This window comes from Haliotis rubra, unplaced genomic scaffold (genome assembly GCF_003918875.1).
Source record: "Haliotis rubra isolate DU_JTF1 unplaced genomic scaffold, ASM391887v1 Scf17, whole genome shotgun sequence".
Classification (NCBI taxonomy): domain Eukaryota; kingdom Metazoa; phylum Mollusca; class Gastropoda; order Lepetellida; family Haliotidae; genus Haliotis; species Haliotis rubra.
This window is the reverse complement of record NW_025765669.1, coordinates 2,482,849-2,627,027: the sequence shown is the minus strand read 5'-3', so window position 1 is coordinate 2,627,027 and position 144,179 is coordinate 2,482,849. Positions and strand designations below refer to the sequence as shown.

At 40.5% G+C, this 144,179-nt stretch overlaps 3 protein-coding genes across 3 annotated transcripts in view; 1 reads left to right on the top strand and 2 right to left on the bottom strand.

Annotated features, from left to right (window-relative positions):
- Positions 1-25,426: 25,426 nt before the first annotated feature.
- On the bottom strand, positions 25,427-101,339 carry LOC124272472. Its single transcript, XM_046707651.1, has 3 exons — positions 98,830-101,339; positions 27,385-27,444; positions 25,427-26,151 (listed from the first exon to the last, which is right to left on the bottom strand). The coding sequence occupies exons 1-3, from the start codon at positions 99,074-99,076 to the stop codon at positions 26,027-26,029; spliced, it is 432 nt and encodes a 143-aa protein (XP_046563607.1). The 5' UTR covers positions 99,077-101,339; the 3' UTR covers positions 25,427-26,026.
- Positions 101,340-118,967: 17,628 nt separating this feature from the next.
- On the top strand, positions 118,968-132,143 carry LOC124272471 (glucose-6-phosphatase 3-like). Its single transcript, XM_046707650.1, is given in 12 exon segments — positions 118,968-119,033; positions 121,945-122,014; positions 123,552-123,709; positions 124,921-125,030; positions 127,090-127,174; positions 129,066-129,184; positions 130,629-130,723; positions 130,725-130,841; positions 130,843-130,873; positions 131,715-131,728; positions 131,731-131,812; positions 131,815-132,143. Coding segments are annotated over 11 exon segments (1,068 nt in total). The 5' UTR covers positions 118,968-119,033; positions 121,945-121,954; the 3' UTR covers positions 132,012-132,143.
- Positions 132,144-142,720: 10,577 nt separating this feature from the next.
- The window catches only part of LOC124272411 (bromodomain adjacent to zinc finger domain protein 2B-like), a 113,325-nt gene continuing 111,866 nt past the window's right edge, over positions 142,721-144,179 (bottom strand). The window contains 3 exon segments of the mRNA XM_046707579.1: positions 142,721-142,828; positions 142,830-142,871; positions 143,464-143,505. Of these exon segments, the coding sequence (XP_046563535.1) occupies positions 142,721-142,828; positions 142,830-142,871; positions 143,464-143,505 (192 nt within the window).

Sequence of the window (144,179 nt, the reverse complement as noted above, 5' to 3'; positions counted from 1 at the left end):
GCCAATAAAGGTTTCACTTGGTTTATTGATGCGAGGTAAGAAAAGCCAGACAATGCCAGAGTAAAATCTCATTTATAAACCTTTCTTACGACAAAAATTCAATAAATAGAAGAAAAATTGTGGGGTCGATACGTCTCCTTTTTAGCTTTTGTGGAGTAAAAAATCACCACTCACGACAACATCAACAGTGGTTGTACAAAATGTAACAATGTAGCATCTCCTTGATTGCATTTTCGCAATACGGCAGCGTTTGTCGCCATTATGAAATTGTTATATACGTCGTAGATTTATAACTGGCTTTAAAAACTCTCATTCCAGAACCTTTCCAAAACAGCTTTCTAAGTCAAGTCAGGGGCGGATCTAGAGGGGCATTACCCCTTTTGGACTTCATGATATATGTGCACCCTCCCCATCTCCAAAATCCTGGATCCGCCCCTGAGATATGTATAACTTGATACTCGGAGGGTTCACAAACCAAGACAACTGAATCAACCCGCAATCAAACTGAACTTAAAATTATTACCATTTGGACACATTCTTAGAATGATCCAACAAAAATATGAACGGAGTTATTAGTGTTTGGGCACATTCTTAGAATGATCCAACACAAATATGAACAAATTTATTACCATTTGGGCACATATTTAGAATGACCCAACAAATATATGAGCAATTTTTTTTTTTTTAATTCTTAGAAAGGAATTGATTCGATTCACATGGAAAGTCTGAAATTAGTGGTCATTCAAAACAGTTAGTTCACGTCCCAGAAATTCCAGTCAAAGTGGTAAACGTCTGAACAAAAGTGCAACACTTGTAAAGGTGTATAACGTTTGGTGCAAACATGTTTAATTTTTTGTTGCTGAAATGAAGTCTCGCGGTTCTGACAAATGTGAGAAACTGTGCTACAAAAGAATGACACGTTTCACGAATTATGCAAACAGATTGTAATACATGTACAAAATTGTGCAACAAATGCATGATTCGAGTCACAAATTGTGGAAGTAAGAGTGACACGTGTCCGAAATCTGTGCAACCAAAGTATGACACGTGACGGAAATACCCAGATAATCAATTTCATTTACTCCCTACAATAAAACACAAACTGCTTTTATCACAGTATTATGATTTTAATTTGTCTTGAAAGGTAAAATTTCCATTTTGTAACCTATAAATGTGCATAATTTAAAAATGCCTCCTGACAATGTTTGAGTAAACGGTGAATATCATTGTGAATATAAGCCTCTCAGTTAGACCATTACATCGATTGTTTCAGTCTAAGATGGTTGATGAGATTTGATACCTTTGATTAACCAATCACAACTGGGTAATTTTCAATTTCAAGGTATAATTATCCTTGAACAAGAGTGTACTCTTACAGATGATGTGAACGAATACGTAATACATGACATTTGGGTTCTCTGTGTAATTCATAATGCGATGGTTTATGACAGTTTTGCCAATATCCGTCTCTGTTTTGATGGCAAAGGAAGCTTATCTGAATGCCAATCGATGACGGATACATGTACAAATATTTGTTTTTGTTACTGGCTTTCAGAAAATATTGACGTTTGGTATAAGTTATCTTAAATCATGTCATCTCGCCATAACTAATAATATACACTATTCAAAAGAAGCAAAAGAAATTCCACATTGTCAATTTGCTGAAAGTAGTATGTCATGTTTTCATTGGTTAACTATTGTCAGATGAAAACTTCTTTTGAGTAGTGTCTAGGCCATTAATCATTTCTAGAGGATGTTTGTTAACGATTGCAGGAGAGCAGGGTATACAGTGGTCAGTTGTTTCCTTCTTCTGAAAATCGAACGAAGCGGATTTAGGACACCATTCCCAGTCTTACCTAATAAGAAGACTGTAATTGTGCCTCTGGTTCTGACTGAGCAAGTACACCGTGTTTTGATCATGGATATTAAGAGCAGCAAAGGCTGTTTGAAAATGGCATTTGAAGGACACATGTACAGTAAGTATGCAAGTCGTAAGAACAAAATATGGTGGAAATGTACAAAGCGGTCCAGTATGTCATGAATTCAATAAAATTGGTTATTGTGACTTTTTGTCCTGTGACTCTCTTTCCGATCACCAGTCAGGAAGCCATGTCATCCGAAATCTCAAAAAAATAATGTGTTCACTTATAGTTCAAACCAGATCTTCACCTTTGGAACTGAACGTGGGAACTGCTGTGTGAGTGAGTATGGTTGTCCACCAATATTACGGCAAAGGATGTGTATCGAACCCGGGCATTAGGCATGAGGAGCGAACAAATTCACCTTAGTGCTACCCACCGTCCTTAATATGGCAATGAGGACAAAAATAAATGTGAACTTTAAGCGACATTCAGACATCTAATTGAACAAGAGACCGATCACATGACAACGATATTTGATGCACATAAACGTATTGATTGAGACATATTAATGTTCATACGATTTCCACGAAACTGTATTCTTCTAAATGACGTCAACACTGACATTCCATATTCCCGAGGAATTCTCAAACAGGGATAGCTAGAGAAACGCTGCTTCCGACCACGTTGACACTTTAGTCTGGAAATTAGCGTTGAGGTTTAGAGTGTCACTACATGCCTGTTGAAGAATATTATCTGTACAACCCATCCCATGGAACATTGAAGAAATGCACACAGAAAACTACCGATTCGGGTCTCGCCTGACAGTGACGGTTCACAGAAAACTTCAGATTTATCTCAGTGTCTGTTGGACTCACCTTTGTTATCACATTTCAAGGATCGGCAAGTTGATCAATGCTAATTAGCAATTTTAATCGTCTCTTAATCATCAGGAACGTCGGAAATCTTTCCTGATACATTTACTGTGTTCGATGTTTTGTCGTTCTGTACTTGAAGTAAATGTATCACGACGCACTATGGATGTGGCTGACTGACTGAGATAAAGGACATTTCACCAGCACTTTGAGCATGTATACACTCCTGTCACTCTCCATGTGTTCATATGTATTGTTAATATTTAACGGTGAACGTGACGCAATTCTTCGATATAGCCTAGATGGATCATTTTCAATTCTAAAATCATATAGTTGCATTATTTACTCGCTTGTCCTTTCCTAAGTGTATATTAATTTCATTGGACACAAGTTCAAAGCTGCACGCGTGCTCACGTTTCAACTGATGAAGGGACAGTGGGGTAGCCTAGTGGTAAAGCCGTCGGTCATCACGCTGAATATCCGGTCCCACATGAGTACAATTGCAATGTGTGAAGCCTATTTCAGGTGTCCCCTGCCATGATATTGATGAAATATTGCTAAATGCGGCGTAAAACTAACTCACTTCACTAAAATGATGAATGTCAAAACTTTGCATTGCTTTGAGATTTCCCCCGCATCAAGCTAACACACCGTGAACTAATTAACATAATGTTCGAAGTAGGGTTCAACCAATATCATCCGCTCCCATACATGTACCCTACAATACTGACATGTACCCTACAATACTTCATCACTGGTTTCAAAACTCTCATTCCATAACAATCTTTCCAAACAACGTTCTAAGTCAAGTCATATGTGTATAACATGATACTCGGAGGGTTCACAACTCAAGGCAATCTCAAACAACCAACTGCAATCATTTGCAATCTAACTGAATTTAAAGTTATTACCATTTGGGCATATTCTTAGAGAGTAAATAATCTATCGATTCAAATATTCTTAGAAAGATGTAACAAAAAAACAAAAATATTAAAAAATATATTCTTAGAAAGGAATTGATTCGATTTATATAGCACATGGAAAGTCTGAAATCAGTCGCCATTCAAAACAATTAGTTCACGTCACAGAAAATGCAGTCAAAGTGTGAAACGTTGGAGATAAGGAACAAAAGCCCAGCACATCTAAAGCCGCATCAAGTTCAGTGCAAACACGTTTAATTTTGTTGTTGTTGAAATGAAGTCTGGTGATATTGACAACTGTGAGACATTGAGCTACAAAAGCGTAAGACTTGTCACAAATAATGGAACAAAAGCGTGACACGTTTCACAAAAGGTGCAACAAGATTGTGATACATGTACAAAAATATGCGACAAATGCATAACTCGAGTCAGAAATTGTGCAAGTAAAGCCCGAGAGATATCATAAATTACGCAAGTAAGCGTGACATGTGACAGAAATACCCAGATGAACTTTTACATGTACTTCATACAGTAAAACACAAACTGTTTTAGCGCAGTGGAACTAAAGACTATGATATCATTAAAGAGGGACCCATCAGCATTTGTAAACGTTGGGTTCCATAATGATCACAGCAATAGGACGTTAATGTTTCAGCAATAACACCAAAGTCGACTCAGAAGAATTAGATATAACTACAAGAACAATCCAATGATTGCCTTCAATTCAACCCTGTCGCTTTTACCGATTGATTTTACCAACAACTCTGCGTGATATATTTGCTAGGGTCTAGTGACTGTGAGAAACTGACCTTAACCGAGGCTTTTTTGATCCTGTTTGATTCAACTAAATTGTGTATCCACCTCTAATAAATATATTGGTTTATCACATTTACAAATAATTACACTTAATTCATTTCAGAGTGAAAGCAAGGCACACAAATATATCAGTGTGAAATGGACCATGGACCCATACAAAGAGCATTAATATTAATATGTGTATGTGAAATGCAATGGATATCTTTGATCTCTATCAATACTGTTTGCCTGTATTTAGCTCCACTGGCTTTTGGATGGAGGCGTTCACTAAAACAAGCCTACATCTTTAGATATAATTATTCATATCAGTCTCCAAAACTCCTTCGCAATCATCGGGTCAAGGACGACAACTAGCCATATTGGTTCACATCAAGAAGATCAAAGGCATGAGGCTAAATCCGTTATGACGGCATTAACAAATATTGATTAAGTTGAAACAAATAAAGTGTTACTCCAGGTCAGGCTGAAGGTTATTGCGTGGTGATGGCTGAAAACCATAAAACATTAAAGACTGTTTGTGGAAATATAATATCATATTTAAATGTAATATTCATTAACCAGCATACCTGCCAGTATCACTGATATTCAAGGCAACATATGACTTGGGAACGGCATGTTATCCAAGAAATTCCCTGTCTCACCTGTGATTGTGTGGTTCCCCGTTTATTGTAGCTGCTAAAGAACCACAGTGACCAAGGGGCAATAATTAGCTGTATGACTTTATGCTTTAAGCCAACTGCATGTTTTAACTACAGAGAAGTTATGATGGTAGTACTTTTCGCCAAACAGAAGGCAACCCAATGGGCACCAATTGTGCCACCTACTTGCGGATCTTTTTCTTTATGCATATGAATCAGAATTTCTGCTTGGGTTGGCAAAATCATAACAAGGTAATTTGGCCAAGAAGTTTAACTTAAGCTTCCGGTACATCGATGATTTAACATTGTTCAATGATCATCAAATAGCTAATTGCCTTCCACTGATTTACCCACCTGAACCTGAAATTAAGGCGACAAATGAGACTGCCTCAACTGCTTCATATTTAGATCATACATAAAGCTCGAGTAATCAAACATCTTCAAATCAATGACAAAAGGGATGATTTCAACTTCATGCAACTTTTTCATGTCGAGCAATATTACATTTCATGCCTTTGGTGTTTACATTTCACAACTTTTGAGGTAAAATCCAGCGTGTTCTTTTTATCAGGATTTCAAAGAGCGTCATGCCACTCTTGCTCGGAAGTTGTTTGATCAAGGTTACAATATTCAAGGCCTCAGTAAAGCTTTCAAGATGTTTTATGGTAAATATGTGGGGGAAACTTCCAAATTTGATGCATCAGTGACAAAAATGATGTCCGATGCAATCTCCTATTTTGACTTATATACTTATACCATTATTTCAGGTGAACAAATGACTAGACTTAGCATACGTTTATGACGGGTACCACCTGTGGCGCAGGATATCCTCACTTTCGCAACACCTGGTATCATCAATAATTCATAGTGATTCATAAACACATGCGCTGTCATCGTATCACATGGTGACAATCCCTGGATTGTCTGGTTCAGATTCGATTTGTATACAAACAACACCATACAGCTGTAATACTGCTGAAACAATTATCTGCTCATAATATAGTCACACTTGTACAATCGACTCTGCTTTTCACAGATATTTCTTATGAATGTGGAAAGGGTTTTGTCACTTCTATTCAATTTTTGTAAAAAGGTAATATTTGCATTTTGTAACCTGTAAATGTCCTTAATTTAAAAATTCATTGTGAATATAAGCCTTTCAATTAGACCATTATATCGATTGTTTCAGTCTAAGGTGGCTGGTGCTATTTTAAACCTCTGATTAACCAATCACAATCGGGTCATTTCCAAATACATGATATAATTAAACGTGAACAATACAGATGATTTAAACGAATATATCGACCATTATTTTCTGACGTAATGCATGACATTTGGGTTCTCTGTGTGATATAAAATGCGAAGATTTATCACGGTTTATACCAGTCTCTGCTTTGATGGTAAAGGAAGCTTATCTCTATAACGATCGATGAGACCTACAAATGCTTGTCTTTGTTACTGGCTTTCAGAAAATATTGATGTGTGGGATAAGTTGTCCTTAATCATATCATCTCAGCATAACTAATAATACACGCTGTTCAAAAGAAGTCAAAGAAAATCCATGTGGTCCATTTGCCTTCAGTGATCTGTCATGTTTTAATAGGTGAACTATTGTCAGATGAAAATGTATTTTCAGTAGTATATACTAAGCTATTAATCATTTCTAAAGGATGTTCCTTAACGATTACAGGAAGGCAGGGATTCACTGTGCTCAGTTGTTTCCTTCTTCTGAAAAACGAACGAAGCGGGTTGAGGTCATCACTCCCGGTCTGTGTATGTTCAGTAATATAAGTAGCCTGGCAATCCGATATCTGAAATAATAAGGTGTCCAATAATAATAACCCGGATCTTCACCGTCGGAACTGAGTTTGGTTGTCAACCAGTACAACGACAGCGGACATGTATCGAAGCCGAGCCTTCAGCATTATGAGCGAAAACATTTGTCTGTGTTACCCCATTGCCCCTAATATGGCTATGAGGACAAACATCAATGTGGAATCTACGCGACATTCAGACTTTAAATGAACAAGAGACCGATGAAGGGGCGGTTGGGTAGCCAAGTGGTTAAAGCGTTCGCTGGTCAAGCCGAATAACCGGTTTTTATTCCCCACATGGGTACAATGTGTGAAGCCCATTTTGGGTTTCAAACGCCGGGATATTGATGAAATATTGCTAAAAGCGGTGCAAAAATAACTCACTCACTCACTCACTCGAGTGTTAATCGTCTAAACTGTGCGTTGCTTTGAGATTTTCCCCGCATCAAGCTGACACATCGTCACATAACTGAGAAAATGTTACAAGCAGGGTTAAACCAATATCATCCGCTCACATACATGTACTCCACAATACTGACATGCGAATCTTAGCACATGTACACTAAATATGCTTTGAATAGTTTAAGTAGAACCTTTAGGCGGTATTGGGTGCTTTTACGTAGGCTGAATCGTGTCTACGGCCACATCAAAAGTTATTGACAGAATCGTAACTCTGCACACAGTTATGTGATTTGTGGGTTGCAATGAATACACAAAAAGTACCTCCTTAAATTGTAAGTACTCTAGAACTTTCTTTACTTGAAAACCAGAATAGTATTAAGTTTGTAAAAAAATTCACTAGATCAGCCTTGGTACCAAGGAAAAGAGTCGCTTTTAATAATGTTATATGGCCAAGAAACATTTAATGATTTCATGCAGCTTTCACAATTAACTTTTTATAGCATTGATTTTCCATTTTCGAGCTAATTTTATCTTGGAAACCTGTTCCAGACAGCAGATAATCACTTGTGTAGTCGTCAAACTGCCAGACTTAAGCCACGCATGTACCTTCTTTGACACACTGCATGCCCCCTGGTGGAATCGATGGAGACCGGTCACCCTCTATGTTGTGAACACTGGCAGGCTCAAACCACGCATGCGCACTCCTCAGCGACCTGCTCGCCCCCTGGAGAGGATCAATGCAGTCCCGTCATTCTTGATGCTTAAGTTTCCATCAATCCCTGACTATAAACGGCAAAAGTGGTTAAGGACACAGGATCGAATGTTAATTGAGGTAGATAGCCAGTTTGGTCAATTAATTGCTTTCTTGTCCTTCGTTAGACAGACAAGACTTCATCAGACCGGAAACTAATATAATTCACTGTTCTAACACATGAAATAACAGAGCTTGACACGTAGCCAATGCTTATTAATTAAACTAATTAAGAGATGACTTTCTGACTTACACAGTTAGTTGCTGATTATTATGTGACAAGTGCATTGAAGGCCACATGGCCAATAGTGCTGCATATGCAATAGATGTGCGGTTTCTTTTCAAATACATTCGGCCCATTTGGCCTTTAATCCAACTCACATGTACTGACATACTGTTCAAAGTGTTTAAAAATCGAACGCACTGCCTCACAGTGGCGAGAAGATGAGTTCTATCAAGCATTACCAACCACAATAGGTATATGGTAATGGCCTGTGTCTATACTGAGACCGCGTGGAGCTGTCTCCATATCCGCCGCGCCAGTCCCCAGACACCTAGTTTTGATGGTAAGGCAGAATCCTGTGATCGGTGACTTGGTAGATAGCGTGTCGTCTAACCCCAAGTGCGTGGATCATTACTTTGATATCAATCACTGGATAGTCGGATCCAGGCTGGATGATTTATAGACCGCCATCATATGTTCGAATATTGCAAAGTGCGGCGTAATCAAGGTTCCATCAAGTTCATGATGAATATATCGGAGATATTGATCACATTTATGATCACAAAGGTTTACTCTTTTATATCACACGCATTAAAACTAATATCATTCAGTGTTAAAAATTCAAATCATGCGTGACAGATGATAAACTATTTTTAGAGATGGTTGGGATTAATCACTCGACGAGATCTCTCTTCGCTTAGTTTAGATAATATTCCACTGAAAGGGAATCTTTGTATTTAGAATCAGAAATGTCTGTACAAGCGTAGTAATAACACACAATTGAGATAAACACACCAATCTCTATCATTACAATCATCATTTCAGCCAAACAAGACGTTTCTCTTTATACTAATTGAAGTGCTAATTAACCAAAAATCAAAGCTTAATATGCATGACCGGAAGTGGACACCTAACTGCACTTCTGGTGAAAGCTATCCGAAACAAGAGCGTGAGGTTCTTAAATATTAGGATTGTTTTGATCCAATGAATATATTGGCCCTAGCGGTTGATTTGGTTACAGCTACTATTAAAGGCTTCACTTTGTTTATTGATGCGAGTTAGAAAAAGCCAGACAGTGTCAAACCTCCCTTACGGCAAAATTCAATAAATATATGAAAATTATCTGGTCGATACCTTCCCGTTTAGCGAACATTCCTTTAAGAATGTAGCAATTCCTTTTGAAATTTCGTCATACGACTGCGTTTGCCGCCATCATAAAATCGTAATGTATGTCTTAGATTCATCGCTGGCTTTAAAAACTCTCATTCCAGAATAATCTTTCCAAACAACGTTCTAAGTCAAGTCATATATGTATAACTTGATACTCGGAGGGTTCACAACCAAAGGCAATCTGAAACAACCCACTGCAATCATTTGCAATCTAACTGAATTGAAAGCAACTACCATTTTGGCATATTCTTAGAATGATCCAAGAACAATATATATATATATATTACAAAGGAATTGATTTGATTCACATTGCGCACTGAAATCTGAAATTAGTGGCCATTCCAAACACTGTCAGTTATTTCGCGTCACAGAACGCGCAGCGAAAGTGTAAAACATTAGAGATAAGGAACGGAAGTGCAACACTTGTAAACTTTAAGGAGTATAAAGTTTGATTCAAACACGTTTGATATTTTTTGTTGTTGAAATGAAGTCTCGAGATTCTGACAACTGTGAGAAACTGTGCTACAAAAACATGACACGTTTCACACATTGTGCAACTACATTGTGATACATGTACGAAATTGTGCAAAAAAAAATCATGACTCAAGTCAGAAATACCCAGAGCGTGCAATTAAGCGTGACACGTGTCGGACATTTGGGCAACCAAAGCATTACACGTGAGAGAAATACCCAGATGAGCAATTTCATTTACTCCCTACAATAAAACAGAAACTTTTTTTTCCTCCACAGTGGAACTTAAAACTATTATAATGTGTGGCCCATCAGCATTTGTAAACACTGGGTTCTATAATGATCACAGCAGTAGGACATTAATGCTTCACCAATAACACCAATCTCCACTCAGAATAATTAGTTATAACTGTACGAAAAATCCGATAAGTGCCTTCAACTCAATCCTGTCGCTGTTACCGTTGATACCTGATTGACTTCACCACTAACGCGGAGTGTTATATTTGCTAGGTTCTAGTGACTGTGAGAAACAGACCTTATCAGAAGCGTATTTACATCCTGTCTGAATTCAATGAAATTGTGTATTCATGTCTAATACATATTGATTTATAACATTTACAAATAATTAAACGTAAATCATTTCAGAGTGAAAGCAAGGCACTTAAAATATATCAGAAATGGACCCATAGTAAGATCGTTGATATTAATGGGTGTATAAGAGATGCAATGGATATCTTTGATCTCTATCAATACTGTTTGCCTGTATTTAGCAACACTGTTGTTTTTTGTGGAGGCGTTCATTAAAACAAGCCTATATATTTAAATACAATTATTTAGTTCTCAGCTTAAAACTCAAATATATTTGTCTTCAAAACTCCTTCGCAATCATCAGGTCAAGGACGACAACCAGCCAGATTGATTCACATCAAGAAGATCAAAGGCTTGGGGCTAAATCCGTTAAGAGTGTTTTTCTGTTTGACAGCTTCAACAAATATTGAAACGAATAATAACAAAGGATATAAAACTACAGGTCAGGCTAAAGTTTATTGCGTGATGATGGCTGAAAACCATAAAACATTAAAGACTGTTTGTGGAAATGTCATGTGTAAATGTAATATTCAATAACCAGACAACCAACCAGTATCACTGATATTCAAGGCAACATATGATTTCGGAACGGTGTGCTGTCCAAGGAATTCCCTATCTCGCCTCTGATACTGTGGATCCCCGTGTATTGTATCTGCTGAAGAAGCACAGTGACCAAGGGGCAATAAATAGCTGTATGACTTTATGCTTTAAACCAACTGTATGTTTTCACTGCAGAGGAGTTATGATGGTCGTATATGGATTTATTCCAGCCTTCTATCGTCTGTAAAATTTGAAATGTTTGAAGTTGAAGTTTACCCAGAAAACAATATGGGAAGTGCTAGACTTTCTCATTGATAACATCTTTGTGAAATTTGGGGATAAAACTTTTCGCCAAAAAGAAGGCAACCCCATGGGTACCAATTGTGCCACCTCCTTGCGGATCTTTTTCTTTATGCATATGAATCAGAATTTCTGCTTGGGTTGGCAAAATCATAACAAGGTAATTTGGCCAAGAAGTTTAACTTAAGCTTCCGGTACATCGATGATTTAATATTGTTCAATGACCATCAAATAGCTAATTGCCTACCACTGATTTACCCACCTGCACCTGAAAGTAAGGAGACAAATGAGACCGCCTCAACTGTTTCATATTTAGATCTTATGCATAAAGCTTCAGAGTAACCATAACATCTCCACAAATCTGTATGACAAAAGGGATGATTTCAACTTTCCAATGGTCAACTTCAATTCCCTTTCATGTCGAGCAATATTCCAACAGTTCATGCCTTTGGTGTTTTCATGTCACAACTTTTGAGGTACAATCGAGCGTGCTCTTTTTGATCAGGTTTTTAAACTGTCTCATGCCACTCTTGCTCAGAAGTTGTTTGATCAAGGTTACAATATTCAAGGCCTCAGTAAAGCTTTCAAGAAGTTTCATGGTAAATATGTGGAGGAATCTTCCAAATCTGGTTCATCACTGTCAAAAATTATGTCCGATGCAATTCCCTATTCTGATTTATACCTAATGTTCCCGAACTATTTCAGGTGAACAAATGGCTAGACTTAGCACACGTTTATGACTGGTGCAATCGGTGGGGCAGGATATGCTCACCTGTTCGCAACACATGGTATCATCACTATTTCATAGTTATTCAGGAACACATGCTCTGTCATCGTATCACATGGTGACAATCACTGGATGGTCTGGTTCGGACTAGGCTGTAATAATGCTGAAATGTATTACTGCTGAAACAAATATCTGTTCATGAAATAGTCACAACTGTACAATCGACTCTGCTTTTCACAGAGATTCCTTATGAATGTAGAAAGGGTTTTGTCGCTTCTATTTAATTTTTGTAGAAAGGTAAAATTTGCATTTTGTAACCTGGAAATGTGCATAATTTCCAAATGCCTCCGACAATGTTTGAATAAACGGTGACTTTTATTGTGAATATAAGCCTCTCAGTTAGACCATTACATCGATTATTTCAATCAAAGGTGGTAAGTGAGATTTGATACCTCTGATTAACCAATCACAAACGGGTAATGTCCAAATCCATAGTATAATTATCCTTGAACAATAGTATACTGTTACAGATGATTTGAACCAATATATCGACCATTATGTTCTGACGTAATACATGACATTTAGGCTCTTTGTGTGATACATATTGCAATGATTTATCACGGTTTTGCCTATATCCGTCTCTGTTTTGATGGCAAAGGAAGCTTATCTCAATAACGATCGATGACGCATACATGTACAAATGTTTGTTTTTGTTAGTGGCTTTCAGAAAATATGGATGTTTGAGATAAGTTTTCCTCAATCATGTCATCACGGCATAATAATATACACTATTCAAAAGAAGTCCAAGAAAATCCACGTTGTTCATTTGCCTACAGTTATCTGTCATGCTTTGATAGGTTAAGTATTGTCAGATGAAAACTCCTTTTGAGTAGTATGTAGGCCATTCATCATTTCTAAAGGATGTTTGTTAATGATTACATGAAAGCAGGGTATACAGCGGCAAGTTATTTCCTTCTTCTGAAAAACGAACAAGGCGGGTTTAGGACATCACTCCCAGTCTTGATATGTTCAGTAGGTCAGGTAGCCTGGCCATCCGATCTCTTAAATATTAATTATTATTATTATTATTATAGTCCATTTGTACGGCGCTGTTTCCATTCACAGTAAATGCTCAAAGCGCACAGAATTAAAATCATTGTCACTTGAGATGAAACTAGTCATCTGGATATGACAGTCTAAAGAGATGAGTTTTGAGACTTCGTTTGAAGTCACCTAGATTTGAACAGTTTTTCAAACATTCAGGCAGTTCGTTCCATGCCAGGCATTAATGTGTTCACTTATATTCTAACCCAGGTCATCACCTTCGTAACTGAACTTGAGAACTGCTCTGAGCGTGACTATGGTTGTCCACAAGGAGGATGGACGGAGGATGTATCTGGAAAGTAACATTGGGGTTCAGAGAGTTTGACTACGTGGCTGTTCAGGAATATTCCCAAGACCCATCCCATTACCAAAACGAAGAAATGCACATACAGACTATCGATTCGTGTCTCGACTGACAGTGACTGTCTACAGAAAACTTTAAACTTATCTCAGTATCTGTTTGACTCATCTTTCTTATCATATTTCAAGGATCAGCCAGTTGATCAATGACAATTAACGTCTATAATCGCCTCTTTTACTGTGCCGGCCATTTTGAGGCCCTGTTCTTGAAGTGAATGAAAATAAACACACTGTTGCCGTTGATGACTTACTGGGGTAAAAGGTACATCTCAGTAGTCCTTTGAACATGCATACGCTTATGGCACCTCTCCTTTTGAGGAACTATTTTATTCAACAGCCTACAAAGCCAAAATGTCTTCCACGTGGATAAACCAGAGGTTTATAAAAAATATGGGAAATTACATTCGCATGAGTGACTTCATTTCAGTATGCAATATCCGACATTAATAGTTTGGCTCTCACTCTGTGAAGGTTTATATATCATAAGGTTCTAAGGTTCAGATATAGATTTGTCAATATTTAATGGTCAACTTGACTCTATTATTCGATATAGCCGAGATGGATTTTTTTCAAGTCCTCAAATGATATATTTGCATTATTCACTCACTTGTCCTTTTATATATATCTATGCGCATATTAATCGCTCAAGTTGTGAGGAAAACAATAGATTGACGTCACTGAGTTCAAGGTCGCAACGTAACCGTGCTCAACTTTCAAGTGAATGAAGGGGCGGTGGGGTAGCCAAGTGGTTTAAGCGTTCGCTCGCCACGCCGAATGTCCGGGTTCGATTCCCCACATGGGTACAATGTAATATGATAATAATGAGCATTATAAAGCGCCTGTTTCCACACACTTCTACACCCATTTTCTGCTGGGTGAACAGGGGCAGTTTTGAACAAGCTCACTTGCCTAACGTGATACAACATGTATCACATGTGCCTCGTTGTGAGGCAGGACAAGAAAGTTAACTCTGCCAAAAACGGTCACCCATCCAAGGACTCTCTCGCCCAACGTTGCTTAACTTCAACTGATTTGTGACCTGAGCTCTATGCACAGGACCACACACCACCACACACCCCAGGGTACAATGTGTGAAGCCCATTTCTGATGTCCCCCGCCCTGATACTGCTGGAAGCTTCCTGAAAGTGGCGTAAAACTAACTCACTCACTCAACTGATCTGTGCACTGCATTGAGATTTCCCCCGAATCAAGCTGACACACCCCCTGACATAACAGAGAAAATGTTCCAAGCTGGGTTAAACCAATATGACCCGCTCACATACATGTACTCCACAATACTGACATGCGAATCTTAGCACATTTACACGAAGTATGCTTTTAAAAGTTTAAATAGAACCTTGAGGCGGTATTGGGTGCTTTTACCAAGGCTGAATCGTGTCTGCAGCCACATCAAACGCTATTGACAGAATCGTAATTCTCCACACAATTATGTGATTTATGGGTTGCAGTGAATACACCAGAAGTACCTCCTTAAATTGTAAGTACTTTAGAACTTTCTTTACTTGAAAACCAGAATAGTATTAAGTTTGTAACAACATTCAATAGATCAGCCTTGGTACCAAGGAAGAGAGTCGCTTTTGATAATGTTATATGGCCAAGAAACATTTAATGATTTTATGCAGCTTTCACAATTAACTTTTGTAACATTGATTTTCCATTTTCGAGCTAATTTTATCTTGGAAACCTGTTCCAGACAGCAGATAATCACTTGTGTAGTCGTCAAACTGCCAGACTTAAGCCACGCATGTACCTTCTTTGACACACTGCATGCCCCCTGGTGGAATCGATGGAGACCGGTCACCCTCTATGTTGTGAACACAGGCTCAAACCACGCATGCGCACTCCTCAGCGACCTGCACGCCCCCTGGAGAGGATCAATGCAGTCCCGTCTTCCTTGATGCTTAAGTTTCCATCAATCCCTGACTATAAACGGCAAAGGTGGTTAAGGACACAGGATCGAATGTTAATTGAGGTAGATAGCCAGTTTGGTCAATTAATGGCTTTCTTGTCCTTCGTTAGACAGACAGGACTTCATCAGACCGGGAACTAATTCACTGTTCTAGCACATGAAATGACAGAGCTTGACACGTAGTCAATGCTTTCATTCATGCATTGTACTCAAAACTCATTTAAATGTGTGTCTGTAAACTAATGTAGATTGGAGCTTCTGAGTTAGTTGTTAGTTTCTATTAAACAGAAGGAGGAGTAGATGCTGATTCGATAACCATTAGGTGCAGCATCAGTTTGTTGTCTCATCCATGTTTTCTGATTAAAATGTAAATACTGTCTCGCGATATCTTAAACAAGGAAACTAATCAAATGCACAAAAGTCTAAAGCATTGTTGGAAACAGTTTTTAAAATTTCATATCTTATGACTGGTACCCTGTCCACTGCTTATTGAGAAGTGGATGCTGGTAGTGTAAATGGACCCGACTGTCATATCGCAAGTTGACGGCGCGCAAAGTGAGCCGGGAACATGTTTATATGAGTGTGGCGGTTAGCACAAGACCTCCAGGCAGGGCAGGGAAACCGGTCTGCATATTTTATGAATTATATATTATAAATTTGGAATCATCAAATACGCGGAGGAAAGATAATACTAATGTACAATAGTATTGTGAACGCTAAAATTACGAACTGCAGATCTTCTCTTGTACCCAGGGCATGGTCTGTAAGAAAGATCAATTGAATTATCCCCACGGAGTATCATATTATTATCGCATGATGACCATCACTTATGAATATGTTCTTTAAATGGACGTGGCGTTAGGGATAGTCTAGTGGTAAAGGTGATTGTCTTGGCCAGACTAGATTTGTTTACAAACAACATCGTGCAGCTGTGATACTGATGAAACAATACTCATGATATAGTCACAATTATACAATCGACTTTTAACACAGATTTCTTGTGGAAAGATATTTTGTTACTTCTGTTTCTAAATCTAAAGTTTGTGATCTAGTCCTACCATGAGACTGAAAGGTCTACAGTATAACTTTGGTAAAATGCTCTTCTTCTGCACATGTCAGTAGAATGACATTTTGTTTATGATAAACTAATTTCGCAGAACAAACAACCAATTGAGTAAACATTGTTAGGTGCCCTTTACATTTTTTTTAAGCATACCAAGACTAAAGCTCATTGTGAAATGGTCGCTGAATGACTAAATGTTGTCTGTTGACAAAAAGATATAAATCTGGAAAACACCGGCTATGTACTATTGGTTGCCTCTTACTCCAGTTCCATACCCCAATGAATGACACAAAATGATTGTCAACTCTTTTATCAATAATTAATGCCCCCGTGTGTGTGTGTGTGTGTGTGTGCGTGCGTGCGTGCGTGCGTGCGCGCATGTGTGCGTGCGTGTGTGTGTGTATTCGCAGTTACCATCCTTAGATGAGAACAGGCTGTTTAGCCATACCTGTACGTCAGGCAGTGACAACGCGTGGTAATATAGTGTACAAGATGTCAAAATGGCCGACTCGATAAACATGGCAGGAACGATTTCCGAAGTAGTTAATTAACCTGTGGCAGTTACAAGTGTCCGTCACCACTGATGGTTATTGAATTGTAGAGTAGTTATAAAGATGTCTCCGGCAGATACTGAGGAAACATCTACAGAGACTGTCCGTCTAGTCGCTGACCGAGTCGATAGTTTGGATGTGCATTTCTACATTTCGTCTACTGGTGTAGTAATGAGCGTATTTGGGATCACACTTTCTCTTTTTCGCGAATCTAGACTACTCAGTATTTTACATTTGTGTGATCGCTGACTTTGTGAGTTGGTGTTTAGGTGCATCGCTGTGAGGGTTGTGGTTCAAATTATATATAATATATAAGACATATGTTGTGTTTCCCAGTAAAGAACGGTTTCCAGTACTGAGTCCCGTCCGTGAGAATATAACTGTTACAGCTGACGACTTTCGAAAGGGCATTTTGTAGTCAAAATGTAACCTTCTAATCGTTCAAACGAAAACCTATAAATTAGTGTGTAAACTTCATGTCAAACTTCATTCTGTCATCCCCAGGTTAAAGTGTTCGCTCGTTACGACGAAGGCCCGGGTTCCTTCCCTATTTGTTATGTTGCTGGACTAATGCTGAATATAAAAACTACAAACTCAACGTTTCCAAGGTCAGTTTAATGATGATAATCTATAGGTATAGTACATGAAGCTCTTGTTTCACTGAAAATACACAAGACGAGACCTTGAACTCTTTTCCGACGGTGAAGTCATATTTTCTGACAAAGAGCGATATGACGTTATAATAACGTCGTGCAATGTCCACCTAAAATAGGGCTCATGTTGAATTATGCGTTCTTCAACGATGTTCATATTAATGTAATGGACAACTCTCTGATGAGTGAAAATAGAAGAAACATAGAAAATAGAAAAATATATACTTGCTGATGGTTCTGTATGTCATTTTCAGCATATTCTCAAGCATGAAAGTTGGTAGATAACATACTCCTCTTGGACTCCATGAAATTGTAAAGAGCCTTGTTCCTTTCGCATTGCAGAGATCAAATCGCGGTGGAATGACCACGCTTGCATCAGCAGAGGAGGATTCATGAAGTTTTCACACAGCATGAATAGAGTCCTTATATTATTCTTATGTACTTTTCATTTTTAATTGCGTTCGAGAAAAATACTGTTTTGTCAAATACGTTAAAGAAGTTTCAAATTAAAGTGTGTGGATGATTTTATGGCGCCCTAAGCAGTATTCCAGTAATATGAAGTTTTGCGACACCTGAAATGAACTTATTAGATTGTACCAGTTTGGGAATCGAACCCGGGTTTTCGGCGCGATGCCTTTACGTCTAGGCTACTCCAAACGCCACGTCCATTTAAAGAACATATCCATGGGTTACACCCTGCAGCCATTTTTTTTTTTAGAACAAACGGTTACATTTTATAATGTTTCATTATTGTCGTAAGAGACTACTAACGGGATCGGGTGGTCAGGCTCGCTGACTTGGTTGACACATGTCATTGAATCCTAATTCCGTAGATCGATGCTCATGCTGTTGATCACTGGATTGTCTGGTCCGGAATCGAGTATTTACAGACCGCCGGCATATAGGTGGAATATTGCTGAGTGCGGCGTCAAACACCAACCAACCTTATTTGAGATAATTTGACACTGTTTGCAACCTAACCACCAAGTACCAGGTGCGTAAAATCACTGTGAATCAAAATCAAGATGTGTGTGAACTGCTGGACAAATGACAGTATACATCCATGTTTAATGGTGCTGACACACAAGAAGGAAATGGATATTTGACGGTGATGTACTTGATACTGGGATCACAGTTGTGTTTTAGGACCCTAGGTTTGTGCTACCTTTAATATTGTCATATTTTTGGTTCAAACGTCTAATTGTCAAGTGTATAGTTTCTTATATGAAACGTGATAACGAGAAAAACACGTCACTGAAAAGTGGTATTGGATTTAAAATGGCTATGTTGGCCGGTTTTCGGGGACTGTTTTCGCCCTATCAACTTTTTAATATCGTTATGTTTTGGTCAATAATAATGTCAAATCTTGAACTGTATACTGTCTTTTGCAGGGCGGTTTATGTAACGTGAGAACGAGAAAAACAAGCCATTGTAAAGTGGTCATGGACTAAAATGGCAAAGTTGGCCGTGTTTCGGCCACTGTTCCTTGTGTTAAAAGCATAAGATAAGAAGCCGACTCTGTGTGCTCTTGACCGTCTGTAGGTTTTGTCTCCCAGGCCATTGGCAAGGAATCGGATTGTTCCATTTTGCTCCGATGTTCCTCTACGGACTGTTTCTTCTTGATCAAGATCAAGTGGCACTACCCCCACATGATACTCCACTGTTAAGTAGTACAGCTTGACTGCATATAACACAGAGAAGAGTGAGTTTAATTTTACGCCGCTTTTAGCAATTTTCCAGCAATATCACTGCGGGGGACACCGGAAATGGGCTTGACACATTGTACCCATGTGGGGAATCGAACCCGTGACGAGCGAACGCTTTAACCACTAGGCTACCCCACCACCCCACAGATACGGAGAGTAGTGTTCCATGCAGTGTCTGACCAACCGACCCGGCTCGATGCACTGTCCATAGAGACAAATTCTGAACTGGATTTCAGGATGTTCTTGAGAACATGGGCATAAATTGAACTTTTATGATTCCGTGTAAGAACAGTATCAATGATTGGATTGTCTGGACCAGGCTCGATTACGTACAGGCATATAGCATGAATAGTGTTGAGTCTTGCAAATAATCCCAAACATTGCACTTTAGCCATCGACGAGATGTTTCGTATTTCCACAGTATCCGGAACTGTTCATTCATATTCCAGGTAGATGCAGATGTCTTAGGTTTCTTTTGAAAACAACATCGTACAGCTGTAATACTGCGGAAACAAACACATACTCACGATATAGTCACAATTGTACAATCGATTCTGCTTTTAGCAGAGATTTCCTGTGGATGTGGAAACGCTTTTGTCGCTTCTATTTACAGAATATCAGATGATTCGATATTGCAGTGTCATCGCCCGTGACTCACTTGACAGTACGTATCACGCACAAAGACAAAAAGACAATGGAGTTCTTTTGGTGTAGTTTATTTTCTTCTGCACTTTATCAAATTCTCTCACACTAGATCATATTTACTACTTACTCTTTATCAAATCTGTACACATAATTATCAGCGATGTAATCATCTGTAAATATATCTAAAATGATATGTCAGTATAGCAACAATAACATGACATTCTTGTCTTCACTAAACATGTAAAGGCTAATGTAAAGACAACATTTGTGCAAGATGGAATCCGTGACATTGTCCGTCCGTTAAACAAATTAAAGTGATAAAGACATCTCTGACTCATCTCAAGTCTTCACATCTTCTCCTTTGTTTCCGAGCTGCTGGACTCAGTGAAGGTATTGTGATTCCGAACAATGGTACAAACTGCGATTTAATGTTCTCTAAGTATACTACTCACACTTAAAGGATCACAAAAATTCACAACCTTAGTTAGATTTATAATTTGAAATTGTATCCATTTAAAACTGGATAAATAATGATATGGTAACCCCTCTTTAGGCAAACAACCACTTTAATCTAATCTTATGCACTTGATACATGAGTAACCATAAAAATGGATTTCATGGCACCAATGAACCATTTTGCAAATCATGGAACGAGTCATTGACAAATAAACAACACCTGTCAATAGCAGGTATGGGATCCACAAGATGCAATGACATACTGAAACATATGATCCATGCTCACAATAAGCTTAGATATTTAAACCAAATTTGACCCCACATCATGGTTTTCTGTTGAATCTATGATTTGATCCTTAGCAAAGTGTAAATAGTATACGTGTATTGAGTTTTCTACTTTTGCATTCATTGGAAGGTGTACGGTAAAATACTATACTTCTAATTACGAACGGACATCGTCAGCTATAAAAACAATTTACAATTTAAGACAATTTTATACAAATTTACAAACATGAAACGTAACACATTCATTGTGTTCATGTGATATCATTCCGTTTTCAAGAGTGCTAATTATTAAATACCCTTTGAGGAATACTTATATTGTATATTAGTACGGCAGTTAACATATTGGTAGATTCATTGCAAACGAGTGCAGATTATATTTTTAATTGGTTACCCTCAATAGCATTTTGTAAATATTGCTTTCCTATAATAAGAGTGCCAGCTTGCCCACACTTAGAGAGAACTGGGCTTAGTACATAAAGGTTAATAGCCGTAACTGTTAATTAGAAAAATATGTATGCCTAAGTGTGTGAAGAACACCGTGAACTGAATGTGTTAAAAATAACAGTGATAAAATCACACCTATTCATTTTACACCAGAGGCAGTCAGGATTTTGAGGAATGCACTTAGCCAGCATTTCTGAGTGATGCAGTCGCAATGATTAAATAAGTGCATCTGGAATTTTCGATTTTAACGCACCGAGACTCCCGTTCATTACCTGATAGGTTTCCCCATCCCCTCACTCCTGAAGATCGTATGTTGTATGTTTCAGTGCCTCCGGTTTGCTCTTGGTAATGGTTTTTGACACGTTACACTATATCCTTGACGTAACTTCATATACCCCTCATTACAATAGGCTCCCCTATCCCCTCACACCTGAAGAACGTGTGTTGTATGTTTCAGTGACCTCCGGTTTGCTCTTGGTAATGGTTTTTGACACGTTACACTATATCCTTGACGTAACTTCATATACCCCTCATTACATTAGTTGTATTTGAAAGTCTTGGAAAGTCCGCACCGCTGTCGCACCTACACCCGCAAATGCACACGTACTCGCACCCGCTCCAACATTCATACCCGCAACAGCAACGTTATCTGCTGGCACAACTCTAACACTCACGTCAAACACCTCCACCACTCACTTCAACACACTACCACTTACTTACACGCGAGCACACCCACTGACACTATCACTCATATGCACACGCACACTCAAGCATGCACACGCACACACGGATGTTCCAACACTCACAAGCACTCTCTCATTCACTCTCACACACGTGCACGCACATACGCACACACGCACGCACACACACCAGCACCCCAGTAACCATCCCCGGCTTATGACATACCTTAGCGTTTTATCGATGTTCGCCTTAACTATTAACATACGATTGAAAGCATCAATTCCGAAATGTTCAAAAGAATTATGCCAGCTTCTCAATATATGGATTAACCAGAATATATCCTTTATGTTCTAAAATATTATTTCAGACAAATAAGTTGCTTTACTTTTCAAAATTGTTCCACAAACAACCAACAAACATGTCAATCATTTAGTCTAACAGAGCACACAAATTGCAGTGTATATCAACATGAAACAAATAACTCAATCTGTAGACTGGAATACGTATTTTGTGTATAAACAATCGTTACTAGAAACGCCGTATAAACGTTTTAGTCATTTCTAAGTTTCACTGCTCAACATTCATATCACATCATATTCACACTATCCAAGTGTCCGTGTCAACGTTACATTAGATATATATACAACCACTATGTGTCCCTTGCTAACAAATTCAACACCACCGGACACAGTATCACAACTCATTCCAAGTCAACATGTAAACAAACCAAGATTACTCTAGTCTGCAACACAATAAATAAATATAAAATATAAACTAATGTGTATAATAATGTGTATAACAATTTCTGGACAAAATATATACTTCTTTCAAATGCTAATGGTATGGCATGTTCTACAAACAAATACTTGCTGATAGCCATACAAACAACCTTAAAACAACGTAAAAATGAAACGATCACATACTCTGCATAACTGGTTCTTTACTATTTACAAGTGAATGACTGACAATGTTCACATCTCATATTGCAATCTGACCCTAGTCTAACACTTATCATTGTCAAAACCTGCTAAGGCATTGGTCAAGGGTATTTATCGTTGTACAAACAGTTCATAGTGACCATCTCTACAGAAACGGCAACAAAATGGTGTAATATCACAATGTCAATTATACTTCTGCAATAAAGTTGCAGTTATTTTAGTTCTGTCTGAACTTGATAGAACAATCAAGTATAGCCTTCATGTTAGGTTGTGGTTAAATGTAAGCAAGTACAGTGAAGCCCCGTTAGTCCGGACCCCGATAATCCGGATGTCTCGCCTCCCGGACGATTTCAGCTTGTTACCAATCTGTGCCTATTTAATTTGCCTCGATGTATTCCCATTATTTAAATTATTAAATTCACAATATTAGTAAAATACATTCCACAAGTTAGTGAGTGGGTTGGGGTATTGACGCTTTGAACTTGGTATCGAAGAAAATCCCAAAGTGAAGCAAGTTTCAGATTTTTAACAATTTGGGGACACCCACAGAGCAGAAGTATCTTGCTGACGAACGTGAAGGAAGATTCTGGAGTTCCACCCAAGATTATAGGTTCTGACAGGATATTTTTGGTTGATGGGTGTCAGCAACCCCTAAGGCAAAATAAATATATAATGACCATACTTCCTGTTCGGAAAATGTTGTCTTGAAGACGACGCTACACTATGTACCGGTGCCAAGTGTTAAATGCCAATCCTACTGATATTGTTGCAAAACTATTTCTACTCACCGCAACAATACATACAATAAACATGAGAGAATGTTTATCGTGCAAACTTCATAATGCCTCTTAAATATATTTATTCGACACTTCATTTTCACCTTTCGATTTGAATTACTTTCATCTGTCATACTAGTTCCCTGACAAATGCATTGGTGAATATCATTATAGTTCTACAAAAATGTAATTGATTTTAAAGTATCAATGTTTGTAAGTTATATTATACAAAGCATGTAATACTTAATAAATTTAAAAGTAAAAGTCTTCATTTTCTTTCAACTTATTTCAAAAACTTTGTTAACTAATATATATAAAATTCTATGTTCATTTTCCTCCATGTTTATATAAAATACAAACATTAAATGCAAACAAATTATAATCTCCGTACAATCCCCGTGTTCACTAATGACCTCCGTTTATTGATATATAATGACGTAAAATGGCAGATTACAGATCAGAATTACAAATATGTTTCCAGTGAAATATTCACCACAACAACACAATGTCCTTGGCGTACATTCTGTTTGCTTGTTTCTTGCTTCAGAGAATTCAGAGAATCCAGCGGTCTCCACATATTCAAGTCTGGACCAGACAAATCAATGAGTTTTATGGTGAAGACAGACTTTCAGAGTACGATGACTTGCCAATTAAACTGGAGTACAAAAGAAAGTACACACCTGGCATTTTGGGAATATTTGAAAAGTGTTGTGATTTTGACTGGCAACTCCGGAATTGGGCCCGATATCTGTGGTGTTTTGGCAACATATAAGGAAAGTCTGTGACTTATATATCACTGTAAAAACTCTTTTCAAAATATTTACGTCGCTTTTTGGAAAGTAGTCCCAAAGCACCGGATGTGTACTTTCTTTTGTACGTCAGTATAGTTGCATGCACATGATTTAACATGAAATCCAAGCAGAGCGTGGAAGAGCAAACAAACCCTTTTCACAGAGACAAAGTTTCACTCTGAACACATCCTCCACCTTCTAGTCGTTCCTTTATTTCTGTGTATGTTATGTGAGTGAATGAATATCGTTTTGCGCCGTTTCTACCATTTTTCTGCAACCATACGGCGGAGACACCAGAATAAGTCTCCATACATTGTACCCATGTGGAGATTCGAACCCAGGTCTGCGGTGTGACGAGCGAACGCTTTAACCACAAGGCTACTCCCACGGCCTATAGATCATGCGAATGTTTACCCAAGACGTACAGGGAGATAGGGGAAGTCCAAAAATTGATGTCAGTGTGTTTTAGAGATAGGACTGGATAGGACATCTTAAATGGTTCGTGAAGTTCTCTCGGTAGGACATGTTTAGCCTTTCGTTAACACCGGGTGTCATCACACATTCTCAGTAACCCATCTATCTACGTTTCACGACCGTTTTCCCTTTTACGAATAATCGAGATGGTTTATCCTCTGGCGTTGACATGATACGTTTATATATACATCCTGGTCTTTGAATGGCATTTTAAAAGTGATACGCATAAGGGAAAGAGTCCTTTATGGGTGTCATTGTATGTGTTATGCGTTATGTGTTATGTGTCCTCATAATGAAGACTGACTGACTGAGTTTGGTTTTACGCCGCTTTTAGCAATATTCCAGCAACATCACGGCGGGGGACACCAGAAATGGGCTTCACACATTGTACCCATGTGGGGATTCGAACCCGGGTCTTCGGCGTGACGAGCCAACGCTTTAACCACTAGGCTACCCCATCGCCCTCATAATGAAGTAGCTACCTTATCTACATCCTGGTTAAATTAATGATAGAATACGCCCCGGTGTACCGTAAAGGCTGACTAATTAGATTGGTTGATCAGGCTAGGTTGTCATCGTGATCCGACAGCCTGCGATGTCACTCATTACATCAACCACCGGTTTGTCTAGTCCAGACACGAAATTATTCAGGTACCCTTGACTGGCCGAAATATTTCCGACTGCGGCATTAAACAACAAACAAATAAACAAACGTCACGACTGGGAATGATTGTACTAATTGTATATGATACATTGGATATATCTACTCAGGAAAACAGCTACACGTGCATGTGCGACAGAGGCATTAATTGCCGACACGCACATAATCATTTCATTGCTATGCTCGATCACATGAGAGATACTGGTTTGGCACAATTTTTAAATATTGCATTTCGATGAAAATCAACTAACGTGACTGTTCTATCAGCTTTATGATACAAAGCGACGACAACCGATCCAAGGTGGATGATCGCACGGTCTACAACGTTGCATAATAAACGGCCATGAGCCGAAGTCGTTGAAGGGTTTTATCCCTGAAATCACACATAATCCAACACTAAAATGTATGACGTCATCAATCTATGTGCATAATGTCATCAGAAGTGTGCGTTGTGGAATTGTGGTCCGTTTTGGGAGGCTTATTGTAACTGTGTTGCCTAAACGTGGACTGTTTTCGAAGAAGTTCGTTCGATTCCCGTACTGGAAAAAAAGAACAGACATTTTAAAATTCCAATATGGACATGTTAATATTGAGTTGTACAAAGAAAAATTGAACCATCAGCACTGAAAAAAACAAAATCGTTAATTGAAAGAATATCAAAATTTAAACGTGTCATAAGAAAATCCATGTATATCAAAAAGCTTCAAACTGGAAAGCAAAAATAATGCGTTGCTAAGAGCTGAAATCAATATAATGTAAACAAGGATATATGATTAAATGGTAACGATTTCTTTAAATATTGATACCACAAAATAATGATGTTATATTTGTACGTCAAAGGATGCAAGATATATAATAAGATAAGCATTAACTATAGAGGGATTAATTCTTTTTCAATGTAATTCATCGTCTTTTATATACTTTCCTATTATAAGTGTCATTATTAATACACAATTTTGCTTTTTGTCATTATTTCATTGCCATAATTAAATTATATAAGAAAAGTTTAATGATCAGTTATACAGACGTATTCGAGCATGCCAAAATCATTCTCATAAGAAAGGTATTATAAAAGGTATTACTTACAGTATGTATGTGGGTAATATCATTAGTTTGACACGATGCAATGATTCAGAAATACTAAAGCAGGCACCTTGTAGGTGATGTTAAATTCTAACTAGTACAGTTTCGAAGCGTGCATACAAATAATTGCAGATCATTATTGTATGTATAAAATCCAAAAAACGTATCATAATTCATTCCATATGTGCACTGATGAAACCACACAATGAGGGAATTGTAATAAAATGGTTGAAACATATTCTTTTGTAAATAAGATCAGATTAAGTTCATGAAGTAACAAATCAGTTTCTACATTAACCAACTTATTTAGGTATGAAAGTACGTAGTGTTCTCTCTCTACGCGCAAAATGTTTATGCAAAGTTATCTCCCCTTGCAACACGTAATATTTTATTGTTGTATGAATTTGCATGATTGCTCAGGAGCATGTATGACAATAGAGGAAGCGTACAGCAAGGAGATGTTTTGAGACTACTACTTATTGACATGCTGAGGCTATAACATAGAATCTAGGTTATGAGCGTACATATGCAGATTGGACAAAGGCACAGAACACACATGGAGAGCACTTTGGGATGTTTTTGCATTCACTGCCAAAGACGTAACGAAAATAACGAAGACTAACGGAAACATCCGAAAGTCACATTAAAACTAAAATAAACTAAGGGGAGATAACTATGATAGCGCAAACCTGGGTTTTCCTGCTTTCTCGGTGGCCAGGTCTTTCCACGGGCGAAAGATCTGTTAGCATCTGCTCAGTGTGAAGCAAGAAAAGAATGTCAGATACGAAACAGTCTATTTGCGCATGGTGAAGCCATATTAAATATATTCAGTGCGTCCTAAAACAAGACAGGGAGAGATAAACATGTAAACATACATGGAAAGGACGATAACAAGGGATAATAAACACAGAATCATATATGCATAAACATGTGATCTAAATGTGTATACAAGTAAGATGGCCGAGTCTTATCCTCTGCAATTTGCTGTGCAGAGTTGAGTTTTGCTGAGGCGTATCAGGTTTCGACAGTTGTAGTAGGTTCGAAACTGTTATGATCAATGATCCGTCAGCACCTTACCTGTGCTCGTGGGTCGGACCATTACCTATGTCACCCTGTGCGTTTCTGCCGTACAATACCCGTGAAGGTCCGGGGAAGAATATTGATCTTCAGTAACCCTTGCTTGTCTACCCGTGAAGGCCCGGGTTAGAATATTAATCTTCAGTAACCCATGCTTGCCGTAAGAGGCAACTAACGGGATCGGGTGGTCAGGCTCGCTGACTTGGTTGACACATGTCATCGGTTCCCAATTGCGCAGATCGATGCTCTTGCTGTTGATCACTGGATTGTCTGATCCAGACTCGATTATTGACAGACCACCGCCATATAGCTGGAATATTGCTGAGTGCGGCGTAAAACTAAACTCACTCACTCGTCCGTACAAAGACAGTGAGTGAGTATATATTCACGCCGCTCTTAGCAATATTCCTACAAATCCCGGGCGGTTGCTAGCAGAAACGATTTCCACGATTGTACCATTTGGGAGAATTCAACCAATGTTTTCGACGCCTTAACCAAATTAATTACCCCACCTGCCCCTTGTTAAACCAGTACGTTGTGATCTAAATATAATACTGTTAAAATGACCTCAAACCCAGTCATTCACACCTTTTCATAACGTGCAGGATCTCTACAACGATTATTGATTAATATACATTTTGGACGAGACATCAAGAATTCAACAACTCTCTCTCTCTCTCTCTCTCTCTCTCTCTCTCTCTCTCTCTCTCTCTCTCTCTCTCTCTCTCTCTCTCTCTCTCTCTCTCTCTCTCTCTCTCTCTCTCTCTCTCTCTCAATACATTAGAAAGTAGGTCATTGTTGCAAAGTCTTATACAAATATTGCCATTCTATTTCCACTGTTTGCACAAAATGCCGCCCGATGATTATCGCGTTTTGTATATTGATATAATTAGCGCTAGTTAGTAGTCTGTTTGATCCCCATATTAGGAAAATGGTTACCATTCAACAATAATTGGGTTTCAAAATACGAAAATATGTTTTCAATCGATAACAATTGGATTGAAGATAGCCTGGTGCAGTTGGTATGGATCGGGAGCCAAGAGATAGTTGATAACATGCCTAAGCAGCTTCCCCAGCAACTGATGAAGACTGTGTGAATGTAATGACAAAGAGTATATAGGTTAGACCATTGTCTAGTTATGTTTTCCATCTTACAATGTAGAGGGATGGAGAAGGCTGGACATCTGAGAAAGAAGGCACACAGGTCTGACAGTACAACAACCAGTTTCTTCAGGATGTGTAGAATGTGCAATGAACTTGTATTTTCTGTTAAATTCTACACTTCAAACGAAAAAAGTGAAAAATAACTGTTGAAAAAATATTTTCCCATCGGTTTCAAATAAAAGCATTATGCATAATGCTCTATCCTCTACATTCGGCCATTACGCATTGCTTTTCGATGGGCACTTAATGCAATACAAAACGGTTAATCCAGTACAATCGGTTCCCAACACAATACATTAACGTTCAGTATATTGTACTGGCGTCACATACAATGCACACACTTCATGAAATCCATAACACTATGTGACATATGCACGCTTTCCAAAAAAATGCACAAAATTCTAGTCTACATGACCGGTCACTGCTACAATGCACACACCCCATTCAATGTGACCGGTCACTGCTACAATGCACACACCCCATTCAATGTGACCGGCCCCATGTACAATGCATAACACTGAATCACATATCATAGTTCCATATTACAATGCACACTTTGTCCTCTACGATAGGTCTTTAATGCATGCGCATTGTTACATAATTATGATCATTTCCAAATATAATACACAGTGTCTCTATCCTATATGAGGGCGGTGGGGTAGCCTAGTGGTTAAAGCGTTCGCAAGTCACGCCGAAGACCCGGGTTCGATTCCTCACATGGGTACAATGAGTGAAGCCCATTTCTGGTGTTCCCCGCCGTGGTATTGCTGGAATATTGCTAAAAGCGGCGTAAAACTATACTCCCTCCCTCACTATTCTGTATGATGGGTCAATAATATTACACACAATCGGTCCATGATAAAATGCATAACACTCCAATATACAGGATCGGCGCTTAGGGGCGGTGGGGTAGTCTAGTGGTTAAAGCGTTGGCTCGTCACGCCGAACATCCGGGTTCGAATCCCCACATGGGTACAATGAGTGAAGCCCATTTCTGGTGTCCCCCGCCGTGATATTGCTGGAATATTGCTAAAAGCGGCGTAAAACCAAACTCAGTCAGTCAGTCAGGATCGGCGCTTAAGGAAATAGTAAGAACCACGAACTGTCGGATCCGGTAAGTGCAAGAAAAATCAAATGCATTTCATTCTATGTTAATCATCATTGTTCATAATTTTGTGGCATTTGGGTAAACTTTCAATGACATGGTCCATATCAAATGTGCTTCACACGTTCTATTGCTATACTGTGAGTGGCAGGGTGCACGTGTACTAATGTAGCAGTTAGTAGCGATCCTGATGAGTAAAGTAAAGTTGAGTAAATAATCCGACAAACCAGGGGTTGATAGCATGAGCAACGGTCCAAGCTATCGCTATCACGATTACACACAAGGTAAGTCACACATTGTACTGCCCATTCCCCAAAATCCCAATTCGTCAATAACGGAAAACCAGTGGGCAGTTCTGCCCCAAGACTCTTATAGGGCTAAATGAGTGAGCTAAATGAAAGCGTTTCAGTTATATTTCGGTATATCGACGTAATGCAGGTATCAGACGTTTACCAAGTTGGTGAAATCAACAAGCACAGGCATGGTGCTCATAACCAAGAAGCATTATGAGGATTCGAACCAATGTCATTGCCACCATACAGCTGGAATATTGCTCAGTGTGGCGTAAAACTAAACTTACTCAATGCCATTGACAAACGGTTGCACTTTAGACTACTGACCCGTGAAGCTCCGGGTTAGAACTGGTCTTCAGTAACCCATGCTTGTCATAAGAGGCGACTAACGGGATCGGGTGGTCAGGCCTGCTGACTTGGTTGACACATGTCATCGTATCCCAGTTACGTAGATCGATGCTCATGCTGGTGATCACTGGATTGTCTGGTCCAGACTCGATTATTTACTGACCACCGCCATATAGCTGGAATACTGCTGAGTGCGGCGTTAACTAAAACAACAAAAGCAGTCTCAGGCTACTCGGACACCCATGCCACGACGAAATAATGGCAGACCAATCGGTTCCCACTGTTGAAATTCGCAGAGTTACCAAACTTGCACCAATTTACGAAACCCTCCTCATTTTAATGAATCTCATTCAGTTTCCAAATATTTACAGTAAGAGACATTTACAGAAATTCGAAAGCTTGCAGTTGTACAGGTTTAGAGAAGCCCACTAATGTATATTTGTTCCAGGGGCCAAGGCATATTCTGAAAGCCTCTGTTGCCCTTAACATTACATAAGACCAAGTAAATCAGATCTGGTAACGAGAACGGTCAATACGCCAGGCTTTGTAATTTATGTGAACGACAAGCATTGAATTGAAATTGAAAGATGGGGAAAGGAAAGTGAATTACGGTGAAGAGAATTGGAAACGCGAACTCGGATGCAAAATCAACGACAAAGCAAAATTCAATATAGGGCATAAAAAAGAATAGCTTGCAATTGCATAGCAATAACTTTAGATCAGGCAAAAAGTGGATCATGTCCCATAAATCAAATGGCTTGCAAAAAAATTGCTTTCTGGGCTTAATTCATCTGATTTAATGGCTTGGAAAGAAATCATCTCCCAAATGAAATGAGATCCTATTTGCAATAACAGGACGTGGGTATTTGTTTGCTATTGCCAATTTTATTCTTGGGATCTGGGGATGTCCATGGACCCTGGGGGCCACTACACTCGCCTGGATATACCTTGGTTTGTGTATATATAACTCAAATCCATGGCAGCCTTGCGAGGAAGAGCATGGTCGTGAGCATTCTGTTGTGAGATATTGGTAGTTTATTGGCATACTCCGTAACTGATCAACCATTAACTTTGTCAGGTCGATGTCCTCGTTCATGGTTGGATGTCTGCAGCGTCAAATTAGACAACGACCTTACTTCACACAAACCTATCTGGGCTGCGGCGGTCGTGTGATCTAAGTGTTAGTATTTCCCTGTGGCTTTCCTTAATCATGCCTGATTACATTGGTCCTGGGTTTAAAACTATGATCCTAGGCAAAGAATTTAGCTTTCCTTACCCAGGTAAGTGACCGGCCGTTTGGGGTTGGTGGGATTTTTTTCCCCTGACAATGCAGTGAGAAAGGTACTTATTTATTAGTATGTTTGTTGTTTAACTCTGCACAGCTATACAGCTTCGGTCTGTAAATAATCGAGTCTAGACCAGACAATCCAGTGATGAACAGCATGAGCATCGATCAACCCAATTGGTATACAATATGACATGTGTCAACCAAGTAAGCTAGCCTGACCACCTAATCCCGTTAGTCGCCTCATACGACAAGCATCGGTTGCTGAAGACTAATTTGACTTAAGTACGACTCAATTCTTACTTTTGGGTTGGGTGTGGGTGAGCTTTACTTCAAGTTAGTGCGCAGCAGCACCGCAGCTTATGTCTTAAGCAACATGTCTGCATTTCCGCTTCCGGTTGCAAGGAAAGGTTCCTCTGCCAGATTTGTACGTTTAAGGCTTGGCTATAAAGCCTGTGTTGAAATAACCTGCTGACAGTGCCAGGATTGAGTACAGCAATATACATGTGATGCAGGTCTATGGTGCTTTTGAAGAAATTCCCCATGTTTTGTTGAGACGGTTGCATTATTTCATATCACCTTGAATATACAACCGGTACATTTGTGTGTCTTTTCACAGGTGTCTCGACAAACGTACACTTACAATGATCGCAGCACCATGTGTTGGAGAATGATACAAAACTACACATTTATATCCGAGCTGATTGTTTGTATAACCATCTGTATAAACAATGTACATCCATCATATGGGTTGATTTGACAGTGGGATGCGGAAGCAAGTACAGGCCAACCAGCTGTTCTCGGAGTTCGGTCACGTGGAGTTACGAGCTACACCTATCAAACTAGTCTCCAGGCTGTAGAACCAAAACATAATATGTATTACCTATTGCTGTTACGGATCCGTCACTCACGGCTGTTGAGCCTGGAATGTTTTCCTCACTGACTATATCTATCTTTCTTCATAGTTACCATAGCACATTAGCAAAATCACATTAAACCATAAAATGTGAATGAGGCAATGCTCACTAACTGTTTGGATGAATAATTTTAAACAGGAATATTTTAGCTGAGCAAGTGAGTGTTGTTTTATGCTAAAGTATTGTTCAGAGATGGGCTTCATAAGTTTTGTCAGTGTGGGGAATCGAACGCGGATCTGCAGCGTGACGAGCGAAAGCTATGACCGCTAGGATACCCCACTACCCTACTACGCCACTCACTTAGTATTGTGACGCGTAAGTACATTATCATATGTGTGATGTGACGAGTGTGTATTATTAAGGAGACATGTGTTGTTACGTCGCCTTAAGCGCCACTATTCGCTGTATAGAGTTGCGTCCCCTGGGCAAGCCCCCAAAAATATGGTCGGGTTCGACTCCAACTTCGTCCCGATTATATTTGTAGGTTTGTAAGCACCATAAACATGCTCGTGGGTTTCACTAAAATAGGGAACGTCTATGATCTGTACACTTCTAACCTTCCTCCCACATCAAGCTGGAACCACATCAAACAAGTATCGAACCCAAAACACTCACTCACACGTTCTTAAGGTAACTATGAGTGAGTGAGTATGATTTTACGCCGCTTTGAGCAATATTCCAGTAATATCACGGCGGGGGACACCAGAAATGGGCTTCACACATTGTACCCATGTGGGGATTCGAACCCGGGTCTTCGGTGTGACGAGCGAACGCTTTAACCACTAGGCTACCCCACCGCCCCTAAGTAACTATGTCTATAAAATGTATCACACCGTTTAACGTTCTAATGTTATATCCAAATACAAACATGATTAAACACACAATAACCTCGCCATATAGCTGGAATATAGCTGAGTGCACGTTAAACAACAAACCAACCATAATAACCCTTCACCAGAGTAAAGTAATCTATTTAGCCTCTTGTCAAAAGAACTGAAGATGGACCTGAATATGAAGATGGATTGAGCCGTAACATCTGCACCAACGTTCGTTAGAGTTCATAAAACTTATGTCAAAATAAGAAACTCGAGTGGTTTTGCAAGTATATCAATTTGATGCTGGCGTGTACCTTTTGAGCTCGTTTAACGATTGCTGATAAAACACGGCAATAGACTGTTAAACGTGTGGTGTTAATAATTTACAGGACTTGTAGAAACTAGAACGGCTGTAATCTGGATTCCGTTACATGTAGAACACAGCATGCCCTCGTGGCAATAACGTTATTATCAGAATCTGTTTGATATTACAAACGTTGTAACGCATTACGTTTCTCATGCTTAGTTTTATGTCTACTTAACATTGCACTTACGAGTTCACATAAATGCATCATATTTGAGTTATATGATTATGTTGCTCGTTCCACATATTTATTCTCAAGCTTGACTACAAAAAATAATATTTACGCTATCTTCAAATCATCCATTATGTATAATTATCAAAAACGTGATTTTCCAGTCATCGTAACAACTGCTCAGGTAAACACGTTTACTTATTATCTCATCAATTTACCTACATTGAACCCTTCTCGAGAGATGCAACGACAGGGATGATAATCCATGGGGCAGTATTGGTCGTTATGGCAATGTACCGAATGACACTCCTTATCCCATATCGTATACACACTTATCGTCGATGACGTCATTGTAGTGATGTAATTGGGTGCAAACGTCAGTAGTTGTTTATGACATGTTTCATCAAAGAAGTGTGATGATATTGCGATTATACCTTCAACGAGTTATTCCGATATGGCGTTTGTGATTATTTTGTTAAATATTGATAATGATGTCACAAGTGGTAATCGTGGCCAAATTGCCTAACTCTTAGAGGTGTAGGTTAGAGGACTCCGCCCTTAAGAGGCATAAAATGTGTATTTAGAAAGTTTGTTTGTATAGCCCCACAAGTTATTCTGGTGGCATACGCCTCTGGAATGTAAACCTTTACATACATTTCACGACCTGTGAAGATCGGGGTTAGAATTGGTCTTCAGTAACCATGCTTGTCGTAAGAGGCGACTAACGGGATCGGGTGGTCAGGCTCGCTGACTTGGTTGACCAGTTGTGTAGATCGATCCGCATGCTGTTGATCACTGGCTTGTATGGTCCAGACTATTGCGGAGTTAACAAATATTCGCTGAAAACGAACAAAAAATGTGTATTTCACTGTTCTGATTAGATGTACCTGTAGACATGTTATGACTGCTAACATTACCCGTCCTTGTAACACGCTTTTTGTGGGGTGTTTTTGAGCTCAAATAACCCCAATCGTATCTTCTCTGATACCATAAATAAATATTTAGCCCGCCCAGCTCGCTCCGTACAAAAACAGAGTGTTTTACCGTGCAGGGAGTGTGACTTTATGCACACACTGCACTCAAAAATAAGATTACAAACAAACGTTACCACAGAAAAAATCTATATTTGGGGTTATCCAAAACGCCCTCGGTCACGGCGACGCCTTTCAACTCAACTGCATATCTTTTCAAAATGGCGGACCACATGCGGCAAGGTTGTCGCTATAATCTACAGAACTAATTTGATTTGCTTGGATTATACTTCGGGCCTTTAATCTCCAGGTTGAATGTTACTGGAATATTGATTCTTGTTAATTCGTCCTAATTCCGATCACACACGGCATATTCCGTTTTCCGCATCGCCGCCTCCAGCGAAGCCGCTGCTTGTGTCTGGGCTTGGATCGCGACTCAGATGAAAAAAGCGATTATATTCAGTGACGCGTTCTAAAACTATCCAATTGATCACGACATCGTCTACACAATACACCATTCTAAATATGGTAGAATACACGAAACAGACATTACACCTATACGAATGCTCTCAAAATGAGAGAAAATCTTGATTCGGAAAATATGTTACTGTTGATGATTTGAGTCTTTTCAATTTCTTCTTTTAGATGGCTGAACTGATGAGTGAAAGATTCAGTCCATATGATTTCGGTTGTCTTGTCCATTATATCCTATATCTAAGTATCACTTAAATATCACTTATATCTAAGTATCACTTAAATATCACTTATATCTAAGTATCACTTAAATATCACTTATATCTAAGTATCACTTAAATATCACTTATATCTAAGTATCACTTAAATATCACTTATATCTAAGTATCACTTAAATATCACTTATATCTAAGTATCACTTAAATATCACTTATATCTAAGTATCACTTAAATATCACTTATACCAAAGTGACTCCAGGAGTCGGTAATAGTATTAATGGATTGTTCGAATTTTAAAATGCTCTAAAGTAGATAAACCTTATTACAGAGTTAAAATTATCTACTGAATTTATTCAGAATAATTTTAATATAATGACAATTAAAGGAATTTTGATAGGGGCTATATAGAAGGGTGTGAGTTCAGAATTATTTATGAAAAGGGTCAGAGAAAAATATTTTCCTTGAGGACAAACGAACTTTACAAATCGAGTTTCAAAGGACTGCATTTACAAGGAATGTCAATCTCATGATTTGTTTATTATATTCCAGTTCGTTCGTGGTTCGATTTCAGCTTACTGGTACACCAATACTGGTAAAACGAACAATAATCACGGGAAAGGGTGATTGTTGAAAGAGGCAACGCACTGTCCTGTGTACAGGATATATCGTCACAAATTCGCTGAGCACGGACAACATACATACATGTACTTGCATCCTACACTAAAGGACACGTAACACAGGCGAGTACCCTCAAGATAGGTCACCCAGCAGTGAATGGGTACCCGGTAGGATGAGATTGTGATCGTGAACGTTTTAGTGTCTCAGAGGTAGTTTGGTTTATACATTCCTCAGGAAGCTGAGAATGATCCACTGGCAAAGGTAATCAAATGCTAAGGCGCCCACGAAAAAATAAACTCGAAATATGAACAGTATACATGTTATCAATATTGTTTCTTGTAGTCATTCATTCCAGCTGTACACGATCGAATCTGGGCCAGTCAAACCACGCCGTCGCGGTAAGAAGACGTAATCCCCCAAGGCAGGGAGTTCAATCAATGTAATTAATATCTGCTCTAGATCTCGACACCGCTGATCAAAGATATGAAGACATCTCATGACGGGTCACGTCAGAAAGACTTATAATCCTACCAATCAGAGCGACGCTTACTAGATCGGGAAAGTGACAGACTGAATGAAATGTGTTCCGAGTGACAGTTATAGATTGTACGGCTGATTCCGTCAAACTCTTCAATGGGACTAAGATTTGGAACAAAAGAGACTTTCCATAGCCCCTTGGAAGTGCTGTCACACAATCTCGACACTCTATTAGACATTCCACAATATTCTTTTGTCCCGTTTTCCTATTTGAATCGCTATTTTCCAAAGGATATTCCGGAATGATAACGGCAAGTTTGTAACTGGAGTTCTAAAACTCATGAAATCCGCTTTCTGATTAGTTAATCTTGACGTCTTGTCATCATCTGGCGTGACCTGTTTGCTCTGACCAGCTCGCGTTTAACCGGAACAAGCCGAATAAGCGACTTATGCCCTTCTCGTAGCTTTTTTGTGACTGGGATCCGTCTAAGACGAAACCGTTATAGTAAAAGAAACCCCAGCCTTGTTGGATAATTTCCAAAATTGCGAGTAGTGGTTCACGTATAATTCACCCGTATCTCATATATATTGCAGATTCTATTTAAAACACATCACCTTAAGCTGATATACTTTATGACTGACCTCAATTACAATATCCTGAGTCTATATGTATTTACAGTGTGTGTGTGGATTCAAACATTATTCTTGAAGACTTCTTTGACCAAAATACTTGACATAATACCCGTATTTTGATTGGTTTGTCGCATTCCAACACACAACTTTCATAGAGCTGTGATATCGTGGGACGAATTAATCCAGACTAATTATCAATTACTAGAATGAAACGAGTCAAGACACTTCGTGTACTCAGAATTAGCAAAGAATGCCTGGCATCCACAAACTCCTTACTCCTTACAACGCCTTCATAGTTGCAGTGTCTAAAACCACAAAGAGGGGCCAGGGCGGGAGCTCCGTCTCTGAATTACCACAAACAAACACCAAGATATGGGACCGGCAAATGTTTGCCGAGACAGGGAGAGAACAGAATCAATGTAGCGACAATGAAAACTTGTTAAGAATGTGGATTGTTATTTCTTCCAGAGTGAGAAGGATGTGATTACAAACGACCAGAACCTCCACAAAGTGATTAATCGTTGATGGAAGGAAGATGAGCAGACGATATTTGAGCACGTGACATCAGTTCCAGACACGCTCCTCCTCGTGCCCCTCTGAGGCCTGTTTGGAGGATAAGCAGGGAAGGAGTCTTCTCGGATTTACAGGCACTCTCTCATATTTGCTTATTTTCCTTTTTTGTCTCAACGTCGAACTGAAAGAACCGGGCGGATCTGAAGACTGAGAAGGGAGATTCAGGCTCATTTCGTGATATACCCTCAGAATATATCTCCGTGCTGCTAATAAAGCGTACCCATTTTCCAATCAATGGCCAGATAGTCTTCGCTGCGGATCTGACGGTCATCTACCACGCCCTGCACAGAACAGTTTAAACAATCAATTCCAAACTGTAATATTTACTGATTCACTAAATAGCTTACAGTAGCTTACTCCCAAACAGACCTATTCATAAGAGAAGGGTAACGAAATACTTTCAATTATAGATACAATCCAAAAAGGTATACCGTTTGGGAAGGTGTACTTGGCTGCGGTCCCAAAGTTAACGCCCAAGTCCATATTCTTCCCTAACTCTTAAACTCTTGGTATTCGTTTTGTGAACCCTCCTGTGCCTCCTGTAGTAGATATGAGGTATTCTATCCATCTATGTCAGTACGTCCTACTGCGAAACCAGTTCCATCGCAAATAAATTCATCATCATCAGTATCATAGGGTTCGAAACATCGTCAGAAGTAGCTTCATAGTCGTGACAAGAAAGCGCTTGAATAAAGTGGCATCATAACAATCAACCTATAGTTGAGCTGACGCTCCGTTGTTTATGGTGATTTCAACTATGGTCGACGCTTTGTTCTGTTATAAGCAAATAAATGCGACAGAATCATTTCCATAATCATACTAACTGCAGAGCATGGTGCGAATTCGAATACTAGTAATCATTAGCATGTAATTATGAATAACCCATTTCTGGTGTCCCGCCGTGATATTGCTGGAATATTGCTAAAAGCGGCGTAAAACCATACTCACTCACTCACTCAATTATGAATGAAATATACATTATTGACGAAAGCAGGTGTTCGCAAAACGGTGAAGGTATCATTCACCACTGGTCACAAACACATGCAAAGGCTCGTCAGTCGTCACGGTATGGCGTCATGTTACCAAGCGTCAGATTGAGTAGACATTTCATTTATTTTAACGCATGATAAAAATATGTTTATGTCAGAATTCCATAAAGGCGTTAATCCGAGTCCAACCAATGCGTTAGTACCGGAGTCCATATCACATACTAAAGTGCCCTTGGAATTAGAGGATTTCGTAGGGTTTTTCAGTCACTGAAGTCAACGTCGCCCATTCTCTACATGTACAGCCTCACACACACGTCAATCAATAGAACGGCTTAGGCGATGTCTCGTTTTTTTCTACTTATTCTTTCAGAGAATGACTGGGTAATCTTAAGAATTGATCAGCACACCGAATTATCTGTCCTGAGTGGGTGACTGGGGGACATTGAATAAGTTAACTTCAAGGTAGATAATACGAATAGTTGTGCTGTACCTCGTTAATATAACCGTGTGGGTCGTCACAGTGCAGCTGCGTTCGATATGAATGATTCATAATTGTAGGTAAGAAAAAACAGGTTGTTAACTATTCAATGAATGCAACATATGTTATATTTGGGATTACACTTTCTTAGTAAGGCCAGACCAATTTTATTTCTTGTTTTACGGATTTTTGTTTTCAGAAAACTTAAAGGCAGGAGGGAAAAAAAATAAAATAAAATCACAAGTAAAAGTAATTTTCCTTCTAAATACTCAAAGTATCTTACTTTGGCAATTTTTGAAGTGTATATTGGGCAAAAACAATTTAAAAACAATTTTCTTGTAAGTTTACATTTTTGGCCCATAAAACCATTAGGATCTTATTTTTTGAGCGGGGAAAATTAATTTTATTTTTTTTCTCATTCTTGAAAAAATACGACAGGCGGATCAGGAAAACAAGAAAATAAATTGGTCTGCCCTAAAGTACAGATTTTAGTACTTTTGTTGGGTTGAGTCCCATCGCGGTGGCTGAGCGGGTTAGGCGGCTGACTTTGCGTGCTGGCGATTAGTACCAGAAATGTACTAGAATCTGTACTTTACTAAGAAAGTGTAATCCCAAATGTAACACATGTTACATTTGACCACTTTCTAAATGGCATTGTGTATTCAATGAAACACTAAAAGTCTTGTATCACAATATCAAGATTTAACCCCCTGTTTCGGATAGATTAGCTGGTTGTCATGGAATCGATCTTTGAAACAAGGAATATGTTGATAATGAACAAAACAAAACAGGTTGGTAAAATATATTAACAGATGATATTAAACACGATAATCCAGTGTGAGTGAGTGAGTTTTGTTTAACTCTGCTTTAAGCTATACTTTGGTTTCATCTTGAAGCATCTTGATGCTTGATGCGACAGGTAAGCCTGAAGTGATGCAAGTCTTTCTTCATCGCTTTTTGTCCTTTACACCAAATATAATGTGTTTCGGCACATAACCGAGACTGGTTATTCTCTTGACGTCTTTATATAATAATCCGATGTATATCACTTTGGTAATAACCATGAGCAACTGTAACTGGGAGAAAATCCCAGCAACATTATCTTGAAGCATTTAGGATTCGAATCCACAATCGTCTATGGGACGCAACTCTGCATCGCCCCAGGAATCCAGAAACAGGTGTTTCATATTTATATCATTGAATTTTATCATTTTAGTTAAAATATATAGCATTAAAAAAAAATAAAGATAAAACGTGATGTTTCTGGCGGTTTCGGACTGAGAGCTCGACAAACCGATATTAAGGAGTGCCGAACTGTTAACAACACCTACATCCTATAATACGCAATGCCTAACTGTAGTACCGTGCATTTACATAAATCTAAAACATCGGAGCGTAATTACATAGAACTAATGTACAAATATACATTATCTTTGTGAAAACGGCAGACCTCGCTTTCTTTCACATTAAAGAACACCTGCAAAAATAAGAGGGCAAAACTATTGATCCACAAACACAATCACGACATCAGTGTATGAAATAGATAGGATACGTGCAAGGCAAGGACATGACGTTCGGTGACCTTTAACATTCTTGCAGTTTGCTGGTCTGATGTGATCGTTCCCGCGACGTGGGCTGATGGGTAGGCGTTTATGTGCGCTAACTTGAGCACCGGAGACTTTGGGTTGTCATGAAGTGGAATTGTTATGGTTAATCGGAGGCGTCTAACGGTTCAGTTATGAAGTCACAACCGACGAACATTTCCAGATGATTGGTTGTATTAAAATAAGGTATTCTAATATATCAATGTAAGGGTGGGCAAACTATTAATTCTAATTTTGAATGGGATATATACAAGTAAAGTGATCCGCGCCAATTTTTTAGATGATTTTTTATCACTATTGTAACGGTATAATAACGCTAGTGCTTAATCTTCTTTAACCCACGGAGATTCCGGGCAAGACTAGAGGTTAAGTAGGAGGTGACTAAATAGATCTTAGGGATTGGTCGGTTGTATTTCATTGTATCCAATATGCGCTCATGAAGTCAATCACTGGATTGTTTCGTCAAGACTCAATTATTTACAGACCCCATCACCTAGCTCGACAACCTCATAGTGCGGTGTAAAACAACGAATACATTTTCAGTTTAAACAGATTGGGTCAGTTTTGGTGAACTTGAATAAGTGCCATGTTGTGAAAGAGAACCACGTACCATGCTTTGGAACCCGTGGAGATCCGGGTTAGAATCGTTCTTGTATGCATAGAGATTATTCAGTAATGTTAACAAACTTTGACAGACTTGATATAATAGTACATTAGTAACTATATGTGATACTATTCAAGACATGGATGGTAAGGCTGTCGAAGCAGGCGTAAATCGTAAAGCAGAGTTGGAAAGCACACCAGAAACCTATGAATGTTAATATCTCTGTTCGCCCCGAATATGTTTCCAGGTTTTTCAGCACTAGCCCGTACCCATTCGTTTCACCAAGGTAGTAAAAGCCGTGAAGATCGGGGTTAGAATTGATCTTCAGTATCCCATGCTTGTCGTAAGAGGCGACTAACGGGATAAGGTAGTCAGGCTCGCTGACTTGGTGGACATATGTCATCGTACCCCAATTGCGTAGATCTTCATGGGTCCCCCAGTGCAGTAAGCACAATAAATTATCTCTCATCTGACACATGTTGTCTCATTTTAAAGAAGTAACTTGTTAAAATTGTCTCTGTTAACCAAGCAGTGAATGGGTACCCGGTGGGATAGGATGGTTTTCTGACTGTTAACCTTCTAGCGCCTGTCTGCGCATCGCGTAATCTATCCTCAGCGCCTGAGCATCTTCAGGTGGATATTAGGCGATCTACAAATGTATTATATATTATTATCTTCAATTATTGATTAGAAGGAAGTATGTCATTTTCTCTTCCACATCGCCCTCCAGAGAAGGCGTGTTTAATGCCGGCAAAGAGCTTTGTACTACTTGAAAAGGGGACAATGCGCCAGAAGGCACGCCCTGTCACAGAGTACCTACATCGTGCATATTCCTGAAACGATGTATGTTGACTGTGCACACAAGAAAAAATATGAAAAGCAATTAGATTATCGATCTACAGGTAACTGTTCTGTAGCCTGTCGGACAAGAACAAAGCTTTTGTATATGATATCAAAAAGCAATGCTAATCTCGTCCTTAGGTAAACAATCATTGTGAACGCATTGTCGTGAAAGAAAGGAGTCATTTAGGAGGTTATTTTTTCAGGAGCATTAGTTGATGCCAACAAGTAACATTAGTACGTGGTTCTGTGCCAACATCAAAACGCAAACAACGCCGGGTTGGGATCGATCCCGATGGAAATGTCAGAACGTCATCCGATACGTGATGTGTGCTGGATCTCCATATGGGTCCCGGCACAATGATGCTGACTATCGCCCTCACTTGCAGATATGTAATGGAGAGGATTATTGAGTCTATTGCCATTTTACTGGCAGTAATTACGCCACTTACACGTTATGGCTCATGATATTGCTGTGTTGTGAATGCTATGTGCGCTGTTGGTGCATGAGCTGAACCAGCCTCTCGCCGTCTGTATTGCACTAGTAACGTCACGCCCGCAGTCGATGGATCTTAGCGACGTCACACTCACATTTGACGTGCCTACTCTCTAGTAACGTCACGCCCATATTTGACGTGTTTGCTCCAGTAACGTCACGCCCACAGTCGACGTGTTTGCTCTAGTAACGTCACGCCCACAGTCGACGTGTTGCTCTAGTAACGTCACCCGTCGACGTGTCTGTTCTAGTAACGTCACGCCCACAGTCGACGTGTTTGCTCTATTAACGTCACGCCCACATTTGACGTGTATGCTCTAGTAACGTCATGCCCACAGTCGACGTGTCTGTTCTAGTAACGTCACGCCAACAGTCGACGTTTGTGCTATAGTAAAGGCACGCCCACAGTCGACGTTTGTACGCCTACAGTCATGTCTGCTCTAGTAACGTCATGCCCACAGTCGACGTTTGTGCTCTAGTAACGTCACGCCTACAGTCGACGTTTGTGCTCTAGTATAGTCATGCCCACAGTCATGTCTGCTCTAGTAACGTCACGCCCACAGTCGACGTTTGTGCTCTAGTAACGTCACGCCCACAGTCGACGTTTGTGCTCTAGTAACGTCACGCCCACAGTCGACATGCATGCTCTAGTAACGTCACGCCCTCAGTCGACGTTATATGATCTAGTAACGTCACACCCACAATTGATTTATATACCTTAACGACGTGACAATCGACGTGTGTGCTCTTGTAACGTCACACCCACAGACCGTATGAACCGTAGCGACGTCACGCACATAATCAACGTGTATGCACTAGACTCGTAACGCACTCAGACGACTCATGTACCTGAACGACGTCACGTCAACTGTCAACATGTATGCACTAGCAACATCACACCCAGTGTCGACGTGTATGCATGCACTATCAACGTCACGCTGAATGTCGACCTAAAAACATTAAGTCCACTGTCAACGATTACGTAGTAGCCACATCACGCCATTCTCATCAGCACGTGCTATTCTCGGAAATATAAACCAGTCATTCAACAAAGTGAACTAGTTATCTTTCAATCCAATTATCTGTATTGACAAATATAACATCGTGTAGTAAAAACACGGCGGCTCTTCCAGGTCACACCAGAAACAGCAAATCAAAGTCGAATTAAAGGAATCAAAGCCACTGGAAGCTACTCACATTATCCAGTATAAACTGTTGTATATATTAAAGTATTAACAAGCTTGAGAGTGAGCGTCACTTTTGTTCTACTTACGTTTGTCTTGGTTTTATTTTGTTTGTGTTTTTTTTTTCTTCTTTTTTTTTGGGGGTGTGTGTGTGTGTGTGTGTGTGTGTGTTTGGGGTCCTTTTTTTCCCTTTTGTGGGGTGTGTTTGGGGTTTTTTTGTTTTGTTTTGTTTTTTTGTTTTGTTGTTGATTTTTTTTGGGGTGGGGGGTGGGGGATGTTTCTTGTTTTTTTGTGTGTTTTTGTTTTGTCTTTGTTTTAGTTTTTATTTGGTGTTTTCTTTTTGTATTTGTTTTTGCTTTTTTGATGGTTTTTTTGGGGGGGGAGGGTTGTTTGTTTTTTATTCGGGGGTAGTTTGGTTTTGTCAGGGATACAGACAATATACTGATTGCTGCTTTGAATACTCAGGGACATCTTCTGTGTGCATAATCTAACACGAATACATCCATATCATGTTACCGTAACTATCGGGGTTCGTGCCTCGTTATTTCGAATGTCACATCACGCTAGGTTCGGCAATACGGGATTCGACTGTATGTTTATTTAGGCCCAAAACGAAAACATCCAGTGACCGCACTTGCTCCTTAACAAAATGATTTCAGAAAAGTTACAAGATGAAGCATTGATTTCTACGATCACTGCCATCAGTAAACTGACCCAGAAGATATTTGTATTTCTGGCAACATAAAGAGTAGATCAACAGCATGATAGCAACAAGTGAATACACCATGTCGGGCATGAATGATGTAAAATCGTAAGACAGCACTTGTTGCAAATTGCCAAATGAAAAAACTATTTTCTTTACGAGAAGCTTTATCAGATAGTTCCTTAATGATGTCAGACGCAGATTAGCGTTCGGACTGTATTTCCTCTGAAAACACGAACAGGGGATATTGATTGGAGTTCCCCATTCCCTCCTAAAGACAGTTCTCTTGGACGTGCTTTTTTTAGGGCGAACGATCGTTACCATGGCAATACTTTCTATATCCGAGTTATTCTCATTAATCAAGCGGTCGACTCGGGCGGACGTCTGGTGAACTTTGACGGGAAGGTATTGACAATTTTAGCACTAATCACAAGTCGTAAAGAAAGTCGTACGGGAAAGGCACATCCTTTCGGAAAATGAAATTTATTGAAGATTTTCATAATGGTTATGTGAAGGCGAAATTAATGGTCTTTAAATGTCTGCAATTCAAGCTCTAGTAGGAATAAGCCTGACATTAAATCCAGCACTCGACAGGTGATTTAAGGTTACTTATTGGATCGAAAACCAAAACAACGAGCGCATGTTAAGATTTGTCATGATTCAAGTCGGGTATGTACAAATACTGCCATAACGTGTACGAATGAGAAGGTCAGGTGTAATGATGAGTATTTGATTTATACTAAGACATGTCAATAGCGAAATATTCATATTTATAAAGACTTTACGCAATAGGTTAAGGAGATTTTATGATACTATCGGAGGCCTGGGCGACCCAGTTGTTTAAAGCGCCGCAATTCCATATGCCTAGCTGTTTTCCTCAGGTGCTGGAACCGTGAAGATCCGAGTAAGAATTGGTCTTCAGCAACCCACGCTTGTCGTAACAGGCTAGGCGACTAACGTGATCGGGTTGTCAGGCTCACTGACTTCGTTGACACATGATGTAAGGTGATGGTGAAATTGGGTTTAAGGTCGTGCTTGAACATATTTCGCTTATATGACGACGTGCATGCGTGTGTATGTGTATGTGCGGCTGCTTTTTGTATAGCCCGGACTTAAGCAGGTTTTATAGTGCTAGCCCACTGAGATACCATGCCGCAGTGGAGCATGAATACCCCACTCAGACACATAATACTTGTCCTTGTTGTACCCATTAATGCCGAGCGCCAGGCAGGGACCAACAAGTACCATCTAACGTCTTTGGGTATGACGCAGTCGGGGATCGAGCCCGCGACCTTCCGCTCTCCCGGACGGACGCTCTAACCACAACACCACGGAGGCAGTCTGCTATGATGTAAACTTACTCACTCATGATGGCATTATTAGCTAATTTGCCACATTGTCGACCAAAATCCTGGTAGCTCAGGACATGACATGACATGACATGACGTCACGCTGGGATGTTATGACGTCATGTTGGAAGGTTACATACAAATTGGTAAAACGTCCGTATTTCTGATAAATATTCATCTAATTGTTAACTTACTGCGTTATAAACTTCGTCATGTTGAATAACATTTTGTAAAAGCTTGGATTGAAAAATATTCTTTGATACATTCTACACCAATAGGATTGCACTGATTAAAAAATAATGGTCATTGATATTCATTAACTGACGATGATGAAATTATAATTATAATAGCTTGTTTTGTTGCTCATTGTTGCCATCCCACCATAATAACACGTATTGTCAGAACAGTAAAAAATAATCTGAACAAAACTGACGTTTTTCATGCATCATTAAGCAAACTGGATTGCCACAGTGTAATGACCTCTAAATGCATACAACACATGGTCTCTGGTACGGCGTCTGGGATGGCTGATGAAGTGTGTCAATGGTTCTTTAGCCGCGTGCAATCAGAGAATGTTTGTCCATTGCGTCGCTTAATGAAAGGTTTGCCGAAAAAGGACAACGCTATTTGAAAGGGCAATCAATAGGACAGCCGTTTAATTTGTCGATCGAAAATGCCTCATTAACTCATTAGGTAACAGGAAAGATCTCAGGAAGCGAAATAAATCGTTGGAAATGCGGAAAGGCCATCATGGCTGTAAAGCCTCGTTTTTTTATGCTGAGCTCTTTTAAGCAGCAAAAATAGTCATGATTGAATGATATCGAAAGTTGAAAGAGTGTTCAAACAGGTGATACATTTCTCCTTTAAAGAAGGACGATCTTCCGGAATATGGAGTGTTTTATATAGATTTGAATGTTTTGCCAGTGTATGTGTTTGTGACCGGTGCCACCGTTGGGGCAGGACACGCTCATCTTTACGAGGATCCCTTTTAGACAGTGATTCCAAAACATTCTTTTAGTCGGAATCGTGCCATGGACGCTGTTTTTAACAGATCTCTCGTATTCTTACAGAAACGTCTTGCAAAAAAACTGTAAATAATTGAATATATGTGTGTGTGTGGGTGGGTGGGTGGTGTGTGTGTGTGTGTGTGTGTGTGTGTGTAAGTGCACAATTGACATGCCTTTGCATGAGTTTATGTCAGGTGCTAAATATCAGTAGACCTTTTGAAATGATTGATGAAAAGGGCTTTGTCACTTGTATCTATATCATGTAGCATAACTATGTATATAGTTCGACTTTATATGTCTCCTGTATCATCAACAAACAATTTACAGAACTCGTTTGATACATTTTGATAAACACCATCGTAGGACAATTTCTCTCGTCAAATTCTTGGTCGACAGTAACGGCCTACAGGCAAGGGCAGGGATAAGAATGTCAACTGAATGTATCCTGTCAACTTTAACGTCAACTGGAAGTGTCACGTCTACTCCTTCAAATGATAATGCATATACTATTTTGAACCGCTATAAATGGTGTTACGCAACCAAACATTCACCTTATTTTTACGCACATTGTGCACATGGCGAGTGCTACCTACATCGAGGAAAACGCGAACACCTGGGTGAATAAATGCTTTCAGAGATCATATGATCTTCATGTCTGTTTAACCTTACATTCAAAATGGAGTCGTTTTCGTTGGATAATCGTGACTGTATATTCTCCAGTGTTGATATCTTATATCATACATGCATGTGTTTATAAACACACTAGTCATTTTTCGACATAAAACTATTACATGATATCTGAAGAAGTAATTACTCATATTTTATCAATATACGTCGTCGTTAACGCAAAGCAGAATGCATATGTTGCTTTTTCTCATCTTAAAAAGGCAAAATCTATTAATCACAAAGAAGCCCCAGAAAGCATTTGGTGAAGGAACGTAATCCATTAATCAATCCCATGGAGCCAGTATTACTTGTACGGCAGCCAAGAACACTTGCCGAGCAATGGGCTGTGTGGGCTCCATAAGACACTATAGGATGCTACCTGGTAACCTGGGCGTGACGGCATCGTGTGAACAGTTTGCAATAGTATCGTGTGTACATGTGTGGCTACATATATATATATATATATATCTTGTTTCCAAAACCCGAAGACAGTTGAGGGCCTTAGTATTGCTACATATGTCATTTGTCTACACAAGATTTCTTTCTTTGTTGCTGAACGCCTCACTCAGCAATATTCACCTATGTGTGTTGGTATTTGACTGCAATGGAAACTTTAGTAGTGTTGCTTATGATATGGTTTAACTAACCGAATGTGCAATATGAAGTCGTAGCTGGAGTCAGGCTACATATCACATTATTTTCCCATGGATATGGCTACATATGTCCCGGTCGACGTAGAATGCAATGGTAACTTTAGCAGTGTTGCTTATGATATGGTTTAGCTAACCGAATGTGTAATATGAAGTCGTAGCTGGAGTCAGGCTACATATCACATTATTTTCCCATGATGGATATGGCTACATATGTCCCGGTCGACGTAGAATGCAATGGTAACTTTTGAACGGTTACTTTTCAGTTAGCATTGTTTGTAACGTGTCTTTTTTAAGCTAATAATTTATCAATTAGTATACACTGGCAAAATTTGAAATTATGAGGCCCTGGTTAGATTAGGTCATCAGAACCCATGCGTGTCACCATCCTGGTTAGATAAGGTCATCAGCAACCCATCCTTGTCCCCATCCTGGTAAGATTAGGTCACCAACCCATGCTTGTTGTGAGAGTCGACTACCGGGATCGGGTGGTCAGTCTCGTTGACTTAGTTGATGCATGTCATGGGTAGATCGGTGCTCATGATATAATCACTGGATTGTTCAGCCTAGACTCAAATTTGTCAGACAGTCATATAGTGGGAATATTGAGATGATATGTTCATAATTTCAATCACTGGATTATTCCGTCTAGATTGGAATTTGTCAGACCGTCATATAATGATAAGTTTGCCGACTGCGGCGTTAAACAACAAACAAAAACTAGTTCCGACCAATCAAACAACGGAAATCAACAACGAGGAGAGTTCTATGTATATACAACTTCTTTAATCTAATATGAGGGGAATTTAATATAATTATTGTATATACATAGAACTCTCCTCGCGGTTCATTACACCAACTTCTAAATGCCACTCAAACAAGTTAACGGAAATTAAGCGCAGTTGACATTAAATCGATGTCATTGTTATAAATACGTTATAATTGAAACAGTAGGTGTTACGAAACAGCAGCCACCCACACCCACACCCACACCCACACCCACACCCACACCCACACCCACCATCATCTAGGGTAACGGATTGTGCCTATGACATAAATAGTCTTTTCACTTAATAATCAGTTACCATATGTTTTACTGTTTTACTGTCGACATTTATTATTTCCCCATAACGACCTTCGCTAATGAAGCACATATTTCATCCTATTTTGGGTCCAATGATGTCGAGGAGATACATTTCGGATATACATAGCACAAGATGGGGATACAGGACTTGAATCACAATATCAAATGTTTCTGCACGATTAATGAGGACGTTATACAAAGCACTGAAAATACCATTGCACAGCCGAAAAGCCGCCATTAATTGTCTGTAACAACGTGGAACACAATAACAAGACATTAGCAGACTGGGTGAAACCATACTGCGATACAGATATTAGCCAGGTGTAAAAATAAACAGTTACTATACGTGGAAGCACAACAGAGCGGATTGTCTGTGTTTGAAAGTATTGTCAAGGTTATGAAAACTGTGCCGTCTACATCTGTGGTGAAGTATGTTGCTTGCTACCTGGGGTACTTTGTTCTAGGGAGCTGTGAATTTATCAAAACATGGGGAAAAACCGACAAAGGTTGTCGCGTTCTCATGGAAACAGTGAGTGGGTTAGTTTAAAGTGAGTGAGTATGGGTTTACGCCGCTTCTAACAATACTCCAGCATTAGCACGGCGGGAGACATAGAAATGTACTTCACACATTGTATCGAACCCGGGTCTTCGGCGTGACGAGCGAACACCTTACCCACTAGGCTACCCCACCGCCCCTGCGTTAGTTTTATGGACGCTTTGAACAGTATTCATGTCATATCATGAGTATTATTATACGTGAGAATACTGGTGAATTAAAGTCTGAACTGATGTACGTCACAAACGTTTACCACTGTGATGAAACCCAGTGACGGGTATGGGGCTGTCAAACACAGAAACGTAATCATCCTGAACCGGCATTCAAACCCAGGTGTACCAGGACGGTGCAATTCAGGGGGACACAAAGCATCGCAGCGTCTTAGACAAGTCAGCCGTGTCTGTGTTTGAAAGAAGTGTTAGGCCAGGACGATGCAATTCAGGGGGACACAAAGCATCGAAGCGTCTTAGACAAGTCAGCCGTGTCTGTGTTTGAAAGAAGTGTTAGGCCAGGACGATGCAATTCAGGGGGACACAAAGCATCGCAGCGTCTTAGACAAGTCAGCCGTGTCTGTGTTTGAAAGAAGTGTTAGGCCAGGACGATGCAATTCAGGGGGACACAAAGCATCGCAGCGTCTTAGACAAGTCAGCCGTGTCTGTGTTTGAAAAGAAGTGTTAGGGGACCAGCATCGCACGAAGTGCAATTCCAGGGATGCAATTCAGGGGACACAAAGCATCGCAGCGTCTTAGACAAGTCAGCCGTGTCTGTGTTTGAAAGAAGTGTTAGGTCAGGACGATGCAATTCAGGGGGACACAAAGCATCGCAGCGTCTTAGACAAGTCAGCCGTGTCTGTGTTTGAAAGAAGTGTTAGGTCAGGACGATGCAATTCAGGGGGACACAAAGCATCGCAGCGTCTTAGACAAGTCAGCCGTGTCTGTGTTTGAAAGAAGTGTTAGGCCAGGACGATGCAATTCAGGGGACACAAAGCATCGCAGCGTCTTAGACAAGTCAGCCGTGTCTGTGTTTGAAAGAAGTGCAATTCAGGGGGACACAATGCATCGCAGTGTCTTGAACAAGTCAGCCGTTCTGTGTTTGAAAGAAATGTTAGGCCAGGACGATGGTCAACAAGTCAGCCGTGTCTGTGTTTGAAAGAGGTGTGTGCCCAAGAAAACTGTGCCTTCGATACAAACAACAAGTAAAGATAGACGACTTTGTGAATATTTTAGCTCCCTCGCTTCTTCAGACGTACCATGTGTAATGAATTTATGGTTATGTCGTCGACAATGCAATTCTTAACATGCAGATGCCGCTACACGAAGAAATAACCTTCAAATGAATATAACTTCCTGTGTGTGTATGGCTGGCGGTGGACCTGCCACCTGAGGCTCACATGAGGCCCTTTAAACTTGCCACAATAAATAGCAAAAATCCAGTACAGGAAGGTCGAGGCTCGACATTTACAGCATCCATTAAACCAAATATCCTGCTATTAGTTGTTTTTATGAAGTCAGTGAATAATATATTTCTGTTTTATTTTTCACCGTTATAGATTATTAACTTCATCATATTTCACCTGTGAAACTGCAAATAGATTATTTATTACAGAGTATGACTGAGATGTTTGAATATAAATGAATACGAACATGCAGTGGACTCGGTTTATAACAGACTGGCGAAAAACTGGCGACTTATCGAGTAGGGCGTTGGTGGTCCCGGTCACTTGTCGAAATGCGTATAAGGTGAGGTGAGGTGAAATTGGGTTTAACGTCGTGCTTGAGAATATTTCACTCATATGACGACGTGCATGCGTGTGTATGTGTATATGCGGCTGCTTGTACTAGCCCAGACTGAAGCTGGTTTTATAGTGTTAGCTCACTGAGATACCATGCCGCAGTGAAGCATGAATACCCCACTCAGACACATTATACTGACTCCGAGCCGACCAGTCCTTGTTGTACCCATTAATGCCGAGCGCCAGACAGGTACCAACAAGTACCATATTTTAACGTCTTTTGGTATGACACGGTCGGGGATCGAACCCGCGACCTTCCGCTCTCCGGGCGGACGCTCTAACCACTACACCACGGAGGTGGTGTGAAATGCGTATAACGAACTACGGTTATAACGAAATAGCAGTTAGCAGTCCCAATTTGTTCGTTATAACCGTAGCTTACTGTACAAGGATACTGGTAATTTCAGACCGAGGACCGACTTACTGACGTCCGTATATGTCCGTAAACTGTAAACTCACTCACTCTGTAAACTCAAACGTATTTGACTAAGTCTGATACGAGCTCTCAAAATTCTCAAAGCACAACTATGTGAGTGAGTGAGTATGATTTTACGCCGCTTTTAGCAATATTCCAGCAATATCACGGAGGGGGACACTAGAAATGGGCTCCACACATTGTGCCCATGTGGGGAATCGAACCCTGTCTTCGGCGTGACGAGCGAACGCGTTAACCATGTGGCTACCCCACCGCTCCCTCAACTATGTAACAGACAGAGCACAATGTCAGACCGCCATAGGTGTATAAACGTATCACCTTTTGAAACATTTCCAGGTACAGTGGAGCATTATTCACACGGCAGTGCCTACGATAAACGCAACACCCCCACCCACCACTACCCTTACCCCCTTTTGGTAAGCAGGGCGCTTTGCCCTGTTAAGAGCAGTTCCGGAGGCCGTGGTGCTGTAGGCTGGATGCCACGAAATGTTTAATTGGTACGAGGATGCCATTTTTGTGAATTTCTTTTGTCCTTTCCTTCGCTACAAAGAGTGACAAATCTAGCATTTATCCCTTGGTTATTCTATGGAAAAATCCCAGTCAAATTTACCACCTGTGTATACCGGTATTACTTAAGAGTTCTTAAACCTGATGCCAAGACAAATAGATTGAGGTGGTGATGTCTGGAGAGGGTGGTTGGCACTGGTTGGCAGTTAGGTATCGTGCATAAAACAGGGACTACAAATATCACGTGCTTCACATGCACGTGCAACATTCATGATCACTAATATAGACTGCACTGTCGTTTCATAACCTGTTATTGAAGAAGAGATCAAATATCGATCTATCACAGGACAAAACTTTCCAGCAATGCTTTAATTGACATTCCTATTTTTCATCAGTACGACCTTTACAATGGGGAATGCATCCGTGACAGAAGTGTAATATTAGACATTATCTGCCTTCCACGTGAAGACTTCGGCTCTATAAACTATCATCGGTAGTGAAAAAATATTGAATTACACATTCAAAGGACACCTGTTTCACAATTGCCCGTCTAATCGCATCATTTTCCAAAGCACCAAATCCACTCACCGCGATCTAAAAGTAACAAAATGTCATCTCTTCCTACTCAAATTCCGTGACATTTACCATTATGGATCAAAGAGCATTCGCTGAGACGACAAGGTCTATATATACCAGCACGTTCCACACTTGGCATTTGAAGAATATATTCTCAGACCAATGGTCATCGTTATCGGTCACAGAACCTTTATGGCAAAGATCTGTTACTGATGCCATAGTGGAACGTCTATACCGTCTCATGGCTTATTTGGGGATAGTCAAGTGTCAGATTGTTTTACAATCGAATAGGTTTGAAATATTCATGGCATCGATGTTCAGTAGAGTGAACGGATGGCAAGTCGTTTAAGGCGCCGGAAATGTATATGCAGAGTTGCGTCCCTTGGTCCCAACCTATGATTGTAGGTTCGAATCCTGCTCGCTCAGATTATGGTTCTCGGTTCCTGGAATCAGTTTGTTGTAAGAGGAAACTTTAAGGAAATTATGCACATCATAGACAATTACCAGTTTGGACAAATCCACACACTCACGAGCAGGGGTATTGTTTTACAAATCGAGTGACATCATACATGAGCATTGGTTTCAAGTACCTAAGGGAAGCAACTCTGCAAGGCTAACTGCTGTGCCTGAGGCAATAGGGCGACTCGTGCCTCCCCTTTCCCTTCATGAGTATGCTCCTCACAAGTGTACAGACCGGCTTAACTCCTAGATTAACATACCATACATACAGATTCTTTTCTTGTCTTCCACAGGTTAACATGGAAATTAATAACGGGCGTTTATGACAAAAAGCCAGAAAAAACATCAACTTTGGAAATTGGAAATTGTAACATCTACAACGCCCACAAATAGAACGCCCACGTGTTTGCGAATGCAACCCTGTAGGAATCTCAGTGTGGAAAAAGTACCATGTAATACATAACTACCATCTGACAGTCAACAACTATTTCTTGAACAAGCTTCAGCTAAATATATACATTAATCACCGACGCAAGTGAATAGCCGTCCCAAATATCCTTTGGTCGTAAAAAAACCCAAAATATCGGTGAAGATTCCAGTCAAACACTATTGTGTCGAGGTCGTAGAGACCTACGAAAATACTTCGAGTTATCCGAAGTTCGACACAACCGCAAATCGATGCCTAAATAAGGAAAACGTAGGTACCCAACTTTAGATTTCGAGACAAACGTTAGTCCGACATATCACAGTTCGACACAACCGTTTTTGACTGTATAAGTAGTGACACCGGGTGTTCGAGAAAAGGGTATGTCCTGCCCTATCCATAGCAGTGCATACCATGAAGATCCGGGTTAGAATTGATCTTCAGCAACCCTTGCTTGTCGTAAAAGTCGACTAACGGGATCGGGTGGTCAGGCTCGCTGACTTGGTTGCCAAATGTCATCGCATCCCAATTGCGTAGATCGACGCTCATACTGTTGGTTACTGGATTGTCTGGTCCAGACTCGATTATTTACAGACCGCCGACATATAGCTGGAATACTGCTGACAGCGGCTTAAAACAACGAAGGAACCAACCAACCATAGCAGTGCTATTGCTATAAATATAACGCTTATAACCAGAACTTACCCTACATTATATATCTAGTGCCATTAACATTGATATATGTTGTCCGTTTAACACTCAATTAAGACCATTCTTTATACGTTCAGCTAAAAAGGTTATTTAGTATAGCTCAGTGTTTTTCCCGAACTGCAAAAAGCCTTCCCATGTGTTCTGTGTACACAAAAAGCCTGCTTCATTACCGAATACAACAAACGAGGAAATCGCGCCGAACCGATAGTACAGCACCGAATGAACGAACCCAACTGTGGCCGTTATCAATGTATCCTGAAGCATGGAAGCTATTTGACTTATTTAACCAGAGAACTGTCGACCATTCGGTCCGCTTGACTGGTTAGACTAAAGAAATCAGGAATGGCTTGATGGACCATAGGCCAGAGTTAACAACATGGAAAGTTCGGTGGGGGTCGTATCGATCGTTGTTCTGATGTCTTTATCTTTGATTTTAACACACTGTAATGTCCTTTATCGTTCAACCATCAATAGAACATTGATTCAGTTGTCTGAAACTCTAGCTTTTGTCTACTTCTTGATGGATGGAACTCGGTGATGACGTGGAACCTCACGAAGCGGAAAATGAAGTGACTGGAATTACGATGTAAAGAATGGCAAAGACGTCATTGATTCGTACAGATTGGTATTCATGTTTGAAGGTATGAAGAGTTCTAAATGAAAGCCAGGATTAATCACTCTGGTAGCATGCATAAACAACGCACAGAACAAAGTGCTGGTTAATTTCCTCAGATATTTCACACTGAGCTGTTGCATCACGTGACTGATTCCAGTAAGTGGATAATATTTCGTAAGATCTTTCATCTTGTGCATGCATTGGCCATAAAAGTATTGATTCCTGCATCTACGATAACGAATAAGCATGGAACATGCGATATAAAAATACCATGATTTCTGACACTTTCGAAGCTCGTGAAAGTCAATGCTCAGTGACATGACACATTTTATAACATTAACGGTAAATTGGATACTGATTTCTTTCATTTTAACACCATGAAATCCACGTGACCAACGACTACTGCTTGTCACTAGCCAAAGATTCTTAATGAAAATGTAAATGATTAATGAACATTCCGAAAATAGACAATCATTTTGCTTTCACAGTTACGACCATTGTATTTCGTGGACAAGGAGAACGATCAAAGAATTCGTTGTGGTACTATTGGGAAAGGGTTTATTGTTTAATGCATTTTGCCAACGAGTCTAATCTCAAAACGAAACGTGCGTGATTAAAAGTAATAATAACATGTTTAAAATATTGCAAAAATGAAGACTTTTCTTCTTGGATGTTATATGTGGTCCTTTTACTTCACAATATTAAACATCATTATAGGCATTTTTAGTTGCGTACTTTGGATTTTGTAATAACCCAGTGACGATTTTGTACGTATTACTCATTCATTCAATCTTTGATGTGCTTATGCGTTCCTTACTTTGTTTGTAATCTAAAAGATTCCAAGGGTTATAATCTGATTCATGTCTCGCTTTAAGGGTTAAACTTGCAGACAGGGGACTTAGCAAGTACAATGAAGTGACCAAAATATCTCAGACAGAACCAAAGCCATAAAACCCGCGTCTATATGAGTTATTCCATAAAGACTAATGCGTGACTAAGGTGTGCGAGACCAAGACCTTTGGCGATGACACACAAATGGAAACATGAATAATTAATTGATTGGTGATTGGTTGAAGAACAAGTGTTTAAGTTAGGCTAGAGAAACGACATAGTGACTTGGTCTGTGTTAATGATTTATCAAGTCATCGTCTTAAGATAGCTTGTAACCAAGATCGATCGACGGACGCTGGAATCCCTTGGCTTTATAACAACATTTGATTAGTCAGGAGGGTTGATCTTGTCTTCTCTCACGTCCGCGCGGCTCAGTCGGGATGTATTTGATTCTGAGCGACGAGTTTTTACAGTCAACTGTAACCTGGATTTATCGGAGGGATATGCTGTATACAGAAAAACAATTCAGTGCTAATTCTATGACAAGAATCACTTTTGAAATGTTTAGGAATGTAATAAATAAATGCATATAAACTGCAGAACAGGAGAAAGTATACGCTCCAAAATTTATCAACTGCAGCTGAAAAGCTCAAGGTGCAAAACACACACATGACTTCCGTAATACTATCAAATACATCACCATCTAATATCCATTTTATGTTTGTTTCGTGTTTAACCATCATGAAATATAGGTGAATACTTTCATTTGCCAAGCAGTTTATCTCCTTCTGTTTTTGATACTGCACTTGTATATCAAACTGAAATGAGTTTCTGATAAGACGCAAGTTAGCTTCTATGAATAGGTACAGTATAGCCAGCCTTCTTGTGCATCTTGTTGATGTTCCCTGTGGGGTTTCAATCTCATAATTTCAAATTAGTTTCAAACTAAACCAAATGACTCAAACATCAGGTGAACGAAAGGTGTTTCAAACGACATATACTTTTCAGCACAGCATCCCAGGAGGCCAAATGCCTGGATTCCAGTTTTAACAAATACTATCTGGAGAACGTTTAATGCTTTTCGTATTTAGATTCTAGCCTATCTTAACATCATTACAAGCTTGAACTAATCCGAAATGGTTCCTACGATGACCCTGTCAGCTGAATCAACACCACCAGGCTCTACATCCCCATCCGTCTCTCTGGAAATGTTCTTGGGGGCCGGGGGGACACAATAACATCACTAATCTGTACAGTGATGAGAAACCGCCAGTCGAATCCGGCTGATCCCCTGAGAAATCACCGGCCATATCTGTCTGACGCTCGTCATAATAAGGAGGATGTCATGCTGATATAATATTTGATTAGGAGAAAAATTGATCCTTTGTTACAAGCCGGCATATCGTAGCTTAGGGATGATATGACGGAGTTGGTGTTTGTTGGTGGGTTAGGACCAGGAATATGTGATGACTGGCAACAGTCAATATCCCTCTTGCTATATTTGCCTTCAGAATGTAATCGTGTTTTGCTTTTTGAAACAATATGCACCTTGTCGTATCGTTTATCCGTTTGTGTGTCGACAACGGAAACCATTGACAATGTTCCTGTTTTGTTTCAGCTGAGTATTCATATGAATACAAAGTCGAAAGAGAATTTTCAATTGTAAATTTTGATTAGCCTCGGGTTCTTCTATTCATCTTTTGTCGAAGAGATGCATGTAAAATTACGTTCAGGACGTAGGCAATTGACAACAACACCTAAATACATATATCAAAGACCTTTGTCGGAAATAATTGTTCATTTATACAGACCGAGGGGAAGATAAATATTTCATAGGAATAAGGAAGGTTTTGCTGACCGTTTATCGTTTCGAGCATGGGATCGATATTTGCGGTTATTATATCTTGGAGTATTTATAAGGACGATGTGTATTTGTTCTGTATGGTGTTAAAACATGTATAACACGTTAGCGGTTTAGTTGTAGAAGTAATAATAGTAGCAGTAGCAGCTACAGTAGGAGTAGAAGTAGCAGCAGTCGTAGTTGAGTGTAATATCTGTACACGTTGTCGTGCTTGAAGCAGGCATGATATCCTGCACTGTTGGGAACTATACCTTGCAAGTATATGTCGTGCTTGGATAAGGTAGTATTTCCTGCAAGCACATCGTCGTGTTTAGAGCAGGCAATATATCCAGGGCAATATATCCTGCAAGTGCACCCTTTAGTGCTTAGAGAAGGAAATATATCCTGCAATAGTTGGAACTCTATCCTGCCAGGACATATGGTGTTTATAGCAGGCAATACATTCAGGACAATATATCCTGCAACTGCACATTTTAGAGCTTTGAGAAGGCACTATATCCAGCAATAGTGGGAACTCTATCCCGCAAGCACATATGTTGTTTGGAGCAGGCAATACACCGAGGACAATATAACCTGCAAGTGCACATCGTCACGCATGGATAAGGAAAACCACCTCGTTCCAGTAACCTAAAGAAAACATGTCCGACAGGGTGTGGTGCGCGTATCGTCCACCAAGTATGAATAAATGCCTTAGGGCTTCATCAACACCGATGTACAAAACCTACAGAATATAGTTCCAACAAAATCAGTAAACATGCTATCACTTCATTGTCTTGTTTGTTTACAGACGTCCGTTGCTGCTGCCCGGCACTTGACAACATGCCATCACCTTTTCAGGGACCATTTTGAGTGACAGCGTGTTACTGGTAGCGGCAGGACAAGAAGACCTTTTTCGCGAACACCATGTGTCATTGCCCTTTTCGGGAACACCGGGTGTCATTGTCTTTCGGGAACACCGGGTGTTGTTGCTTCGGGAGCACCAGGTGTCAACGCTGATATTTAGTGATCAATTCATATCATTTTCACTGCTGTTTCGGTCCAATTGAGACAGGCTTTTCTCTAACTTTGACGTTATATATTTAGATTTAAGAACTTACCAAAGCAAAATTGAACATATTTGTTCAAATTAATTAAGTTACACGCAACATCGACTCGCAGTTTTCCTTCACAACAGAAGCGTATCACTTTCCCACTGTATCCACTGAAGGATCAAATTGTCAAATAATTTGATATCCCAAAACATTATAAACGACTGTAGTAAACCTCTCCCGGGAATTGGTTAAAGACTCGTGTTTGATTATCTGTGCCATAAATTGATTTTCCTCAGATGTTTCCTGTCGATCCACTCTGACAACGATCTGACCGATTAAAACGCATTAATAACGTAAACATTCAGTTTCTACTATAAACAACAAGGATGTAGAGGGAGACAGGAGCTCAATACAATATAGTCAATAACCTCACTATGTCTGTGATCTGGCGTTGTCGACTCTCTGCACAGTGCTGCTATAAGTAGGCTTCGCTATACATTAAATCAATAGACAAAATAAATACCAAACGTACAAGATGTTGTCCTAAATCAACACAAAGCTCTTCACGTGTGTATTGTGTTACAGAGTTGTTCCATTGTTTGGGCGATGACACAGAGGCAAGTGCTAGCTCTTGATATTACTGTGTACGGCTTGGAGTTGTGCTTCCGTAGCGTGGGCAGGGTGAAACAGGGTTTGGTTCAAAGTGATTCCAACCAAAACACACTTATACCAAACTAAACAACAGGCTCAAAGTATACATCCATGTTTGTCGGGACGAGGAATGAGACAAAAATGAAATAGCTAATCCATGTTGATGCACGTATTTGATGCGGGTATCCTAGTAGTGTTACGGACCTTACGTTACCAATACTTCGGCGACTTATACGAGGTTTTCAAAATCTGAAAACGTTTGTAAGTGTTTTGGACATATCCAGTGTTCAAGTGTATACTTTCTTTTGTCCGGCAGGTTACCCATGCAGTTGAATATGTTTAATCCTGAACGTCAGAAAATTGCACATGCGCCTTCGAGTGATGTCCATTTAATGATATAGACATACTACTCAAAATTAATTACCCGTTATGTTTAATCAGTATTAAACGGGTGTTCTTTAATTTCTATTGAGTAATATGATGGATTCAAGCCACAATGTTCTTCACAACTCATTTCGAAAGGTCTGGGTTCTCCCGTATTAAATCGAACAGCAAATCATTGTGCCATTACACAGGAAAGACAAAAACAACGCTATTCTAAGAGGTGATTGGAATGTCCGTCAAAATGCAAAATATTTATCTTTTAAATTAAGTGTCCTGTTTCAGTATCTTCATAAAGAATTTGGGTCAGTATGAAATTGCTGCACACGTTCTATCAGTATGTGGATTCGAACCTGGACCTTCGACGAGCGAGCACATCACTCATTACCCTAAACCTACCATCAGCTTGAGGACTGGTGCACTTCAGGACTGAGTACTCAATATGATACAGGGTAAGTCGACCTAGCAGTAAAACAGCTGATCCTTCCACTATTGAGTCTCTTGTATAAGTCTTGATCACACAATGTCTTTATCACCCCGCAAACACACGCGTGTTGAAATACACGACATATTGCTCTACATCTAACGACAAGACCAAGGCAGCTCTTGACATGGTTTTCCTCAACAGTGCTTTGATCAACAGCCTCTGTGTTGATTGTGAGCACATGTCAATGTTCGTAAACTCGACCAAATTAAGAATGCAAACATCAAACATCAATGGATCTTCTTCAATTGATCCCTGTCGACAGGCTCAGCACTGGCGGCCGAGAACGTGACATGTACTGAACCATGGGATCATATGATTATATGTGATATACCATGGGATCATATGATTATATGTGATATGGCTGATTCAGATGGTTTCAGTCAGTTTTAAGTCACAGGATGGCGTCGGAAAATGAAACCTCACATGGTTTCATCAAGGACTCGAAAAAAAAGGTTTCGCAACAACCTTGGTCGAATCGACTTTCCAGCCTGTAGCTCACCCTTTCACGAACGAATGGTATCAACCCTATTCAATAGTTGTTCATGAACATATGCTTCAAATATAGTCAGAATCGTACTATGGACATTTTATTGTTGTTGAAATAGTTTTGTCATCTATAATTTTTGGGTTGGATCTGATGGATGCAGCTTGAAGGGTGACGGGTTTCCATGGTTTTCACCAAAGATCATGAAGCATTTGGAATCATAGCACAGCCGTCGAGTTGCATTGCTTCGTCACTAACCCGGTTTATGATCACAAGCCAGGTGACGTTAAGCAACGGTAGTCACAAGAGACAATTCTAAACATGTTACACAAATAATAGCTCTAAGCATCCCCTCTGTATTGCACCAGGATATAGAGATCACTCTTCATTCCCTCTGTATTACACAAGGATGCAACGTCTTCATTCCCTATGATTTTGATTTAAACATATTTATTCAAGAGAATGGATTGGGTACAAGTTATTCCAACTTAGTGAAACCCTCTCCTATTTACAGTGCTTACATGTAAAAGTGAAACAAACTATATGTGCAGGGATAGAAAGATATATACAAAAGGGGAATAAGACATTTAAAATAAAGCAATACATTGAATACATGAATTATTTAGATTCATTCCCTATGTCACACGAGGATGCAGCGCCATCATTCTCTGTCCCAACAGGATTCAAATACCTCGCTTTAATTCAATGTCACACCAAGATGCAAAACCTACGCCTTCATTCTCTTTGTGTCACACCGGAATTTAGACGCCCTCGTTCCCTCTGTGTCACACCAGGATTAAAAAAACACGCCTTCATTCCCTGTGTTACATCAGGATAAGAAAAAAACACGCCTCCATTCCCTCTGTGTCACACCAGGATTTTCAAAAAACACGCCTCCATTCCTTCTGTGTCACACCAAGATTCAAATGCCACTCTCCCTTTCCGTCTGTGTCACAGCGGGGTTCAAACCCGGAGTCATAAGTCACATCAAGTAAATGTCAGCTCTACATGCCGACATAAAGGGAAGCGCTGTGGGCGGCTTACAACGCCTCGGCAAAGGTTAGAACATCGGCTCCACAATCCAAACATTACACACACATCTCCAACCCACGCCGCATCACATGAACGGCCGTGTGTGATCTATCTGATCCCAAACGTCAAGGAGGACGACCATCATTACACGGCCATCCGAAACTATAGATACTCAGAACCCAGAGTAGCAAGATCATGCCCGACGCTCAAAAGGAGATTATGGTGTCTTAACTGAAGCTATGAGATAACTAAAACTACTAGCCGATGTTTGGATAACCTCAGCCACACGGCAGTTGATATAAGCCTATGATACATTGAGGTTTAGGTTTACAAGGTGGAAGGTATTGCCTGGTGGGGTGAGTCAGTAGAAAGATAACAGAGATTTGGTGCGCTAAACACTTCCATACACAGCAGGGGTATTGTCCTCACCAACAGATTCAATTATAACAGAAGCAGAAAGATATAAACAAGACTTTGATCATCCCTAACAAAGTGTGCATTATAGGTACAAACCTATATAGGAGTAAAAGGCATCATGTGATCATTGACTTGAAAAATGAGTCAAAGTGAATTGGAACTTCGACCGTTATATGAAATCAGTGTAATGCCTTCTCCTATTGATATAGTTTTCATATTCTGTTGTCCAAAGAAAACAAAGCTCTGGAGAGAGTTTCTTTATCATCGACATATTCGCTCGCCAGGGGGCGTGGGTTGTATAAAACAGAACCTGCATTCCGGACTTTCCTTTTCGTTGTTTCCTTACGCCACATGGTGGTTGTTAGGGAGTATTTACAGATTCTCGTGTGATAAGGTAGAGTTGCAGAACCGACGCGAGACTACTGCCTTCGTTGTAGACACTACCGACTCCTTCCTTGCTCCCTTTGTTTATTTTCATTAAGGCCTGAGAGCAGTTTCCGGTGAGATTGTTACGCGAGAAGAAATAGTTCTCATTAGATGACCGATTCCTACCACGAAACATAATCCGCTCCTCTTTGTAAGCCTTGGTGAATTGCTATTTTCTACTCCAAGTTTTCTTGACTGAACATTTCGGAACTGAGTGAGCGGCGTGTTTACACAAGATAGAAAATTGCCGATGTTTTGTCTGCGGTCGTCAAAATTAGATTTAGGAGAATTGAAATTCAAACGCGTCGATTGACTCTAACACGGAAAGTTGATTGACAAGTGAAGTGATTCCCCAGATATCACTTCCAAAATAAACTCCATTGACACACAGCACTCAAATTATCGAGCAACACAATTTGGAATATATTCGTGACCTGCACTATATCCCTTGGGGGTTATATGTGAAAGAAGGATTTTGTAAAATCTAATATTATCGGCGTTTGAATCCAATAGGGAAAAGGAAGCACAATTTGAATATTTAAGGTGAAATCGAAATACTGAATAATTTCAAAGCCATTGCCATGCTTGGTTGTCTTCTTCGTCGTCAGTTATGCTGTTTGCCTTTTTGTTCATTTTACAGACACAAGTTACAATTGCGTGTGCATTCCTCATATGTCAGAATGATATATATTACCCAATAAAAGTTTAGACTCACTTAAAGCACTCACTATATGTTATGTATATATGTATGGTTACATCGAAGATGAATTTCTCCAATAACTCGGGGGAACCAAATGAAAACCTTATGCAGATGATTTGCACGAGGATCGTGCATCAAATTGCTGTAAAGCATATGCAAATATCATGCATGTGAACAGCTGCGTTTTGGTGTAAAGTTTTGTTACGAATTCGTCAATTTTCACTGACTTTCATCATTTATTGAACTCATGACAATAATCTTTTCAACGTTACAAATGTGTTTTACAATACATCAGTTCATGTGTAAACAGTACATTTAAAGGTTTTGCAAAAATTTGTTTTAGAACAGTTGACTTAAGTAAATGGCTACATTTACACCAGTGAGTCTAAACTTTTGATGGGGAGTATATGTCCATGGGTAAAGTTACCAGGAATTGTTAACAGTGTACTTGCGTTTCCGTAATTGATTGAAAGGGAAGTTTCGTATCCAGGTCGAAGGGACAGATATTTTGTATCGCTTTTAGGTTTGTCGAAATCGGTGTGATGAAGCAGGGGGTTAAGTGAGGGAGCGACATGGATCTTTGATCTCGCCTCCGACAGGGGGTTAAGTGAGGGAGCGACATGGATCTTTGATCTCGCCTCCGACAGGGGGTTAAGTGAGGGAGGGACATGGATCTTTGATCTCGCCTCCGACAGGGGGTTAAGTGAGGGAGCGACATGGATCTTTGATCTCGCCTCCGACAGGGGGTTAAGTGAGGGAGCGACATGGATCTTGATCTCGCCTCCGACAGGGGGTTAGGTGAGGGAGCGACATGGATCTTTGATCCCTGCTCCGACAGGGTCACGTGTAGTCGTTATGCACTGATGAAAATCTAAACTGACGTCATCGGCTTTGTCTACCGTAGAGTGAGTGAGTGAGTTTAGTTTTACGCCGCATTCAGCAATATTCCAGCTGTATGGCGGCGGTCTGTAAATAATCGAGTCTGGAACAGACAATCCAGTGATCAACAGCATGAGCATCGATTTGCACAATTGGGAACCGATGGCATGTTTCAACCAAGTCAGCGAGCCTGACCACCCGATCCTGTTAGTCGCCTCTTACTCATTCTACCTTAGAGATACATGCTGTGACCAATAACGCTAGATAGATGATAAATGGATAGATACAGAAATAGATAGATAGGTTAAGGAAGGAAGGATGGATGGGTATGTGTGTGTGTGCACGCGCGTGTGTGTGCCAGTGTACGTGCGTGTGCGTGCGTGCGTGCGTGCGGGTGTTGGGGTTGTAGGCCCTTATCGTGCGGACTAACGCTGGTTGATAGACTAAGTTGTCATCCAATGACATACCATTCTTCAGTTTAACAAAGAAAACACCCAACTCAAACACACAATACCGACTCCGAGCCAACCCGTCCTTGTGTTATCCCGTTAATGCCGAAAGCTTGGGAGAGTAACAAGTACACGTCGATGTGCGGCATTTCAAGGTCATCGGCATGAAGTGACTGCGAATCGAGCGATCTATCATTTGTTGAAACAGGAAAGAAACGTCATATCAACAAAGTCTCTTCGGACACGTGCTCATGGACGATCCTGGCTGGGAGTTCCAGATGTCATGAAGGTACATATGTGCCGACAACTTTTTGACGCAGAGACCGACTTCGGACAGAAATAGTCCTAAGCTTTTCAGTGCATTTCTATTTGGGTTGTTGGTTTAAGCCACCGTTTTGTTTCTATCTAGAGTGGAGGGTTAGGCGCTGGTGTGATGGTGTTGATGATAGTGATGGTGATGGTGTTGTTGTTGGTGTTGGTGTTGGTGTTGGTGTTGGTGTTGGTGATGGTGATGGTGATGGTGATGGTGTTGGTGATGGTGATGGTGATGGGATGATGGTGATGGTGATGGTGTTGGTGTTGGTGTTGGTGATGGTGTTGGTGTTGGTGTTGGTGATGGTGATGGTGTTGGTGATGGTGTTGGTGTTGGTGTTGGTGTTGGTGTTGGTGATGGTGATGGTGTTGGTGATGGTGATGGTGATGGTGATGGTGTTGGTGATGGTGTTGGTGATGGTGATGGTGGTGATGGTGATGGTGATGGTGTTGGTGATGAGTGATGGTGATGTGATGGTGATGGTGATGGTGTTGGTGATGGTGTTGGTGATGGTGATGGTTATGGTGTTGGTGATGGTGATGGTGTTGGTGTTGGTGATGGTGATGGTGTTGGTGTTGGTGATGGTGTTGGTGATGGTGATGGTGATGGTGATGGTGATGGGATGTTGGTGTTGGTGTTGGTGATGGTGTTGGTGATGGTTATGGTTATGGTGTTGATGGTGATGGTGATGGTGTTGGTGATGGTGATGGTGTTGGTGTTGGTGTTGGTGTTGGTGTGATGTGATGGTGTTGGTGATGGTGATGGTGTTGGTGATGGTGATGATGGTGATGGTGATGGGATGTCGGTGTTGGTGTTGGTGGTGGTGATGGTGATGGTGATGGTGGTGTTGGTGATGGTGTTGGTGATGGTGATGGTGATGGTGTTGGTGATGGTGATGGTGATGGTGATGGTGATGGTGATGGTGATGGTGTTGGTGTTGGTGTTGGTGTTGGTGATGGTGATGGGATGTTGGTGAAGGTGTTGGTGTTGGTGATGGTGATGGTGATGGTTATGATGTTGGTGTTGGTGATGGTGTTGGTGTTGGTGATGGTGATGGGATGATGGGGTTGGTGATGGTGATGGTGATGGTTATGGTTCTTGTTGTGGTTAAGGTGATGATGTTGATCTGGTGGTGATGATGATGAAGATGATGAAGAATAAAGCTCTACATACTCCGCATCAACGATTGCACAAAATATCCCTCTCATCTCAGTCACCCTTCTAAACCCTTCAGCCTTTTCGCACTAAATCCTACAGTTTATTCATAATCGAAACAATCAATCCTTCACTCAAACAGAAAATGCTTTCAACAACATCATTGTACACATGCACTCGAAATCAATACAAACACCCACAATCAATATACGATGCTTCACTTCATCGATATGGACCGATTCTCCCCTATTGCTTGGTTTTATGATCAACTAACAGTCATGTCCAACCGTTTTTTTTCTGCATCATAAGGTTTGAGAGAACATATTGATTTCAGAAGTACAGTTACGGTCGGACTTGATAGTGATTTCAGTAGGCTAGCAATCAATCACCCCGCTTGTTCATTACAGTTATAAATATCTCGATCCAAGACAGTCAGTGGTGGCATCCATCCGTTCCGTGGTCCCTGAAGACAGGCGTTGCTGCTGATGCTGTAAGAAATGTTACCAAGCTCATCATTTCGCTTCGCGATGTTACCAAATAAAACGTCTGTAGCTTTAAATTTCCAGTCCAAACAACCCACCGACACGAAATGAGACGGTTCTCGAGGAAGTAGGACGTCGCCGACTGACAGATTACAGAGCCGTGTTACTAGATTGCATTTGAAAACTAACAGTGGTTTGAGGAATTGAAAAAAATACAGGCAGTGTTAACAGAATCACATATGAGAGATGTACAATTACATTCTGCGTGAATTAATAGTGAATGAGGGGCGGTGGGGTAGCCTAGTGGTTATGGCGTTCGCTTGCACGTCGAAGACCAGGGTTCTATTCCCTACATGGGTACAATGTTTGATGCCCATATTGCTATAATGCGGAGTAAAAGCTAAAGCGGCGTAAACTCACTCACTCACAATAGTGAATGAGTGAGTGAGTGAGTGAGTTAAGTTTAACGCTTCTTTGAATAGTATTCCTGTCATATCACGAATTTGATTCGGAGGAAAGCCCGAAATTATGTAGGTTTCAAACTTCGATGAAACTCATGAGCACGCCTGGGTGTGATGCTAACAAACCTAAAAAACATATTAGTTTGAAATGGGATTCGAACCCATGATCATGGGTTTCTGGCGTGCCTACGAGACACATAGCACAGGTATATGCGGCCCATTAGACACACCGGGCCCCTGTGCATTCCGTCAAATAATATCATGTTCACGTTTCGGTGAAAAGTGTCCGTTCATGTTCATCTAAACATTGGAGGTCAAATGAAAAAGAATCCATGAAAGATTTTCCATTCTATAGATTAAAGGTGTAAAATTCCATCTGTTTAGCTGCAATGGGTTCCTTGTCGTTTTCACTCTCCTGGCCAAGTGTTCCACTTGAGGAGGGAGTTCCCAGCTTGCATTTATTGTCTGAGGATGAGAGTCTTTATAGGCATGTACAAGTTGGATGTAATCATGACAAGGTGTATTCCAGGTAATAGCATAAACAACACAAGGTGACCTGATAATTTGGGAAGAACTGACTTTGAAATGTGTTTTGCGTTGTTTAACGCCACACTCAGCAATGTTCCAACTATTGCGTATGTGTCATAAAGAATTGTCTTCAAACTCCTCGTCATCCCTGACACATTGCACTGAGCATTGGTTACCCCAGAATGACACTTTGCACTGAGGAATGGTTTCCTCAAAAGACATGCTGCATTCAGCATGGGTTTCCCAGAAATGACACATTCCAATGAGCATTGGTTTTCCCGACATGGAGTATTGCACTGAGCATGGGTTTCCCTAAAATGACGCATTGATCTGAGCATGGGTTTCCTCTAAAACCCGCATTGTACTGAGCATGTCCCAATAATGGCATGGTGCATTCAGCATGGGTTTCCTCCAAAACCCGCATTGTACTGAGCATGTCCCAATAATGGCATGGTGCATTCAGCATGGGTTTCCTCCAAAACCCGCATTGTACTGAGCATGTCCCAATAATGGCATGGTGCATTCAGCATGGGTTTCCTCCAAAACCCGCATTGTACTGAGCATGTCCCAATAATGGCATAGTGCATTCAGCATGGGTTTCCTCGAAAATACGCATTCTCAACTGAAGATGACCTTCCCAAGGAATGATATCAATTGGTCGTATGGAATGGTTTCGTCTTTTATGCTCAGTGACCAAGTGGAGGGTATAGATATTTACTGCGTTGATGAAACTAAACCCACGACCATATTCTATGGCCGACGGACCAGGGAACATAAATGCGGCAAACTCAAGATTCCAATAAAGCCGACCTGACAACTACTCCGAGTGCCCCACTAAACCACTTGATGCCAAGGACCAAGTACACGTTGATGTCTCTGTCAGCCTCTATGTTTCCAGATATTATTGTATTTTGCAGACTCTTAAACATGTGACCGCCTCCGTGGTGTAGTGGTTAGAGCGTCCGCCCGGAGAGCGGAAGGTCGCGGGTTCGATCCCCGGCCGCGTCATACCAAAAGACGTTAAAATATAGTACTTGTTGGTCCCTGCCTGGCGCTGGGCATCAATGGGTACAACAAGGACTGGTCGGCTCGGAGTCAGTATAATGTGTCTGAGTGGGTATTCATGCTTCACTGCTGCATGGTATCTCAGTGGACTAGCACTATAAGACCAGCTTCAGTCTGGGCTAGTACAAGCAGCCGCACATACACATACACACGCATGCACGTCGTCATATGAGCGAAATATTCTCAAGCACGACGTTAAACCCAATTTCACCTCACCTTAAACATGTAACGTCAACGCCAGAAAATAACCAGTCTCGATTATACAAGAAACACAGGTTCCATTGGGTGAAAGGCACAATAGCTGTGAAACAATTACATGAAATTAAGGCTGAAAATCAGCGACGACACCAGGGACACAGTTAATATCAAGCATACTCTCGGATGCTGCAATTCGCGTGATTATATTTATTAAGGCTTTGTCACCTCTCTGTGGAAGCAATAGTTGAGCTAGTTTTCAAATAGGCAGGGGACAGTCAATTGTATCTTCGTCTCCAAATATTGAAACATATATTCCTCTTTTCATTGGGTTTGCGCTGAGTCTTATTTTTTAACATTGTCAGAAGCAGTTAATATAGAACATGAATGTCAAAGAAAAATCTAGACAGACGAATTCAACTGAGAACTGAAAGTAAAATGAAAATTAAAAATATGATTGAGTCGCTCAGTGATCAGTGGTGACAACATCTGCACGAGCTTCAAAATCAGCAGCAATCCACAAACATATACGGATTGTTTAAATAACATATGAGGGAAAAAATCACTTCTAAAATTAAGAGATTTTCATTGTTTGAAATAACCCATTTCTTACAATGTTCATCTTCTTCAGCCTGGGCTATACAATCCACCATACCAAACCATTATTAAAAAGTTGATCCTCAACATGTGTTAGTAAGGTACGATGGTTTCTCTCTCTATTTCAAACATAAAACGCGCAACTGACTGACGTTATTAATACATAATTAAACACCATGTTTTTCGACACACACACACTGTACACTGTCTTTCTTACTTATTTAATCATTTACATTGAGGAATAGTTTTATTGACCCCATTGCACACATCACATGAACAAGCTTTATGGCTGTGATCGGCAGGTAGTACTTTCTGATCCCGTTACAGGTAGTACTTTCAGATCCCGTTACAGGGGATTATGATCGGCTTTCTCTTACGTAATGTTTCATGCAACCTAATCATTTCCTGGCCGAGTGTACTTATATATGGAGATGAAAGTAAGCCATCAAAAGAAAATCTAATGGTAAAAAAATAATAATGTAAACATACTTGGCTATGGCTATATGAAGAAAATAATTCTTATCAAAATAAAACGTAATAATACAAAATATAGACTAAATACGTTACCTGTTGCTGCATAGAGAAATATATTGTGATCAAAGATAAACCTAAAGATATAAGAGTTAATATAATTGACAACGTGACTGTGGCTATGTGGAGAAGAAATGTGTTATCCAATGAATCCCCCTCATAACACATATGCACAAAATATGATAAAATAGATAGATAGATAGATGAATAAATGAATGAGTGAATAAATAAATAGATCAATCAACCAATTAATTAATAAACCAATCAATCAATCAATCTGGAATCTGTAAGTTCGTCATGAGGATGGACCAGTGTCAAGAGCATAGCTCCCACGTCATCTGACTTTGATTCTTCCAATGAATTAAGCCAGATAAAAATCCGTGATGCAATGCAACGATTCTAGTTACATTACGAGTATAAAGGACATTGGTATGAGGTCATCACGTCCACACTGCCATCACAACCAGCGTCAAATGACAACTACAAAGATCTTTGACCTTCTGTCAGATATCTGTGCCCATGCGTATTAACTCAAACCCTTTGACCGTGGTTCTTTCAGGAATGTGGCATCTATAAAGGAGCTACTTACATTCATTAACAGCAAACTGGCATACTATTTAATGAGCTTTCCAGATAAAAGACACGTCAGTTTAGTTTCAAACGTAACATTTGCGTCAACAGCTACCAAAATATAATGCCATAAATACCCATCATTCGTCTCAAGCCCTGGCATCATTGTAACTATTCGGGCTATTTTAGTTCAAACGACGTATGGGCTATCTTAGCTGGGAGAGGTAAATGCAGTTTATTGATTCCAAGACTGAATGCTGGGTAATCGTCAGATCTGAAGATTCTTGCCCGATCACAGAGGAGCAGATGTCATAGCCACGTCATCCGATTGTAACCTGACACCCCTTAAGATCTAACTTGGTATGGTCTTCCTTTTGATGATGGCAACGTAAAATGGTAGTTTAGGTTGATTGAACGTTCCCAGTCGATTGTTATGTTAGCTTTAGAAATTACAGCAATTTAACCTCGCTTGAAACTAAAATGAAACATTTTGAAATTTTCCAATGTACATCGTATACTGTGACTGATATTAGTTTCAATTTTATGATTAATTTGAGTGGACTTCACTTGGATCATATAATCTGAGCAGATTTCTATGGTTTATACTAATTATCTGAATGAACCCCAGTGGTATCATGTGATCAGTTGAGTGAGTGAGTGAGTGAGTGAGTTGGGTTTTACGCCGCTTTTAGCAATATTCCAGCAATATCACGGCGGGGGACACCATAAATGGGCTTCACACATTGTACCCATGTGGGGATTCGAACCCGGATCGTCAGTGTCACGAGCAGACGCTTTAACCACTAGGCTACCCCACCGCCCCATCAGTTGAATGACCCTAGTTGAAACGTATTAATTTTGAGTGGCCCCTGTGCCGCCAGTGGATTATTTCATTCATCTGACTGGACCTCTCTCAAGAATTCTACCATCAACTGGTATGATAACTTCTTTAAAAGGCATTTAGAAGTTGGAGCAGTAAGGAAGGATAACAATATATGGATGAACAACTTCATTTTTGCAGTGAGAGATGTTTCGGTGAAGGTTCTAACACCATTATGAAGTAAGAATTTGGGCACACGATTACCGGTGCCTTAGGAGATTGACAACCGTGGCCAAAATGAAAAAAAGTAACATCCTGTTAAGACAGCGTGATCTTATGATTTCGTTCGTTCGTTCGTTCGTTCGTTCGTTCGTTTTCGTTTGTTTGTTTGTTTGATTCACGCCACTCTCAGTAAAATGACAGCCACATGACGTCAGACTATAAACAAGTATGTTTTGTCCAACCAAACCAAAGGTTAATATCATGAGCATCGATGTTCACAATGAGGCTATGATGACAGGCGATCAACCCATCCTCTCCACCCGATCCATTCAGTCCTCCATGAGCATGACTTGTTGAGTGTAATGCTCTTTTGTCATTTGAGTGAGTTTGTTTTTACGCCTTTTTTAGCAATATTCCTGCAATATTACGGCGGGGAAATGGGCATCTTACATTGTACCCATGTGGGGAATTAAACCCCGGCCTTAGGCGTTACGAGCAAACGCTTTAACCACAAGGCTACCCCACCGCCCCGCAGTCATTTGAGTGAGGCTGTACAGTGAATGAATGACTTGATTTTACACCACCTTACGAGAAGGACTGACTGACTGACTGAGTGTGGTTTTACGCCGCTTTTAGCAATATTCCAGCAACATCACGGCGGGGGACACCAGAAATGGGCTTCACACATTGTGCCCATGTGGGGATTCGAACCCGGGTCTTCGGCGTGACGAGCCAACGCTTTAACCATTAGGCTACCCCACCGCTCCTTACGCGAAGGAGTATGGAAAGCTAAGCTTTTCGATCGGAGCGAATCAGAATTCAAACCCCCCTTTAACGGATACTAGATTGCTTGAGACCTCTACACAACCTCCTTACAAAGGTGGACAGACATGACGATAACAACAGTGTTTGGTGTAGTTATCCAATCGTTAAACACCTGATATGATTGACGGTAACAACCAACGTGTCAGGTTTTTAACAGAATCAACAACGCGTTAATAAAGTCCCCGACATTTCTACCACATATCCTGTTGGTAAGCGCCAATTTCGAGAATTGCACCCAAGCGTTTTTGAACAGTGTGCCGGGTTATTTCACTTTCAATCTTCTGGTTTTCGAGCACTTTCCGTGAAAGAGATGGATGAAGCGTTTATCGATTCCGTCCAAAGAATGTTTTTAGACCCACTTTGATTAAATTGTTCAGACTTAAAAGCTAAAAGACCACTTGAGTTTTCTCCCGTGTCAGTCTACCGCGGATCGATACACTTATGAAAAAAGTTCCCAGGCCTTCAACAGGATTTTGTTGGTACATCCGCCGAAATAGTTCAATACGGCTCGATATTTGTTAGATGTAATAGACCTTTTTAGAAACTTTCTTTTCGGTATCTGAGTTTGATCGGAATATATTAGTTTCTGAAATTTGATTACCGCACCCACTGTGCTCAAAAATAGCACTGCACTATTAAATATCATACTGGGATCAAGACTGAACAGTTTAATGTCAAGCTTCCTAATGCAATAATAACCTTATGTAACTCTCTGGCGTATGCACAATGATGACGGCGGTGCTGTAAACGAATTTAAGAGTACTGGCATGTACAATTTGATACACAAGCCTGGAACTTTGATGTATTTAAAGTGTTGAGTCTTTCAAGCGTAACGGACTTCAGAACATCCGAAATAGCTTTCATACCGTGGGGTAACGATTTCACTTTGTGGAAATTTTATTGCTAAACGCAACTGTCAGAAGGTTTACTTCAGCCGTGCAAAGGTAAGGCATATAAATATAGGACTTCAGGCTGCGTCAGTAAACTGTCTCACAGTCTCTGAACCACATTATTTTCGCTACTGCCTTGCCCTCCCTGCAATGCTAAAGCCCTACATGAAGCAAGTCTAGATTTCCTCGGGTTCTGAATAACCATTTCACCGGGGCTCCTTTTCAATTTAAATGGACTTGTGTGTTTCTGTCAAAATTATATATATTCAGAGACCAGGCGTTAGTCTAGTTGCGGCAGCTGACGTGTGTTGAGACAATAACAAGGGAACTGTTCAAGTAGATGATGCAATTGTCAAGTAGCACGATCTGACGAATTCGTGTTATTGTAGGAAAACATACATTCAGTAATCGATGGTGTACCAAGGACATATGGATAAAACAATTACTGGGGTTTTTTTACGTACTAATTTTTGTTTATTTAAGTAGAATTTAGTTCAGCATCTATAACAATAGACTATGTCCGTTTATTGTGAGGATTCTGGTTCACAAAAGATTTAATAATTTAATCAACGTAGGTGTCCTCAAATTCAAATTATCTAGAGAAAAAGAACCAGTGTAATGTTTGTCAAAGCTGGATCGATGCTACATATCTCAGCTTTTGATGACGGTGGTTGGCTTAACGTACCGTTTGTTTGTTTGTTTTCGTTTGTTTGTTTGTTTAAGGCCGCAATCAGCAATATTAGAGCAATATGGCGGCGGTCTGTAAATAATCGAGTCTGGAACAGACAATCCAGTGATCACATTACATGTCAACCGCCCATTAGTCGACTCTTACAATCATGGGTCTCTAAAGGCCAATTCTAACCCAGAATCGTCACGGGTTCCCAATGTTATGGGTCAGTTTATCAGTCTACCACTACTTTCTGTTTTAAAAGATCTGCCAACGTGCGCTGTAATATTTACAGTGAATTCATTCCTTCTAAATATCTGTACTTGATTTCGTCGAAAGCGCTATCGTTTTCATGGGTCCGCCATCTTGTTTTCCAAAACCTTTTTTTCGACCTGGAATCCTCTCTCAAAGAACGCTATCGACGAAAAAGGCATTAGGACATAAACGCATGTCATTCAGGAACCGTTGTATATTTGTATTGGGGGTAAGGCACATGTAGGTCAGACATCTCAGTGTCTGGTTGTCTTAAAACTAGGTACATCGATACATGTCTAAGACACGACAGTGATCAATGCCACTATGTGCACCCTTACATAAGATTTATGGATTCTGTTCATTTCAGAGAGACTCCCAACAGCGCCAGTACTGGCTGCAGGGTGGTTTTTCAGTATAACAGTCTAACAGCTTGTTGACGATTGCGCATCCTTCTGTCATCAAGACGTCAGACAGGGTTCCGTTATTGCTTCACTCAGTTTCCACTGAAGTGATTCACCTCATTAAAGCGATGGCTGGTGCTATGAATCTCTCGAGAGTTTCGCCAATGGTAAGCGAATCTAGCTCTGATTTGTATACTTTTAGAATGTTAGTTTGTTGGGAAATTCAATGGATGTGTGAGCCCGTTTATGCAGACCCTTCTCAGGTTGTGGGGGGATTGTTACCGCAAGTTTCGAAAGAACGAATCATAGTTGCTTTGTGCCATATACACACTTCCAAATCCTGATTTCAAGAACGTTTCCGCAAACAGTTGTGACGCTTTTAAAAAGTCTACAAGTGACGGGGAAGGTTGTTGTATTTTTTATGTATGTATGATAGCTCGTAACACTCGTTGAGATCCCAATACGTACACCCATATATGAAGCTGTTCTTTGACATCTCCTTGTAACATCTCCTCGAATCTGGCAAGGAGTGAGTGAGTGTGGATTTACGACGCCTTTAGCAACATTCCAGCAATATTACGGCGGGACACACAAGAAATGGGCTCCACACATGGTACACATGTGGGGAATAGCGCTCGTGTCTTCAGCGTGACGATCGGACGCTTTCACCATAAGGCTACCAAACCGCCCCGAATCTGGCAATGAGGCCATGAAAGGAATATTATATCAGTGACGTCCAAGTCACTCGAGCTGAGCCAGAGTGCGACGTAAAAGTGACTCGCCCTACTGTACTCGTGGTAAGGGAAAATTTTGAATGAGAATTAGAAATTATGTTGAGTGATCATTTTTTTTCAAATTTGAGACTAAATTCGTTTTTAAGAATAAGAAAACACAATGCATAGGCGGATCCAGAGGGGGGGTGCAGGGGTGCGCACCCCCCCTTTTGTCCTGAAAGTTTATTAAATGACCAATGAAACTCTGGTGAAAATGAAGTTTGCACCCTCCCTATTCTCAATAGTGTGCACCCCCCCTTTCTCAAAAAGCTGTATCCGCCCCTGCAATGCAACAACGTAATATCTGTGCAACACAGAAAAAGAGGGCATTAAGGAACGACAATTTGGTATTCGATGGGCGGAGTGGTTTGTATCGACATTTTTTAACAATTTAACCTGGAAATTTGAAATGTGTTCAATACCAATTGTTCGCTTCCGTATGAAATGAAATACTTGCATGTCTTGAAACAGTGATCGATAATACCATGACAATACCCCTCATGTAGAATATCAATTTGACGGTCCATTACGGTGTAGGTCATCAATGGATACGACCGTTACAGTTAATGCTTCAGGTGGCATCAGATGCTTCGTCTGTGGAACAGACATTAATTTACTTCCACTGAAAGGGCCACTTCGGCTGTTCCAGAATAGCTACATAGTACGTGGCCTTAACCTATATTATACAGACATTTCAGAGCCCTAAATATGTTATCGCTATCAGATGAAGACAAGTGAAAAGGGTTACTACAATGTGTACGACAGCGGGTACGACGACTGCCGTCTTTACCATTCAATATACAGGATCGCTTAAACAGTGGTCAATCAATACCAGCAACAAAACAAAGGGGCGGTGGGGTAAAAAGTAGTGACTAAAACGTTGGCTCGTCACGCCGAAGAGGCAGCTTCGATTCGGGGTAATATGGGCACAATGTGTTAAGCCCATTTCATACCTAGGTGTCCCCGCCGCTATATTGCTATTAATATTATTACGACAGCGGGTACGACGACTGCCGTCTTTACCATTCAATATACAGGATGGCTTAAACAGTGGTCAATCAGTACTCAACAAAACAAGCTAGACTAGACAAGCAAGAATATTTGGGAGAATATTTTTGTAATGAAGACTGAGCACACAATGTATTCACCATTCCTTATGCTGGTTTTCAGAAGCCATGGTGCCTCTAAATGGACGGGATAGTTGATAACGATAGCTTGCTGCGAATACACAAACCCACACTTGTCAGATTGGTATACGAAGTCCGTGATAATGACTACCAGTTATCAGACATCCAGTTATGTGGCTGAGTGGGTTAGATGTCTCTGGAGAGGGAGAGAGAGTGTGTGTGTGTGTGTGGGGATATCTCTCGATCGGAGGCCTGCACAAAGCTATATCTCTCTCTCTCTCTCTCTCGCAATCTCTCTCTCTCTCTCTCTCTCTCTCTCTCTCTCTCTCTCACACACACACACACACACACACACACACACAGGAGCAAACGAAGTGAAACACTGCATTGCACTACCCAAACAGGATACATTATGCATGTTGCTAATTGGTCTGAGTAAGTGACCAAAGAGGAACAATTCTTAGTGTGAATCTTCGAGCAAATCCTGCATCTGGCAGAGCCTGGACTGTTGTCCCGCGGGATGACAGTTGATACAGGGCATTCGGAATTCCTCAGGACCCCAAAAGGCGAACATATAACGTTAGATCAAAGATTTTTGCTAACGCCCTCATGGACAAAACTCCACATTATGTGAGCTTGCGTTTCATTTCAGATAACTATACCCTAAGAGCAACAGTGGGAAAATAGTCCATCTTGATAACCGGTATTGATGTGAGAAGCTTCTTCTAATTAACTTCCCATCAGTTTAGATTATAAGGAGAGGGCTGAGATACTTAGTGTTCTTGCTAACATTTCAGCCCATGTGATATACTGACTGACTGACTGAGTTTGGTTTTACGCCGCTTTTAGCAATATTCCAGCAACATCACGGCGGGAGACACTAGAAATGGGCTTCACACAATGTACCCATGTGGGGATTCGAACCCGGGTCTTCGGCGTGACGAGCCAACGCTTTAACCACTAGGCTACCCCACCGCCCCCCATGTGATACACACTCCTGTCTCTATACAAAGAATTTTCATGGTCCATCTATCCAATATTCTCAGTGAGACGATATTGTTCTACATAAAAACGATAACTGGAAACTATTCTTGCTGCGATAAATGTATCTTTTAATAGTTTTCAGGTTTCGTATATTTCCTTACGACACTCATTTCATTTTTACGAGTTAAAATGTATTTGTCTTTGGTATATTTTTTTTCAGAAGTTGTTGTCAATATTTAGATATTCCCTGCTATTTAGAGTTTGTTTTTCAGCTCCCAGTTTCTAAAGGGCGTGTAACAGTTCAAATAATTAGGTGTGGCACTCGAGAAACGCCAAACATGTCGAAAAGGTTTCCTTATCAGGTCGTAGTAATTATATGTGCTATAACACTGCAGCCAAGCCAAGGCCACAGGAACTGCTGCCGACATATAGAAGTATTGCAGACACCCTCGATTAGCTACTGTGTTATGGTTGATTATCAGATAATGGATTATTGTTATCCATGCATTAAACCGGACCGATAAACTTGGTGTCACGATAGGATAATTATGCAAATGAGGTCACATGGAGGGAATTACTTCAAATCTCCATGCATCGATTCACTGTTTGCCTGCTCTATAGACTATCGACCACCGTTTCCAATACGTTCCAATAACGGATGATTAAGTAGATGGGTGTGAGTATGATTAAGCGCTATATGACAAACGGACCGGTTCACTCATATAGTGCATTCATACACGGTTTCTTAAATTACTTCATTGAGCGAAATTACACCCTGAACATCGACAAACCATTAATAGAAAGACATTGTATTATAAGACGTTATTACCCTCTTTTGTTTCTTGTCGTTAACAATATCATTAGCATTAAAACACGACTTGCGCTCGCAAAGGTTTATATAGTGCATTTTATTCTTGATATTTCTATGTGCGATACGGAACGCTCTCAAATACTAACCCCTTATTTATATTACATATCCTTCGACTTAATAGCACCGCTCCGGAAGTGACGCCATCAGTTCCATCTCGCTCAGCACGAAATTTCTCTCGCTAATATTTTTGCTTCATCAATCTACATGAGGCTGAAAGTGAGTTCGGTATATAACCCTGAAAGATAAAATTGCAGTCTCCATGGAATCTGAAGAATGAATTACTGAAATGAAAAGCATCGAGAGGACGCGGGAGGGAAGGTTTATGCTGCATAACATTCCCCATGTATTTGGGACATAAATGTTTCGTCGAGTACTGGAGATAACACCTCTTCCAGTCATGCGGAGAGTTGCCTCCCTTTGACATAACAGAAACCTATGTTCCCGGTTCGCCCAATGAAGTTTCTAGGTTTATCTGGACCATGTTGATCGTGGTTTCACGAGAGTGATAAGCATCTAAGACCTGCACCTCGTCGGGCTTTCCACCTACACATGACGCATTGTGACGTAACCTTTTAATAGTGTGATTAACCCAACGAACATTCACTCTATTATTAAAGTCGCGACATTTTTAACTGGATTCAAGAAAAAGAAACGAAGGCGAATAAATCCAGGGTATTTTTTATAATTACACAGAGATATAATACCCTGATAATCGAGGATGAGTCAGAGAGTGAGTGAATAAGTTGGGTTTTACGCCTCTTTTAGCAATATTCCAGCAATATCACGGCGGGGGACACAAGAAATGGGGCTTCACACATTGTACCCATGTGGGGAATCGAACCCGGGTTGTCGACGTGAGGAGCGAGCGATTCAACCACTAGGCTATCCCACCGCCCCTGGATGAGTCAGAGAATGATGACACAAAGTCACACACAGTCAGCACCAGGCCCACCTCTTGCCACTGTACCAGGAGCACTTGGATTCTGCATATAACCTCATTCCCCTAAGAGAACCTCCATTGCCACTATGGTAATATTACTAAAGAGTCCTTTCAAACTGCTTTACATTTCAAATAGAAACTACAAGGTCGAATTGGATTATCCTTTATAAGCATTTAGATCGCACGTTTCCACGTAGCATCAAGGGCTTAATAGCACTTTCCGGGTTTCGGAATGAAATAATCGTAAAATCGCAAGGAAAGGACAAAACTGTTTGTTCAACATGAACGACACTTGTGTTCTATACATTGCCGATACGATGAGATCCACGTTAGACCTGAATTACCCTAAGTTTCTATTTAGATAAATTATTATCACGCCTGATGATGGTTGGAGATAAGGAGATCTTCCTCAATAATATTAAAGGAACGTTCCGAAGTAGCTTTCACTCCAACTGCTAATCAGCTGGCAAATAAACCGTTCGAAGACGTTAGGGCACAGTTCATTTAGTATTGAATGTTCGACAAGATTAAATTATATAAAAACAGCAGATTAATAAACTTTTCAATGTCATTAGGCCAAGGAAAGTTGATTATTTGGTACTGCTTTCTCTCCCGATGTGAGGTTGCATGGTACGGAGTGAACTTCTTTAAATGACAACATGAATAATTTGTTTCCTTGATACTTTTCTTGGCAGATGCTAATGTCTCCCCACCTGACGGGAATATCAGTGATTAGAAATTATTGATTTTGGATATTTTCATTCTATTCATCTTAAGAAAGTGTAATTTGACTCTGCGTATTGTTCGTAAGGTATGTCATTAAGAACCAAATTATAGATGTCTGTATCTCATCAGAAAATAGCGCCCAAAATACAGATGCGAAGGTGAAAGGGCTGGTTGTAGGAAAATAATGAAATACGTTGTGGACCAATCTATTCTGGGGATAAAATTATGAGTTTTCTTTTACGTGGGTGTATTGAGCATTCGATGTTCTGGATTAGGAACAGATTGAGTAAGTAGAAATATAATGTGTTATACTATTCAGGCTTGGAATACTCGATGACACTTACAAGTACGAAACATGTTAACGTGCAAGAGGTTGTCTGTAATTTGGGTAGGGCCCTCTAGAGTCGTGTCCCTCTTGAAAGCTGGACGCCTCCTTGGTTGAGTGGAAACAGTGTCTCCCTGAACAGATAAGCTCTGATGGTTCATGCCAAACGATTTTACAATGTAATATTTTCTGTTGCCATGCCTGGCATTAAGGTGATAAAACAAGGCCAGTTTGACTCCCAGAGAGAGAGAGGAGAGAGAGAGAGAGGGGGGGGGGTAGAAAGGGGAGAGGAGAAGGGTTGGTTGGTTGGTTGGTTGTTTGGTTGGACAGTGAGTGGGTGACTTTAATTTTACGCCGCACTCAGCAATATTCGAGCTATATGACGGATGTCTGTAAATAATTGAGTCTGAACCAAACAATCCAGTGAACAACAGCATGAGCATGGATCCACGTAATTGGGATACGATGACATGTGTCAACGAAGTCAGCGAGCCATCAAATCTGGGATTCAGAAACATTATACCACCTCATACGATGTGAAAAATCCACAAAAGTTCCAAACTTCATTACATTTGGTACTACAGAATATTTGGTGAAGGATATATAACAGCCTTCTTGTGCCTGGGTTCCTGAGAGCCCTATGACCCACACATGGATGTAATCTAATAGCTTTACCTAGAGCTAACAACTACGTTCAATTCACCGGTCAGCACTCAACGCTCGGTACCCTCTTCTTCAGCCGGATTTGCCTCTAATGAATGCCTGTTCTAATTACAGGAACCGATATCGAAAACTCTTAATACCTCAGATAGAAATCGCTTCCTCTCTACCAATTCTGCATGAAGAACAAACACCTCTCTAAGCTCTTCACACAACTCTTGAGGTCAGGTCGCTGCACGGAGAATTAACCCCGTGACATTCTCCTGACCAATGGCCGACATATCGATTTTGAGAATTCACAGTCACGGTGTTGGGAGTTTGGGAACACAACACCTTTAGCCCCTGCTGCAAACGAAGACTTCGTAAACAAGATTGGGATTTCATTGGGAAAATGAGGTAGTCAACACAAAAGGGACACCATTCCTCCATTAGGCACATGAAGACGTCGTACTGAAGTCATTGTGCTCCATGTACCGTAGACACTAATGTATTTTCATACAAATGGGAATGCAATCCATGTTCCATTTGATGCCGATAAACATCCACTTGAAGGTCGCAGCCGGTATACAACCAGTTTGTAAGGTCATGCATCCAGGCGTTGTATTTGAAGATTTCTGGTGTCGTCAGTGAGTGAGCAATCCATGTTCCATTTGATGCCGATAAACATCCACTTGAAGGTCGCAGCCGGTATACAACCAGTTTGTGAGGTCATGCATCCAGGCGTTGTATTTGAAGATTTCTGGTGACGTCAGTGAGTGAGTGAATGAGTGAGTTTAGTTTTACGCCGCACCCAGCAATACGCCAGCTATATGCCGGCGGTCTGAAATAATCGAGTCTTGACCAGACAATCCAGTGATCAACATCATGACCATCGATCTACGCAATTGGGATGCGATAACATGTGTCAACCAAGTCAGCGAGCCTGACCACCCGATCCCGTTAGTCGCCTCTTACGACAAGCATGGGTTACTGAAGATCAATTCTAATCCAGACCTGTGATGTATGGTACATTTACCGACGAGGTGATTCTGGTTAGAATTGATCTGCAAATGTTTGTTATACAAGGAGCCAAATGAATCGGCTGGTTACACTCAGTGCTTGGTTGATAGCGTGTCATCGTAAAACGACGATTGAGTGAATTTAGTTTTACGCCGCTTTTAGCAAGATTCCTGCAATATCATGGCGGGGGACACCGGAAATGGGCTTCACACATTGCGCCCATGTGGGGAATAGAACCCGGGTCTTCGGTGTGACAAGCGAACGCCTTAACCACTATGCTAGCCCACCTCCCCTTACCTCGAAGTTGATAGACTGACTGAGTTTGGTTTTACGCCGCTTTTAGCAATATTCCAGCAACATCACGGCGGGGGACACCAGAAATGGGCTTCACACACTGTACCCATGTGGGGATTCGAACCCGGGTCTTCGGCGTGACGAGCCAACGCTTTGACCACTAGGCTACCCCACCGCTCCCGAAGTGGATAGATGTTCATAGTATCAATCACTTGATTGGTTGGTCCAGATTCGCTTATTCCTACATATCGCTACGTTAGACACACAAACGATTATGGGGGCTTAGATTTGCAGTTAGATTTACCTTTGAAACATTCAAGTAGTTGTGAATCTAAATTCCTCGAGATGGTTCTTATTACACATCCATCCAGCGATCCATGGAGAAGTTGACAAGATGTCTGCGCGACAAAGAACCATTACATCGGTGTGATGTCGTAAAAAGGGTTAGACGAGGTTTTACGGTGGTTTTAGCAATATTCCACCAATATCACCGTAGGTGACACCAGAAATGGGCTTCACACATTGTACCATTGTGGGGAATCGAGCCCGAGTTTCCGGCGTGAGGCGAAAACGCTTTAACCAGCAGGCTACGCCTTCGCCCCACTGTGTGATGTACACTGTCGACGCCCTATTGGCTTTAACGTATCTCAGACTGAGACATATCCCATCTGCAACATCAAATTAATAATGATCGCATGTCACAAACTACAAACTCATTCAAAAATCCTGTTAGCCCTTGACAGACGTAAAACTCAATTGAATTAAAAAACGAAAACTAAACAATGTATGCTGACAAAACAATGAAATCTATGAATACCCTACAGAGCGTCTTCCATCTTGTTTTCCTAACCAACAGATGCTCCAATGCCATCTTGAAAGCACTTACACACATTAACCCACTTTACACAACAGCAATGTAGCGCTATGAGTATTGATTGGGTGAATGGAATTTGAAGCATTATAAATTTACTTATTTTTATAAACAGGTGAAACGTAAGAGGCGATAATGTTGTTATGGTATGATTAGCATTAGGAATGATCATTTTCGCACTAGTAATCTAATGAGCGCTACAACGTCGTACGCCAATAATACGCTGTCTCCGGAATTCTCTTCCAGGTTACCTTTGCCGTGTAGATCAAATCACAACATCGAAATAACAGAAATAAAAAATTGATGAAGACTGATTTGGATTTGCTGCTGGCGACGTTTTTCAATTATGAAGCCTCAAGAAGCATCTGTATATAGTGGCCTGGCTGCCACGAGAATTACTCTATTGATATATTCACAGTGTTGTCAACATGGATGGTCGGTTCCAGTGTCTCTTCAATCCAATTTCAATTGGATTCTACTGAATGAAATCTGTACTCCCTGCATGGTTTTCTATGACGAGTATAGCGTAACTGCCAACAGCGTAATTCGACATTGAGTGACGCTGAATTCAGACCCCGTCATACTCGTCAGATTTTGATTAAGAGACGTAATTAAAGTCGATTTGGTGACCTTGGCAAGACATATCGTGTTCTGCTAAAAACATCTATATTTTTCTCATGATACGACAACCACAGGCCCCTGTGTGGTTACCTGTAGTACTGCTGAAAGCGGTGTCAAACAAACACAGGGTTTGTCGTTTCTATTAAATATTTCCAGATCAGCTGATATAAATGTAAGTGAATGACAATGGTTTTGTGAAGGTTTTATCAATATTCCAGCAATATCACGGCGGGGGACACCAGAAATGGGCTTCACACATTGTACCCACGTGGAGAATCGAACCTGGGTGCCGTTGAACAACAACCTTAGTGCTAAGGCTACCTTAACTCTATGCTAAGGTATGGGTGTCACGGTCACCTTAGTGCTAAGATCGCTTTGTACAACGATACTCGGGTTTTCCGCGTGACGAGCGAACGCTTTAACCACTAGGCTACCCCACCGCCACCATAACCATCAGATATGCGCCTGTACAGATAAATATGTATAAATATATAAAGAACAGTGCATTTCTGACTAATTTATTGGACTTTTTCATTCATTTCCAGGTGATCTTCACTTCTATTGTTTTTATGCATCACGCACTTACCACCATAGAAGGTTTCAATCAAAAGACACTCAATCACAACGAGTGAGTGAGTGAGTTAAAATTTCACGTCACACAAGCAATATTTCAGCCATATCGTGACAAGAACATATTTGGTTCCACAACGATATCAAACGTTGTCTACTTTAACTTTCAGCATTTAAAACTTGACTTAAGACATTTAAAGCGCTACCATCGTTTTGTGTAGCATGGCCATCGACGTCATCTTGCGACGACATCGACGACAACCGAGTGGAAGACGTATATGCCTGCCACAAAGCCGACGCCCACATGAATTGTAACCTTTCTTCCGTAATTGCCACACTGAAATAACCAAGTCGCTTGCGCAAATACAGCTATTTATGTACATACACGATATGTGACTGTGATCCACTCTTATTGCCTAAAAATGCGTTTTTTTCGAAATACAGGACTAATAGATTATACTTCTCTTTGTTCTGGGCACGTGTTCTGTATGGTGAGTGAGTATTGCTCACGCTGCTTTTAGCAATAGTCCAATAATATCACTGTTAGAGAAACTTACTTTAACCCCTCAGTTAAATGGTGGAGGATCCACAGGATCTAGGGTACTCTTTGACAGAGGAGATCTTATTTTGTCATACTTCACCGGGGCGGTGGGGTAGCCTAGTGGTTAAAGCGTTGGCTCGTCACATCGAAGACCCGGGTTTCGATTCGCCACATGGGTGCAATGTGGTAGCCCATTTCTGCGTTCGCTACGTCACACCGAATACATGGTTGACTTGGTTGACATGGGTGCAATCATATACCAACTGCTTACATCGATGCTCATGATGTCACTGGATTGTCTGATCCAGACTCGATTATTTACAGACCGCTGCTATATAATTGGAGTGAGTGAGTATGGTTTTACGCCGCTTTTAGCAATATTCCAGCAACATCACGGCGGGGGACACCAGAAATTAGCTTCACACATTGTACCCATGTGGGGAATCGAACCCGGGTCTTCGGCTTGACGAGCGAACGCTTTAACTACAAGGCTACCTAACCGCCCATATATAGCTGGAATACTGCGGAGTGCGTTAAGCAACAGACAAACAAACTTAGATCGAGAGTGAGAAGGGACGCGCACAGTGAGAAGGGACACGTCAGACCAGGGGCGCCTACACTGTACCCTCTTAATACCTCGAACCCACGTCAATAAATACTTTCAATGTAATGTCATGAAAACGTATAGCCTGCGTATAATTACATGACATAAATAATAAATGTGAGCAGCAAAACTGGCTGTCCAAACAGGCAAAAACACCACAACGGGATCTTCTCCTGGGCAGCATCAGATTGGGTTAAATGTCAGAGGTTGCCCTGCGTTACCTCGTGACCTGATCAGATAGTCCACGCGCCAGGGGTACCATGTACTATTTTCACACAGCCTGTAAAAACACTGGGGTATGCTCAAATCGCCAGAGGTAATGGAAAAACCCACAGACAATGTTAACCTTCAATACTTATAAAACAATAGGGCAACGTCTCATATCAAACGCTAAGAGCAAATAATTCGTAACTCCACCCTTAAGACGAGCGCGAAAAATGATTCACTATATCATTACTGAAATAATATTGTCTCACTGGCAATATTTCCATGCAACATGTTTCCTTGTTTCATACTTGGAGTGAGTGAGTGACTGAGTTTAGTTTTACGCCGCACTCAGCAATATTCCAGCTATATGGCGGCGGTCTGTAAATAATCGAGTCTCGACCAGACAATCCAGTGATCAACATCATGAGCATTAATCTGCGCAATTGGGAACCGATGTGTCAACCAAGTCAGCGAGCCTGACCACCCGATCCCGTTAGTCGCCTCTTACGAGGAGCATAGTCGCCTCTTGGGGCAAGCATGGGTTGCTGAAGACCTATTCTACCCCGGATCTTCACGGGTCTCCATGTTTGGAACACACGTTTCATTGACATGCGGATGATGAGTATTAAAAGGGACGAGGCTTCTTTGCAGCCAAGTCTATTCTGCCCTTTCTGCCGTTTTCAAAATTAAGCCCTATATCTCAGGTATGAAAGTACGTTGACAATACAGTAACAGTTCGTATGTCCAGAACAGCAACATAGAGTTCTTGCGTTGTTCATGAAACTTCGGACAGACGACAAATACAGTAAAATATGGTGCCAGAGACTTTCATTGATCCATGCATGTTACTTTATTCACTAGTTTTGCCTTTGAAACACACTGAAATCTGTCTCGGTAGAACAAAGTAAAACTGATGGATTGCAAAATTAAAACACAAAAGCCTTACATATTCATAGGAAATCTCAGCAGAGTCAACCATATGCGTATGGCCCATTATCAAATACTGACGTGTCCTGCACCATGGTGGCACCCGTCACAAAACACATGCAAAGGAACGTCAACGACCCACATGAAAACACTCACGGGGTAAAATGGGAATATTATCGGACACCACCTAGACCATTAAAGCGTATGACTTGGAAACATGTTCCCATAAACCTCATGAAATTTCATTTTGAGGTCCAGAGAGTTGTTACCTCGACCAAGCAGCCTCTGATCAAGTTGCATGAGGCTCCCAGAAACTTCAGCTAAAAGAACAACCGGACCATACCTTAAAAGCAGTGAAAGAAGACACAATGGTGGGAGCTGCAGGAACATTGCTCAGTTTAAAGGGAGAGTCGACTATTGCAAAGTCGAAGTCATACAGTCTTATAGAGAGTGTTTTGTCATTCTGAACCGTTATGTGTGGATCTAAATGTGGCACAGACAATCCAGTATCACTGGACTTTCTTGTTCAAGTGGATTAAATCGGTCAAAGGGAACTGGTTGTTTCATGATTGTTGAACTATAATCAGTCCATATACTTGAAGTTAAAGTTCAACCGTTTTGAATACGCCAAGTCATACGTTCAAAGAACAGATCCTCAAGAAGGGGCGCGGTTTTGGTGTCCATGGGAATGCCTCCCTCTTGCCTAACGCCATTATCAAAGAAATTCTTCCAACTGTTTCTGGTTTTTTCTTTTTTTTTGTCCAACTCCAGCAGTATAAACCGAAACCATTGCTTGATGAGTTAATGATTCATCTTCAAAGACAAAGAAGATCATTGTTGTAACGCCCATCAGTAGCAATAGGGCGCTAAATGCATTAGATAACACCGAGCGAGTTACAGCATTTCAAATGAATTACGGACTTCCGGAAGATACGCATAAATAACATGAGTTATTTTCTATCTAAATTTACTGGTGCTGCCCAATTAGCGTAGAAGAAGCAAGGCAAGAGGCACTCTCTCTGTGGATCAGGCTTAACGAGCGAGCGCAGAAATAGACTGGAATGCAAGCTCACATACGCCAACACGTTCACAGTATCAAATACTGTTGGAGCTTCTTGTAAAAGGTCACTAATTCAGGAACACAGGAAAATTCTAGGTTTTGCTTGACATTTTTCTGCATTCCTTTGTTTGATTTGATGAAATGTCGAGTAGTCTATTAAAGAAACATTAAGGGGGTTTTCGTGATTCAACATTTTATTGCTGAACACTTTTAACGAAGTGATAAATTTCGGATTTTTAAAATCTAAATGTTCGAGGGTTTTGGCGTTGAGTCCGTTGTTGGTTTATGTACATTGATTTGATGTTACTTCCTCAAATTGAATTTTCTCTATCCGATAAAGCGATTAATTTTATATAGTTTTAAAGATATTGCTACACGAAAACTGACCGGTCAAAATAGTTTGTATACTATTTCTTAAATGAACGTAATGGACATAAAACCGACGGAAGCCATTTCCAAAATCATAAGATGTCAAACACTATTACCAATGAATTTTTTTAACAAAAATACTTGTAAAATCCCTAAAATGAAAGCTAATTTACGTCGGGGTCTTTCTATTGGAGACTTCTTTATATATGTTTTTGTCGAATAGCGTCTAATTACTGACAGACGTATTATGACGCCCTGGCAAATATTTGCAGATGTGCTGTGAATAATAAGTCTCCCTCCACTGCGTGCCCTTCATTACTGGGCGACCCGTGAAGGTCCGGGTTAGAATTGATCTTCAGTAACCAATGCTTGTCGTAGGAGGCGACTAACGGGATCGGGTGGTCAGTCTCGCTGACTTGGTTGACACATGTCATCGTATCCCAATTGCACAGATCGAGGCTTATGCTGTTGATCACTGGATTGTCTGGTCAAGACTCGATTATTTACAGATCGCTGGATATGGCTGAAATATTGCTGAGTGCGGCGTAAAACTAAACTCACTCATTACTGGGCACCCTTATCGTATACAAAGACAAGAAACTACGGTTATAACGAACTCAAAGGGATCACTACTTTTAGTTCGTTAAAACCGTAGTTTCTTTTACGCATTTCGACTTAAATATACATCAGGTAGCGGGGACCAATCATAATAGTTCGTTACAGCCGTCAATTCTCTAAAAGCCTGTTCAAACTGTAGCAATGTACATAGGATTAAAACACGAGCCCCACCATAGGTTAAAACACCCTTCAAACAGTATGCAGGGATTTCTCGAGGCGGTTAATTTCATTAAAATCAGATCCTAGTGCTCGATAATGTTACGCAAAGCTATGACTAGCGGTAGGGGCACTTAAGTCTGATTTGATTGAGAATGAGTTAGTGCTCGAGTTAAAAACGTTTTTACCATGTAAACTTTGGAATTATAATCAAAGGCAGTGTTTATTAACTACTTGATAAACTTCAACACAGGCCTAAAGTGTCCGTAAATTTCCGGTGGTTTGAACATGTCTTGTTTACGGGGCGTGAGGAGACGGGTTCATATGGGTTAGCCTTAAGTGGCCAGAGGTAGAATTGTATTTACATGGAATCGCTGAAAGATAATCCCGATAAATCCAAGTCCCACATATGCACAACATGATTTTGTAATCAGAGGGCGCGGGGTTCGGAACCACTTCAAGATGTTCGCCAGGCGTCTAACCTTTCTCTGGTATCGCCAACAACTCGTTACGAACAGGTCGTTGTGAAGACAAATCACGGAATCCAGGATCTCAATAATCACATTTTTCGATGATGACGGAGAGATTTCACGAGGCCCAAATGAAGGAGTGTTGAATTAACGTTATGTGGAGAATGTGTTGTGTGTAGAATATAAACATGTTTACCTCGTTCGTCCTTCAAACAACAAGTGTGCTTTGGGATGAACACGAGGGGTATCTATGTAACATCCCTATATATTATGAGAAGGCAGACACAATGTTACGTTCCCATAGGATTGTAGTCGCGACCAGTGTTTTCAATACGCCATAGCTACCGTAATGAAAGTGATAGAACAGGTTTTTCATTATTTTCTGACTTATAAGAATAGAGATCGTATATCTAGAACATGAGTACTGTATTTTGAAAGGATGTCCTATCAAGCATTGATCTATGAATACGTGTTCACGGTTGAACCTTTGAATATTTCAGTAGCAATGGCAACGACAGTGTTCTAAAGTAGAAATATATCATTTATAAGCTCATTCCGAACACTATAGTAGCAATAAATATATTTGTTTTTCAAAACATGCATCAAAGTGTAAGGACATTATATTGTGACATGACAACGTGATTGCATTCGATTAAGAAACAGAAATGTATCATTCTAACCTCGTATCTTGGCAAAATGTAACATCTCAGAACAAAATCAAAATATATCGTTTCTCTGTTTTTTATTTTCCTGTTCTAAACAAAGATACGTCTTCTCCTCACACTGTTAAAGCAGTTAGATTTGTGAGGCTATTCAGGAAAAAATCTAGGACGATCTGTTCCTGATAGGAATACTGTTTCCCATTTAATGTTTCTTTCTGAAATGTCTAGCTCTGAATAACAAGCCGGTCTACACTTCCGGACAAAAGAAAGTGTACCGTGTTTGATGGTTGCTAAAATTAACACAAACATAAAATGATTATTCGATTGGGGTGTATTTGATACAGCGCACCACAGTCGTGTATAAGACATTACGCTTACAGTGTTTGGGCGAATGTTTTCGTCCAAGTAACGTTTTAATACCGTTTGTGATTTATTGATCAACAACATTTTGCAAGTGCATATTTTCTTGTCCTATATAAATATTTGACAATATCTTGTGTTCAGTGTGTTAATATTCAGCCTTGACTGTTGATATTGACATTGACTGTCGGAAATATTAGACTGTCTGATTTGATGTGTACTTCAAGTTAATAGACGTTTTTCTTGCTAGAAGTGTCGTAGTTGGAATTACAAACACCGCTGTGTCGAAGTTGAAGGGACATACATAAATACTTCGAGTTATCCGAGCTTCGACACAACCGCAAAATGATGACTAAATATAAAATTCGCAGGAGTCAGCGTTATACTTCGACACAACCGCAAAATGATGACTAAATATCGAATTCGCAGGAGTCAGCGTTATACTTCGACACAACCGCAAAATGATGACTAAATATCGAATTCGCAGGAGTCAGCGTTATACTTCGACACAACCGCAAAATGATGACTAAATATCGAATTCGCAGGAGTCAGCGTTATTCTTCGACACAGCCGTACGTTCGACACAGCGGTGTTTGCCCGTATCTTACATTGTATAACGTTGGTGTCTCAATTACTAAGGCATATGGTTAGGTGTGAGGTAAATTGTCTATCCAACGTTATGTGGTTGTATAATGTATCTTACACTGAGGACCGCCTCCGTGGTGTAGTGGTTAGAGCGTGCGCCCGGAGAGCGGAAGGTCGCGGGTTCAATCCCGAACCGCGTCATACCAAAAGTCGTTAAAATATGGTACTTGTTGGTCCCTGTCTGGCGCTCGGCATTAATGGGTACAACAAGGACTGGTCGGCTCGGAGTCAGTATAATGTGTCTGAGTGGGGTATTCATGCTTCACTGCGGCATGGTATCTCAGTGGGCTAGCACTATAAAACCAGCCTCAGTCTGGGCTAGTACAAGCAGCCGCACATACACATACAAACACATGCACGTCGTCATATGAGCGAAATATTCTCAAGCACGACGTAAAACCCAATTTCACCTCACCTCACCTTACACTGAGAGTGAGTGAGTTTAGTTTTACGCCGCTTTTAGCAATATTCCAGCAATATCACGGCGGGGGACACCAGAAATGGGTTTCACACGTTGTGCACGTGTGGGGAATCGAACCCGGGTCTTCGGCGTGACGAGCGAACGCTTTAACCACTATGCTAGCCCAGCGTCCCTCTTACACTAAGATGTATGACTTCTAATACACCTACACAAGGTATTTCAACGTGCCTCACCGATAATTCTACCTTACTCTTACACATCTCTGGAATGCAAGCTACAGCTTACACTTTATCATTGCCGATAAAATACCGCCCCTCCTAAAAAGAAAACTCTCACTTCATCTGACTGCACAGCAAACACAGGTATCCTATCTCAGCAATTACAGTCTAACCTGTGCTCCCCCAGCACGGCAATACATACAGCTCATTGTAAAACGTACATGTGGAGTACACTGCAATAGGCTGGTGGGCGTTACACTACCACCTTCTCATGCACAGGCTGCATAGAGGGAAGACGGCCACCTGTGGGTCTAGACATACGGCCTGGGTAGAATGTGATGAGGAGTAGACACTTCACGGAGGTTGGCAAATGGAATAATGGAGACCCCTGGTCAAGGGCGTGGGTGACCTACTTGGTCGAGAGGCTTCTTAAGTTTCGTTGGGCAACACACTTGTAGTTTTAAGTGGCAGTTATGTGAGTGGCGGATGTTGGTCGTACAGCAGGATATGCTTAGCCTTTTTGCGAACACCTGGTGTTGTTACTGACCTCCACCGATGTTTTATGTAATTTTCATCACTGTTTTGCCATTTGCGGCTATGGAAACTGTATCAGTGGTTATTCTAGACTGCAATATTCTTTGGCATTTACGTAATGTATCAAGATATAATGAACGCACCTCCTGTCAGGGCTCGATTTAGGATATGTTAACCTACTTGCACCAGGTGCAACCTGAGATAAAAACCTAGTTGCACCAGCCAAATTCCAGTTGCACTGCTTTTATGGTAATATCTAATGAATGGAATATGCGATGAATTATTAAGATGTTTTATTCAGAAGTTTACCCACTCAAAAATTGACCTGCACCTGGTGCAAGTTAGACTAATAACTAGGTTGCACTTTGTAATATTGGCTAGCATCAGTGCAAGTAACAAAGCACTAAATCCAGCCCTGCCTGTTATCATGGAGTTATGCACTGTGGGGGATTATTTCATTAAGTAATAAAGTTTTGCTGCCTAAGATTGCATGCCATAGTTTGGAACTGAAATACTTTCCATGAGTATGGTTGTACGCCGCTGTCAGCACCATTCCAGCAACATCTCTGTGGAGGACACCAGAAATGGGCTTCACACTGTGTAGCATGTGGGGAATCGACGCCGGGTCTTTAGCTTGGGCTAACGCTATAACTACTAGCCTACCACCCAACCCCTTATTTTCCATAAGATTTAGTGAGTGGGACAGGTTTAAACAACACAGTTTGACTCACGTTGACTTTCAGCTTGATATGGGAAAAAATCCCAGAGTGTTAAAAGTGAACTACCACTTTGGTGAAGCTTTGAGCTTCAAGCCGACAATCACTATCAGGTGCGAATATGGGAATCAAACCCAGGAACTACTATGCCTTAGTCTACAGGGCCACTCGTGTCACCACTTACAGCAGATAAGGAAAGCATACCTAAACACGTATTCTATCCCTGTGTCATATGTAGTTAACGTCTTAAAAGACTGACTGACTGACTGAGTTTGGTTTTACGCCGCTTTTAGCAATATTCCAGCAACATCACGGCGGGGGACACCAGAAATGGGCTTCACATATTGTACCCATGTGGGGATTCGAACCCGGGTCTTCGGCGTGACGAGCCAACACTTTAACCACTAGGCTACCCCACCGCCCCGTCTTAAAAGAGAATTTAAGAGAAGCGAAGTGCCGATAGACCACTGTTCCATTGAGTATGTTGCCAGTATCAGAATATTACATTAACCATATGTCGAGTTCATGAAGTTTTAGATACCATGACATCACAGTGATTACAATATGTAGACAACATGTTTTTAATGCTTAAATATTTGATACTCAAAAGAAATTAAAGTAGACTAACGCTTACTCTCCGAACATATATACTTTTAATAGTAACAAATAATTCTATTTGAATTTAGAAAGAGCCAGTGAGTTTGGAGATTCAGAACCTGAAACAAATCTACTCTTGCTTCATTTAAGCCATTGCAGGGAAGGCTAGGAAGTAGGGAAAATAATGCGGTTCAGGAACTGTGAGACAGACTTCAGTTAAAGAAACACCGATTTTCTTTCGTATGACTATACTCAATCATGAAATGACCACCGATTACCAATATATTTAACAGCCCATTATTTCTTACGCCCATAGTTAAGATGCCTTGTCTTGACAAACAAACTATACACATTTAAAAAGATCGGGCGTTCTTTAAGTTGTCAGCAATGTACAATTGTATTATTACCCTGTCAGGTTCTTGTACGTTATAAATAACCTGTTTGAGCAATCACAGGGAGCCTAGTGATTCGGGGATGTATATATTCCGATTCCTCGTACAGTTAACTACCGCCTGTCTAACTGATGCCAGATCTGTATTTACTGCAATGCTGATACTGACGTCTATGAAAGTCACACATTTCTCAGCCTAATCTGATGGCCTGGTGAGATGCGTGTCAGTGGAACGAACACCCCGTTGTTAACGTGGAAGCAAGTGTGATGTATTTAGTGCCTCTGCCAGGTGTTGACGGCTGCGCTCGTACATCTTCGGTAAATTCAGTCGAAATCATTTCCTCTCTGGAACCGTCCGTTACGGAAGCCCTACGGAAGCCTTTCAGGGCCATTTGTTCTTCTTTCTTTTCTTAAAATGTCAAGATACTACTTTTAAGTTTCAAGATACTATGTTGAAATTTCAAGATAAAAACAAAACTAAATGTCCCTGAAAGGCTTCCATAGTATGGTGTATATGTTTTGCTATTTCAAAAGATTAACGTAAAAGTTTAACTTACATATCTTGAAATTTCAACTTAATGTCTTTAAATTTCAAAGTGTCTTGAAATTCCAAGTGACAAATCGAAAAGCATATGGCCCTAAAAGGCTTCCGGGCAGTTACAGAGAGGTGACAAGAACCGACGGCCGAGTCGATTGGCAAAACTGATATTAGATCTTCGAACACATGTCACACACCACAGAGCTGATGTTGGACGACAGAGCTGATGTTAGACAAGAGACTTTATATCAGACAATAGAGCTGATATTAGACCACAGACCTGATATTGGACAATAGAGCTGATATTAGACCACAGACCTGATGTTGGACAGTAGAGCTGATATTAGACCACAGACCTGATATTGGACAATAGAGCTGATATTAGACCACAGACCTGATATTGGACAATAGAGCTGATATTAGACCACAGACCTGATATAGGACAATAGAGCTGATATTAGACCACATACCTGATATTGGACAATAGTGCTGATATTAAACTACAGAGCTGATATCAGACAATAGAGCTGATATTAAACCACAGAGCTGATATCAGACAATAGAGCTGAAATCAGACAAAAGAAATCATATAATGCCACAGTTTGTTTTGCTAACTCCGCTATTAGCATCAGCCAAGTCATAACACGGCAGTCTGTACCGAATCTTAATCTGGACCAGACAATCAAGTGATCCATGTCAGGAACACCGGTCCCGTCGTAGGGGTCCATCTATAACAACCATTCACCGTGAGAATGTTCATAACGTAATCATTATTACCGGCCCAATGGATCAGTGTGCACTATATATCAAGCTAAAGGCGTACGAGCTACAATGGAGTCGCTAACGTTCTATTTTCTATCCTATAAGGAGGTTCCTTGATGAAGCAATAACGTGATGTAACCTCCCCAGGACGTGGTTACCACCAGACAAGCGCTATTGTATCATATCAGTATTTAGTACTCAAAAATTCTTGATACGTTTTGTTTTCAAGTTTATATATTTAATTTGAATCAATAGATTTGTTTTAATGTTTGTTGTTTTTGTTTTGTTTTGTTTTTGTTTTGGGGGTTTTCTGGAGTGTGTGTTGTTGTTTTTTGTTGTTGTTGTTTATGTTTCGTTTTTTGTTTAATGCCGCACTCAGTAATATTCCAGCTATATGGCGTCGTTCTGTAAATAATCAAGTCTGAATCAGACAATCTGGTGATCAACACCATTGGCAGTTACTTGTCACCATAAACACCCAACCTCAGATTATTGTAAATGATGCAACGATATGCGTGTTTGTTATTTAAGAATATTAGTATAACGTCTATTTAAATCTTTGGGTGTTTTAATACTGTAAATGTAAAAACGTCGCAAGAGAGTAGTGGGTTTTGAATAGTCCATAATCACAGGAATTAATCACTGAAAACCTATCCCGACACCAGGTGTTCACAAAGGGGCACACGTGTCCTGTCCCACCAACACCGTCGTTTAACGATGTGTTAGCCTGGATGGTACATTAATAATAATAATAGAATAATAATAATAGGCCATTTATATAGCGCCTTTCCACGTCACAGGGATATGCTCAAAGCGCTTCCTGAGCTCAAGTTAAAACTATATACAGTTGGCAGGTACGGATGACTGGAATCTACATTAATCATTATCTGAAATTTACTGAAAATATAATCCATTTGTAGAACTCCTCTCTCACACATCCTTAGCGCCTGATATAAATAAATTACCAAAATGGCTTCTAAAATAACACAATTTGCCCCAGTTCTTCAAAATCCACTTAATAATACATTAACTTCGTCCAGGCGTCGATGGCTCAACATACAGTCGTACGAGCGTATCGCACTTGTCTGATAAGGAAATATGCTTTACATATCTCAGGAGAATCATTTTCAAGTGAAGTATAAAAAACGGGTTTCTGTATCTCTTCACATTACAACACGGTAGTCTTCACTATAGATAACGGTAGACTGAGGCCCAGTGCAATTCACGGCTGTGGTGATTGCGATAAGCTCATACTAACGAACACAGTGCCGCAACATCTCGCTAATCATAAAGGTTTAGTCTAACTGTGTGCATCTTATCAAAATAGGGTTGTTTTGTCATAAATGGGCCTTTTTGGACAAAGTAGAAAAAATCCGTTTGATCCGAAATTAGGTTTTAAAGGTTAAATTTGATAAAGAAAGTCAGGATGAGATCTTTAGCATGAAACCTTTACGCGCTACGCTGATTCATGACACACCCAGAAAGGCTGAATGGAAGTTTATATAATTTTTATGTAAGATAATGCCAGTGCCTGACACTGTGCCCGTGTACGGATAATTATCAGACTAACGCCTAGTCTCTGAATACATATAATTTTGATAATAACAAATAATCCCATACAAATTGAAAAGGAGCCCTAGTGAGATGAGTAACTTCAGAACCTGAAGAATCTAAACTTGCTTCATTTAGGGTTTCAGCATTGCAGGGAGGGCTAGGCAGTAGGGTATTATTATCAACCATAATTTACTGAATTAGACCTTACTGAATTATAATCTTGTCAATAGGGAGAAGTAATGAAGATGAATCGAGTTTTAGAAATGGAACAGAGTAACAAGCAACATTAGGCCTCTATGTCAAAAAAATACACATCACTGATATTGATTCCGAGTTCATGGCCTTTCAGTTTATAAATTGTCTTCCTTTAATGATGGTATATCCATTTCTCAATAAGGGCAAATATGTTTCCTTGGTGATGAAAATAATATAGCGTAATGCTAACGTCATAAGCTATGCAGCACTGCAAGAGGCGTAACGTCGGAATGTAGTTACGTGAAATATAGAGAGCAGCCGAGTGTCAGGTGTAGAAAGATAATTCACTTCTACTTGACTTTTTTACATTCCGAATCCCATGGAAATGCCATAATATATCAGCGAGCGCGAACACCGCCTTAATACCAGGTCGTACATGCCAAAGTTACAAACCAATAAAACGATGGAATATGGCAGTGTACCTTTGGTGATATATGTGTATTTAAGAATATATCGTTATCACGTTTGGAAACGATATCGTGGAGTTATACACAAAGATAAAGCTTTATAGCTTCGTGCTGGTTGCGATTGAACACCCCAGCTGTGGTTGAACGTGGTCGAAGAATACGTGTTGGCAGTAATGCAATGTATCCTCATTCTACGCCACAGCTGGGTATTATTTTAGTCTTCATCACGGCAAAGTGAAGTACGATGCTTATTTGCTCGTAACAATTACTCAAATTACTGGCTCCGTTTCAACCAAGTACAGTTTTCAGTTGTGAAATTAATTTGTTCAAAGGGAAAATCACCTTGGCCGCCAGAGAGAGCAAATTGTAAGCAATATTTTCGATTGACGGCCATGAAAGGTTTGTATTGTACATATAATCAAATAATAAATACACATCTGTCGTGTGATGGTCAGAGTTGGGGACATGGTTTATTAATGAGTTCACGCACGTGCTTAGATAATGGAATATACTCACCTAGATCGTCGATATTCTTCGACATGTTGAGAGATACTCCAATCAAAACAACGCTGAAGAGCAGCAGGACAAACGAGACAATGGCCACGGCACGTGCAACACGCTTCCTTTGAATCGTAGCCGGATCGTCCTCCAGTTTAGTGTTCGTGACTGACACATTGACAGTTGTCGTCTGCTCGATGACGTCATCCTCGTTTTCGATATGACAAGACAATATCTCAATTCCGTCATCTTCTGTTGTTGTCATAGCGTCACGAGCGCTCCGAGGTGTGAGCGGGAGCTGCTCGCGATGCTCATCTACCGAGTGGGCCAGAGGGATGGTGACGTCACTGGGTACACAAATTTTGGAACGCTAAGAGCCACCCATCATTAACGCCAACACTAAACAGTATCCACCTTAAGCATCCACTGACTGTGATCGTTGATAGCAGCACATACTCTTAACACATACCATCGGTCGATCACGGAACTGTATACGCGTCCTTCCCAGAACAATCACACCTGTAAAAAAAACCTCTGGTCAATGAACCACAGCACTCCCAGAACTGTTCCTCTCTGAGCCAGACTCGCTCCACGTGGCCACGTGCACCAGGTGTTCTCGATTGACGGCCCCCGTAACAAATCCCAAATACTCAAATCCTTTTTATCCCCAAGCAGTGCACACGGAGCTTTTGGTGAACGTTCCGATTTTTAAGCTCTTTTCACACTTGTATCAAACACGTATATTCCCCAATGTGGTTTACAACCAATGGGAGTTTTTCATTAAAAAAACAACGTTATTCGGAGCTTCGCTTTCTTCAGTCTATCGCTTCCGCCAAGAAACAGTATTATTCAGTTGTAGGCAAGAAGCGAAAACAACAGCAAGCACGGCTCTAAACACTTGAAGTGTATGAGTATATCGTACAGAACAGACCGCCGCAGGGCTGGAAACAAACCAGTCAAAGTCTTCACGTTATTAAGATGTTTGCACTATGTACAGATCGAAAATCCCAACACACTTAAGCTAGGCGCGAGCGTTACTTCTACGGCTACCAGCCCCTGATAAATTCTTCCCAACGGAAAGTCTGAGAGGTTCGGTCCACGCCAATTGCTTTTCCCTCGTCCAGTAATACGACCCTTCTTTGATAAAATTAACTTCTTTGACGTAAAGTGGTATTTTGGCGAGGGGAGACGCCCAGGGAGGATGCTCTTCTAAGTTAGGAGTTTACAGTTCTTATCTTGGACCTCTGTGCCGGAGAGACGCTATCAGGCGTAGCTTATTCCACAGGCATACCTGGCTGCAGGTAACACGTCGATAGAGCCAGTCCTACTACAATACCCCAACCATTACCACTGTTCAGGGTAGAGTGAGAGACCTGGACACGGCAAGACGTCCACACACAGGAAAACAGCATTAATTGATTGGAAGATTCTATGTTACATTATTCATAACTTTCATTCACAGGAATATTAAAAATGTACGGGTGATGGGAAAAGTTATATTTGTTTGAGTAGCTATTTTTGGTCTGGAGCTATAAGATTGGTATAACGTTGTCAAATATTTACTTTTTGAATCGACCAAACGCTAGTGTGAATGCAAACACTTTTCTAGCGTTGGTGGTTTTCTTGATTGTTCAGGCAGAATAAAAAGATTATTAAGATTAACGGTTAAGTATCATTAATTGAAAATTCAATACTCCTGCCATGTTGTTTTCTGAAGAAGCAGCGTTTGCTCACGGAGTGTACACAGAGTAAGAGCTTTTTGATCTTGATCGTTATTGGAAATCATGAATTTCTGTTTCAGTTATCTACAGTGTGTATTGACTGTTCATCACAAAATTCATAGCACGTTTAACGATAGTTTGCTTTACATTCTGTTTCAATAAACATACAGTAATAAATCATTTGTTACGAAGCCTTTTTGCATCGATGATACAACACATTCAAATATGGGAAGTAGAAATTGACGTGGCCTATTTAAATACATGCACTATCAATTTGATCTGTTTAACGGTTAAAGGGTTTTCAATGGAGGATTTGTAAGTATCATAGAATTAGTTGTACTTGGAAATATAAAAAATACGAATTACCCCATACACATTCTATTTTACTACATCAATACTTTCCTTTTCGAAACCTAAGCACCGCCTATGTTAAGCTTAGACCAATGGGAATCGCTGCCAATCGTCCTCAAGAACACCAAATTATCACATCAATCTCTGGACCTGTAATCCGACACTGTACTTTCCACAAGTGGCTAACCAGCGTTGTCACTGCAGTGGGTGTCTATTGTCAGAGAACCACACGCCTCACAGAACACAAAGAACACCATATCCAATTCAGAGTAATTCTTGGAATCGTCTCGGGGGACAGTTGATCTTCATCAGTGGTACAGGTGTGCCTGTGCAAGTAGGAAAGACGATGGTGCACATCAAAGACTGAGATTAACCCGTTGGGTCCCGGTTCATGTTTACTCCTGTTAACGTAGTACCATCGCTATCCGTCCACTCATCAATCACAACTTAAACTGCCTCTGCGTACGACGCTGCTTGGGGCGTTCTAGCTGGCCGCCACGAGCACATGCGGGCGGATCGATCTTTTCCCGGATCGATTAAAATGACGTCTGCTGCTGTAGATGTAGATGTTGAGACTGACGAGTTGGGTTGTTCCCTTTCATTAATATCCATATATAGACTACCAGTATTAGCCTCCCATATGCAGAAACAGCCAAAAGGTGTGCTTGGTGTACCACCAGTAATGAACCAGGAGCAGTTGGTGTGTTTCAAAGACATGAATATTCAGTGGTTAAAATTGTGATATATTGAGTGTGATATACAGAGCCCTGTTTTCCTCTATGTTGCTCTCACAGTTATCGGTCTGTTAGGCAATGAATCCGTGTATACACTATAACGGGAAATTGAAAATTGTGAAATGTTTTATTGACGAGGAGTGGAATCTTCAGTCGCTGGTCATTAACGGTATTGTGTATGTGAATAGCAAATTGCTGGAAACGGAAGTCTCAAATGCCCCGAAGATTTCTGTCTACTATACTAGTGCCAGTTCGCTATGCCCAGTGCTTCGTGTCCATTATGTCTTTTAAACTTCAGTAAATTTAGGAAATCAGAACATTTAAGGAATTCGCAATTTCGAAGTTTCACAGCAGAGATATTTAGACATTTAGGCGTATCGATTATTGATACTGAGGCATGAGGTACATTTTTATATATTTGTTAATCAATACACTTATCCATGTTTCAGAATTCGCAGTAAGCACTGAATATATCAGTATACATTGCCAGCTGCCACGTGATTAATTCTCTCTTTATGCCGCTTTTAGTAACATCATTGCGGGCTTACATGAATCTCTTTAAAAAAGTGGGGCGGTGGGGTAGCCCAGTGGTTAAAGCGTTGGCTCGTCACGACGAAGACCCGGGTTCGAATCCCCACATGGGTACAATTTGTGAAGCCCATTTCTGGTGTCCCCCGCCGTGATGTTGCTGGAATATTATTGCTAAAAGCGGTGTAAAACCAAATTCAGTCAGTCAGTCTTTTAAAACGTGATGATGCCTGGTGCTCGCGAAGAGATTACTGTACTCTGTCCCCACCGATAGTTAAGGTCACAAACACCATTATAAGAGATACCTATGTAGACACGTGGGTATGAGATCGGGACAAGGCTGAACCATTGCTAAATAAGGAGACTTTCTGGGGAACGTGAAGGACAAGACAATATAGGTGAGGTGAAATTGGGTTTAACGTCGTACTTATATGACCACGTGCATGTGTATGTGTATGTGCGGCTGCTTGTACTAGCCCAGACTTAAGCTGGTTTTATAGTGCTAGCCCACTGAGATACCATGCCGCAGTGAAGCATGAATACCCCACTCACATTATACTGACTCCAAGCCGACCAGTCCTTGGTGTACCCATTAATGCCGAACGCCAGGCAGGGACCAACAAGTACCATGTTTTAACGTCTTTCGGGATGACGCGGTCGGGGATCGAACCCGCGACCTTCCGCTCTCCCAATCTCAATATATCCCACAACAGCATCATTTTAGGGAAGAGAAGTTATGTTTGTCTGTGAAAGGATCAAAGCTGCTAGTACCTCAGTGACAAGATATAAACATGGCAGATACACCCGAGTGAGCCAGTGTGTAACACCGCGCCCAGCAATATTCCAGCTATATGAAAGCAGTCTATAAATAATAGAGTCTGGACCAGACAATCCAGCGACTGACATTATGAGAATCGATCTAATTCTAAAAGATGCCATGCATCGACCAAGTCAGGAAGCCAGACCTCTTGATCCCGTTGGTAGCCACTTGCAACCAGCTGAAGACCAGTCCTACCCGTTTCATCAAGGTTTGCGTACGTGAGTGAGTGAGTGAGTGAGTTCCGAGTTGGTGCAAGTATCAGAAACTAACCAGTACGGGTATTGTGCTGATAAACGTAGAAACATGATCAGACCGAAATGGGATTTGTACAGACAAACCAGCGAGGGATAGTCTAGTTAATTAGCTGGAGAAGGATGGGAAGTCTTAATGTTATCGTAGTGGTGAGTGAAATGTCAGGTTTGCCAATTTACAGTTTTTATTAGCAGTGCTTCACAACTGTATACATAGCTGTTGGATGGAGCCGTGGTTCCAGACCTGTTCTAACTGAACGTCAGTGGCACCTCTGTATACAGTTGATGGGTGGAACTACCAAATGTTGGGGGACATACTGTACATGAAAGTACAAGTGTTCCTGAATTTATTTCCAGAATTTCACCCACAGTGCAAAACATAACTTGTGAAGAAACCTGGAAAAGAATAAAGGAACGCTTGTACTTCCATGTGTTCCCTTATTCGCTTCCATGAGTATAGTTCAGGGGCTGACACCACACAAAAATGTCCATACATTCTGTACATACTTCAGCGGCTGAAATCACAAACGTCAAGGAACATTCCGTCGTACATACTTCAGGGAATGTAATCACAAACGTCTATGGACATTCTGTTTATAGTTCAGGGTTGCAACCACAAATGTCCATGCACATTATGTTTATAGTTCAGGGGTTGCAACCACAAATGTCGATGGACATTCTGTTTATAGTTCAGGGGTTGCAACCACAAATGTCCATGGACATTCTGTTTATAGTTCAGGGGTTGCAACCATAAATGTCCATGGACATCCTGTATATAGTTCATGAGATGGAATCACAAAACGTCAATGAACATTCCGTCGTACATACTTCAGGGAATGGAATCACAAACGTCCATGGACATTGTTCATAGTTCAGGGGTTGCAACCACAAATGTCCATTGACATCCTGTATATAGTTCATGGGATGGAAGCACAAAACGTCAATGAACATTCCGTCAGGGAATTGAATCACAAACGTCTATCGACAATCTGTTTATAGTTCAGGGGCTGGAACCACAAATGTCCATGAACATTCTGTTTATAGTTCAGGAGTTGCAACCATAAAACGTTCATGGACATTATGTATATAGTCATGGGCATGGAACCACAAATATGTCAATGGACAGTTTATATATATTCTAGGGACTGGAACAACTAAAAGTCTATAAACATTCTGTATATAGTTCATGTTCTTGAACGACAAAATGCACCTAACCTTGACGTTATAATATATCAAGGAAAGTTATTCATTTCATCGCGAATTTACTCCCTCTATACGTTGATATTGGACATTATGTGACTTCACCAGGGTAACGTTCTTCCATAACTCTCAGGTTTGATCAGGGCAATACTCGAAAGCCTATGTCGGAGCTTCATCATTATTCCACCTGTTCTCATGATGATGCCTTAGTGGGAATAAGTATGCCTGTGATTAATTGTGCTTTGCAATGAGCTTTGGAATTACAAGTACTGCATGGATATTTCTCTTCCGAAGATACGAGTGCTTCTCACGTCAACTAAATGGGATTGACTGTGGCTCAAGTGATTACAAATTTTATCACTCTCATCTCTGGCTTCATAATTATGAGAACTGATTATGGTAAAGTATTATCAGATTTGTACAGAATATCTCCATCTTTGATGTTTTTACGTCTATAATAGTGAGTGATTTAGAGGGTATTAAAGTGTATTAGTAACTTCACGGATTGTAGGTTCGTGAGGGAGGGGAACAGAATTGATGCGGTCGTTAGATGCTTACTACTAGGGTACATCACCTTCACTCTGTGAATGATTTTGTGCGTGCCTGTGAGTGTGTCTGTGAGTGATCTGTGTGTCTGTGCCTCTGTGTGTCTCTTATTGCTTCTGTATGCGTCAGTGTGTAAGTGTCTCAGTATGCATGTGCGCAACTCTCTCTCTCTCTCTCTCTCTCTCTCTCTCTCTCTCTCTCTCTCTCTCTCTCTCTCTCTCTCTCTCTCTCTCTCTCTCTCTCTGGGTATCTCTATGTGTGTGTCTGCCATTGTCTGTGTGTGTGTCAGTGTGCATGTGTCTCTGTATGCGTGTGCGCAACTCTCTGTGCATCCCTCTCCTCTCTCTCTCTCTCTCTCTCTCTCTCTCCTTGTCTCTATATATTCTCTCTCTCCCTCTCTCTGCCTGCCTCACTCCCTCCCTCTCTCTGTGTCAGTGTGTGTCTCTATGTGTCTGTGATTGTTGTGTATGTCAGTGTGCATGTGTCTATGCGTGTGCATCCCTCTCTCTCTCTCTCTCTCTCTCTCTCTCTCTCTCTCTCTCTCTCATATATATATATATATATATATCGATCTGGCGTGACAGGCATATCCATACTTCAAACGAACTAGACAATCTCGACATATGTGCAGTTTTAGTGGCAGCTTAAATACAAACTAGCCTCAAGCCAGTGCTCAATCAATATTGCATCTAATGTTCTCGGTGAAAGTTTATGTTAAAAGACTGAAGTGCATGCCTATCGAACCAATGGTTTATAGATTTCCTGCGGTTATTTCAACACACCACTCTTGTCTATTGACTTTTCAAAGTTTGAGTGACACTTCAAATCGAAAATCCTCCCAAATCAACTTAAAAAGTGAAGGGTTTCTTGCAGATCAATACCTCTTCAAAGCCTGAAGATATATCACATTTTTGTCAATGCAAAAAGAAGAAATGAATCTATTGCCTGTGGAGTTTATGGTTTTAGTGTCAAACGTCAGTTTTTGTCGAACTATGGTAGGAGTAATAGCAGACAATCTATTTGTACTGATGATTCTGTCATACATTACCAAGAAGCTATAAGTCATTTCAGTTTTTCGTTCCCTCTTAATCTAAATTCAGGGCTATTGTTAAAGGTCAATAGGGATTTGACTTGCACTGAAGTAATAGATTTGGAATAAGATGTAGCCTCTCCCTGTGTAAATTGGAATTTTAAAATCATTCATCTCTGCCATCGTGTAAAAGGAAGAGACCATTACATTTGTGTTTCATGGGTACCAGTAGGTTTAGAATAAGATTTGGAACTTCCCTGTGTAAACTGTAATTGCAAATTCATTTATCTCTGCCATCGTGCATGTAAAAGGAAGCGACAACTGCATTTGTCTTTTATTGGTACTTAGGAGCTCATACGTCCATGTTTTTGTTTTGTTTGGGTTTTTTGTGGGGATGGGGTTATTAGTTTTTTTCATATGTTGAAATTTCATTGTCAAGATAACGCTGTAAATATGTACATAGTAGTGTTGGGAATTGGTTAAAATCTCACAATTGATGATTGGTTCATTACCACCGATCAATCATCGAAAAAAATTGGTTAGCGTGATTTATCACATTCTCCTGGTTATGTTTGTTAATGCACAAAAAATATAGAAAAAACATATACTTCTTTTGGTGTTTTTTTAGCAAATTGCACAAAATGCATTTACAAATTTCACATCTTTAAAGGAGGACTAGTATGTTAGGAACATAAATTTCCAGGAAATCTTTAAGATAATTTCAATCATGACAAGAAACGAGCTTGTAGTACTTATAAAATGTAACAGACAAAACCAACCTTGTGAAAAATGTTGTTAATGCAAACAAGTGTGCCAAAATTGTTTGTGTTCGATTATGAGAAAACATGATCGATTGCTTGGTCGTTTAGTCATTGCGACCAATCTTCGATTATTTCAATTAATCGGACCACCACTAGTACATAGTCTATGTCTACATGTTGTACTGTTGGTCTTAAGGCCTTATGTGTGAATGTGTCTGTCTGTCTGGCACTTGGGAACTAACATCCAACGCTGTGTGACATACAATAAACATTCTGGAATGAGTATAAGACAGTGTTGTATAAGACAGTGTGGTATAAGACAGTGTGGTATAAGACAGTGTTGTGTGTGGACTGGTAGAACAGGGTGTTCGTCTATGGCACTCAGCACAACTCGACCCTGTCCGTAAGCTACAAAAGGACTTATAACACGAAAGGAGCAAGTGATATGTATTTGAACCCATTTGAACCCACACCGAAGAAGTTGTCAATCCATATATTTGCATCCTTCCTTACGACGTCAACTTCTAAATGCCTCTCAGAGAGCGAACCAAGCAAGGATATTTGTTTGGGCTAAGAAGTAGATAAACATTGTCTAGTTATTGATTTTCAATACAAGCTTCAGCCAGGCAATGGAGTTTCGAATCTACCAAAAATATCTGTCATTTTAAAAATGTCTTTGCATGTGAAAAAGTGTTTTTGTTTTTCCTTAAAACACGGAAATGTCTGCATGACAAGTGTATTGGTAGTGCGAGGTCAGTCAACAAACACTTACATTTTTAAGCAAGTCATTTCGCCTTGGGGATGCTACAGGTAAGGTAGGACACGCTGACCCTTTTCGATAACACCTGGTGTCATTACAGATTTTCAGTGTTCCATTCGTATCATTTTCACTGCTGATTCGCCAACGGGATCTGTTTTGTAGGGTTATCGAGACGTTTAATCTGGTGTTGAACTATAATTCAAAATTGTTTCCGGTGTGTCGCGTTCCGCTAGAGGTCGCTGCTGTCGCTCCGAGACGAGAGGTGTAATCCTTCTATGGCAGTCAAGGTAGTGGTGTTAGACAATCAAATATGAATCAGACATTTTGGGTGTCCGCCAAGGAATGGCGGGAACAGGTGGCATAACTTTTCTGACATTTAAATTATTTAAGGAAATATGCATGAAAAGTCGGGCCTCCTTCTGTAACGGGATCGAGGGTGCTTGGACAATCATATCTCTTAGGTCGTTTTGTCCACTCAGGCATATGTATTCGACTTGTAGAACCTAGCAGAGCCTGATGTCTCATTCCAGGCCGTCTGGCACCTATTTGCCATTATTGTTCTTGGATGAGAGAGTTGTATGCCCATTGTGCCAATATTCTGTAAATAAGTGTCACCGGAAACAGGCTTAACACATTGTACCATTTCTGGAATCGAACCATTTTTTCAGCGTCATGAACGTTTGCACCACCAGACTCCACAACAGCTCTGTAAATCCTCCAACCGGCACCAACTGTTCAAAGTAGTTTCGTCAACTTTCAAAGCCATTGGGATTTCGATCTCTTCGGTGTTTTTCTTAAAGATTCAATCGTCTGATCCCGGCTCCAGTCTTTGGTATTGAGTAATCCCTTAGCTGTGTGAATCTAGGGGTTGTCTGTTATTTATAAGGTAAGCACTTACAGTCCGATAGAAACTTAATTAGGAGTTCGCTTGGATGAAAAACCTGACAAGCATTCCCAACCAAGGCATCAATTTCTTTGGCATCCTTTCTCAAATCATTTATCGCTTAAACCTCACTCTACCAGTCTATCTATTACAAATATTTCAATTATACAGAGGCAATATCCTAGTAGCAATAAGTACCAATATAATCTCACCTTCAAGTAATTATAATGAGGATGCATATCGATCCCAAAACGTAGGGTAATATTTACCGTTTCTGTTGTAATAAATACCCTGGACTATTTAAAACTTAGATTTGACATCTTGTTGAACAATATTGGGGCTAAAAGCATCATTTACTCATAGTCGAAAGCCGCCGATAATAAACACCTTAAAATTACCATCCAATTAGTGAGCGAAAACCGTGTGCTAAAGCGTGTTTAAAGAGTAACACATGACGTCACTTTCGAAATGATGCTATAACGGTATATTGATCTGGTGTGTTTATCCTATTAAACAAGGAGATTTAAGGCCGGACAATAGAGGAAGGGCCTCATCCATACTTGCAGCAGCGTACGTACAACATCTCACATTGTCCACTCAGTGAATGAAAAAGAGGCGAAACATCGATCATCAATACAGGGTAAATACCCAGTCTATGTGTATAACTATTTATAGAGCCTGTTCATGCACATGAGATCATTAACGTTTCATCTTGTATCCTTTTTCGATTAAACAGTGAGTCACCGTTTTGGGCGCTGTTGGAATTTTGGCAGTGAAGCTTGATGTCTCGTGGGTATATGTATCTCTTGTATAGGTGTTTATTTTGTATGTATATCTGGTGTAATGTTCCTGTAATACTGGCGTCAGTGTAGGACCAATGCCAGTATGTGTGTCGCCTACACCTAATCTGGACCTGAATTCCTGAACTCCCAAATGGGTACTCTCCTCTCATTCCTGAACAACCTACTCACGTCTCTGCTAAAACAACGCAAGTGCTATTCGTGTACATAGTATTGTAATAACCTGTGTTACATGCGGTGGATAATGGCCAGTCTTTTACGTGTGTTCATGCAAACATCGTGGGCAGAGTTACCTCCCTTTGCTTGTTCAGGAACCTACGATCGGGGGTCAAATATCAGATTCATCTGACACTGGTTTGTCAGCACTATACCTTTCAGCATCGATCTACGCAGTTGGGATACGATTACATGTATCAACCACCCGATCCCGTCAGTCGCCTCTTACAAGCCTGGGTTCCTGGAAACCAATTCTAACTGGTTTCTCCTCACACTAAGCTGGAACAATGTGATATAACTGGAATACTTTTACATGCGGCGTTTCTCACAGCTGTCTCACCTTTGCCAGGCACGTGACCTACTTTATCCAACATGATCTCAACAATAATTCCAAGCGACTGGGAACGATTTATCCGGAGACTCGTCTAGCCTAGTAGTCTCAGACATCAGAATCCCATAGCCATGGGTTTGAATCTGATTTACCCATTTTATGGTTCTTTCTGGTTGAGTCTTGGCAATAGCTACACAACGTTCGTGACCGAAAAGTCACGTTTTCAAAACCCTTTCAAAACATCTACGTTGTTTTCTAAAATGAACCCAAAGCACAATGTGTGTAAATATACTTCCTTTACTACGTCAGTTTATCATGAGGCTAAATTTCCTCCAAGGTTTAATCCGGGGACGGTTAAACGAATGATGTATTCATTCGAACATCCTTTTTCAAGCAACGTGTTTCCTCGGAGTGGAATTCAAATTATGTACATATTTTAGTGAGAAATACACCAATTGCGACATTCGTACCAAATCAATACCGTTTACGGAAACTCGTGGAATAAAAAGCATCTAACTCGTTCTCCCTCATTTGATACGTTTTGAAATGTGCTCGTTGTAATGAAAAGGGTATCTGACGTGAACTCGTTTAGTAATTTATATTTGCGGAAATAAATAGTCGGGTGATCGTTGTCTTCACATAAAGAGCTGGATCTAAGTTCGCCATCCTGCAAGTAGGGTCATGTGTCTGGCTTAGATTGATCGGCAGTAGACTCAGGTACTATAATTTCCTCAGGTAAATATTTGAAATGTAGTCTCAGGTAGTTGACCTTTTATAAGATACTAATGAACCATGCTATAGTTACTGTACTACGGGTGCGGTGGGGTAGCCTAGTGGTTAAAGCGTTCGTTCGTCTCGCCGAAGACCCAAGGTTCAATTCCCCAAATGGGTACTATGTATGAAGCCCATTTCTGGTGTCTCCCGTCGTAATATTGCTGGAATATTGCTAAAAGCGGCGTAAAACCCAACTCACTCACTCACTACTGTACTACGCGGTGCAAGATGTATACATATTTATTCTTCTGAAACTGATATCCTGAATGTCTTTGAGATCTTAAACTCGAGACATTCGAATCATCAGCACTTCCTTAGATTTGCTATAACAGTAAATATTTACAGGATCTTTTCACAGAGTATGCCGTTCCCAACACGACAGGATTGCACTACTCATACTTAAGGCACCAAGCACCTCTTTAACAAACTGAACCTTGTAAACTCATGACATCCTTACTTCTACATTACGTTGGTTGGTATGTTGATTGTTTAACGCCGCACTCAGCAATACTCCAGCATCGATCTACGCAGTTGGGATACGATGACATGTGTCAACCAAGCCAGCGAGCCTGACCACCCGATCCCGTTAGTCGCCTCTTATGACAAGGATGGGATGCTGAAGACCAATTCCAACCCGGACCTTCACGGGTACTAAATTACGACGTCACACTAACACACAGGCTGTGTTGCTTAGCGGTAAACTATCAGTCTTTCCTTTAAATGTTTTCATGTTGGGTCAAAATCGAGACAATACCCGGGCGAAGTCGATGCTTTATACAGAATTATTCCACTAGTCAAGAAATTAACCCGCAAAAGAAGAGGTTTAGTACCGTCATGAATACTGCAGTAGGCAGTATCCGACAACGAATACACGAATATACTTACAGCTATATTGTATGCATAAATAGCGCAGGCATTATCTGAAAACAGTGCAGCTAGAACATTCATAAATAGTACATGGGAGGTAATGACGCCTAAACTGTCTAATGACAATGGTGTCGGGTCTGAACTCAGAGCGACATTCAGGGTAACTTGTCTGTTACTTCCAGAATGGCTCCTACCCCGTCAGTCAACTGTCTAAGGCCCATCGTGTCGGGTCTGAACTCCGAGTTACAATTAAGGTAACTTGTCTGTTACTTCCAGAGTGACCCCTACCCCGTCAGTCAACTGTCTAAGGCCCATGGTGTCGGATCTGAACTCCGAGTTACAATTAAGGTAAGTTGTCAGTTACTTCCAGAATGACCCCTACCCCGTCAGTCAACTGTCTAAGGCCCATCGTGTCGGATCTGAACTCCGAGTTACAATTAAGGTAACTTGTCTGTTACTTCCAGAATGACCCCTACCCCGTCAGTCAACTGTCTAAGGCCCATGGTGTCGGATCTGAACTCCGAGTTACAATTAAGGTAACTTGTCTGTTACTTCCAGAGTGACCCCTACCCCGTCAGTCAACTGTCTAAGGCCCATCCGAGTTACAATTAAGGTAACTGTCGGATCTGAACTCCGTCTAAGGCCCATCGTGTCGGGTCTGAACTCCGAGTTACAATTAAGGTAACTTGTCTGTTACTTCCAGAGTGACCCCTACCCCGTCAGTCAACTGTCTAAGGCCCATCGTGTCGGATCTGAACTCCGAGTTACAATTAAGGTAACTTGTCTGTTACTTCCAGAGTGACCCCTACCCCGTCACTGTCTAAGGCCCATCGTCAACTGTCTAAGGTTGTCTGTTACCATCGTGTCGGGATCTGAACTCCGAGTTACAATTCAAGGTAAGGTCCCATGGTATGGATCTGAACTCCGAGTTGTTACTGTCACTTACTTCCAGAGTGACCCCTACCCCGTCAGTCAACTGTCTAAGGCCCATCGTGTCGGATCTGAACTCCGAGTTACAATTAAGGTAAGGTAACCCCTACCCCGTCAGTCAACTGTCTAAGGACCATCGTGTCAGATCTGAACTTCGAGTTACAGAGTGACCCCTACCCTACCCCGTCAGTCAACTGTCTAAGGACCATGGTGTCGGATCTGAACTCCGAGTTACAATTAAGGTAAGTTGTCAGTTACTTCCAGAGTGACCCCTACCCCGTCAGTCAACTGTCTAAGGCCCATGGTGTCGGATCTGAACTCCGAGTTACAATTAAGGTAAGTTGTCAGTTACTTCCAGAGTGACCCCTACCCCGTCAGTCAACTGTCTAAGGCCCATCGTGTCGGATCTGAACTCCGAGTTACAATTAAGGTAAGTTGTCAGTTACTTTCAGAGTGACCCCTACCCCGTCAGTCAACTGTCTAAGGACCATGGTGTCGGATCTGAACTCCCAGTTACAATTAAGGTAAGTTGTCACTCACTTTCAGAGTGACCCCTACCCCGTCAGTCAACTGTCTAAGGCCCATCGTGTCGGATCTGAACTCCGAGTTACAATTAAGGTAAGTTGTCTGTTACTTCAGAGTGACCCCTACCCCGTCAGTCAACTGTCTAAGGCCCATGGTGTCGGATCTGAACTCCGAGTTACAATTAAGGTAAGTTGTCTGTTACTTCCAGAGTGACCCCCTACCCCGTCAGTCAACTGTCTAAGGACCATGGTGTCGGATCTGAACTCCGAGTTACAATTAAGGTAACTTGTCACTTACTTCCAGAGTGACCCCTACCCCGTCAGTCAACTGTCTAAGGACCATGGTGTCGGATCTGAACTCCGAGTTACAATTAAGGTAAGTTGTCTGTTACTTCCAGAGTGACCACCTACCCCGTCAGTCAACTGTCTAAGGACCATGGTGTCGGATCTGAACTCCGAGTTACAATTAAGGTAAGTTGTCACTCACGTTCAGAGTGACCCCTACCCCGTCAGTCAACTGTCTAAGGACCATGGTGTCGGATCTGAACTCCGAGTTACAATTAAGGTAAGTTGTCAGTTACTTCCAGAGTGACCCCTACCCCGTCAGTCAACTGTCTAAGGACCATGGTGTCGGATCTGAACTCCGAGTTACAATTAAGGTAACTTGTCTGTTACTTCCAGGGTGACCCCCCTACCCCGTCAGTCAACTGTCTAAGGAGGTGACGGATCTGAACCCGTCAGTCAACTTGTCTGTCTCCAGAGTGCCCCCTACCCCGTCAGTCAACTGTCTAAGGACCATGGAACTCCGAGTGGTAAGTCGGACTCTGAACTCCGAGTTACAATTAAGGTAAGTTGTCAGTTACTTCGAGAGCGACCCCTTCACAGTCAACTGTCTAAGGACCATGGTGTCGGATCCGAACTCCGAGTTACAATTAAGGTAAGTTGTCGGTTACTTCAATTAAGGTAAGTTGTCGCTCACTTTCAGAGTGACCCCCTACCCCGTCAGTCAACTGTCTCAGGCCAATGGTGTCGGATCATAATTCCTATCTACAATTAAGGTAAATCGTTTGTCACTTTGAGAAAGACTCCTACCCCGTCAGTCAACTGGCAAAGGCCCATGGTGTCGGATCTGGACTCAGGGGCTTCATGGAAGGTAACTTGTCAGACACTTTAAACGTGACTCCTATCCCGTCAGTCCAGGTCTAGAGTCAGGTCAGGTCCCGGGGCTTCATCGAAGTTAACTTGTTATTCATGTTCACAATGACTGCTACCCCCGTCAGCCAACAAGACGGTATAATGATACTTGATCTTGGCTCGAGGCTGCACGGAAGACACTTCAAAGGCGTTGAAAGAAAGACGGCTGGTAATGTTATTCAGCTTTTACAAGGGAGATAAACAGTCTGCTTTCATGACAGGTCTGCTAACAGTGAAAATACCCGTCTACGGCTCATCGCCAACACAGCAACGTGGTGAGCGTCGCGTTAGTGAGTGATGAAGCATCCATGAAGGAACTAATTTATATATAAACGTCTCATCATCATCTACTGTTTGAGTCTGGAAACTGATTTATATATAAACGCATGACAAAGAACTTCTGTCTGAGTTTTTTATTCACTCTCGTAGACATAAACTGACATCGGTTTAAGCGATCACAAGTGAAATTCTCCAGTTTAATTTGCTTCTCACGACATTGCCAAACATTTAGTGCAGTGTAGTACAGTTGGCAGACACAATAACAGTCTATATTCTGTGCGTAATAACACAAAAATGGACGTAAGGATTAACCAAAAAGTTAGTGTTTTAGAAACGCTCTCGCAGTATTGTTTTCCAACTTTCGGATGTAATTGAGTACTTGATGCCAGGGAACTTTATTCTGAACAAATGACGTACTACGTATACAAGACCCACTGGCGTCTCAGTCGTCTGAGGCGTTGGAATTCGATGTGCAGAGTTGCTTCCCTTAGAAATGCCAGGAACCCATGTGTCTATTATACCCTTACTCGTGGTTTTATCAAAAAACTAGACAACTACTATCTACTTCTCGTCGGGCTTTCCACTGATGCCAAGATGGCGTGCCGAAATTCTTTTTAATCAGGATATTTTTTAATTCCGTTAGATTAGTTTTATCAGTGCGGGAAAATAGACACAGTGTGCTGTAGATACCCAAAGAAATAAGGAAAAGATGCATTTTACTCCATTCCTCAGTTCATGCCTGTTGTGGTGGTCAGCGCTTCGGCAGCGTTACCTGCAGGACACAATATGCTAGCCATCTCTTGGTGTGCCTGCTGTAACAGCAATATGACCGAAATATTGATGGTAATGATATCATACCATATTAACTCACTCACTTTTTGATATTCCATATGAACGTTTCACATTTTCAGAATGATCAGCAATTACGGAGTTTGAATGAATCGGGTATGGGCCGATATTTCACTCGTTGCCATTAGAGAAGGAAAATTAGAACAGGGCATTAGATGTCAACCTTACATGAAATTATGAGTCACTGGTTAAATACGTGTGATCTTAACGACCTGAATAGACATATATATAGACAAGGCCCGATTCTGGACTGACTGACTGAGTTTGGTATTACGCCGCTTCCCAGTTGTTCATTTTTCTCCCACTGTCGTAGATCCAAACCACCATTTGGATCCAAAGTAGCATACATATTGGCTCCCACATGAGCATAATCATGGGTCCTTCCTTGATTGATGGCCTCCTGAAGCTTGAAATGGACTCCACGAAGTTCCAGCCAATGTTTCAAACTCAGGACAATACCATGTTTGGTAGGATAACTTCTCCCACTAGGATATACATCGTACTTCCTTACATGAATTCCTAGTTCTCCATTCCACATCTTGGCCGTCACAAACACGTCATTGCCTAAGTCTATATGACAACGAGGATCCTGTAGCTCTGTCTTGTCTGTCTCTAGTCCCAACAATGTCATAGCTTGTATCTCTCCACATTCCTCCAAAGCTTTACAGAAGAGGGTGTAAGCTTGGGGTCCTCACCTGGGAAGGGTATCTAATAAGGCTCTGACCCGGTCAAAGGAGGTTTGTGGTTTTTCAATAATATCTGCCTTCATGAAGATGGTAAGGACTTCAAACTGTACCAGTTTGTCGACCACCTCTTTTACACGCTGTATAGCTTGCACTAGGCTTGTTTACTAGGTAAACGGCTACCAGAACCAGTAGAGTCAAGAGCATGCGTGCGTTCTGTCTGGCGACTGAATGACATGGGGACTGTTCGGGAGCCTTATATTGCCATGAGTCTAAAAATACCTCTGGGAAAGTCCCAAGGTCAGCTCGTTACATTGCCCCCCTGTGAAATGAGGTCAACCTGATGGTCACACACACCTGGGCCGGAAAGGGGACTCCCGAAGGAGGGTGGGGCTTAAGGGTTCAACAGTCGATTAGGTCACACAAAGGTCACACCTATGTGACGTCATAAAAAAAATGACCAACCAAAAAGGTGTCAACCCCACCCCCAACCCCCCTCTACAACATATTATGTTTCTTACATACAGACTCATCCCATATTGTAACAAACATATTCCACCGTAAACGTTTCTCTGTATCTTGTGAACACTCAGTGATACATTCTTCCATGTGTTAACAGCAGAGAGTCCGGATAGCACGAGCCAAACGTTCTTGTACACCTGTCGGTCTCGCTGTGAACCTGCCCGTTTAGCACGAGTGGCCCCATACACCCCATATTGACACATGCAACACTGTATCAGTCCGTGACGTCATGGCCAGTAGGTGCATATGGCGTCATGTATGGCTTCCGCTGATTAGTTTGGAATCACCAAAACGTACCTATGGAAAAAGTGAAAAGGTATTACACTTGACCATTCAACAACCATTGTCCCGGCTAAGCATTCATTCACGCGGGCCAGATAATACGTTAGTGATAGAGTATGGTTTTACGCCGTTTTTAGCAATATTCCAGCACAGCGGGGACTCCACAATGGGCTTCACACAATGTACTCATGTGGGGAATCGAACCCTGATCTTCGACGTGACGAGCGAACGCTTTAGCCACCGGGCTACCCCACCGCCCCAGATAATACGTAGTTTCTCGTATAATCCGAGCATCCATGTCAGTCGGTATTGAAGACATCGCAGACCCACGTAATTCCTTGGCATTTGATTGGCTAACTTTAAAGTTTCAGGACTGACTGACTGACTGAGTTTGGTTTTACGCCACTTTTAGCAATATTCCAGCAACATCATGGCGGAGGACACCAGAAATGGGCTTCACACATTGTGCCCATGTGGGATTCGATTTTCGGCGTGAAGCCAACTGGTATAACCATTAGGCTGAACCGGAACAATGTTTCAGGAAGGTTGATGCCAACGTCTATATTACGAAGATTGCTTCTTCTATGAAACGATATAATGAAGAGGAACAATTTTGTTATATTTCTTTATTGCAGTATACTTTCATGCAGTGCTCAACACTGTATATGCAGAGTGATACTCTAGTCTCATGCATGAATATATGCATGAAGGATATTTGAGTATTTAGTGAGACATGAGAAAACGGAACCTGGACATGTGGAATCAAGGAGTTAATTAGCGTTGATTGGTGATTGAAATGGACATGTGGAATTCAGAAGTTAAATTCAGACTGATTGGTAGTGCCTGTGACCAATTGGAAGGCAGAGGCAATAACACTAATTTTGAATGGCAGCGAGCAAAGGGAAGTTTTCTGGATGAATTAGCTTTGATGGTAAGGCGTTGTTGACAGCTATGTGACATATACTGATTAAATCAATATATCATAGGCAGATATGTATCCTGGTCTCGGGTGATGGTTGGCTAGAATATTCTAATGTCTGGTTTCCTTTGGCGCAAGTTGTTGCTGATTTACAGAAGTTTGGTACCTTAATACATGATGTTATGGTCTTGGTTCCAACCTCAGACGATGCGTATCCCTGATCCCTGCAAGGTCCGGGTTAGAATTGATCTTCAGTAACCCATGCTTGTCGTAAGAGGTGAATAACGAGATCGGGTGGTCAGGCTCGCTGACACATATCATCATATCCCAATTGCGTTGATCGATTTTCATGCTATTGATCACTGGATTGTCTGGTCCAGACACGATTATTTACAGACCGCCGCCATGAAGCTGGAATATTGTCGAGTGCGACACTCACCTGATCCCCTGCAACTGTAACAACCCACACATAAGAAAAACCCTCAGATCCCTCCACAACACAAGCGAAAAACATCAGAATTCTTTCAACAAAATAGTCCAAATTTTCGATTTTTTCGAACATATCATCAAAAACCTCATTTTCCCCTCTGTTACTCCAAGCATACCGAGTGCTCTCCCCTATTTTTTATTCTTTGCAGCATGCTTTGGAGAATATTTTACCTGCTTTAAAGTTTACGTTTAGTCGTGAAGCAAACCTTCTTGTGTTATATGTTTTATGTTCAGCGTTCTTCTTTCTGTGATCAACGATGTCAGTATAATGTAAATTCCAACGTCTCTTTGCATCCTGTGGCCAGCATAGTCACAATGTTACTTTGTTCTCTGTGGGCAGTACTGCTTCAGTCTTCAATCTTCTCAATCGTCCCAATATTTTCTATGGGAAACAGCTTCTTACTTTCTATTTAAAATATAGTTTCAGTCTTCAGTGTTCGCTTGCGATCAACATGGCCTCGATTCCAGTGTCCCTATACTTTCTGTTGTCACTCGCCATTCGAACGACCCACTTTGCATACTTCGTAGCATCGTTCTTTCCTCCCATCACGTTATAATGTAATTAAGAATAAAATGAAGACATTCCCGCTCTGTAATTCGAGTGCAATACAGTAGTATAAAGATGAAATAGTTTAGATGCCATCCCACTCGACCGTATGGTACATAATATTTTACGACTGCTTCCTCGGATTATACAAGGTTTGTATGACACATCATGTCAGTTTGAGCATTTGTGTCAGGCCTGTGGTGCGTTACCGCAGATCATATCATAATCCCATTTTCATTTCGGTGTTTGGAAACATAATCTAAAAATTCATGACCTCCCAGCCGGAATTAAACGATATGAGCCGAGTGAAAAAACCGGAACCAGTCTAAATCGCACCGGAAATCTTCAAAGGGCAATAACTCTAATCTCACGTTGTTGTCAGATCGTGTAAACGTGTTTTTCCCAGCTGCAGGTGTTACATCAAATAACAGGTATTACAGATAATTTTATCGCCATTTAGTTGTGGCCGTTCTCCCTACAGAGAACTTTATATACATTGAGGTTGATGTCATGTCTGCATGTTTCAAAGCAGCAAAGCGCCATTCATAATGACCCCAACAAAATGTAAATATACAATGCCGTCCGGTAATTCCGCGCACCTAAGCACATCGATCGCAACACGGTAACTAACGTCTCTTATTTGTTGTGGTTTACGTGAATAAACATGCTGGTATGCATCATATTTACCTAGAAATATAAGTTTTATTGATGACTATAAGATTCTAACGTTGCATTATGCCATACGGTTGGTCCTTACCGGCGTTCTGACGACATCGCTTGCTGTCCGGTAATTCTGCGCGGCAACTGATGAGCATAACATCCAGCTGGAAATCCGAAGTATGGAAGCGTATTAGGGCCAGATTTATTTCAGAAATCACTTCATCAATGTAAGGAAGAGTGTTTCATAATAAATCCAATTATGAATAATGAAGAAAAAGGTTTAGAAATCTGAAGAAAACGAATTTTCATAAAACTGTCAATTTATCTGTCAATTACTGGTATTTACTTACCTTTAGCAGGGATAATCTACAACAGGGATAGGTTATTGCTTGCTTTCTTTACCATTTGTACTAATTAGCGTGTGCCTCATCATGCTCCAACGCACACAGTGACTTGGTTCGTTCCCAGTGCAACTTCGGCTGCGTTAAACAGTACTTCAGCGAGTTTATTGTATCAGTCGGAATGTTACAATGGATGATTGAATGAATTATGGCAAAAATTAAGATCAAGAATTATATGTGAATGAATGAAAGAAATAAAGAAAAAGAACAAATGAAAGAAATACATATGTGAATGAATGAAAGAATAAATGATACACCACGGCCATCCCTCCCCAAACATGTTGAAGAACGCAAAACTATTGCAAGAACACATGTCTTAACACCAGCTGACCTTTTTTTTTTAAATCTACTTTGAGACATTTTTTACATTAGTAATTAATTCAAATATCTTATTGCATGTGTGGAATGGCATGGGCATTGACAGAATGTTAACTGACACTCTCACACACCCCTCAAATAGAGAAAGTTTAGAACTATCACAAAGCGTTGTAAACACCTTTCAGTATTGTCAAATACTAAGATCAACAAGAAAGAAAGAAGTTTTAGACCTATATCACAAGCATCAATGGCGGATCAGATCAGATCGGCGATATATGTCATATTTTTCACACACATCAAATACACCCTAACAAAAAAATTAAAATTATAAAACTATCACTATTACTTGCAAACACCTTTCACCTGATGGTATATTCCCCCCATAAAAATTAAAGGTGTATGTAAAAGAAGTTTTCAGGACAATAACTAGAAACACTCAAACAACGCCCTGTAGTAGTTCAATGGCGGATCAGATCATTGGCTACACTGGCTACACTGGCTACACTGGCTACACTGGCTACACTAGTCACATGAGCCAAGGCATACGCTAAGGGGCTTTTCGAGGAGTGACCACTCCCCGTTATATAGTCTCCCTGCCTTTAGTGATTAAAAGCCAGTCCCTTGTAGAAATGTACCGATTTCAAGCATAAATGTGGTAGCAGATGATGTTTACCTTCGATACGGAAGTATGCTATTGAAGCTGCGCAGAATTATTTAAATTTGGTTTAAATATCTAAGCTTATTGTTAGCACGGATCCTAGGTTTCAGTATGTCATTGCATCTTGTGGATCCCATACCTGCTATTGACATGTGTTGTTTATTGATCAGAGACTCGTTCCATGATTTGCAAAATGGTTGATAAGATTGGTGCCATGAAAACCATTTTTATGGTTACTCATGTATCAAGTGCATAAGGTTAGATTAAAGTGACTGTTTGCCTAAAGAGGGGTTACCATATCATTATTTATCCAGCTTTAAATGGATACAATTCAAATTATAAATCTACGTTTAAGTAAAGTTGCGAATTTTTGTGATCCTTATCAAAGTGTGAGTAGTATACTTAATACACACCCAAAATTTCAAAAGAGTGTCTCTGTATTGGTTAATAAGATTGACCATATCTGTTGTCCATGGTAGTGATTTTGTTAAAATATTCCTAAAAAAAAGAATAAAATGAAACAAATTTATTTAACTTAACACTCTGGAGACCAAACCATCAAAGTACACTGCACAGAAGAATTCGAAGATAAAGCTACTCTGTTTTCAATTTTGCGGTCCTTTATCGTTGATTTAAGACCGCTAAATGTAATTTTTAAAAACACGAACGCGTTACCACCATGACAGATAAGCTATAGTATTATGAAAGAATCAGGTGGTCCGTAACTTATACCCTGATAGCAATGTTCGTTGGGCCAACATTGGCCAACGTAGGCCCAATGATGGCCAATGTTGGTCCAACATTGGCCCAACGGACATTGCTATCTGGGTATTGAGTGACATATTATACCCTGTAATCATAGCTACAGGTAACTTTTTGGGTCATTGAGTTATGTACCCGCTTGTGTTCATCTCAATTGGGTATCCCAATTTTCTTTTGAGTTACCAAATAAAATGTACTCACTTCGCTCAAACTCAATTGGGTAACTTGCCATTTTCCATTAATTGTATAAATTTAATAAAGTTTAATTGCACGGTTTGTTCCGTAATATGAGAAACGATAAGAAAGACTGCAAGTTGTCAAGTTCATGTCCTGAAATAGAACTTCTTCAGTTATTTTATCTGCCCACCGGTACGCAACCTAAGATTTGACATTTTTGTGTGTACGCATGTAAGATCACATTTATTGAGTATTTACACAAATTCAAGCGTACTTGTACGCAATAGACTTAATTAATTTCACATAAATATTTGCATAATTTACGCAGATACGCAGCTTATCTGTACCTCTGCTGTGATGTTTCAGAATCTCAGCAATGGAGGCTGTACATGTGATGGGTGTTACAATGATCAAACAGCTGCAATACTGCTTCAAGGTATGTCTTTATGACAAGACTGCTTTGGTATTCATTTTACAGATTGATCCTAAAAATCAAGCATGGGAAGGGTGAAAAGTCCTTGTAAAGCAAAGATAGATAATACTGATTTTTTATTAGAACTCACAGATGTTTATTTCTGGCTTTTCTGACTGAGATCCTGGATTGTGAAACAATTAGTTTTTGGAACCTTGAGCAAATGTCAGTAAACCAAACTTGAAATAAGAAATTATCCAACTTCTTGTTATTATTATTATAAGCCTGGGCCTAGATTTTTTAAGCTGTCTTAGCGCTAAGATAGACATGAGTTAATATTTTATATATTATTTATTATCTATATTTATATATATTTGTATAGCGCCAATATCCAGATCACCTGCTCAAAGGCGCTTTGTTCTTCCCTCGATCATTGAATGTCAATCTCAAATGGCACATTGTATTATCAATCTCAACTCCCTAGGGATCATACATCAAGTTAATGTTAATGTTACAAGTTAATGTTAATGTATGGTACTTACGACCATCTTAACACTAGGTGAGCTTCGAAAATCTAGGTCCTGTGCCTAGATTTTCGAAGCTCTCTTAGGCTAAGATAGTCATAAGTGCCACTCATTAACATTAACTTACTTACTATCTTAACGCTAAGAGAGCTTCAAAAATCTAGGCCCTGATTAGTAATGTAAAACTTAGCAGAGGAAAGGCAGAGAGGTAACTGTATTTCACTGACAATCATGATAATAGCGCCAATAAAGAGGAGGAGGCTTTAATGTGAATTTATTAATTATTCATACGTTTGGTATAGAATCTTAGATAAATCTACATCTGTTATGAGTTATCTGCCATTCTACAGTGTGGATCCATTACATTCAGTGGCTGATAAGGTTCATGTTCCATGAGCATATCATCATGTGTCAAATCCACACCCTAAATCATCCTCAGTCAACCATATCATCACTCTGTCAGTGGATCAGTGTGCACTGGATTTTCGTTCTCAGCTCCCTGGGAAATATACAACCCTGACAGGCACTTTAATTTCATATCATGTTAACATATCCTAACAGGTACCCATAAACTGTTTGGCGAACAGAAGCTTGCTTCAGAAAGTCACTTGCCAAGATATGCATGTGAAATGTAAGTGGGTTAGGACCAAAGCCCAAGAAACTTTTATTAGTCAACCTGCCCAACGTCACCTATCTAACCATTGACTTTTCTGCACTTTTCCTCATCCCCGTGCAGATTGAGGTTAGAATTGGTCTTCAGCAAGTAATGCTTGTCCTAATGAAGAAGCAACTAACAGGTTTAGTGGTCACTGACTTCGTTGGTGCGTATCATATTATATCCCAGTTACATTGATCAATGCTCATGGCGTCAATCACTGAATAGTCTAGTCCAGACTCGATTATTTACAGGCCACTGCCATTTGGCTTGAATATCACTGAGAGCGGCTTTAATAAGTCAAGATTGGCCTAAAAGCATTTATTTGTTCGTCTTTGGCTGTTGTTTTGTAATGTAGAGACTATGTAATTCTTTTCCTCAGAACCAGAGTGAGTTTATGCTGTTCCTCTCTCACGTCGGCGATCCTCACAATGCGTTCCTGTTCTACTTCCCCTTGGCCTTTTTCCTCCATCAGTCTGTGGGCAAGAGAGTCGTGTGGGTAGCAGCCATTGCAGAGTGGTTGAATGCAGTCTTCAAACTGTGAGTTCATTTACAAGGATTTACAGTGACACATATGATCGTCAGTGAGTCAACGAGTGTGGTATTATGTCACTATTAGCAATATTCCTGCAATATCACAGTGGGGGACACCAAAAATGGGCTTTACACACTGTACCTATGTGGGGAATCAAATACAAGTGTTTAGTGAGATAAGCAATCAAAAAGGCGACAAAATCCACCCTGCGAAATGACAAAACTCAAGTTCAAGGACAAACACCATGTCAGACAATGGAAGGGATTGTTTGTCTGAAGGACTTAAGCTTGTCCAGTTCAAGATGGAAGCGTGATGTATCACATACTGAATGTGTGCCTAGATGACGAGGTCTGTGCTGTGAACCAGTTGTGATAACTTCACAAGCCTAATTTCAGCTCATTTTACTAAGAAAGTGTAATCCCAAATATAACATACGTTACATTTGACCACTTTCTAAAATGGCATTGTGTATTTCATAGCTTTCGGACGTGGGAGCCGTGCCAATTAACACTTGTCAGAGGGGTACACAAAGTCCATAGTCTAGACTACCAGTTGTCCGACTTCCATTTTGTGGAAGCCAAGGTGGCTGAGTGGTCTAGGCTGCTGACTCTGAGGGTGTGGGTTCAAATCCCAGATGGGACTCAACCCCAAAAGTACTAGAATCTGTACTTTACTAAGAAAGTGTAATCCAGCAATATAACATAATATATATGTTTCATTTATCATATGTAATCGGATGTAGCACATTATTTTATTAGAGGTGATTGGGTAAAATGTTAATACTGAATTTGACTTTCACAATTGTGTATTCACATCATGAGCATCAATCTGTGCAATTGGGAAAGATGACATGCTTGAGTGAGTGAGTGAGTTTGCTTTTATGCCATTTTTAGCAATATTCCAGCAATATCATGGCAGGGGACACCAGAAATGGGCTTCACACATTGTACCCATGTGGCTATCAAACCTGGGTCTTCGTGGTCACGTGACATGCATGAACCCAAGTCTGGCCACCTGATTGCATCGTCACGTCTTACATCAAGCATGGGCTGCTGACAACAATAATGGACAATTTCCATGACTGAATACCAGGAGTCACACACAAACATTATTGTATGCCTTCTTCATTATTCATTCATCAAATGTATTTGTCTAATTAAGCATTTGCTTTTTCATACATCATCCTCTGTTAGCTACTTTTGGTTTTTTACTGTAGAATTCTCCATGGCGAACGCCCATATTGGTGGGTCCAAGAATCCACTGCCTACACCAACGCCACCAGGCCTCACCTGCAGCAGTTCAGACTGACATGTGAAACAGGACCAGGTAGGACACTAATTATGTTGACATGTGAAACAGGACCAGGTGGGACACTAATTATGTTGACATGTGAAACAGGACCAGGTGGGACACTAATTATGTTGACATGTGAAACAGGACCAGGTGGGACACTAATTATGTTGACATGTGAAACAGGACCAGGTGGGACACTAATTATGTTGACATGTGAAACAGGACCAGGTGGGACACTAATTATGTTGACATGTGAAACAGGACCAGGTGGGACACTAATTATGTTGACATGTGAAACAGGACCAGGTAGGAGACTAATTATGTTGACATGTGAAACAGGACCAGGTGGGACACTAATTATGTTGGCATGTGAAACAGGACCAGGTAGGACACTTATTATGTTGACATGTGAAACAGGACCAGGTAGGACACTAATTATGTTGACATGTGAAACAGGATCAGGTGGGACACTAATTATGTTGGCATGTGAAACAGGACCAGGTAGGACACTTATTATGTTGACATGTGAAACAGGACCAGGTAGGACACTAATTATGTTGGCATGTGAAACAGGATCAGGTAGGACACTAATTATGTTGGCATGTGAAACAGGACCAGGTGGGACACTAATTATGTTGACATGTGAAACAGGACCAGGTAGGACACTAATTATGTTGGCATGTGAAACAGGACCAGGTGGGACACTAATTATGTTGACATGTGAAACAGGACCAGGTAGGACACTTATTATGTTGGCATGTGAAACAGGACCAGGTAGGACACTAATTATGTTGACATGTGAAACAGGACCAGGTAGGACACTAATTATGTTGACATGTGAAACAGGACCAGGTAGGACACTTATTATGTTGACATGTGAAACAGGACCAGGTAGGACACTAATTATGTTGGCATGTGAAACAGGATCAGGTAGGACACTAATTATGTTGGCATGTGAAACAGGACCAGGTGGGACACTAATTATGTTGACATGTGAAACAGGACCAGGTGGGACACTAATTATGTTGACATGTGAAACAGGACCAGGTGGGACACTAATTATGTTGACATGTGAAACAGGACCAGGTAGGACACTTATTATGTTGGCATGTGAAACAGGACCAGGTAGGACACTAATTATGTTGACATGTGAAACAGGACCAGGTGGGACACTAATTATGTTGACATGTGAAACAGGACCAGGTGGGACACTAATTATGTTGACATGTGAAACAGGACCAGGTGGGAGACTAATTATGTTGACATGTGAAACAGGACCAGGTGGGAGACTAATTATGTTGGCATGTGAAACAGGACCAGGTAGGACACTTATTATGTTGGCATGTGAAACAGGACCAGGTAGGACACTTATTATGTTGACATGTGAAACAGGACCAGGTGGGACACTAATTATGTTGACATGTGAAACAGGACCAGGTGGGAGACTAATTATGTTGACATGTGAAACAGGACCAGGGGAGACTAATTATGTTGACATGTGAAACAGGACCAGGTGGGACACTAATTATGTTGGCATGTGAAATTAGATGATATAGATCAGGCTCATATGTGAAACAGGACTAGCCAGGTTACTGATAAGGCTGACATGGGAAACAGGACCAGGTAGGAAACATATTAAGCTGGCACGTAAACCAGGATGATGCAGATTGGGCTGATATTTGAAACAGGACCGATTCATTTTACTAATTATGTTGACATGTGAAACAGGACCATGTAAGTGACTATGTACTGGTATGTTGACATGTGAAACAGGCCAATTGCAGGTAACCTATTAAGTTGACATGTGAAGCAATACCAGGTATGTTAGACTGACATCTGAAGTAGGACAACGTAGGTAACTTAATTGGCTGACATGTTAAACAGGACCAAGGACAGTATTTTTTTAGGTTGACATGTGAAACAAGGCCAGGTAGGTAACTAATTATGAAACAGGGCCAAGGATGATATTTTTTTAAGTTGACATGTGAAACAAGACCAGGTAGGTAACTAATTAGATTGACATGTGAAACAAGACTAGGAAACATTAGGCTAATACATGAAACATCACCGCTGACATCTGTTTTTCTTCCAGGCAGCCCATCTGGTCATGCGATGGTGACATCAGCGGTTCTCTACATTCTTGTGTCAGACTACCTCTTTTACGGCAAAGTTAAAAGGAACTTACAAGGTAACCATGGTTCTGTATGTTTATAAAGATATAGCTGCAGATAATTTCACATCACTGTACACTGAAACAGAGCCAAGTAATACACACAAGGTAAATATTTGTGTGTATGATGTGGGGAAGGTCAGGTGGGAATCCATCGCGTGAGATAGGATAAGTGAATAAATATACAATTTATAGTTAAAATTTCCAAATTTTAAACTTATCCTATCTCACGGTATGCATTATCCCACGGTTGGCTGGTGGGCCGCAGATTACCCCAGTGTCAACTCCACAACCATGAGGTCGCATAACAAGGAGGCCGAGAGAAAGCACCAACTCCCGATATGATAACTCCAACTTGTGATGGGTTGCTTCTGAGTGATAAACCCCTTGGCGTATACAGTACAAAAACTCTAGGGAGTGGGCGGTCCCGAATTAATGTTTTCAACTTTTGACAAGCAAAAGGATGCAGTTTGGCAAGTAAACCCCACCTCCCCGCGATTTATCAGGAATCCCCAGTGAATTAAAGTCGGAGACTTTAATCTGGCCAGCTCCTGCTTCGAAACCATCCCCCACAGACACTCGCTGGAAGGCGTTAAAAGGGAGAACAGCCCGTTGTTTTCTTCTTGCTCAACTATTTTATCATGGTCGAAGAAGAGAGAGAATACCGTGAGATAGGAGAAGTACAGTCAGACCTCATTTATCCGAACTTCAGATATCCGAATACCTCAGTTCCTAACATTCTTCACAAAGACGAAATTTTCTAGTTACAATTTACCTCGTAGATATCCGAATGTTCGGTTTCCGTATCCGAGCGGTCAATTTTAGTAACAAAACAGCAAAAATGTACAAATTTGCCTCAGATATCCGAACACCAAGGCTGTAAAGTAGGCAAGATGTCTGATGTTTACCGCTCCTCAACAGTGCTCACTGCATTGACCTTTGATCAATCCTATATCAAAACCCAAGGTCTGTTGTCGGCGAGGTATCAAAACCACGATGTCTACCGCTTCTCAAAACATTGTGCTGGCTGCTAGTTAATTCATTGTTTATTGAATATTTATCACAGAGCGTGTAGGTTAATTATAGAAGAAACAATTAAAGTTTGACATTGAGTGGACACTGATTCAAATCGTTGATTGAGGCTGGCTCATGCGTTTCAAAGATCGTCATAGTATCAACAAAAAGAGATTCCAAGGTGAAGCAGCTAGTGCCGACAAATAATCTGTTGTAAAAGGCCGAGAGGAATTGAAAAGTGTGCTCCACGAATATGACCCAGAAGACATATTCAACATTGTGAAAACTGGACTGTTCTATAAACTGGGACCTAATCACACATTGGCGTCACAACCTGTAAGTGGAACTAAGCGATCAAAGGAAAGGATCACTGTAGTATTGTGTGCTTATTCAACTGGAACTGTAAAAATCAAACATTTTGTTATTGGCAAAATCCTGTAGGCCTAGATGTTTTGATAGCAATTTCAATCCTGAGATATATGCTAGATATAGAAACAACACAAAGTGGGATGACAGCAGAGCTGTTTCGTGATTGGCTGCTGTCTTTTGATTGACAGATGAGGTCAAAGTGGAAGGCGGGTGATTTTGCTTGTGACAATGCGGCTAGTCACAACTGTAAAATCTGAAACTGACCAGCGTGACTGTCCATTTCCTGCCACCCAACACAACCGCACACATTCAGCCAATGGATGCAGGGATCATCACGGACAGTTGTAGTTGTTTTGTTTTCACGTGTAGCCCGACCGCCTTGGTCCTGATTCAGATATCGAATGATTAGTTTGTCGAAACAATTCAATAAAAACAAAGTGTTCGGATAAACGAGGTCTGACTGTATATTAGTATATAATTTATATTTAAAATTTCCAATATTGATTGCCTTTCAGTATATTGATGCGTGTATTTTCGTGGACGATGTTTTGTGTTGTGATGCTGGCTGTCAACCTGTCCCGATGTTACATCGCAACACACTTCCCTCACCAGGTGGTGGCAGGAGTCACTGTAGGTAAGATGGTGGCAATAGTAGAGGCTATGATAAGTGAACAGATAGTACAAGGGGTCATTGTAGGTCACCAGATGATATAAGGGTCATTGAAGGTCAAATGATAATATATGGGTCATAGTGGGTCACCAGATAATATAGGGGTCATTGAAGGTCAAATGATAATTTATGGGTCATTGTGGGTCAGCAGATGATATAGAGGTCATTGAAGGTCAAATGATAATATATGGGTCATTGTGGGTCACCAGATAATATAGGGTCATTGAAGGTCAAATGATAATGTATGGGTCATTGTGGGTCAGCAGATGATATAGAGGTCATTGAAGGTCAAATGATAATATATGGGTCATTGTGGGTCAGCAGATGATATAGGGGTCATTGTAGATCAAGAGATTGTAACAGAGGTCATTGTAGGTAAGAAGGTTACTAAATGATAATCTGGAACATTATGGGTCACCATGCGACCGGAAGGGTATGTTCTATGTCAGGGTAACCCTAGCAGAGCTTGGTAACTTATATAGTATGACCAGAAATTATTGAGAATTTTAGGAATATGTTTAATTGGATTTCTAGTATAAACAACCTTGACCAGCTATCAAGTGCTTAGTTTCAATCAAGAGAGACAACTCCGTTAATCCTTTTTCATTAGTTTGTGAAGAGTTATCCCCCTTTGTTTACTTGCTAGCAGGCGACATTTTCAGTGATCCTCAGTATGGATGATTTAGAGAAGAGGAAGTTGATTTTAGAGTATTATAACAAGGACATCAGATCAGCTAAAGTGATTTCAAGTAGAACAGACATCCCTTTGTCCACTGTTTATCGTGTTTTGAAAAATATTGCAAATGGATATGGCATTGAGCACCAGGGAGGCGCAGGTAGGCCCAGAAAATTGACTGTCGGTGACAGGAGGCGCTTAGTATTCTTGTTTCTAAAACAAACAAAGGAGTTTAGAAAACTTAAGGCTGGATTTGATTGATAGAGGAACTGTGTGCCTATCTGTAAGGAGACAATTAGAACTGATCTGCATGCAATGGGTTGGCAGAAAAGTTGAGGAATTCCATCACCCATCATGAAACCTGAACAAAAGGAGCAAAGGTTGAACTGGTGCTTACAGCATAGATATTTTTTAACTGGGACAATGTGATTTTCTCAGATGAGAAGTTCTGTGTGGCTGGTTCCTAGTACACTGAAATTCTGAAAATGTTAAAATACTCTGAATAAATGCTACATAAAAAGATGACATCACAGATGGGTATACATAAAAAGATCTCAGTATGTTAGAGTAATGAAGCGATAAAGAGACCAGCATGGTCTTGGGGCTTTAGGTATAAGATAGGCGCCGCAGTTTGTAGCCATCTTGACCCAAAAACATTTGCAATATTTCCCTGCAACAATGCAGTTTTGACAAAACAAAAAATACCTGAATATTTTGTCACATTTTTTCCAGGTGTTATGATTGGTCAGATCTTCAACAGCTTCTTTACAATGACCTTGACCTTCAAGCATCACCTAGGTGCAGCAGTGCTGTTTATGACCACAAGCGCTGATGGCGTTTGGAGTGATCCAGGCCATAGGGATGGATCCCATGTGGTCGGTCAGCAAGGCCCAGCAGTGGTGTGCCCAGAGCAAGTGGGTGTATCTGGATACCACACTCTTCTACAAGCGTCACCAGGGATGCATCAAGCATGTTTGGTAGGACTGAAGAATCTTTGATACTTATGTGCATGCTGAGATGAATTTCAGCGAACATACATTTTCACGAGAGCTTCAATGGTCATTTAATAAACTCTTAGGACAAAAGGTGGGGTGCGTACACCTGCACCCCTCCCTCTAATTCTGCCTATGTGAATTAGTAGGGTTGAACATGACTTTGCCAAATGTATATATATATATGTGTTGTTGTTGTTTGATCGTTAGGGGAAAAGCAGACTGATCAAATCCCAATTCGCTCTGATTACAGTTCTAGATTGTTGTAGGGGTATTGGGGTAGCCTAATAATACATCTCCCTCCTTAGTTTAACAGACATGTCATGATATAATGGAATAATGTTCAAAGCAGCATCAAACCCCACTCACTTACTGTAGCGTGAAGGTCCGGGTTAGAATTGGTCTTCAGCAACCCATGCCTGTCATAAGAGGCGACTAAGGGGATCAGGTGGTCAGGCTCGTTGACTTGTTTGACACATGTCATCATATCCCAATGGCCTAGATTGATGCTCATGCTGTTGATCACTGGATTGTGTGATTCAGACCCGAATTATTACAGACCGCTGCCATATAGCTGGAATATTGCTGAGTCGCGGCATTAAACAACAACCAACCAACCACCTTCTCATGCCTATCATATTTTGTTGGGCGGTTGGGTAGCCTAGTGGTCAAAGCGCTTGGCTCATCACGCGAAGACCCGGGTTCAAATCCCTACATGGGTACAATGTGTGAAGCCCATTTCTGGTGTCCCCAATCGTGATGTTGCTGGAATATTGCTAAAAGCGGCGAAAACCAAACTCAGTCAGTCAGTCTTATTTTGTTTCAGGTCTTGGCATCAGCCTCTGTTCCTCCTGCCACAGGTCAACAACAGTGGTCACTCCATGGCGAACCGTGTAGTCCATATCTCTATCTCCTTGATAGTATCTGGTTCATTGACTCGTGTAAACTTCCTCATTTTCCCATCATCCTCTTCTATCTGTTGGCTTTCTGCAAGTTTGTACTACTCTTTGTATTCATTGTTAACATTGTACCAAGAATTAATTTCTTTTCTAATAATAACAAAGATGAGAAGAAAATAGAGCTGACTAGATGCCTGTACTTGCCCAGATATATGATGTCTTAGATGTTGGTCAATATTGTCATGATTTTATCTTTATGTATCACTTTTTAGCTCTACTTTCACATTAAGCAATAAACTCCTGTCACGCTCACTCACTCACAGGGCGTAGCTACCATCAGAGCTCCAGATAAGATTTAGCTCATGTGGTACTGTACCCACTGTATATTTTTGGAGTGGGTATTATGATTGTTAGTGGGTATTTCATTTTTCCTTTACCCACTGCTTTCAAATAAGTCCGTATTTTCAGTCATTTTACTCACCTAAGTATTATGTTATTGAGTAAGTTTACTAAGCAGGTATGTTCTGCCTCTCATATCATACCTAATCAAAACCAACTTAAATATAATGGAAATGATTTCATAAAAATCACTCATCCTATACTAACAGTACAACACTAGTCCTATACTAACGAGTACAACTTGATAGCAATCAATGTCTTTTCATTGCACAAGCTATTTTTTTATAAATATAATCTGTATGCATTTGTTTTAATCTTTTTGCGTGTATCTAACATTTTTTAAATCGTGCTTGGTAGTGCGCAACAATTTATTTTCAATGTGTAATTGGAAATTTTCTCTTCATATTTTACCGGATCGCAGCTTATCTGGGCCTCTGTACCATTGTAAAAAGAGCCGAGGCTTACACATAATTGTTGCTTGCTAAAAGGTTGGGCAAGCCCTCAATACTATCTAATATAAAGCTTTGCAACCTATCGGGCTTACACGCTTTTAAAAATTGGCTTGCTACGACTCACTCACTCACATAAGCATGCATGCACAGAGAGGAGAGATACATGCAGGCACATATCACACACAAATCAGTGAACTAATCACTCACTCACCTCGCTCACAATGTAAGCATGGTAAGGTTGATTGTATTTATCTGTTTTATGGCATCTCCACATCTAGTCTCAGTTGTTTGTCTCCTGATGTCATCGGTGGTGTTAGGTTAGACTTCAGGGTCCAATGTTCTTCTCGTGAACTACCTTAAACTGTTTTCATGTTTGTTCAACTTTGTTATGGTGCTGTTTTTGTACTTTGTTGATAGGTTGCACAGTGACCTGGCCGGCTTTACGGTTTTGTATGACTTTGACTGACATTGAATTTGACTTTTCTGCAACAAAGGTCGTTGACAATGGAGATTGTTCTTCCATGCACTTTCCCCATTTAATACTGTACAATTTGTTTTGTGCACATCATGACAAGGTCAAAGATTTTTCAGATAAGTTAATGGTTACTCTGTCTTAAAAACTGTTTAATGCTGAGTTCATTATACTTGGTATAAACCATCTGTTTAGTATTCTTTCAGTCCAGATAAGTCAAAGGTCAAGGTTAGTGAAAACACTTGTTATATCATTGTCGGCAAGGCTACCTCTTAATGCATGGAATTTTATCTTCTACATTGAATATCAACTAAATCAATGTCAAGTCATGTTTTCTAATAATATGGCAAAACGATTATTGACATAAGAGGATATCCTGCACCTAAGGAATTCCTTGGGGCACATGTAGAAGATCAAAGATTATGGTGATTTAACAGATTATTTCACTCGGTCATTTGTTTGATACCCTTTCTCACACAGTACAAATGCATTTATCCTTTTCCATGACGATTACCTGGCTTTTGTCAGATTTCAACAAAGGTCAAGGTCAGCATTCAATTTTGTATTGAAGACTTGAGTATATCATTATCAGTTTCTGTCGTATGGCTACTAATACAGGCATGAAACTTTGTACTAGCCAGTATGTTAACAAATTCCTACCTCACTATATGTTAGTGGCATGTGTTCCACTGGTCAAGGAGACCGCCTCCGTGGTGTAGTGGTTAGAGCGTCTGCCCGGAGAGCGTCATACCAAAACACGTTAAAATATGGTAACTGTTGGTCCCTGCCTGGCGCTCGGCATTACTGGGTACAACAAGGACTGGTCGACTCAGAGTCAGTATAATGTGTCCGAGTGGGGTATTCATGCATCACTGCGGCATGGCATCTCAGTGGGCTAGCACTATAAAACCAGCTTCAGTCCGGGCTAGTACAAGCAGCCGCACATACACATACACACGCATGCACGTCGTCATATGAGGAAATATTCTCAAGCACGACGTAAAACCCAATTTCACCTCACCTCCACTGGTCAAGGTCATCTTTGAGGTTTGTGAAGCATGATTGGATCATCAATCATTGCCAGATACGGCTGCACTTTGGTACAGTCTTTGGATTTGGTGATGTTTGGATCTAAGGTTTGATTACGGTTGATATCTGAAACTTACGTTTATGGACTAGAAGTATATCTTGTTTAAAACATGAGAAGCTTTGAGGAATTTTGCAAATACTTAATAATGCCTTTTAGTAGACAAAATGGATGAACCTATTACTATGTAATGATGCAGTCTTTAAATGTGTCATTTGTAAATAATACTACTTATTCATTTGTTTTATTTGCAATATGTCTGGTGAAAGTCATTTATTTTAACTACACAAATAAATGTTCAAGATTAAGAACAGTGACTTATTATGACTGAAATGTAGAGACTGATATGCCAATATTTGTAATTTCAAGTTTGTTTGGGTGGTGTGTTCTCCGTATGAACACAGAGAGATGTTGCTGTTATAACACGCCCTTTGGCCTGTTACTGATGTATTCATGTGTTAAAGATATATGGTTTGAAATAAATCATTTAAAACCAATTCACTTTTAGTTCTTTGCAGTTCCATGTTTGAACCTGATTGGGTAGAGTCAGTGTATGAAATTAGGCCAGTCCGACCACCCGAGACGGGTTAGATTTCAGACGGACGGTCTAGTTTTACAGCTGGCCAGCCCGATGGTCTTGTAAAAAATTGAGATGTTATATACATCTGAGTCATATCTTGGTGTCTGGTCTGGTTAAATCCATTTTGGACTGGTAACATTTTGAAGTTACCAGTCCTGATGTCTTGGGTTTTGGCTTATTTCATACAATGGTAGAACGAGTGAGTATGGTTTTACACCACATTTAGCAATATTCCAGCAATATCATGGCGGGGGGACACCAGGAATGGGCTTCACACATTGTACCCATGTGGGGTATCGAAACCGGGTCTTCGGTGTGACGAGCGAAAGCTTTAACCACTAGACCACCCCACCACCCAAATTGGGTAGATCCATGGTACACAATGCTTTTCTTACGAGCATGGCTGTACGCTTAGTATAACAGTATGCATCTTTGCATGCATGCTTGTACCAGTAGGACTAGTACTAGTTCTATATTACACAGAGGTGAGATACGATCCCATACAAAAACATGGATACCCACCCAGACACAGAATTCTGACTTCAACCCATCCCTGTTTCATTCTCCTTCTGGGCATGAGACAGGGTAACAAGTACCATCTTGAACCAAAAAAAATTATGATGAAACCTAGGATAGAACCACAGCAGGGGTGGAAATAACTTTAAAATTGCTAGTGTACTCCGGTACAGTGGCACATGTAAAATCACTTGCCATGATACTTTTTCCACTATACCGGCCGTTTTCTTAACATAATTAATGTTGGAAAGTCAACTGTGATATACAAAGTGTGATATACAAATTTGCTTGCCCAACAGAAAAAAACACTGGACTCGGACGTGGGCAATGGGTTATTTCCACCCCTGCACAGATAGAACCACAGACCTTAACATAGCCTATCCACTCAACACTTTCCTCCACAGTGTAAAAGATCACAGCTTCCCATGCTTGTAAGGGTTGTTGTGGATCATTGTTCATGTTTCCCCATCAATAGTTTTCAGATTAGTGTCTGCAGCATTCTTTAAATGAATCATTCAACCCCAGCTGCATCCTCGATAATCTCCTGGGTATAAGTTCCGATAAAATCTCCACTATGCCCTGCATGCATCTACGGCTCGGCCCCATGATTTTATTACCTCCCTTGGCTGGCTTTTTCTCCAATCAGGTGTCTACGCTGAGAAGTTGAGCATACCAATCACAACTCACTTTAAACTTCTTTATTAATTTAACTTGTCAACATAATTGTTGCAGAGGTACTCTGAAAGAGTCTGTATGATTCCCCAAAATCTGAGTCCATATCTTAGCTCGCGCATCGCTATCTTTGTTGACATTGGCAAGCTCGGTTCTAACAGCGCTTAGTTGATTGGCTACTGTGAGAATCGCGGAGCCAGCAAAGGGAGGTAATAAAATTATCAGGCCGAGCCATAGATGCATCCAGGGCACTAGTGGAGATTTTATCGAACGCATTATACCCTAGAGATCATCGAGGATGCCCCAGCTGTGGGAATGGCTGGTTGTGCCACGAACCACTGGGATATCATGTCCCAACTCATATCGACAAACATGTTGATTGTATAACGCTGCACTCAGCAATATTCCAGCTAGATGGCGAAGACAAACGTTGTTGCCATGCACAGAAACACATATATCATGAGCACAACTAACTTGTTCAAGAGAGACAGGACATCACATCATGCTTGTTGTATGAAGGTACTGAATGGAACATCCAGGTTAGACTATCATCTGCAACCCATGCTTGTCGTAAGGGTTGACAGACAGGATCGGTGGACAGATTCACTTTGTTAAAGCACTTCATTGTATATCCATTGCATAGATCGATGCTCTTGATTGCATGGTCCTGATTCAAATATTTAGTCCGACATCATACAGCTGAAATAAGCTAATTCAGAATGGGATGGTCCAGCTTTGTGACTTTCTGGCTATGCTAATTGTACACAAGGGTACATATGAATTGTAAACCAAAAGTCACTGTGTTCTTTAATCTGATTGGTTGAAAAACATGATCGAATGGTATTCGATTCCTGGAAATTAAGCTGCGTTATTAATGCGTGCAAACATCGCTCACACCATTGTATTGTTACGTCGTCAGCTGTGATGGCGTCATTCAAATCATATTGTGGCGTAAAAGTCTGAATGGCGTCACAAATGAGCAGTTCCAGATGCTACCATGGGAGACAGCCAAACTGGCCGGCTGATGACATTTCACTGCTGTACCCGTACTTGATGTCAATGAGAACAGACACAAAAGCGTGTGTGGACCATTTTGGTTTACTTTTGTGTTTACAATGTTGATATACATCATGTGTTGGCCCAATTTCGGGTGTTATTGAGTATTTGAAGCATGGTAAATTGGCCAACACATGATGTTTATCTCTAATTGAGATGGTCATACATGGTGATTTAATTACTTATTGACTCATTCAAGAATGTTGACCTGGTAAATCAGACACAGTGACATTAGTCAATGTTTACAACATCAATCCCTGGTTCATCTGATCCAAATTTGACTATTTCCAGTCCTTTCACACAAAAAACAAGACACTTCTGCTCTTTCACAAATTGTTTTATTGGATACATTATCATGATGGCGTTGATCACCTGTGCATGATATCTGTGTATGCTGACCTCCGATGAAGGTGTAATGGCAGAAGATTCACAAGCTATAACAAATGTCACAATATGCTCCAACATGCAACGCATTTATCATTGAGACAAACACCTCTAGTCTTCGGTTAGTATTCCACATAGTTCAACACAAAAATCATAGTTTGGAAATTCAAAATTAAAAGTATTGAAACAAACATCTCTGGATTGAAAGCTGTAACGTTCATGGCTCCATATTGAAATCTATTCACATTATTGAGACCCTAACCCTTTCACACCGACAGACCTGTGTGTCCATCTTCGTGGACATATTCCAGGAAATTAGTCGCGATCATGATATGAATGTTTTTTGAAGATGCAATGTACATAGCTGTCTACCAAAGTGTGATAACAATAAATATACATGGTACGTACAAAACAATAAATAGCTACCATTTACATGGTTCTAACACCTCTAAATGAAATGGAAAATGCAACATTTAACACATTCAGTGTTTAATAGCGGAGATAACCTAGTCCTGATTTAACAGCTACACAATTTTCTTGATGTATATCCACTGACTGACTGAGTTTTGGTTTTCGCGCTTTTAGCAATATTCCAGCAATATCACGGGCGTGATGTATATCCAAATTACCCATACAATAATACTACTCCAAAAAGCTAAGGCCTTGATTCTTTCATATTACTGACATTAACCTACCATGGCAGATATGATAATGTGAAAGAATCGTGTAATCAAGCTTTTTAGAAGCAGATTTTTTATGACTGATAATAAATAATGTATTAATTTCTTTAACTCAAATGAACATTCAACATTTTTAGAACAGGTGCAGTGTTCTTTGGTTTGGAGAAGTTTGGACTGATTAACCAGCATGTTTACATGTCAACTGCTTGAGTGAGTGAGTGAGTTTAGTTTCACACTGTATTACGAATATTCCAGCAATATCACGGCAGGGGACAGCAGAAATGGGCTTCAAACATTATACCCAAGTTGGAATCGAACCCGGGTCTTCGGCTTGACAAGCGAATACTTTAACCATGAGGCTACCCCAACGCCCTGTTAACTGCTGGAACATTGTGAAAAATGTTACCCAAAAGGACTGAGGGTTAGTACTGACTCAACTTGATTCTGTGTGACCTGTGCCCCGAACAACTATACATATTAGTCCGTCTACAGATTATATATGACCTCATCTATACCATGAGTCCTGCACAAGTTGTGTACACTCCATCCTCCATTACCTGGGAATACATACAATCGCTTGGCTGCACAGTTGCTATCTTAAACCACCAATCAAGCCAAGGCCTTGTCCCTGTAGGCTGAAAGTACTCTGGCCAATGAGTAAGTTAGGTTTTATGCGGCTTTAAGAAATATTCCAGCAATATCCGTCCAGAGGACACCAGAAATGTACTTATGTGGGGGAGTCAGACCGGGCCTGCAGTGTGTTGAGTGGATGCTTCAACCACAAGGCTACACCACCGCATCCTCTGACCAATGAGCACTCAGGCTACACCACCACATCCTCTGACCAATGAGCACTCAGCTTACATGACATTATCATTTCTCACTTCACATGTGTAATGTGTCACAGCATTCGGTATCTACTCCATATAGTGCTTCTGTGTCAGCAGGTTGGGTATAAACAAACTTGCTGCCCTATCAGGTTTTATCCGACTTCCATATATCAACTGTCCTGTGGGAATCAAACCTGACTTTATGTTAGATTTCAAAATAGACATATGTAAAAGCTAAACTACATTTTGGCCACTTGTATTAAGGGGTGATTAAGCAATGTCATGTATAGACACCTTCTAACAATAATTAATGTGGGGCATCTATGGCTTTCTTGATTCCTTTGATAATTTATTAATAATGTTTGAATTTACTAACCCAAAAATACCGTTATTTCAAAGAAATGATACGACTGGGGCACTACAATATCTGTACTTAACAATTACCTAAACCATTACTGCTACTTCCATCATTTAACCATTTTAGAGTCCAACTTTCCATTCACAGTAACTAACAATTAATTTTAACTAACAACTAATTAAAAATAACATACATTTTACATAACAGGGACATAAGCCCTTAAGATATTGCAGTTTTATCAAGAATATTTCACGGTAATAAATACATAACTTGTTATTTTCCCTGTATCATAGCAGATCCCTGACTGATTGACATATTGGAACCTGCACAGGAGTTGCCTCCCTTACAAGGATTAGATGCAACTGAACTTTTATTTCAAAATTTAGGCTGAAACGAAAATACAAGTTGAAAGATATGTCGAAAATGCCTCCAAAACCTTTCACTACATTTTATGGTGCCTGTTCACAAAACATCAATACTGATCCAAAGAAACAATGCTCATTACAATATTATGAAACTCCGAGGTCAATGCAGAAGGTGTGTTATGAAATTCTCACCTTCACCTTCATTGTACGTACATGTCTCCATAGCAACCCCAAATTACCCAATCAGATGGAGGAACAGTCTCATGACAAGGCTGATATGTTAGCAAAGACTGATGGAGATAAATGCAGTAGCTGTTCTCTAACAAACCCCACTGTCAGAGTTCTCAATCTAAGTGAATGCGTCTATGGAAGTGAGAGGAATTACTACATGAAACTCTATCTAGCAAAGGCACAGAGTCAACCCAAGGTTGATATGTGTGGAAACTTTGAGGTATGCTCCATAAATCAAACAATTACAAACATACCGCGCTGAATACTCCGATAAATATATAATACTTAAATACCTTATACAAGCACATCTGAGCAGATCTTTCACTTCAGCCTAAATTTAAAAATATTTTTCATTACTCACAACAATAATAGTTTATGAAAGACATCTATACACTTAATTTATTCCGACAAACCGCATGAAAGCATTGCTACTGTGAATCGAGGATCTACAAAAGCAACTGAACTGAGCTACCTTCGTCTAAGAAACAATAATGCCCAGACTAAACACTGTTCTGCGATGAGGAAAAATGTTATATCAAACAAAACATAAATAACATTTTTACGCGAAATAACATCTCAAAGACACAAGTGGAGCTCGTTAGCTTAGAAAAACCACTAAACATTCTTGTAAAATATTGTAACATTTTTTTTGTAATTGCAGACAAAAATACTATGAAGATTTAAAGATAAACAATATAAAAAGTCTTTTGTAAGTATCAATAATTACAACAGTATTTACATCATATAATAGCATTCACATACTAGATGAAATTACTGACCGACAGAATAATGTTGTGAAGCAGACAGACTTGTTATTTTGTGGTATATTTAATAACAACTGCAGGCATGGTCTGCTCTTGACAAACTCAGTATTATTGGGTTATTAACAGAAATTTGTGAATCCATTTTAGTATTTATTTGGTCACTGTATTGGTCTCCTTTTCAAGCCAACTTGCGACATCCGAGGAGCCAAGCTGGTGGCACTGTCAATCAATATTGCTTCATTGACTGTCTCACACACACACTACTTATTATGACATTATTCATACATAATACTCCTCAAAATGTGGAGGTTCATGAAAATAAATTCATAAAAGGCCAAATGAAGACACTGCTTACCTTGGTGAGGCTTTCAAATAAAGTTTGGACACAATAACCATATTTCACTGAATTGAACATGATGGTGCATCTATACCATTCTTACACCAGGTAGTTCCATCTCAGCTGAATAATTTGTAATTTGTCATCTACACAGATAAATAGCTGCACATCTTAGTTATAAAGCTCTATTGCTTTCGAAAAGGTTGTTGCCATGGAAACCATAACAATAATGGCGTGGCAACAGGCCCATTGGGACAGTCATCCACTTAAAACAATGAATTTTTTATCACTTGAAGCTTAACATTGTTTTAAAAAATAATAAATGTGATAATAATGAAAACTAGTTTCCTCCAAGTAGTATCTGTATCCAGGATCGGATCAATTGTCTTCAAGACATGTGAAACTGAAGCTAAACACGCTTTCCACTTTCAGCAGAGAGGGAGTATGATCAATGCAGCAGTTCTTCATATAAATGCATTTGTAAAAGACTATAGGTGATAGGATGACTAGCCAATAGGCATGTTTGATTATGTAGGTAATGTCATACCATTTCCATGTGAAGCTTCGCACTCCTTTCTTAAAACAATTCATTAATACCAATTCCATAAATAGCCGCGAAAAGGATTTCTAATTGAGCACATAAGTGTTATCAGTTCACTACTGTCAGTGAATACTTCAATCGAACATTAAACTTGTCACACAAATAAAGCACTTGTACACCCCATACTGCGTAATCCCATCTAAAACTATGTACTTGTGTCACAATTCGATCAATACTATGCACAATATTGCATTTTATTGAAATAAATAATGGTCATACTTGAAACAATGAAACACATAGAAATTGAAATTGATTATGGTACCATTGCTGTGGAGTTTCAACATTTGGCTCATGTCATATACTGAATAGAACAAAGCGACACCTCAGTTCTGGGTGTAGAAACAATGAGCACATATAGTCATGTAAACATATCCCTGAAAATAAAGAACACATAATGGCATGGTGAAGAGAGAGAATCCATGGCAATGAATCTCCTGACAGCAACGAAAAAGTCACCATGGCAACAAAGGTCAGTGAGTATTCCCTATTGCTGAACACTGGGATCTGATTGGCTGGCTGCTGGTTTTGTGGTTGGTCAATGAAATACACTGGTTAGGTGTCAGCAACTGTCAATCCACAGTTGCCATGACAATAGCTAATAGATCTCAAAGAGTTCTTTGAAGGCGTTTTTCTAAAAATTTCTTCATCACGTGTGTCCTGCTTGCCCAACTTCACGGTGAGTCCTCATTATAAGTTTCACAGTTTTCAAACACAATTAAGCCCATCGTTTCACGAACTCCTGGCGTGACTTGTGGCTGCAAAAATATTGGAAGGCATTATTAGAACCAAAATAATAAGAGGCATTAAATGGAACAAAAATAAATAGATCAGATGCTCAAGAACCAGAAGCGTGGACCAAGACTTTCTGGAATATATAAGATCTCTCATAACCAGGAGACAACAATGGAGTGATCCATTCTTTTCATACAGCAATATCACTGTAGGGACAGAGATGTTCTTTAAGATGTAGTATACTATTACAAGATCAAACATGATGCCTGATGGTAAGGGAGGTAAGCATTGTCTCATTACACCGGTATGCTTCTGTCAAAACCAGGATAATAAATAGTCAGGTTAAAATCGAGCTTTGAACCCATGATCACGGATCCTGGCACATCATAAAGGGATGCAACCCTTGGTCTGACAGACTCACATGTTTTCCCTGAGTTTGCTCCTCATGGTGGCAAAGTCCATGGGGTGTTTGATGTATTTTTTATAGGATGGGAACTTCTTGGCGTTGACAGGCTGGAGGAAGTAGCCACCCACAGTTGTGCTTCTCCATCTCCACGCCAGAAGCTTCCTGGAATCAAATAACATCAGGTTATAACTGATTTTTCAACAACCCTATGCTTATCGTACTAACAGGATTGGGTGGTCAGGCTTGCTGACTTGGTTGGCGCAGATCATAAATGTCGCAATTGTGTAGATTAATGCTCACAATGTTGATCACTGGATTGTCTGGTCCAGACTTGATTATTTTACCTGCCGCCACATAGTTAGGATATTGCTGAGCTTAGGATTAAACAACACTCAAATCAAATCTCGGTTTCTGGGGAAACTACACAACAACAGTGCCATGGGATATATATATTGGTGAACACTTGGATACGGGTCAACAGCTCAAGAACACAGGCACTTGTTTATGAGCCTGACGAGATGCTTGGACAGATTTTCAGTATGTCTTATTGTTGTTTTGTTGTTATAATGATAATTACCTTATTTTCTAGCTTGGACAGTAAATATACAAGGATATATGTAAAAATTTAAAAATAGATCACGGTAGAGTCCTCACCGCGCAGATGACTAGATCTTTATCCTTGGTCGGTGAGCTAGACTCTTTTTCTTCTTCTCTGTAGGTTCCGCCTTGCTGCTTTCGAATCCTTCAAAATCTAGTCCTTCACTCGGACGGCTTCTTTCTCACTTCGCTTGGGTTTCTGACATTACACACGCATCATTAGAATCACAGTAGTTATAGAAATATTAAGTTACCTTAGTAACAGCAAATAATTACAATTTGTCATTGCATGAGAATAAACTACAGAATTAAAGAATCGGTTAAGTCATTTGGAGTAGTACATTAGCTCAATGTCCAAAGTGATCTCACAGAATCCTGTGCACCATTAAAACATCAGAGGTTATAAACAGTATTTTCCATCACTTCAGAATGCATAGGACCACTGTGTGGTGTGAGTTACATTGTTCATCTGGTAAAAGCAACTATAGGAAGTAAATATGTAGACTCTTTGCATAAACTTCACTAGAAATGCGGATTTGAAGATCAGAGGCAAAAGTCTTATATTATGTATGTGCAATATTGCCAATGTAATCGAGTGCTCATTGAATGGAACAATGTTGCCCTTGTTTGAACCAGGAACTGGCTTGATTGGTGGAAATAGAAACTAGATTCCAAAGCATCCATGTATTCACCAGTGTTTCAGTTTAGTTTATGGCGCTTTTAGCAATATTCCAGCAATAGGGGGACACCGAAATGGGCTTCACACATTTGACCCATGTGGGAATCGAACCCGGTCTTAGGCGTGACAATGACGCTTTCACCACTAGGCTACCCCTATTCACCAGTGATGGATAATACTGAAGTCACCAAATA

What these genes read in the sequence shown, in the direction of transcription:
- LOC124272472 (XM_046707651.1), bottom strand. Translation starts at nt 99,076, where the DNA reads ATGACAACAACAGAAGATGACGGAATTGAGATATTGTCTTGTCATATC. An exon ending in GAAGAATATCGACGATCTAG is followed by an intron (nt 27,445 to 98,829) that starts GTGAGTATATTC and finishes CACACTGAGCAG; the next exon opens with ATGCTAACAGATCTTTCGCC. An exon ending in GAGAAAGCAGGAAAACCCAG is followed by an intron (nt 26,152 to 27,384) that starts GTTTGCGCTATC and finishes CTTTTTTTCCAG; the next exon opens with TACGGGAATCGAACGAACTT.